Here is a 118,188-nt window from a genome sequence, read left to right as displayed (position 1 = left end):
AATAAACATACGAATAAATTATAGTGAATATAAATCTTTGATTGAGAAAAAAACAAATTAAAAATTCTCAGTTCAATGTTAATATATTTTATTATAGTAAATAAACATTAACTTGATTACTTATTAAGTCTAAAACAGTAAAACCTAATCGGTACGTATATTATGTTTATTGTTTTGTGTTGGTCACTTGGTCTCATTCCATTGTTCAGTGTTCAAATAAACCTACTAATTACCTATTTAAATATTTACATTTTATTGTAAAAGATATGATAGTATTTTAAAATACAAATAAAATTTACTTACAACCGTATATATTTAATTTTTAAATACCCTATTAAATATATTTTAAAAGAATTTCTTACAAGATTTCTTATTAAAATTTAAATTACAGAAGTCCTAAATAGAAAAAAAGCAGTATAGCAATAACTTGTCAAGTAAATATTGATAATTATTAATTAGTAATCAAGATAGCTAGGTAACATATCTCCATTAATATCATATTGCTCTCTACTGGTAAACATTAGTTTGGACGTAAGTTAACAATACACCTGTACCCCACCTACATATATAATTTACAATATGTGATACATTTAATACTTAAATTATCATAAATGTAAGACATAATAGTTAGGTATACTAAAAAATATTTCAATACCTATATATTAATATATTATTAATTAGTATTTATTGTTATTAATTTTATTTTAAGTAGGTACCTAAACTGTAAGTAGTAAATATATACTAGAATACTGCATACTGCATAGTATATCAAAATTAAAAACTATATAGAGACATATTTCTCTTTGTAGTTATGAATAGATATACCCATATAGGTAAATCTATTAAAATAGATGAACGTGAGTACTGAGTAGTACTTACTGGCTACTAGGTACTGCATAACTACCCATTTTATAGATTACAATTATTATACATCTACAAAAAATACATTGCAATTTATGTTAGAAAGTTGAATAATTGCTCAATGATAATTACAATAGATACCTACCAATTTATTATTTACCTGTCTGGCCAGTGGCTAAACCTACATATCAACATGCATTAATCTATCACAACTGATAATAGACATGTGTGCTTCATTGTAGACTGGATTAAGACAATGTCCATTCGGCGCGCCGAATGTATACATTTATATATTATCTAATCATTCTAATCTAACCTATGTATTATAATATTTAGAATTTACGAAAATAACGTTTTATAATTATTTATTATACATTCTTTATGTACAACCACAATCGTCTAAAATCAACTACGATACCGTGAATACGATTAAACGCCGGTGTCTGAGTTGGGTTATTCTACAACACAAATAGGTAAACAGTTTATTTTATAGAATCTTTGTAGATAGAAGATGTAAATTTCAAATATTTTTGCCACACAAAAATATAGTTTGGGTGCCACTGTTTTGAATTGCGTATTTATGTATTACGTGTATATCATTACCAGTGAAAATAAAAATGTATTATGTATATATTATAATTATAATAAAATGATTTTTGTATCAGACATAAAAATTATCAATACAACGGCATTACAAAAACAGCTTTTACGTAAGTGGTTGGCGAAAAACAACTACGTCATCAGTACCTAACATACAGCTATGGATACTGATCAAAATTAAAATACAATTTCTCCGGAATTGGTAAGTGATAACTATAGCATATATATAATATGTATATATTGCATTATACGTGTTAAATGTATTTTGAGAACAAAAACAAAATGTTTTGATATTCATCCTCCACTTGAGACAGCAATTTTTAAATCGTAGTTAAAGAATAATAACCGTAATTTTAATACTTTCTTGTGTTGTTTACACAACAAATGTGCGCAAATATAAATACTACCTAAATATATAAATATAAGCAGTCAAGCAGGTATATATTATTCTATTTACTAAACATTAAACGATTTAAAAATTATATAATAATTTGTTAGGCCTGTATGGGTGATTATAAAAGGCAATAATTATGTATTTATAAACAGCAAAATAAATATTTTTTACGCTTGTACGTTTATAATTAAATCTAATGTAAACAGCAACTCTGGCGCTATATTGAAAATCAAATGTAATTTTTCCATCTATTTGATACCAGCTAAATTTCTCTCCCGTCAATTCACGGATTTAAAAATATTCACACTATCTACACTACTTGTGTAGAATAGTATGTATAGTAATATGAAATGTTAGAGATAACTATATAGAAGATGTACGATATACCCAATAAATTATATATATTTAATTTAAAACAAAGTAACACAAAAAATTATAGTCGGATGAACTTAGATTGAAATGAGAATTTTCGAGGAAGATAGAGAATACTATAAACACATATGGCCAATATTCAAAATTTTAACCCTTTTGGTGTAAGCATGTAAGATAAAATCTGTATGTTCTGTTCAAATAGCAGCACATAGGTATGTATTATTATTATTATCATTTTTAAAATGACCTTTAAAACTGCTTAAAAAATGTAATTATTTGAATTTTGTAAAAATAACTCGTGTTGAAATTTAAAAAAATATATATCTTTAAGTTTTATTTATCATAAGTTCGCTAAAAGGGAAAATTGACCCAGAATGTATATTTTAGTATTTTCTATCTTCCTTAAAAATTCCCATGTCAATCAAGGTCATCTAACCTAAATAATTTGAGTTATTAGTTAAATTAACATACTATATTATACATTAGTACTTGAAATTACTTTTCCAATAACTTTAAGTGAAGAAAGTAACCCATAAACGGAAATAAAATATTGTGAAATAATATAATATATTTAAGTAGGCAATTAATGGCAAACATCAACTATAACCGTATATTGACTTATATAATTATATATACCAGTGATCTGTATAATATTTGGTAAATTAAAATAAGGTCGTAGACCTTTCTCGAAACTGGAGTTGGCAGACTACTACCTTACTCTGTACAAGTAAAAATAAATACGAATACACTAAAGATCACTAATATTTATTATTAGTTATAACATATAATAAAATTTAAAAATGATGATTAAAATTTATATCGATGTAAAACAATATGACGGTAACTTAAATATTATTTTATATACTAAATATCAAAATATGGCAAAACATTAAATATCTTTTTTATATTTTAAACTATATGGGTACATAATAATTAGTAGAATAAAACACAACCCACCCAGTCACCCATATAAAAAATTTTAGAGGTTCAAATTCAAATGCACCACCTTAAATACGTACATTTGTCGACGCCATCGATTCACTATTATAACCATATAATATGATATATGTAACTATATTTTTTTAGATAATATTTTATTGAATACATATTATGTCTGCCAAGGTTTCTATTTTCCAATAGGTATTAGCCGCTTAGAAAGCGGCCTAATATTGTTTGATTCAGCTTAAAAAAAATTTAGGTACATATTATTAAACTTGAAATTTACATTTCTCACCGATAACTTAATATTTCATTAAACTTTAGTCATTCATCAGAAATAAAATATTATCATTAATTTATAGTTGGTACCTAGGTACTAGGTAGTATATAATACTATAGATTAAATAATTAGAATCTATGATAATACGTACTAGTAATACACGGTGACACGTTTTCAAAATCGGGTGAGCTCTTATTATTCTCTAAATTAAATAGATAGGTAATATCTTTTATTATAAATAAAAAAAAAATACATGATAACCAATAGTTTCTACCATGTTTATTCCAAGTTATTTTTTTATCTCACTCATATGATATAGATACATGGCTTAGGATTTCAATCTTCAATCTTATCCACTGTTATCCGATAATGATAGATAATTTCACTTACATTTTTAAATTTTAATTATGCTTTTGAAATAAAAAGTTACTAAAGATTTAGGATAGTAATTAGTTTATTTTTTTAAATAAAGGAGTAAAAATTAAAAATTGTGAAAATATTATTTTAAAAAAACAGTAGATTTTATTATTTATTATTTATTGAAATCAACTCTATATATTTATAATTTACCGCAAAATAACAATGGATTTAGACATGGGTATAGTGAGGGTCGGACGTAGGCAAGTGCCCTCCTTGCGCTTCAAACTAAATTCTATTTCTTATACCAAACGTGTAAGTTTTACTATAAAATCGAAAAAGCAAAAAAAAAAGGTTGTCAACTGCCTACCTCCTGATTAAAATTCTAGCTACGCCCATGGATTTGGATATGGATTTTATAATTAATTAGATTTCAATGAAAAATTTCTAAAATATTATTGGTTATTTAAGTTTATTACAGTTGATAAATTTCTGATACAATCTCAAAAAAAATACATGTTAATACAAATTATTTTAAAAGTATTTTGTGTTTTTTTCGTTATCACTCAATTCATGTCTATGTGAAACAGATTTATTATGCCTGCGGTCATCACAATTTTTTTTAATTTTTATTAATCATCATTAATTATATGATACATGTATTTATTCTGTCGCATCCAGTGAAAACGCATTGTGAGGTCTAACGTGACTTATCTAGTGTCACCGCAAATTTTTCTACCATGTATATCTATGGTGATATCGTATCATATGACCCAACACTAATAATAAAATTGCTATATAAAATGTCTTCATCACATATTACGAAAGAATCTAATGCATTGTTTGAACCATTGGTATTTTATCAAATCTATTTAAATTTCCATAAATTAAACTCAACTTTATCTAATTAACTTTCAATCGAAATTTAAATGCTTATTAAAGAAAGAATAATATTGTGTTATATAATAATGAATGCACCTGTTAGACAATAGATGATAGTTATTAGTTAGTAGTTAGTACTCATTAGTAGTAGTAATTGTCGATTGAGTAATTGACGGCGATAATAGTCTATATTTTTAATCACAAAACTTTAAAACAATTTAATAACAAATTATATTATAAGATCATATTTTTTAGGTATAAAAGATAGGTTTAAAGTTAACATTGGGCATTATCAATGTAATTTTTGAGACAATGTACATTATTATAGTTATTTTTAGTAATTTTGGTGCATTTTATTAATTTTTCTGCTTTTTTTTTTACATATATTTGCAATGGTTGAAAGTTACATTTTACTATAACACATTATTCAATTACTGAATTAAAATAATTAAATATCTAAAAATATGTACATGATACTATAAAATGGTATAATATAACCATCAATTATTTATATAAAAATATTTATTTGTACGACTGTACGAGTATATTAGTGTTTTTGATAGAGAATGAAATTTCACTAAAAAGTAGTGTTTTTTTGTAAATGTAAAAATAAAAATATAGTAACAGTTAATTATAATTAAAAATTAATTAATGTAGGTATATAATTTATAATTGTATTTTATTTATTATTAATAAGATTTATATTATAAAATAATATTTATGGTCAAATGTAAATTCTTGATAAATTACAGTATTTTTTATAAGCTTTGAAAATTAGAATTTTGATAAAATTGGTCAAGATCTCAAAAATTACAAATTATTTTGTTGTTAGAAATTCATAAACATTTTTATGCTTAAGTCTAAAATTTATAAATTTAATATAAGATTATTTATAAGTTATGTTACATTTATTAAAAAAAAAAAAAATGTAAGAAATCTTCAATTTTCATGACTAATTACTAAGGTAAGATATTAATACTATGTTCCCAATAATTAGTAAAAAAAATGTTTGTAGTTTTATAATATATATAATGTTTATTTGTACATTCAATTTTTTTTTAATTTTTATTAATAATAACTTATGGAGAACCTTGTATTACATTTTCAATGTAACAAAACAAAAATATTTTTGTTGACAATTAGAAAAAAAAAACTGTATTAATTAAAAATTTCAATTGCGTATAAATAGCTAAAAATAGCCCCAAATATTTTTAAAATTATACCATGTATAGAACTTAATAATCAATAATGAATAAACATTTTTTGAAAATTTCAAACATCTACAGTTCTTAATTCGTTTTCTAGCTACACCAAAACAACAAAATTGATTTTATCGAAAACAGGTTTTATTTAAATTTTCCGTTCTTAATTCGAGTAATTTTTGGGTCATTCACTCAGATTAATTATGCAACAAAGAGTAGGTCATCTTCTATCATGACAGAGCAATACAATTTTTTTTACATACATTACATGTACCTACACGCAAGCAAGTCTGCACTATCATGTACCTATTATAAATAAGAACCATTCGCATGTAGTGTTTCTTACTCTCCAATTAAATTTACATTTCGTAGAAAGAAATCGAATAACTATTTTACCAAAACACATTTTTAGTATAAAAAAATAACATATAGAATATTTAGGTTACTTTGTTATAGTTATAATCCAAAAAAATCTAGATACTTACCTATTTTCGATATAGAATTAATAATATGATCACTTTATTATTTTTATTTTTACTTAACATTACCAAATATTTTTGTCTGATTACAACCGTGTTGAACTTTATAATATTAAAAGTTTTAGCAATGCCGATACAAAAATCAAATAATAATTATAGTATTTAGAATGCAGTTTATAAATAGAAGTTTGCTGTTAAAAAATAGGAAATTGGAATGATGTCAACTGAGGTCTGTGACAGTATATTTAAACGATTTGAGCTGACGCACACCGACAAAATATTAACAAATTATTTATTTAATTAAAAATAATTTAAATGCGATACCCAAATATCTTGTACACAATTTATAATTTGAATAATCTATATTAAATTTTAAAAGTACGAAATATTAACTAAAAAATAAAACAAACATTTCGTTTAAGTGTATATATGGTAAAATTATATGAACTAATTACGAAAGTTTATTACTACATAAGTAAAAGTGGGTATATATTTATATCAGTCACATTGTAATATAAATATAGATGTTTTATTGAACCTGTAGGCTATATAAACCCAAGTTATGTTATGCAAAATTATAAGTGTCGATAAAAGATAAAAATAAAAATACCTTACCAGCTGTTCTAGGATTAAGTATAGATTTTATGTTTTCTGACTGATCAATATGATCATTCATATAAATGATCAATGTATTAAATAAATCAATGCAACAATTTGTGATAATTTATTAATATAGTGTGCTCTTTTTTTTATAGGTATTTTGCTATAGATGAGCAGAATTAAAAGATAAAGTTTTTTAGTTAATAAATTGATAGATTTATGAAATAAAATTGATTCATTTAGATAAATATTACCTAATAAGAACCAATAGTAAATAGATTTCATTTAGAATTGCATAAAAAAGTAAAAATAGTTATAGGTTTAATTATTTTAAGTTATAACTTTGAAATGTTTTGATAACTTTATAATTAGTATTGATTATAATATAAAACATAATGCTTGGAGTAATCAAGCTCACAACCATACATAACTTTTTTACATATAATTTTATTTTGAGTAATTATTTTAAATTTCTTATCTTTCCAATTTAGTGTCCATTTGTAGGTCACATTTCTCTACAAAAAAATTCAGATATTTTAAATATTTTACTAAAATACACAATAATCTACATTACACTATTAAAAATCTCTCATACTGAATTTTGAGTATTTCTCAACAGTTATATTAAATGTATCTCAATAAAAACAGAATCATATCTATTCTTAATATTTGTATTAAGAAGAAACCACAACCACGTGTTTGTCTCCATCTTACAAACATACAATACATAATACATTAAACTGATCTATTATCAAACTTAGAGGTAAGAATATAATCTGTGTTTTTTAATAGGTTTTTATATTTTAAACAAGTTATGAGAATTTTTAAATCGTAATATTTTACAATTATACCTTACTAAAAAATTAAAATATTGTAAAAAATCAAGCGAAAGCACAAATAATTTTCAAACATTAAAGTTTGATAATTGGTTAATTATCTGTATTACTAGGAGTTATTACATAAAATTAGAACATTTTAACACAAATCTGCTATGTCGTCCATTTGTAATATGAAGACAAAACATATAGGAGGGGAGTCTTCTTAGGTATCTAAAAGTTAAATATCTTTAAATAAATAAATTATATTAAAAAACTAGAAAAATTTTCCACCATCAAACATTATGTACAATAGATATATCACATTTAAACTTTATAATAAAACAATAAAGAACTATTACAAAATAATGTGTACAATACTAAAAGATTAAACATAGAAGACATTTTATTCGTCTAAATAATCACATCAGTAATTTATTATAGAATTATAATGTAATTAAAATTAAATCACTTATACAAATTATTGGATAACAAATTTAATAATGTACATATAAATTAAATGAACATTTTAATAATATTCAAGACTAAAAAAAGATTATTTATTTGAAATAATCATACTGTATTTTAATAAAATACTATAAAGTTGATAGTAACCACATAAATTTGAAGAGTGTTTTAATCTGGTCAAAAATTGTTGAACTGATAAGAATACATAATTATGTTATCTAAAAAAGAAAACATAAAATATTATTTTATTATAATATTTATAATACATGGAATTGTAATTATATAATCTAGTTTTGCATTATAAAATAAAAATAAAACATTTTGATATTAGCGGTTCCCATTTATTTTAAATTAAGTAAAAAACAGTTGGTAAAACTTATGAAATGTACAGTATCAATTTTAATTATAAATTATCAATAATTATATAAGTCCAAACACCTTATAAGAAATTATTCTAATAAGTATTGAACAAATCATAAATTTTTAATTTGATTTTAAAAATATTTCCAAGTTTTTTTTGTTAAAAATCTAATTATCAAACATTTGTTAAATTTTTCTTGAAATGATTAGCATGTAATTGGCAATTTCTAGATGATTTTTGAAGAGTACAGTTTGAAAAATATTCAAAGTAATAATTATTAATCTTAATTTTAACTAAAAAAACAAAAAACAAAATGTAATTAAAAAATGTTTTATAAGTATTTTAATCTCAAATTGTAAAATATGTCTTTAAAAAGAACAATTTTAAGCTGTTTTCATAAATTATCATTTTAAATACAGTAAAAAATCTAAGTTAAAAGCCAGTTGCAGAAAGTTGTCTTTTAGAATTTTAAATTATATAATACAGTTATCCAAATCTAAATTCAAAATCAAAAAATAGATATTTAACGAGGCTTGGAAGTTCTTCCAGTCTCAGGAAATTTTTTTTTTGTTGATATAATACAATGTACAAATAAATTTATGGCTTTTTTGTTTTCTGAATTATTTTAAAAAGTAAAAGGAAGTTTTACTTTTGACCTATAAATTACCTTTTAGATCTGATTCTTTGACAAAAAATACCTTCAAAGTCAAAAATAGAAGCACTTATAATTTTAATAGGCATTAGAGATATCAAAACACGTAACATATACAAATGCATATTAGTGTGTAAAATACAGAACATTTATTTTTGCACGCACCTATAATAATATATTTATCTAAACGACCTTGCCTATTGCCATTCCCCTAATATTAGAGTAATTTAACACTCCAACCTTAAATAAAATTTATAAACACTTATAACTAAAATATTGTTTTAACATCATCAATTTATTAAATATTGTAAAAATCAAAAATTTAGAAAATATAACCCTTTGGGTTCAAAAATATAAGTTGTCAAAATCTATAAACAAAAACTTAAGAAAACTATTTGAACATTACAAGGAGCAACTGCCATGTTCTATATACAATATAGTATAACAAAAATTGAATAATAATAATAATAATAAAATAAATGTTATATTATAAACTTTTTATTTATATCTATATTATGTAATTAAGTATTTTGATGTATTGGCATAGTCAGGATTTTAGACTATGGGGAAGTGAAGGAGGATTTTTCTCTGTTAAAAAGCTTAATAATGTAACTAAAAATTTCACATAAGTTTTTTTATAACATATTACACCAAAATCATAAAAATCTGAAAATTATTTCATTGTTAAAAATTAATTCAATTTTTAATTTTAATATCCAAGACTTGAAAATGTAATATTGGCTTTTTATTCAATTTTTCTTAAAATAATTTTAAATTAATGAGCAGGCAAAATTTTTATAAAAGCATTTGAAGTTCAAATATTAATGAAATTAGATATTTAAATGAAAAATAATAATTTCCTTAAACAATAATTGTAGTTAATTAGTTGTAATTTAAAAAAATATTAATTCATATTAATATACATTCTGTTATTATATACATTTTTCAATTAGATTTATATGTTTCACTAAATTATTATAATCATATAAATTTAACACTATTAAAAATTAACTAAACATAAAAACGTTAATTATACAAAAACGTACTTACCACATTTTATTGATCATAATAATTTTGGTGAAATCTCAATAAGAATTGGTTTAACTGTAATACAATTTGAAAAATAAGAAAAAATATTTACATGAAACAAACTAGTTAAAAAAATATTTATCTTAATTTTTAACTCAAATATATGAGTAACTGATAGTATTTTAAAAGTTAAAATTTTATGCTTACTGAACATATAGAGTTCCAGTTTTGTAATTTGTTTGTTTAAGAGCATCCTTTAATTTTTCTTTCTGATGTAATAATACACCAGATGAACTTGAAGTATTACTACCATACATACTATTGAGTACATAATTAAACCCTTTAACTGCTTTAGTACTGTTAACTTTAAATCGTTGCATCCCAAATGCTTGAATAGCTTTAGACATTCCATACACATTTGATTCAATCCACACTGATCTCTCTGCAACTGTAGTACTTGGATTTTCTTCATTGACTTTATAAACAACTTTTTCTGTCACACCCTAAAAATTAAATATGATAAACAATATTAACATATTATATTATAATATGTACTTATATATTTAAATACATAGACAATATTTTGTAAAATCAAATGATGGAATGAACAAAACATGAATCAGTTTATTTATAATTAACTTAAACATTTATTAATATTTTAAGATTTTAACTAAAGTTTGTAAAAGAAAAATTATTAATATTAATGTTAGAACGTTTTTCAAGAAAAACTACATAAAATCTTGAATAAATAAATTTGTGAACAGAAAATATAATATTATATACAAACTGTTTTTGTTTAAGCTATTGGTAATTTAATATAATGTTCAAGGTCTTTAATAAATATTAAAAATCAAATACCTACCATAACACTTGCATATCCGACATTTCTTGTATAAGTAACCAATGTCTTTTTTGAAGGATCTAAAATTGATTCTTCAACAATTTTTACAACATTTGTATTGATAAAACGTTCACCCCATTTTGGTAACTTATTAGTTTTTGTGAATAATCTAATAGAATGTAATTTTTTTTCTTTCACTTCTCTGTGTAACACGTCTTCAGATAATACATGCTTACTAAAAACATATATTTATTATTTAATATATTACTTTTTATAACTAATTGAAACGTTACCTCTCTGGATTAGGATAACGATGCCAAAAACCATGAACCACTTGATCCCATCTGAATGGGAATAAACTTTTATTTTCAAAAAATTTTACCATTATTACGTGTGTGAAAAATAATAAAATTTATATTTTATGGCAAATCAATTTCAAACACTAAGCCAGCTCTATCACATAAATTCTACATGAATTTAACCACAAAACATTTCAGTGTCATTGCAATAATTCAATAAATGTAGTGTGTAATATGAACTAAATGACTGTGACTATGTTGTATGTAGGCCGTAGGGCAAGTACATCATACACTATCATATTTAGTATTATTTTATATTTACCTTACACGAGGAGATAACATAGTATGATAAACAGTATATTGATAAGAAAATTATAAATCAATTTTATAATTAAAAATACAATCACGAATAAAAATATATTATTATTATATACAATATATTTTATTTATAACACAAAAGTATATTATGTTTTGTATACTTATTTTTTTAATATAAAATTATCCTACCCTCTCCTTTAGATAAGTATTTCTGTTTACGTTTACGCCACTGATTTATTGTCTCATTGATTTTTTTATATGTCTTAATATGTGTTAATAGTTATAAATCGTAATTTAGACTAGTTGATACCTCTACCGAGTCTACAGGCTCTATATTTATGAGCAAAATGATTTTAAAGGTCTTTCACCCAAGTTATATTTAATAAAAGCTGCAAATTATAACTGTTTATACTGTTTATTATAATGTAAAATGTTTAAATGTTTACCTATTTAGGTTGGTAGTTTTTAAGTACCTAGATACCTACCAAAATATTAACGAATTTAAATCGTTACCTAGGTACAGTAATAACTAGTTAAAACTATTTACACCTATAGGCTATAACAATAAATTATAATTTATTATTATATTAATAAACTATTGATAGTATATTTATTACTTACTAGGTACCTATATACCTACATAAATAAATAAATTGAATATAACCCTTAAGATGGTCTAAAAAGTAAAACCTCTAAATACTGGGTTCTTAAATTTGGTCGATTTAATTGTATCTGTAATTTAAAAGTTTGCTATTCAAAGGATTTAATTTGTAATTTGTTCTCAAAAATACATTCACTACCCGAAAGTGACCGTTTAGACGTATAAGTGTCATGGTTATTAAGAATCTTTTGAGATGATTGGTTTCACTGAAATAGGAAAAATTGGTCTTGGAATTAGACTATAGTTATTTTTCAAAAACAAAGAAGTCATACGTATATATACTAGTGCTAATAAATATACTTTTTTATGTATATAATTTTATCAAATTTCATAATCTCTTTCGAATATAATGAAAAGGTATCTACGTATTTAAATGACTTAGTGTAAGAAGGTCGACCAATGTTACATTTGAATGAATTTGATATTATTTGACCAATTCCAATAATATTTAATTATATTACTTGTGTGAAAACAGCCAATGTCTGATGCAATATGACTAAATTATAATCGGTAGATAGATACATACATTGGTCATTTAATATATAAATTAAGTTTATAAATATATAATAGTTACTAAAATTGTGCACAACTGAATCATTGTAAAAAGTTTTGATAAAAAAAAGTTAAGATATTAAAAAATGTGTGCTTAATATTATTTTTATTTTTATCCAATGTTAAAAATCAAGGATAATAATATTATTTATTATTCATCAAGGAGATCAATGTGAAAATAAAATTAATGCATTTTCTAAGTTTGCAAATTAGCAAAAATACAAACGTTTTATTTCATTAAGAATGGAAAACAAAATTTTAAAACTAACGTTAAATTCACTATTTAAATTTCCTAACAATATTCTTTTTTAGCATCGATTTTCCTTGCGCCAAACCAACAAAATTTGCTGTGAAACATGCTTCTGTATATTAATAAAATAAGTATCAATAAAATTGAAATAGTATTCTGTCAGTAAGCATTAATGTGAAACTATTATATAAACAACTAGTGATAACAGCCAATAACATTAAAAATTATAAAATTATACTCTAAGAAAAGTAACAAAATTAATAAATCATATTTAATATATTTATACCTATAGACCATCTCTTTCCTCAGATGATCGGGTCATCTCAACGATTCAAAAAATTAAATAATTTTTCTAAAATTCTTAAATATTAAGAAAGAAAACTACCTTTATCCCTCCGCCAATACATATGACGACAATGGTTTACCAAATTTATACAATCTGACATTCAGATTACAATAATATATATAAGTACGTAAAGATTTTTCATGATATCAGTTGTATTACTATGTTAATTATTATTTTTAAATGGGTCACAAACAAAATATCATTACATTCAAAACACGTTTATAGTACCTACCTACCTAGATACTTTTTATAATATAGGTAATACTATCTAAGATACCTAAAATAAATCACAAACTAGAAACTTTTATAAGCAAAATTAAAATATACATATGTTATATTCATAGAACGTATACAAACGAATAAGATAAAAGGGGTCACCATATCTATAAAATATATGAAGCATTTACATACAATAAAAAGTGCTTACTATATGTGTAATGTGTAACTGGTAAAAACAATTGTGGTTTTCTGGTTTTACAATTCAAGACAATTACTTCAGTTGGAGTATTATTAAAATTGATGTACAATGTTTTACCTAATTCTATTGATATTTCTTCCTCACAGTGAACTGGTATTTAAGTAAATAAACTAAAAACATTTTAATAATAGTAAAATATATATTTTTATACAGAAAAGTTTTAAAAAATATGAAGTAACGGAAGAAATGAAGGAAGAACGAGTCGATGAAGATATTAAGTGGATGTTATTACCAAACGGACGAGGTGATCCACAATTGGCTATAATATCGGGATTAGAAAAAGATAGTGCAGCAGAACCATTAGTCGAAAATATAAAATTTTATTTATACACAAGGTACTTAATTAAATTGTGTATATATTTTTAATTTGTAACGGATCAATAATATATCGTTATCATTTCAGATTCTTAAGGAAATGATGACTATACTGATTTTACAATATCTAGTTTTTTTTTTTTATATGTTAGTTATCAAATTTGGAAGCAATAAAAATGCTTCAAGCTTCAACTTCAAAATATTTTCTAGCAGGAAAAAAATCTAATTGATATTTTTGAGAGTTAAAAGTAAAAATGTAATATTACTAAATTATTTTTTAGATATTTTGAAATTTTCAATTTTATTTACATTTTTTTATAACTAAAAACAAAAAATGTATTCTTGGTAAATAACTAGAAAATTTTATGAATGTTCCTCGTTCATTATTTATACTAAAATTAAAAAAAAAAACGAGCGTAATCTAAAATTTGTTTTGATAAGCGTTTAAAGTTAGGAGTTGACAATCATCAAGTATATATCTATGCAGATTTTATACTAATATTATGTATATATATTATACATATTAATAATAAAAAAGCAATTTTTAAAATTATGAATATAAAATATAAAAGGTATCTTATAAATTAAAATATTAAAGGCGATAAAGTAATTAAAAAAATATATGATATACTATTCATTAGGTAAAAATACAAATAAAAAATTTTCATTAACTTTAACCTAACTTTTTGCAAAAATGAAGCAAGTAATCAGTAATTAGTAATTATATATACTTCTAAGAATAACAAAATACTAGTGAAAAAATTCAACCTGTAATAATATGTTTCTCTATAATGATTTACTTTATTAAATATTGTTAGTAGGTAGGTACTATTAAAGTAATAATGAATATGGTTTTAGAAGATAAAATTAATAAAAACTATATTATTTCATCTTTATTATGAATTACAATTGTTAATTATTTCACTTAACACTCAATAACTAATACTTTATTGGATAATAAATATATTTATAATTAATATCTTAGAATAAAACGTAAAAACAATATTTTAATTATTATTGATTGAATTGTGATACCTAATTATTAATTATTATAAGCTAATTATTACTAATTATTGATTATTATAAGCGTTGATTTAGATATTTATCTATATTCTCCAAGACTATAACTACCTATTTAACTATTTATCTAGGGCCAGATTTAGAATTTTTTAGGTCTTAATAGGACCATTCAGTTGTGTGGGTGAAAATAATTTGATTTCATGTTCAATTATTACTAAATAACTAATATTACAAGTTCGTATTTAATTTTTTTTTTTAAGCATGTGAATTTTGGGGCCGTAACTTTACTGCAGCCTATAAAGCTATGCATAAATCCTACTCTAATTTTTTTATAACGTTTATACAAATGTTCAAATAAACCTAACCTAAGAACTAAAATAAAATACTTCAGAAACAATGTACATTAATTATACTGTATGTATTAATTTATAGGGACAATCCAACAAGAGCTGAAATGCAAACTATGGACAAAAAATGTTTACCGATATTTAAATACTTCCGTCCTCAAAGAAAATCGAAAATATTAGTTCATGGTTTTGGCGATAGCGCTGAGGATTCTCTTATGTTTCCATTACTCAGAGATGGTATGCATCCAAATAAGTATTATTTATCCATGTATAATTTGTAAAAAAGCGATTTTTCTAAAATGTAATATGTTTGGTTAATATTGGTGCAATAAAAATATAGTTAATTAAATACAATATTCACGATAATTTCTTTTAAATTTTAAGACATTACCTAATTTTTATCAGCACTTGTATCTTAATTTCTTTAATTGTACGATTTTTTTAAAAGCAATATAATATATTTTATAATTCAAATACATTTATCCTTAAATGTAATTATTTTAAAAACAAGTATTGTATTAAGAACATTTTTTATATTGTTTATTAAGTATTGAATGTCTATTAATAATAAATATAAATTCAATATATAGGTAAGCATAATTTCATGTACAGAGTGATTCATCAAGCATGCTCATACCCATTTTTCATTTAATAATTAATTTATTCAAATTCTGATTTTAAAAATTTTTAAATATACTTGTAGATCATATTTTACCAAAAGGGGTGCATGAAATAATAAATTTAAATAATTTAATTACCTACTATAATATTATACTGAATTTATAAAAAGGTATATCAAAATTATCCAAATTGACTTTTAACTTTTTGAATAGAAATTTTAAGAAACATCTAGGAACTTGTTTAAATGTTAAAATTAGTTTTAAATATAAAATAAATCCATTTGTTGTTAAGGCTGTTCAGCGTAACAAATTAATGCATAGTTTGTTGAACATTTTGAAATATATTCGAATTTTTCAACTAGGTACCTACCTACTTAATTTTACATATGATTTTTCAATTGTATATACTATTTATTAAAATATATAAATAGGTACCTACATACTATATAATTATTATTGTGTAAGCACTTATATATGTATCTTACTATATATACATTTATAGCATTTTTGAACTACAACGATTATAATATATTCACTGTTGATTGGTCGGAGCTGGCTGCTATTCCTTGGTATAATTCTGCTGCAAAAAATACTAAACACGTATCAAAACATTTGGCTTCTTTCATAGACCATTTAACGTCGTCTACTGATGCACGTGTAGATGATTTTCATTTGATCGGATTTTCATTAGGAGCACATGTAGTTGGTCTCACCAATAACGAATTGAAATCTGGAAAAGTTAAACATATTACTGGTAAAATGTTTAAGCCAATTCCTATGTTTGATTTTCAAATTAATTAAATTTATTTAAAGGGTTGGATCCTGCGGAAGTGTTGTTTTCTTCGTCAGGCCCCGAAGAACGCCTTGATTATAGTCAAGCAAAACTAGTCGAAGTTGTACATACGTCAGGGGGATTTCTTGGATTTAAAGAACGACTTGGGCACAGGGATTTTTATCCTAATGGTGGTGCCTGGCCTCAACCTGGTTGTAAAATTGATTACGCATGTAATAACTAATAATCATTAATCAATATTATGCATTGCATAAAATGAAAAGCTCAGGATACTATTATGATTACAAAAATATATTTATGGTTTTTTTTTTTATTTATATTTATTTACATAGCGGTTTGCAGTCATCGCAGAGCATACTATTATTATGCAGAAGCTATTACTAAAAGTGATGGATTTATTGCTGTTCCGTGTCCTTCTTACGAAGAATTTACATCAGGAGCTTGTTCAAATAATACAGATCTATCAGTGCCATTAGGGAAAGCACCTTTTGATAAATCGTAAGTAACTTACTCATAGTAAAACAGGGAAAATTCTATAAAATTTTTTGATTTACAGAAAAGAAGGTAATTATTATTTAATTACAAACTCAGATTCTCCTTACGGTAAAGTAAGTAGACATAAAAATAATCACTGATTATATTATATCTTGTTGACATGAATATAAAATCAGAGTTCAACACAAATTTAAATATTTTATTTATACAAATTAATGTACATCTTGTAATAATAAATAAAAGAAAATATTATCAAATGATTGTATTTAAAAAAAAAAAATAAATTCTAGACTCCCAAAGTAAGTTATCAGTTACATATAGGGCTGTATAATTTTTAGTAAATTAGTTATTATCACTAATATTCAGTTTATAATTAATTATCAACTAAAACTTTTTTTATTGCTAATTTAAAAAAAAAAGACCTAGTTTGTAAAAATTACAAAGCATTCAATAAAATAATAAATCAAGGTTAGTCTAAATAGGCCGGTAAGGATCACATTTTCGCTTTTAATATTTCCAGTTAATCAACTCAATTATAATTACCATTAAATTTATAGATAAAAATTAATTACGAATTAATTAAATAGGTACTCACCTTTCTATAAAATACAAAATCAAGATTATAATTAAAAAGTTTAATTAAAAAAAAAATTATATATTTATATTGAAGGAGAACTTTCAGAAAACCATATTAATTTTTTTCATAAAAAAAAAATGTGTAAATAATAGTAAATGTTACTTGGTTGTAAATATGTTAAACAGTAAGTCACTATAATGTATAATGTATGACACTATAATGTATTGACTTTGAATTTAATGAAAATAATGGTATTAATTGCAAACGAAAAATGATTCTGAGCGAAGACGGTCTGACATTAGCCACTCAGCCATCATAATATAAGTATGTTCTATGATGTTTTTAAAATGTTATTAAATAGTAATTTATTTTACTATTATGAACAATATGGAACTTAATTTAAATTTATTTTTGACGAAAACATTGCATATATCATATTATTAATATTAAATTGTAATAATAATATTTATTTTTATTGTATCGTATTATTAACTTTTGAGTGATTGAGTCAGTACACAGTATGTACTGTTAACGGTGTGAATATGCTCATGGTCAAAATAGTGATAAATGACAATAGACAATATAGCATACAAATATAAAATGAATCTAAATATTTTTAAAATGGCATTATGTATGTAAAATATAATAATATATATAACATGTACATTGAACATTTAAGTTTTAAGTTCCCACAAATAATATGAATAATATTTTTAAATTACAATAAACTAAAATGTTTATAAAAAAAAATTGAGCACATTTATGCATTTTTAATATTTTTTAATAATTGTAATGAAAACTCACAAAGAACCAACATTGTATTAAATTTTTAAATATTTTGACCAAGTAAATACTTTTTATTGAATATATAAAAATGTTGAATAACTATAAATAGCTAAAAAAGGTCAAAATATTTTGAAAATTATGCCATGTATTAAAAAAATTTGGTTAAAATTTCAAATAACTATGGTTATTTGTTTTTGAGTTACACCAAAAAAACAAAATTAATTTTATCAAAAGTCAAATTTGCGTAAAAATTCCAGTTTTTCTTAAATCTATTTTTGTTTTCTCCAATTATAAACTATTATAATTATATAGTTAAAGAAGTCAAAAACTATAATTAAAAATTTGATTAATAATAACATGAAAAATTCAAAAGTTTAACAATTTTCTTGAAAAAAATAAAGCCATTGTTTTTAGGTATATTGTGTAGGTAATACCTAAAATAAGGTAGGTAGGTTTATAAAATTCTAATAATCGGAATACAAGTAAACGAATAATTAAACAAACATGTCACTCTCTACATATACCAAAGAATAATTGATTAACTTAAGACATTTTCCAAACAAAAGTAAAAAATTTGAATAAACACTTAATAAGTCTAAAAATTAAATTTTTAAAACGTAATTTGATTTTTCAGGACATTATTTAGATTTTATATATTTAATTAATAAAAACCAAAATGGCAATTTTAGAGATAAACAAACAATATTGAATATTATATCAAATCTGTTGTGTTATGTCCACAAAAAGTAAAGTGAATGGGCACATGAAAAAGAGAATTATTTCTAAAAGTAATTTGGGATCTTAAAAGTCAATGTTGGAGAAAAAGTTAGGAAAAAATAAGTTCATAAGTTTTGTAAATAGTTGTATACAATGTTAACCAGACTTTGTGAAAAAATATTAAATATTTTTTTATTAAAATGAGATATAAAATAAATATTCATGTCACTTGATGGTTTTTACAATTATTAATGGAGTTGATAAAAAACTGTATTCTGTTAGCCAGTAGGTAACATTTCTTCCTGTTTTTCAAGAGTTCTAATCTTTGAAATCTAATGTAATATGAAAATAAAAACCAAAATATTTTTCTTTTAATAAAATGGTTTTTTATTTTACTCAAATGTTTTTGTGTCACTTTAAAGTTTAACAAACTAATACTTAATGTGGACAAAATGTATGTAATATTAATATAGGTAAATAACACATACATAAATATTGTGATACTACAATTTTTATATTATTGCACATTGCAGTGTTATAAAACAAAATTGTACAAGCAAAAGAATGTATTTACACCATTTCTTAAACATTATTTTTACCTTTTATTAATAACAATTATTTGGCTAAGTTGATGCAAATTAAACGGTAAATAAACTTGGAATGATTTACTTTAAATGTTATTCAAACTAATTGATTGTCCAATAAAAATAGTAATATTTATTTTGTAATTTATACAATAAAAATTAATAAAAATAGTGGAATAGAATAATAATAAAAAAAAAAATTAAAAAAAAAAAATACATAAATATAATTGGTTTTAGATGCATTAACTTGAGCCAATAATGTACAGACTAAAATACGTTTTCAATAACAACACATATATATTATGGAAAACTATGAACAAAAAAAAATTGTATCTTAAAAATGTATGGAAGAAATATTTAGCTAAATTAAAAAAGATTATCTACTTTCAATAAAATTAACTTTTAATAATTCAATATCTATGTTTGAATTATCCAAAAACAATTTTTATTATTATCAATTATTTTTTAGAGCTTGGCGAGTACATAAAGTTGACTAGAAATTGACTAGACAGAAACTAAAGAGTAAATATAATAGTAAAAATAAATAAATACAAATATATGCCATTATAATAATTACTCTGGTCGGTTAGTAGGTATGTACAGGAATGATTAGTAGTATACAGGGCAAATATTTTAGAGACTACTATTTTACTATTTATCATTATTTAATAAAAATATAGCCAATACCTTAATTGTAATCTATATTAAACAAATTATATACTATTAAAATACTTTTATGATTTTATTTATTTTAAAACCATAAAAAATATATATACCTGAAAAACCTCAGTTCAAAATTATTTCATTAAAAACAAAGAGGTATGAGAAATGGAAGAAAATTAATAAATATTATCTCATAAATAAATTATATAACTTTTAAGATTATCAAATTGATTTTTTTTTTTAACTTCTCATTAGCTACAAATTGCATACCCCATTTACTATATATTTTTACATAGGATATTAGGAATAATAATATAGATTCTATAAAAATAATAACATGGTAAAACAGTTAAAAATAAATAAATAATAATTAATAAAGTAACTTGGGTAAAATAATAAAAGTGATTTGAAACAAAATCTGACCTAACTAAAATACCACTAAAAATAAAAAAAGGATACTTAATCATAGTAAATAGGATTTCCAAATAGTTCAAATATAGGAATATTATTATTACAGTCTTTTGTGTTTATCATAGATTTTCACAACTTATTTTACCTAACATAAACACATTATAATATGTTTTATTAAACGTTTATTAACATTTGCTATGGACTCATCAGTTACGTATAATAATATAACATAATGTAAAATTGTAAATTTAGGAAATATAAATGTTAAGATCATGTTTTACATTTTTATTAATTCACTAATTATACTAAATAAAATTTATTATTTTATCATATGTTGTCTGATAATATAAAACAATAACCTTTAAAACCGGAATACTTAGAGGTCTTTTTATAAATCACAGTTATTATTAAAATTTTAATTATTCAAAACCATAAAAAAAAAAAATTTAAAAAAATGATAATAGATAAAAGATTAAAAAATGAATGATCTAGGCAATGACATTGAGAACAAAATTGTTTTTTAGTTGTTGGTAGTAAATAACTTATTAGTTTCCAATACAAATTACTACTATTATGAACATATTAATACATAAGAATTATTATAGTATTAGTCAAGGTGTTAATTCCTTCCTCAACAACATTTTAAATCGTAGTTAATATTTATACTATTAATTCATTGAGTACCTCAATATTTTAAAACTATATTAAATCTATGTAAAATTAGTAATATACATTTTACAACCTTAATTATAACAATAAGTACTCGCCAAACTCAAAATTTTAGCTGAAATATTAAAAATTTATCAGAAATAAAGCATTAGACTAGAATATGTATAACTAGTAATATTGAGCAATGTGATTAAAAAAAATTTAAAATAGGGGGAACTTGCCTAAAATTGTTCTTATTACACTAAAAAACATAAAAGCACCTTTAATTCATATTAAATATTAATGTTTAATTTTTTTGTACAATACGTTTACATTACTTTATAAATAGACTATAAATTTGACTCTTCAAAATACTTAATTATTGTATTATTACTTTAAAGGGATTCTTGGAACGAATTTATTCTAAAGTACAATTACAAATTAAGTTATGCTTCAAACATTATGTCTCTGAAAGGTGTTTTATTGCACTTAATTTTAATAACCACAGTACCTCGATATAATTTATATATATATGTATAAAGGCAATTCAAATTTAAGAAATACAAATATCTATTTGATGCATGTAATAAATGCATTTAAATTTTGAATTTACTGTGCCTCAGTGTTACATGAGTAAAAAAACAAAATTTAATAAAGACAACTAGCAACTATTAAAATTTAGGATTACTTTTAGACTTTTTTATGTGAATGAGAATTAATGATTTTAAAAATAAAAATACTTTTTAGTTAAATTGTATACAAAATACAGTTTGAAAAAAAAATGTAATTAATTATAACAAGTATCAATATCATGTTTGAATATTAATTCAATGTGTATTTAGCCCATACCAAACAAATATAAATTATCTATGATAGTAAATATTCAATGATATATCAAAAGGTATTTTTTAAGATAATACATTTTTATTGAATAATGTACAAATAACTAAAAATCATCCAGATTCATAAGAAATTATAAGACTTCTTAAGGGAAAAAATTTCTCCTTGCTCACACAATTTATGAGGAACATTAATTTTTTACCCATTTATACTATGACTAGATTTTTACTTTTTTTTAAATATTATCTTAATTAAATTTAAAACTTAAGCTTTCCTATTCATTATAAATGAATAGAATTATTGAGTCATTCAGTCTATAGGCATCTGAACATAATTTGATACAATATTTACTAAAAAGCCTAACACGTCATGGTGAAAGACATCATCTAATATTTTTACAATTTGAACCATATAAAATAACCAACTACTAAGAGTTTAAGATTCAATTTTGAATATTTTAAAACATAACTGCTCCAGAGATCTCTTTTCTGTTCTACAAGCAAAAATTGACTAAAATAGAACATTAACATACATAATATGTAGTTGAAATAATGTCTAGAATGTAAACATAACTATCAATGTTTACGTAAATTATCAACACTAGATGTGCGTGAAGTTGATGTACTGCCATCTCCAGTAGAGTAAACTCCATTTATTGTGGTTCGATAGCTAGATGCAACTGTTGCTGTTCGCCGCATTGATGTGTTATCATTACCTTCAGATGATGATGGAGTTTCCAGATTGGATGGATGTGATTTTCTTAACCTAGCAATAACTTTATCCAATTTTTGTATAAACAAATCAACATCAGACTTTTTAACACCTATTGAGGCACCAGCTGTAATGTATGGACAAGGGTAGTTGGATTTATGTGCGCCCCAACCTTAAAATATAAACAAATATTATAATTTACATCATGTAAATTTTAATTTATGAATATATTAAGATTAACTTACCATCAAATTTATAACCACAGACATCTTTGACTTCAACTGATGATATAACTCTGCAACCTGTAACATGGCGCATATACATCATGGAGCTTAGCTGACTTAATTTTTTTGTATCAGTTTCAGTCGCATTTGGAACACTTAATGATGTCAATGTCATAGCTAAAATGAGTAATTTGTTAGACATTTAAAATTCACTGTGAAAATGTAATATTACCAATAGAAATAGGATTATTTTGTATATCCAATAAACGTTCACCATATTTTGCTGCAATTTTTCCAAGTTCTTTCCGTAGATGTTGGTGTACTTCTTTACGTTGTGTTATCAATTCTTTATAACCATTAGTACCCAAAGACAGTAATGTTATAAAGATATCCATAACAGGACTACAAGATGCTCTTCCTAATTATTTTATAAAATTAAATTGTTATTAATTATTAATTAATTTAATGATAATGTTAATAATTATACCTGGATAATTTCTAGTAATTTTATCTAAAATTGTTTTGTCAAATCCAGCAATAATAGCACCTCCAACAGGAACTAAAAAGTTTTTATCTGTGCTTTGAACAAAAACATCAATCCTCCCTTTTCTAAAAAAAAGTATTTGATAAATTAGTTACAAAAAACAACAAATCAAATTTGTATAATATTATTCACCTAGAAGCATCTTGAATTGAGTGCATCAGTCTGGTAGATTGTAAACCATATGCATTATTGACTAAATGTGGTACATTATATTTTTGACAAAGACAAGCAACTTTTTCAAGTGAATCTGATACTCTTGGGGCAAAACAACTGGTTGTGCTAAGAACACACACTATATTATCTGATCCGAGTGTTGATAACTGTGCTTCAATTGCTGGTACATCTGTATGTAACTCATCACCACATTGTATAGGATCAATGATTATTGGTTGCAGACCTATATAGATTTAGAAAAATAAATAATGATACTTTAAATATTCCTTAAATTTTTATCTAGAAGATTTTCACTTGCCAGCTGTAATTATGCACTTAAAACATGATTTTTGATCTATTCTGGACCATAATACAAACTTGGCTCCAGGCTTATCTTGTTTTAAAGTTAACATGCATAACATCAAACTCATTCCAGTAGCCATTGGAACCATAAAACAACCAGTCGCACTTGCTACTCCTAAATAATAATAAAATGTATTATCTATAAATAAGTAGTAATCTTCATGTTTGTATGTAAAAACATTAAAAAATTTAAAAAATTTGCTTAAGTAGTAAACAAATTTCTTTACCCATAAAACGGATAGACTCTAATAGCATAGCGTTGACTAATTTTATCATTAAACTAGATCCTGTGGCATTAGGTTGAACTTCAGCAATATTTTCAGACCGGCCAATACCATGAGTCATGAGAAAATGTCGTTTTGCAACTAAATTGCAAGCTATGCGTCCTTCTCGTTCACCAACACCAGCATGTTCTTTAAAGTTATTACTGTCCATAAGTGCCAAATTTGATAGAAACATTTCGATTGTTGCATCGTCCCAACCATTATCTGGCCATTTTCTCTATAATAAATAATTGCACTATGATTTTTAATAAAAATATATCACTAATAAAATAAAATAAACTACTAAAATAATATTAAATTAATTATTACAATAGATGAATAGTAGGTCTATTTCTAACCTACTTCTTAGGTAAGAAAAATAAAGAAAAGAAACTAATATAAAATTAAACATGCTTAAAACAGAAATCTGATAATCAATATTAATCAAGTTTGTTTAAAATTTACAATTTATTTCTTCTTATAACAAAATATTTGAAATATTGCACAATAAATTAGTTAATACCTTATAAACATATGATAGAGGTTTAAAATTGAAAATGATAGAAGTGATGTGAATCCTATAAATATGAAATAAATACTTTAAGCAAATGTATGTGTTTTGTTGTAAAATATATTAATGAATAATTAATCTTGTCGATATTTTCTTAACTAAACATTTAATCAGTAAAAAAAAATAAATTAGTATATCTCAATAAAATTATTATCCTTAATAAGTAATATTTAAGGTCTTATAGTACTTTATAACTAAATAGTTCACTGTGAATGATTATTTAAAATATAAACTAATCAATTAATAAAATGATTTATTCTTATTTTTATGTAAACTTTGAGAAACTGAAGATAGAAATGAATATATTAATGACATAGCTTAGGTTAGGTATATTATCTATAATTGTATTTTATTACATACTTGTTCCATTAACGTTTTAGCCAAGTTCTCTCTTGTTCTCAAGGCACTAGCTGCTTGCTGGACATAAGAAGAAGGTATGAGATTTTCAGCTAATGTAAAATTCTGACTATTCATTTTTACTATAGGTATTATTCGTATGATTCACATAATAAATTACCTATAACATACATTAAGTTAAATATAATTACGTTTAATCACTATTTTAAGAATTTAATATTTTTTACCGTATAGAATACAAACACTAAAAATGAGTACTCGATAAAAAATGCTATTCCAAAAACAATTATTTATTGAATTCTCGTTTATAACTTAAACCATATTCAAAATAGGAACGTTCGGAGCATTTAAATGAATGTATAATGTAATACTTATTTAGCCTTCCGAGAACATATTATAGAATTTCTACAGAAACGTTTAATGTTATGCCTGTCTTGGCAGTACACTTGGTGTAGTTACTGAATGTTGATGTTGCCGATGTAGGTAGTTATGTAGTTGGTGTTCAAGAATTATTTATTATTATCAAACAAACACAAATCAATGATATCAAAAGATAAACACCTATTTGATATTTCCCACAATCGACAGTGCGTAGCCGAAGCGTTTTAACTTTTTGCTTGTTGTTCCACGAAACATTTGTTCCACCGGTCTCATGTTCCATAAAAGTATAAAATTATGGAGCGATTATTTTGTGGAAAACGTGGTCATTGGAAGAAACATATTTTGGAACAAGTGATAATTGGAAGACGATTTTGTGGAAACAAGAGCATATTTTTAATTTTAGTACAAAATAATTATGTCGTTCTGTCTTTCTGTGATATAACATTAGTGGAACAAATACGTTTTGGAACAAATATCTATATACACCATAGACCTCAGATCATAAACTATATGATCCAAGTCATAATTCGTTCACCGCGGCCACTCCTTTGGTACAATGATTTACCATTGACGACAAGTGACAACATATTATAAACACCCATTAGTTATTAACAAGGACTGAAAAAACAAAACAAAAAATAATATTATATTTGTGCGAAGTTAGTTGCTCTCATATTATAAAATCATTATAGATTTCATACACCCGAGTATGAGTAGAAGGTCTTTGGATATCATAGAACAACAACGTTATATTAATTTATTCTGTGATTATAGCCTCGGAATAAATGTCGTGATTACAGCTTACAGCATAACATTACACAAGATTATGTAGTCCGGCAAGTCTTCGTGGTTCACCAATCACTATTACTCTATAATGATACTATATTACTATTATAGATAATATTATAAATATTATATTAAAATTTAAATAGAGTGCTTTTTACCGAGTTAGTGTGTTATCTTAAATCTTTAGGTGTACGTAAAAGCCGCATGTTGATTGGTGATCGCTGAATCATTGAACGCCGACGTCTATAATCTCTATTCTATTTTCTATAGTTTTGAGGCCAAGATCGGCAAGATCTGAAACTTTATTCTTAGAAAATAAAAATTTAGTTCTACTTTAAAAATTTATTAATAATTTAGAAAACAATATTTCAACCAAAATGACTTCCATTATAAATTATCCATTCCGCATGTGTAGATCTATCTTGAGTACTTCTTTGGCAACAGAATGTAGGTAAGTTAAATTTTATCAAAATATAGTAACTACAGTCATTTGCCGGGTCAAAAGACCCAGTCTGCAATCTGATCAAGGAGGCCTTAAGTTATACTAAAAATTGTTAGCTCCGCTTTTTACTTGTTTATTTTTATATTTATTAAGAAAACACCATATCCACATGTGTTGTTTCTGTCTTACTAACATACATCATAACATATTTGCATTCAGTAAAAAATATTTTATGATGTTAACTTTAATATTAGAGTAAATTTACCTATTATAAAATTTAAAGGTAAGAATATTATCTAGAAAATGATGGCTACTTAATAAATCTAATATCAATAAAAGCTTGTCATTTTCATGTTTTAGTAATAGAATTAAACTGTAAAGGGAATTGTTGTAATTCATATCTTAGTGTATTTGAGTATTTCTGTCAATAGTTATTAGAAGTGACAGTTATACATTTGCAGGTACTTCATTTTTTATAGAACTAAAATTTTTTAGATTCAAGCAAATGCAATTGCTAAGTAATTTTGAATTACTTAAAAATCGTTTATCTAGGCTATTTGCACAAATAACATGTATATAATTAAAAGTTTCAATTTTAAAACTATCAATTAATGAAATATTTGGCCGTTCATCTATTGCAAACGAATCATAGACACAAATTGATAAATAGTGTATTAAAATATATTATTTTTAATATTGTAGTATATTCATAATAAAGCACCTGTCTACTTAATGTTATCGAGACCTAATATTAATTTATTTTATGAATATAAAACCAATAAGAAAACTTTAAAAATATTTAAATACAGTTACTAAAACAATGGCAATATATTAAATTTAAAATATGAACTTTAAGTCTAAAGGCCCAAACTAGCCTGAGTCCCAGTCTGTGATCGCGGATTCGCAGTCCAGGCCAATTCAACCCTGGCCATTTGTTTAGTCTGTGGTACCTACATAATATAGTTTTTAATTTAAATGAACTGCAATTTATAAGATTTAAGATTAGTAATCGTGTTACAGAATTATAGTGGCATAAACTGATTATTTAATATTTTTCTAATAACCTACATTATTAGAAGTCAGAAAATGGTCAGTTTAATGTTTAAAAAGTATTTAGGTTAACACCAATAATTATGTATAAGAAATTCATTTTTATTTATTGTAAACTAACATGTTTTAGGTACTTAATTAATGGATATTTTTTTCTATTAAATTAAAAAAAAAAGTTAGGAGATTAAATTGTGTTTGGGTTGAATTATATAGTATGAAAAAAATGTAAAATTATTGTATATCTATTATGTATTGTATTGCTCAGAATATATTTTATTTAAATTAAAATATGTATATATTAATAAATCTCAATTACTTATAATAATTTAAATTGTGAGTTTAATTAAATTTTGTTATTTACTATTCAGGATGAATGGTGTTATAGGATATAACATTCTTCATCGTAAAATGTCAGATGCTGCAGCTGATAATACTAAAGAACCATTAAAAGAAAGTAAAGAAAAAATTGATATCGAAGCCCTTGTAAAACAAAATGAAGATTTACTTGAGGAAAATAAAAATTTAACTGTATGTTTCAAGTATAATTTATAGAATTTTGAACACAGATAGAAAAAAAATATTTATGATACTTATTGATCCTTTATGATTCTTTCATTTTAATTAGGAAAAGGTTAGGAGGTATTTGGCTGAAACAGAAAACATACGTAAACGTACAATTAAAGAAACTGCTGATGCTAGAATTTATGCAATTCAAGGATTTTGTAAAGATTTACTAGATGTAAGTTTAACATTTTAATTTTAATATATTAAAAAACCTATTTTAGTTCATCTTTAGTAATTTAAATTTTTCTAGGTTGCCGACAGTTTAAGTAAAGCTACTGAATGTGTACCGAAAGAAGAAGTATGTGATAGTAATCCACATTTGAAACATTTATATGAAGGCTTAGTTACTACTGAATCACAATTACAAACAGTTAGTATTACAAATAATACATTATTTTAAACATGTACATTAATCAAATTATACATGTTTATTAAAATAAAAATTTGTAATTATAGATTTTCCAGAGACATGGATTAATGTCTATAAATCCTTTAAATGAAAAATTTGATCCCAATTCGCATAAAGCTTTATTTGAACAGGTAATTTAGTGTAATTAAAGATTAAAAAACAATCGTAAATAATTAAATATTATTTTGTTTTCTAGGTAGTTGAAGGCAAAGAAGGAGGTATTGTCGTTGTAGTTTCCCAAATTGGATATAAATTACATGATCGTATTGTAAGAGCAGCTGCTGTTGGAATCAGCAAGGATCCAAATTAATAAAAATTTGTAGTATTAAATTAATTATCTATTGTGAAAATCATTTAGAATCTAAATTAATACATAGACCACAGTTAAAGTAAATCAATAAATAATATGTAATATATTTTTTCCAAACAATTATGTTATATTGTATGCTACTTATAAACAACTTTAATCTATGACTAGACAGGTATATTTATCAAGGATTTAGTGAAATAGATAATTATAATTTTTGCTATACTATATTTTAATAAAATAATTATATATTATATTTAATGTGTATTAAGAGGTAACAACTAATGGATAAGCGCTTATTAAGGGTATGAAAAAACCTTATTAAAATAATGACCAAGTATATACAAGAAATTGATCAAATTGAAATCATCAAAAAAAAAAATTATAATTTTTTTATAATTACCTTTAGTTTAAATATACTATTAAGTATTTGTGGAGCACACATTAAACACTAAAAAGTATTTTTTGTATACAATGTGTAATTGTTTTTAGGTTATTCATAATTCATAATGTTCTACTCCCTACAGTGAGGCTAGCGATGCATAATTTTTTTTTTTTTTTTTTTTTCGTATGGCGTATATGTCCGGGAGTAGGCCCGAAGGCCTATAGTTCGGACGCCTGTTTGGCAGAATTTTTAGTGGGCACCCGTAGGTTTCTGCCATGCCCGGGTGGGGGGCGGCGGCTTCTCTCTCCAGACACCGTGACTGCCTGAAGAGTGACGCTGCGCGTGACCGAGATTCGAACCGGCAACGGTGCGCGGCGCGACCACCGCCTTAGTCCGCTCGGCCACTTCACCCCCAGCGATGCATAATAATGGCACACATAAGATTGAAATCCCTACCCAGTTATCGTTTTTTAACACTTAAGAATGTACACAAGTACATTTATATTGATACTTATACACATTATAATGGTATGTGATAACTGAAATAAAAATTGTAGGATTAATTAATTTTATACATAAAACATTTACACCAAACATTACAATATAAACATCAATATTTAATTAAAAAATACAATTTATTGTTAAAAAACACATTTAAAAAAAATACATCCATATTTAAGTATAAATACCATAATTATTAAAAAACACACAACAAAAGTAATGTTTTTGAAAAGCAACAATTTTGAAAATTTAAAATTAATTTTTAATAAAAGGGATTGAATTCAGCCATTTCACTCATTACACATACTACTCATTTCTATTTTGACAATTATTATATTGTTACCAATGAGTAATTGATTAGACAAGTATTCTTGAATAATTTAGATTTTATACTAAGTTAAAAGAGATTAACTTTCAATTTTACCCTCTTAGACCCAAAGTCTTACATTCCGTTTACCATTATTATTAATTATTAAAAAAAAATGTAAAAAGATATGATTACTTCAATGAACTGATAAATGCAAGATGGTTTTCCGTTTTTACTACATACAATAGTAATCATAACCATGAACATATTTATATGTGTATACAAGTTCCATAAATATGTATTCATTTTTAAAAGTTAATTGTCACTTACATTTTGTTATCAAAATGTACTAACATAAATTTAGTGAATAATGGCTATCAATCCCTTTTTAAATTTAAACCTAATTTAATTTGTTGAAGGTTAAGCATTAAGTACAAACTTTATTAAGAAGTTTTCAAAAAAAAAAAAAAAAAAACAATTTATAGAATAAAACATGTAATTAAATATTTATATTTAACATTGCTATTTGCTATCTATTCAAACGTAATTTATTTTATTAAGTTTGTGCATGCTATATATTTAAGTAAAATTAAATGTGTTAAAGGATATTTTAATATTTTAACTAGTAAGAAAATTATTTTGAATACAAAATTACAATAGATGATCCACTAAGTAAACATTACAAATATACTTAAATACTTATATAATAATAAAATAATATGCAAGTAAAAATGTTTCAATGATAAAATCGTTAAAAACATAAGAAATCGTGGGTTTTTAAGTACATTATTTTTACCATTTAAACAACCAAATTCTTTACTGATAATCACCAAGAATTTCCATTTAATTATATAAAACACATTTTGTTAAAAAAAAAAAAAGTTTGAAAAAAAAAGAAGTTATAATTTAAAATTCAGAAATAATAATTGATATAAAATGTAAAAAGAACATTCAATAATTTTATTTAAAAATGAAATAAACTATATTAAAAAAAAAAAAATTAGATATTCTTAGTGATTTAACAGTAATGTATACATCAATGCAAATAACAACATACTAAACATATAATTAAGTATAAAACCAAAATAATTACCTGATCAATAATTGTTGGAATAATGTTTTTTGACATAATATTTAAATATATAATAATAATAAAATAAGTAATAACAGCGAAACGAAGCAGTTTGTTAACTAAGCACCATAAGGACTTGATGATCACAAAAATTGTTTTTAATAATATACAAAACTAATAATAATTCTAAAGTAATAATAATAAATGCATATTTCAAATAAAAGAAATAATAAATCAATGGCGATAAATAATAATAAAACTATACACTCAAATTGGGTTAAAAAAAAAAGGATTGTTCATAACAGTTAAGTATAATATGTACGTCAATATTTTTTATACTAAAAAATTATATATATATAAAAAAAAAAATAATAATTATAAAATAAAATAAGGAAATATATCAAAGTTTCACACTAACACAAGCAGTTTAATGTATACTTTAATCATTATGACATTGAATGGTTTACCTAATCTAGACTATAAGATAACATATCTAAATTACTTTTAAAAAAACGCTTCATCCACATGCGATATGTCATTTAAGTTCGAAGAAAAATCCATTTCTAAGGAATCATTTCCAAATGCCATCATACTAAATAAGCAAACAATATACATTTTTTTTTTAAGCCAATAAAATAAATAAAACATTTATATAATACTATATAATTTAACAATACTGAAATAAGTAAATGTAAATATACTTAATACATATAGCATACATTAAATGCATTTTTTTTTTAAAAAAAACATTCAGCTATGTTTGAGATTCAAAAGCAATTAATAATGAAACTACGAATTAAAATATTTAATTAAACCTATATCTTAAATCAATTTAAAAATTAATAACACATACACATTAGCATTAATCTAGACTATCTATGATTTGTTATGAAAACATTTATAGTTCTAAGCACACCTTTAAAAGCCAATATTATGTTTTAAATATAACCTTATTAATTTCTTAGCTTTTGTATTAAATAAAATCAATCATACTTTAGCACTATATTTTAAAATACAGTTCTTAATGTATAAATGCAACCTAAATAATCTAATAAGACTAGGAATTAACTAAAGGAATCAAGTTTTTAAATTCTATTCTATCAGTAAATTGATGAAAATAGGGTAACAGATGTAATAACAGTTAAAAAAAAAATTAACATCCAAATTGACTTGGAACTTTATCCCAGGATCATAGTACAGGCATTCCTAAATCCCGTCATAGGATGGCGGTTGAAAAAAATGACCCTGGACGGTACTTTTCAGATGTACTGTTGAGTTAAAGCAAAATTAAAAATTATTTTGTTTTAATATAAATACATTTTACATTTAATTATTTTTATAATATTTGGAACCTTTGTAAAAATATAAATAGATGCTGATTTTTAACTCGAAATTCTCAGGCATAAATAAATTTGTTTTTTATATATTTATAAAGTATAAATTACTTTTAAGGGAATAAAAAAGTACACATAATATTTAGTCAACAAAAAAATTGAATAGTAAGTACAGTAGTTACCATTAATTTCCATTTGTTTATTATATGTTGGATTCATCAATGTAGTAGATAAAAACAATTTTACTATTAAAATACAATGCATTAAGAAAAACCTATATCACATTAAACATAGCTTCATATATTTTAGTATTGAACAATTACATTTTAATACTTTGTCACATTAATTATTACTAGGGCTAAGCTGTTATAAATGCATTATCATGGCTTTTTGCAGAATTCTCTTTACAATTTAGTTAATCATGTCTACAAATAACATAATATTAATAAAACTGCATAATATAATCGTTCATAAAATGATCTACTTTTTATTTTACTTAATTTAGGTATAAATACAAAAAAATGCACAAACTGTGTAAATTTAAATTCAAGTAATGTAAATGCTAAATGCTGTGTTATTGCACTAATAATTTAGATTCTACAAAGTCAATGAATTTGTTTTTGACAAATATACGTGAATTTATTCAAATTAAAAAAAAAAAAAATTATTTAGATTGCATAAAAATTTATATTGATTTATCAAGACATTAAAACTCAATGTAACATATAAAAATAAATTAATTAAATGGAAAAGAATAACAACTACTGTAATTAAATGATGAATAAACTGGCTAATTTATATTTAAAATTAAAAAGTGTTAATATTTTTTTATTTAATACCTAATAATTTCTTATTTTTTGAATTTTTTTTTTGTTTTTTAATTAATTTAAATTTTAGAATTTAACAGGGATTTCATATTGATAAGAAAAAATTATTATTATTATTTTTTTGATTAATAAAATTGTAATAGAATAATTAAATGTTAATAAATTACAATTTAAAGGCTCCATATAATATTTATATGTTATCAATAAAAAATATTGTCATGCATTAAATAAAATAAAAAATTTAAATATAATTACTTATTAAAATTAAAATGGTATAAAGCTGATAATTATATGTGCTGGTTACATAAAATATTAGCGTGATATTAGTAGTGTACATAGTACTTAAATAGTACTTAGTTTAAATTTATTATTATATTGTGAAAAAGGTATACATTGATGGTCATAGTCATTATTTATTATACATACTCAAAATTAAATTATTGTTCATCTAAACCATATTAACAATGTACAATTTATTCTATGTACACCACTTCAAAGAATAAAAATATAAATATTTCTATAGAAGTGAGTGAGCATTTAAGTTTGAATCTATATAAATATACAAAATCACAAACAATAATTATTATGATATTGTAATAATGTTTCTACTTGAATAAAATACAAGCTGATTGCATATCTTGAGTTAGTCAATCTAAGTTAATGAAACAAAAAGTATATGTTAATAAATGTTAGAAGACAGTTTTTCAATACTTAAAATATCACCTTTTTTACATTAATTATATAAACATTAAAATGAATTCTAAGCTATACACAGTTTCAAATTTAAATGAAGAAAAGAAAATTTAATAAAAAAAATTATTTTAATATATACACCTTGTTTTAAAAAGTAAGATATACATAGAAAACAAAAATAAGAGAAAAGTGTGGCAATTTTTTCAAATAAAAATAATTGCTTGTGAAAATTAAAATACTAATAATCTGTTGAGATAAATTTTATAACTTACTTTAAATTAAAAACATAACTGTATTTATAATTATGAAACTACTCACTCACTTCTAATTAATATAATCTCTTTTAAACTCAAAACAAAACTAAATTCAAGCTAAAAGTAATTGTGCATTAAATTATTGGAACTATATTTCTTACTTATTCACTGGTTCACTATGCACTGATGAAGTTTCTCTAATGCTACAATTTCCAGGGCTGTTTACATGAAACATGTGGTTCTGAGGAGTGTTTGGATAGCTATTCATTCCTTGTCCGTTAGTTCCAGGTCCACCCCAACCAGGAACATGAGTAACCAATAATGGCTTTAAATATCCATTACTTGTAACAGGTGTGCTAATATCTAAATTATAAAAAATATAATTAATATATATATATATATATAATATAATAATATAATATATATTACAATTAAAATAATTTTAAATTTAAAGAAAATACAATTCTTAAAACAGTGTTATCATTTATTTTAGATTAAAAATCTAGATATTCAATTTTAGAAGATACATTTTGCAACTATCAAATTAAGCCTTATACTTAATTTGAAACTTCCAATTATTTGTGTTCAGTTACCATGTCTAAAAAAATAAAGTATTAAATACTCATTAAAATTATATGTTTTATTTTTTAATAAAAATTATTTATTTTGAATTTTTACAGAAAAATAACATTATCTTTTTGTAACCATGTTATTCAATAAAATATTTAAAAATCATCTACCAGCTATTACTCACGATTTTCATAATCACATGAAAAAGGAACACAAATATTTATTTTAATAAAACAATAATGCAAATTACATTATATACATTTCACATTCAAAAGAAATAATAAATAATTTTGTTATAATTCAAAGAGTTAAACTAGTATAATACTTGTAATGATATTGTATCAAAGTTATTCTTGAATATATTTTTAAATAAAACAAAATAACTGATGGTAAATAAAAATTAATAAAAAGGTTAGAAGGCTATTGGTAAATGCGACACTTAAATGATAATTTATATTTATTTTAAATAAAATACAAAAATCTAAAAAAATGTTTAAAGTTTTTGTGAAATTGAATTATTAAAAATGTTTATATTTAAGATTCAGAACTTATTTTAAGAAACTATATTATTTGTTGTTTAATAAGAATTTGATGACTATTTAGATAATGTATTTTAAAAGTTGTAGTATCCTGGTTAAATATCAGGAGGATCGGAAGTCCTATTTTAAAATAATTTTGTGAATTGAAACATTTTAAATAATAATTTTAAAAAATGCAGTTTATGAAGGACATTTTTTTTTTTAAATAAAAACTGATAAATACTTGGTGGTTGTGTATAGTATTTTCCAAATGCTTGATTTTTATCGATATCAGGATATAACTTTGTGAGATATGGCAAGTCCAATAGTCTATCAGCCAAGTTTCGAATCGATAAATCTTTAGCTGAGAAAGGATGTAAACTATAAGCATCAGAATCGTTAGCTAAAAAAAAAATATTAAATAATTAAATATTTTAACTATTTTTTTAATGAAATGTAAAACTTACATCCAGCCCAGGCAACAGTTAGCCCACCTAGTTCTGAATCTGAAAATCTTAATAAGAATGTGCCCGTAGCATATCTTGTCAACATCTCTTCCGCGTCAGTCTTTCTTATGAATCCCATAATGGCACTACATATTTTGTATTATTTTAACTTAATAAAATGTAATTTATAAAATTATTTTCTAATAATTACCCGTCAGTCCAAGGACCTTTTAGATGTTCTCTAGTTATTTTCATCACTGCATAAAACCATTCCCAAAATGTAAAACTTCTTTGTGGCAATGGTTCCTTACAGAATTGTGACCATGACAAAACCATATGATTAAAATCCACATTATGCACTCTTAAAATATATTTTTAATTATTTTAATACTTTAATTTATTATTAAATTAATCTATTTAACTAACCTAAACGCCTTCTCCGCCAAAAATAATAAGCTCTCTTCTGAAAGACCCCGGCCAGTAGCTGCAGAAAATTTCATGTTCAGAGCTTCTGCTACATTCCTCCATGGTACTTTGTCAGGAACATTAAATGGAACACGGCCAGGTTCAGCAAAAGCATTATCCCAAGTTACAGTAGCCCAAGCATGCGGATCTTGATTTCCATGCACAATAACTACTACAGGTAATGACAAATTCCACACCTAAAATCATTTTTAAATATCTTACATTTACATAACACTTCTTGTTAAAATACCTACTATATTATTTTTCTAATATATTTTAACTAAAATCAATAGTATAATTAAATTGAAATATTTTTAAAGAGAAGTATATTACTACATTGTACTTATTGTTTTCTATATATGAACTTCATAAGATTTATAATATACATTTTATTCTTTAATTCAATATTTAAGGTACTAAAATATTTAATAAGACTTACCTCAAACTGAAGTTCATTACCAATGAAAAATTTTGAAGAAAACAAAATTGAAAATTTTTCATCCATAACAGATTCTGTGCCTTTTTTTTCTGTGCGTTTAATTTTCTTTAGTTGCATACTTCTATTATATTTTAAATAAAAATTATTATTTTACTAATCTATATAAAGACTAAGTTAAAAGTTAAAATTTACCGGAAATTGGTTGACAAATGTCTCTGAACAGGTTGATATTCCATTTTTCCAGTGCAATTTAATATTTCTCCACAAGATTCTCCATCTGGTTTATTCCTTCCAATTATTTGGTTTGCTTGAGATTCGCTGACTATAGATACTTTAACCTAGCGCACAGTAATGTCATAATTGGTATGCATTGATATAATTAATATTATTACTAATTGGTTTATATCCACAAATCATTCCATACTAATACAAATGATCACATTTTTACTTTGTCTATTTTAAGTATGATACAAAACATTTTTTAACTAAATATTTGAAAATAATATATTTTATGCTACATTTTGACAAATCGATTACAGTAAGAAAGGGAAAAAATATGATATGTCATACATTTTACGGCAATAATCTAGATGAAAGTCTAACAGTCTAGCCCCTTAAGAAAATATAAAGTACAATAGACACACAAATTTATATTTTATAATGTCAATTGTAATTTTAGTAAAAATAAAAACATACGAAGATCTAATATTTGAAAATTTAAAATACCTAATATATGCATATATTACATAATTATATAAATCTTTGTTATATTATATTAAATTTAAACTATGCCCAATCCCTTCACAGGTATTATTATTATTTTAAAATACTTATATACGTAATATAAATGTATAACTTAATCAATTCATTGTGAACAAGATTATTCATTATTTGTTAAATTATATCAAGCTTCAAACTCATAATGTAAAATAAAATACTTATTTTATACATAAAATAGAAAATATTTTCCTAATTCTAAATTTGTAAAAAATGAACAGTTGTAATAAATAAAAAGCTGCTAAAATAGATTTATAAAAATGTATTAAAATGACATTGTTACATACCACAGGTGATGTCATATGAATATTGAGTTTTCCTCCAATTAATAGACGCACTTCAGCTACAAATCTTGTATTAGTTTTTAATACTTGAGGAGGTTGAGTTATGATAACAAAAGTACTAAACAAAAAAATTTAAAAATAATAAAAATAAAATGATTTTAACTACAAAGAACACACCTTGCCACTAATGACGAAAGATATTGTGTTGTCATATCAAGAAGTGTATTAATTATTTCACACGACTGAGGTAATTCAAAATAACGACCCAAATTAACTCTGAAACGATCAGCTTCCTTAATTTGTGAACGAGTTATCCATATTAAATCACATAATTTTTCACACCTAATGAAGAATTAATATATTATTCTTGGTATTTACCTAATTCAACATTAATTTAATTTAAGTTCTTATAAATACCAAGTTTGTATGACATCTATATCTTTCATGTATTTATATCCGTTACCAGCTAACTGTTGTTCACGTTTCCATTGAATTAATGCCTTATCAATAATATGAGCTTGAACAGGACTGAGCAAATTTAATGATTCATTAAGTTTGTTTATGTAGACACAAAGAGCATTGTTAAGACTTAATGATTGAGTCTTTAATTGTCCTTCATACAATTCTTTTTCTTGTTTTAATTTACGTTCAATTTCAGGTCCTTGAGGAATACTCATTCTTTGATTTCTCATATGTTGTAAATGTTCTGGAATATAAAATTGTTTATTTATATACATCATAATATTATACAACATTAACAACTTACGAGTACACTTAGAACATTCAGAGTACAAAATATTAAAAGAATCAATATCTGATTGAATTGTCATACGAATCTCATTAGTATGTGTGACATGGTTGCTTATCAATTCCATCTGTTGCATAATTTCAATGTTTTCATTTTCTTGAGAAGTTTTTACATTGACTTCCATTAGAGACTAAATAAAATAAATAATTTATACTTACTTAAAGGTTTATATTTAATAATACTAATATAATAACTCAATTTTATAATTTAAATTTATTAAAACTCTATAGATTTGAAAAAATAAATTTATTTAAATTTTAATTATCAGTTACTATTTGATTAAAAAATAAATAAAAAAAAACCAGTATATTTAAAGATAAAAATTAATATTGAATTTTAAAATTATAAGATTATATCTTATAATAACTTTTTAAAATTTCAAATAAAATTGATTGTCATTCTAATTTAATTTTTAATCATGCTAATTTTTGTCAATGTGAAAGATTAGTTAACAATTTGATAAAAAATGATGTTAGTATATATTTTTTTCAATGGTAGCTTGGGGTCCATTGACAAATAAATGTGCTTACCACCAATGTTTTTTCTTTATTTTATAGAGATATATCTTATAAACTAACTTAATTATTTAGGAAATATTTATATACCATCAATAAAAATTATGGTAATGAAAGTGAAACGTAAATACATGTTAATGATCAAACATTTATAATTTTTTATTTCTAATCCTCTCTCTGAGTACCACCTGTATATTTTTAAAGGATTCAAAGAACTTTTTATTGTAAAATCTGAGTACGATTTTTCACTATTCAAGGGATATTTTAAACAATTTATATAAAATGTAAAATAACTCATACAAAATAACCTAAACTACCAAATGTATTCAGTTTGTTCTTAATATTTTAAACAAAAACCATTTATTCTTTAGAATATTTTAATATACACACATTATTTTGTTGAGCCATTATGGATTCTGATTCCAAACACTTTTTAATGATTCTTATCAACTCTTTTGGATTTTGAGAATACTTCTCCTAAAAAAATATAGTTTAAAAATCAATTATTATAAAATTTAATTTTGTATAATTTTAAATAATTTTTAGTTTTATTTATTGAATACTTTACTACAATCCATGTTATTATTTAAATACTCACTTTATATAATTTTGCAGTATCAATTAATTTCAATTTGCTGACAAATTGTTCATTAGTTACCATAGAATTAGCTTTAGACACTATTTCATCCACAAAAGACACAAATAAACCTTTAATATAACCTTCATGCTCTAAATTATCTGGATCGATTTCAGTCCTAATAAAAAAATTATCAAATAATCAAATTAATTTTATACATATATTTTAATATTTGAAGAAAAAAAACTTTACCTAGTTAAATTGTTAATATTTTTTTAGGAAAAATATTTCACATAATTTGTTTAGCATTTATGTTATAAAATAAGAATGACAATATCAAAAGGACAGATTCTATACAATAATATTATTTAGCTAGTAACTAGTATACTATACATTAAAAAACACAATTTAAATAGATTAGTATAAGTATATTAAATATTATCTGATTGATTTATCATACCATAATTTGATGGTTCCAGGAAATAGTAATTTTATACAAGCATTATGGATAATTGATGCGAGTCACACACATGCAGAAGTAAAAAAAATAAATATACTAAATATTTGTGTCATACTCGTAATTATAGTCAAATCCCAATCATGAGCTTAATTGTTAACACTAACTTGATATAAATTTAAAAGCATTTTGGAATGAGTTTTGAATTCAAAGACTAAAGTGAACTTAATTATATGCTGTTTAGAATTTTTCTGTTGAATTCAATTAACACATTAACAATCTTAGCTGGATAGTAATTGTTTATAATGGAACAGTGCTAAAATATAATTTCAAATGCCTTTTGTAATTAATAAAATATTAATTTCAGAAATCTAATAATTGCCATTAATATTGTTATTGGTATCTTAACTTGAACATCTAGAAATACATACATGAAAATTTAATTTACTGGTATATAAACAAAACCAACTATCAATTGCAATGTACTTTTTAGTAGTTTGTAAAACTTCACAATATTTTAGATTTCTATATTTTCAAATTAGGCAGATAATTACAAGTTTAAAGAGTTGATTGTGTAATAAAAATTTAAGCCGTATATTGTATAGATTCACAGAAATCATCTGGTATCTTTTTAATTATTTGTGATAAAAATGTAACATGATACATATTAATATACTTCAAGCACTAATATATTTTATGGTCAATTAATAGTTCTGTTTCATTAAAAATGTTATTAATTCTAGATTGAAACAAATACAGTGCTAGAATTTTTTTCTTACTAATAATATGTTTTATATAATTTTAAAAACATAAATCCTTCCAATTAAAATTTTTTTAGAATATAAAAATATATTTAAAAAAATATTAAAAATGTAATAATAAAATACATTTTTTTAAATTTCCAGAAGCATATATTGTATTTTAAGAATAATAAAATAATTAAAATAAAACTACAGCATAGATAAGTATCTGTTTATTATAAATATTATAATTGTTCAATCAATAATAATATAAATAAGGTTTCACTGGTTTATATTTAAATATTATATTATTATTTGTACATATATAATTTAATAAATTAAAAGTATTGGAGACATTATCTTAATTAATTTACTTATAATAATTAATTATAACTACTTAAAACATATATAAGTACTAAATCAAAGTCATTATGTTTTTTGACTAAATATATATATAATATTATAAAGTTATTTTGTTTCTTCTGTATTTATAATTAAGATTATTTTTATTTTAGACAAAGAAAGTTTATTATTTATAGTTATTTAACTTGTCTAATTTATGTTTGTCATACTTATAAATTACAAAAAATAAAAACTTTGTTCACCTAAATAATAGTTTCAACAAATAATCAATTTAGAACTAGTCTACAATAAATTATTAAATATTTTAAAAATTCTGTTATTTAATGAGTTTAAGATACTAAATTGCTTAATCAAAGTGATAATCAGTCTTAGTACAAAAGTAATATATATTATATGCTAAAGAGACATTTACTACAAAGTTCATATAGATTTTAAGCAGAATAAAATCTCAATCATTATAATTAAGGTAAAGAAATTTGGTTACTAAAGTGATGTAGTATGCAAATATAAATTTTAAATGATAAGGTATATGATTCAGGTTCAAAGATAAACTTAAATCTATATAAAAAAGATTGTGACCTAAAACAATTTAAATTATTACTTAGGTAATTGATATTTTAAAGACAAAAATTTAAAAAGGAAATTAGAACTTTAACTTTAAAATGTGTAATAAATAATTTAAAATTAAACATTTGTTAACAAACTTTAAATTAAAAGTTATTGATTAAACCATCTTTAGTACATTTAAAAATGTCAATGAATACTGTATAATAATATTAAATAAGATACCTAATTATTGTAATTCCTATTATAATTTAATTAATATATTGTATGTAAAATTTTAAGTCTTAAAAAATTATGCTTAAAGGTTAAATAGTTATTATATTTACACAATTTGCTTAAAAATAATTTACTTGTTATTTTATAGAAAATCCAACAAAAAAAATATAAGGTATAATAAAAGAAATATAATGTTTATTTAAACCCAAAGATTAAAATGTAAAAATAATGAATATATCATGTTTAATATTAATATTGTAAAATTCTATACTTCTTATTAAACTACGCTGATAAATGATTTTGATATAATTCGTAAAATAAATTTCTTACTTATTATAATAATATAAGAATAGAAATAAAATAATTTCATACCAAGCTTTAGTTTCAAACCATGGAGATAACAACTGCCGCACTTCAATAGGAAAATGATCGTTATATATCTGATGAAAGTCGTCACCATGTAAATTTTGTTGAAGTTTTTCCCAAGCCGTAATTGGAGACACTAAAATTAAATGTCAAATTCACATCACAAAACTCAATGAAAAAAATTTTTGGTAAAAAATGGATGATAAACATTTATACCTACTTTCTTATACTTGTGTAGGGCTTTAAGTGCGCACTTGTTTTTTGCAACTCAAAAGCCTTTTAGAAAAGTACACATAGTTCGAAAAATAAGCACTACAATAACAAACAAAATTATCCGAAACGTGCAAACAAAATTGAGATGTCAATGTTTTTGATCGTATTGTTAGAAGTAATATCTGATGGTTGGTACAGCTAGTTGTCAATAATTAATTTACTAAAATTACTAAAGCAAAATTAAATTGCTTACTGCTGCTTCCAGAAATGCAGAATCAATCAATTTCAGTATTACCAATTTAAGTTCTTAATGATTTTTTGTTTAATATTTCAATTTTTTGTTAAAAATATTCCTGCGCAACAGTTGTCAAAATTTTGTTGTTACTAACATCATACCAAATTGATATATTATTTTTTGTTAACAACATCAACATTTCGTTTCATAATATGATGAAAACATTTATAATAGTATACCTATAACCAAAATATAACCATAGGAAGAGTATGTGATAACCTTTTTTAATTTGGATTAACGTTAAACTTGATATAAAAGTATGTCTTATCTTTTATACCATTTTTTTTTAAATACTAAATAGTATGCAATATACATGACTGACCACTCCATATCTATCTTTTCTCCACCTTCCACTCAGTAGTCAGTTCATTCTCATGTGCTTATTGTTTAATAATAATTTAAATTTTATCGATTGTCTTGAAGTGTTAGTACTAAATTACTCACTAGAAATCAAAACTATAATTTTTTTATTTACTTAATAAATATTATCAGTTAACGCTAATTTTATTTTTAATTAATAGTATGTCAAGATTTTTGAATGGAATATTAAACAAAGTGCATAAAAGTGTTGTAAGTATTGCCCTTGGATTAACGGTGATATCCACCGGAGTATTTATGGTAAGATCTTACGAAATTCTATTCGTACCAGTTGATCAAAGAGTCAAAGCTAGACAAGAAGTCAGTGAATTGTTAAACAACGAGGAACTACTACAAAACGAAGAATAGGTAGGTATTTACTATTAAAATCACATTATTAAATAATTTTATAATTCAAGTAAAGGTCAAGTATAAATTATGAACAGATAATATTAATTTCTTATAATTAATATTAAATCATTACTCTTATTCCTTATTATAAATTTTTTATATGTTATATGAAAATATTATAATTTCTTTGACATTCAAAATTATTTAATACATCAATTAACAAATAATCATTTTTTATAGTTTTTATAAACTGTTCTTAAAATTATTTCATCAGACTTTTCAAGTAGTATTAAGTCTTAATTACAAAAATTGGTAATATTTTACAATTTTAATTTTATCTGGTAAAAAAAAAATATAATTAAAAAGTAAAAAAATATAAAGTACCAATATATCTAAGAATTATAGATAAACAATGCAAAACCTTAATTTATTTTTACAATTTAAAACATATGTACACTTAAAAATAAATTTTCAGATTTTATCTCGTATCTACATTTAATAGTTATAAAACTATTAAACTTATAACTATTCATCTTGGGATTTGTCTGATGCATTATCTTCATCTTGATAACTTTTTTCATCACTAGATTCTTGAACAAGTCTTATACGTTTGAATGGAGGTTGACAAGTTTGCATATCATTATTATTCTCTAAATGCATTCTATAACAAATATATTTTTGTAAATAAATTAAAATTTCAATTTTATCAATTATGATTACCCATGTTCTTTTGTCTACTTACATTACTGATATTGATGGTTGTGGTGGTGGTGGGGGGGACCAGACACTTGGCATTGTTTCCTCATCATGTAATTCTGGACCTTCTATTTCTAAAGATTAATTATTAATATAGATACCAATATTATTAAAGTTAACTTATGTTTTTTTTTAATTACCCCTTGTAACAGAAGCTCCATCTACTTCTTCAAGAGTTTCTGTTTCATCCATACAATTTATATTCCTAATAATAATTTTATTAATAATAATTAAATAGCACCTAAAATAAAAATATATAGTTTAATGTTAGGGTGTTACACTTACTCTAGTGAATCATCAGGTATACGAAATGGTACTGCATTTTGATGTCTCCATTCATTTCTTGGTGGCTGTTCACCAGTAAACAAATGAAATTCTTGAACGTCATCTATAGCATATAATATTTGTATTACTAAATTTAATTTAAAAGGATGCCCACATGTTTTACTTTAATTTTACTAACATACAAAAAACTAAATTTAATTTTCACAATAATCCTTCTCTTGTTGTTTTTAAATTAACAATTAAATTAAAGGTTTTCAAAAGATAAGATAAACACTTAAGGTCCCGTGTAGGCTTTTTTTGATATTTAAATTATTATAGTATGTTTTAAAATGTATAAAAAGTTAAAATACTTATAAATGGCTTTATAATTTAGTTATCAATAAGTCTCCAAGATACACTAGATAATCTTACCTTCACATTTTATTATAGGTCAATTTATTATTTTTATAAATAAAAAATAAAATAAATGTCAATCATAAAATACTCTGTTGTAATATCCTATTGATTATAAATACCTGTAACATAGTTATTCAATTTCATGCAACTCTCGTAAGGTGGTGGTAGATTCTCAACGTTATCTTGTATAGAATTAGACATGTCATTTGAATTGATATTCCTAACTCCTGCATAATAAATAATAATTAACTTTATTTTATAATTATTATGTTTTTATAAATATAAAAATAATTATGCTTACTTTTATAAAAATAGGTCCATATTAGGAAAATTAAAAATATATTTATTATTAAAAAAAATATTCCAATATCTTGCCAATATGAATTGGAACTAATTTTTTCTGAAAATAAAATGAATATTTTAACATTGTAACTACTATATTTAATAATTATTTAAAAACAAAAATACCTGGTGTTGGTAATAAAATATTAGAATTTATTGGAACACATAAATCATGAATTTCTCCTCCAAAAAATATTTCTTCAAAATAGCTGTAAAAAATTTGAAAAAATAATTAGTTTGTAACAAAAATTTTATTTTATTGGCTAAAAAATAAATATTTGAATATGCTATTTGCCCATTTAGTATTTACCCATCAAAACATGAACCACAATCCGATATATCTTTTGGACACTTAATATTTTTTTTAGTTGTTCTAAAATATATGCTACAATTCATGCACTGTGAGCATAAATTTAAACTAATATCACAATAATTATTTTTTTCACTACAGTCATTGTCTGTACGGCATTCAAAGTCAATATTTGTATTAAAGGCATCCTCTGGTATTGTTCGAGAGTCATTTTCTTGCATTATCTACAAACATAATTAATAAACACATTGATTTTTTTAACAGTTAATACATTATTATTCAAAAATACCTAATCTTACAAATTTAATAATACTTAAAATATTAATTTATCATGTTTAGAATTAGTTTTATTTGCTAAACAAACAATATTATTTTGGAATATTCTTCAAATCTGGTTAGTGGTTACTATAAATAAGTTTAATATAAGTTTTATTATTATAAATGGACAATAATGTAATCACTACTAATTATTCAAAAACAGTATTAAAAAGAATTATTTCTGATAGATGTATTCATATTATTAATAAATTTACTAATTGTTAAGTATTTTAAGTATAATATAATTACTGTCAAAAAATTTGAAATCTTTGTCCTTCAGAATTAAAATAATAAATTTAAGAATAATGCTTAATAATTGAGTTCTTAAATAGTTAAGTATTGGTTGAAAAATTGTTTCAATACTTAATTCCATTATTTTTCTTAGGTAATAACTAATAAGTGTAATTATTATATGCTTATGTATCAATTTCAAATTTTATCAAAGTATTACTATAATTAAATACGTTTCTGAATATTTCTGTTTCTCTGATATTATACAATTACTAAAAAATTGTTAAAATGTAAAAAAAAAAAAAGGCTTAAAAATTAAATTAAATTTTATTATTTTATTATAACTCAATAATTGATTTTAAAATAAGATAACTTATTATCAAAACATATTGATCTATTGAGATATTATTGGGGTGGAAATTACATACACTTGAAACGTGCATTATGCGTTTATGCGCTTATTATTTTAATACTACATGCTAAAACTAAATATAAATAAAAAAAATAAATAAATATTTAATTACGATTAAGGGTTAATGTCCTTTGGCGGTACTGTATTAAATTCACTTAATTAGAAATATGACAGTTACTTATTTTAATCGGAGATTTCCATTCTATATAATATGTTATTATTTGATAAAAACATACAAACATTTGCAAGCGTATTCAATTCCGGGTAATAGAGATAAATATAGAAACGCAATTAAGGTTCATAGAAAATTTTCAATGAGCTTAATTTAATAATTTTGTGTTTCCTTTATTCTTGTCTTGCTTTTTAATATTTTCAAAAATATACCTATCAATGTATAAGCGCAATAATAACTTTCTTATTACACTTGGTTCATGAAATTATTCATAATATGTAAAATTAATAAATTGATTGTTAAATAAAATGTTATCATATTCACATAACACTTCATAATAAATTAATAAAGTAGGAAATTTATATAAATTATGTAAATATATAATATTAATAACTAATATAACTTATACAGGCTAAAATATGTACCTTATTTCTAGTTTCTACCCTGTACCATATTCTCTTCTACACTCCATTTATGATTTACCTAACACACGCACACGACTATTCAATAGGATATAAATATATAACTAAAACAGACTTTAATAGTGTTATCAGAAATATGATTAAATAAACATTTTAATATATTAAAACGATAAAATATTTATGTTGCTACTTTAGTAAATAGTAAACAATATATATCTGTAAAAAATAAACACTTACCAGTATGAAAACTATTAATGAACTTATCAATCCAGTTGAAATGTGTGCCATGTTTAAATTGAATTCTATTAATATCCGTATGATCTTTAAAGCAAACAAACACGATAGGTTATTAAATTATAACTTCGATCGCTTTTAATTGTATTGTCATAAATAATAAATTGACATACAAAGAAATGTTTACGTTTTTTATTATGAAATTATTATTTACACTTAATTAGTCTATGCAATATTTTTCTAATTAAATGTGTTCTCAACGATGTAATTTAAATCGAATTTCCAATCCAATCTAATGTTATATTTTCTCGTGTTTAGAAATTAATTTTCCTTACCATATAGGTGCAGTATCTAGTTGACGAATGAATGTAAATTGGTATGTTCCAACCGTGTTGAATGTAATGTATAGATTACAGACACTTAGTGTCCAAATTTTAAATTTAAGACTTCGGGTAGTTTTTAAGAGCAGTGCCTACGTTTTATAACGTTACTCAGCCGCGGCTCAATAATGAATGTCGTGGTGTTGCCGGGTTACTTTGGATCACTGGACCAAGTTAAAAGAGGATGAGTCATGGGACCAAGGTCTTGTCGTGAACCTGTCGTTACATGTCTTGTATTGTAAACACACACACATGCACTGGGTAGACCTGAAACAAGAATAATGTTGCGCGTGCCTGTGTGTGTACGTATGATGTAATTTGCAAGTGACTAAGGTGAACGAACGTTCCTCGATCCACTGCGACTATTCCTGTGATTTGTTATACAATATTATTATTTTTTTTCGTGGGAAATAGACTAATATTGTATAATAATATATATAACTATTAAAATATTATAATAATTAATAATAGGTACATTTATATTTCCACTTGATAGTTTATTTACATTATCGTATTATTCTATTTCGAATGAACGTTTCACGTGTGCCCCGTGTACCAATTAAATGTGACAAAAAAATTATACATATTCCTAAGTTTACTTTATAATAACATGCATTTAATTGTTATATTTTTATGTTTTAAAATAATTAACAAACTTGTTAATGACTAAAAATACATTGAATTTCTAGATACATTTAAAAATAGAGAATGTAGGTATTGAAAAGATTTAATAGTTCCTAAATCTAGGATATATGGTTTTGAAAGTGTTGATTTTTGTCTACATCTATCAAACACGCATTGAAGATGGAAATATTTATAACAAATCAATTAATTTATACATTTTTGTTATGACAGAAAATTAGTCGTAAAAAATATTAATTATTAACGATGGGGTACGGACTAAGATATTATCAATTACATTATTCCATAAAATTTATAACATAAAAATATAATATTTATTATAAATTATAAGTTATAATACAACAATAATTATACCTACCCCAATCATAGATTAAATATTAAATATATTTAATTGCCCTTATACACTATACTTTATATTATTCTCTGCCGCTCTTACGCATAAACGGAATACGATAGTATAAGTACTATAAGTTACATCTATTTGCATAATATATTTCTCATTGTATTTATAGTTATGTAGTTCATATAATATTTAAAATTTATCAATCTATTATATTTTATTGCTTAGTTACAGGGTTTAAAAATTTGAAATTTATTGCTGCTAGTGCTAGGAAACTAAAAATCTAGTAGGGTTATAATTTTTAGCGCTTTTATAATGATACGTTTTGAAATTAGTTTGACTGAATAAATGCATTAAGAGGTATTTAAGCAAGGACAGTGTGTCGACCTCTAAGTTTATTTTATAATTTATTCATATTATAATTAATGATTTTAAATTTTCAAAATATTTAGACTAGGTAGCTATTTATACCATAATTCTATATTCCTATTCAGATTTTTGAAAGATACATTCGTTATTGACTTATAACTAGAAATCGGATTTCTATTTTCTTAAAATCCTTAAAATATAATATTTTTATGTCGTTTAAAATAGGCAATAATATTCTTTCCATGTTAAAAAATTTTTTTTGACATATTTGTATGTAATAGTTCAGCGAATGAAAAAACAATAATATGTAAACAATAATAATTTATCACCCTCAAATATCAACACATACAGCGACGGACGATTGAAATGATTGAATAGTCGTAACTCGTAATAGCTCATGAAATAATCCCCATCGATAAGGAATATCTGGTGATTAATTTTTATTAGAACCCTAAAAAATATCAAAATAACTCATACAGTTAATATTTTATAATATATTGATCTATATTATCAAAATGCTGATATACATGAAATATGTTCATTAAGTCGTTATTACAAAAATAAAAATGTTCTCAAATATTCTCTAATGTGTTGAATATCCTTCAACCTCTAAATTGTTTTCATATGAATTTTATGTTTCATGAGTCGTAATGATATCTTACCTGTGATTTATTCTGTGATCTTACTCCTATTTAACTGTATTCACTATATAGAAATAAATATGTAAAATCATAAAAATCCGATCTCTACTCATAATTTAAAAGTTAATAAAATAAATACATGATATATAAAATTGCAATGTTTATAGTATTCGTTGGAGACGTTGGAGTACAATAATGGAAAAGTACCAATTACAGTTTTTAAAGAGTTCAGACTCCGGAGTCACTATTGTACATATTTTGTACCTGCTGTTGTAGATGTCTTATACACGTATAAAATTGCATATTGATTTCTTACTAGTTTATTTATCAATAGCTTTTAATAAAAGTTAATTTCTCATATTCTTTTTTTTAAATTAGTTTGATTAATTTAAAAAATGAATGATTGAAGTACTTCTAAGTTATAACTCTTTTTAAAATTTAAATTTAAAAAATACATTGTGTTTGATCTTCATATTAATTTATAATGCCAGGTAGTTTCTATTTTTTTTTTTTTTTTTTTCATGGAGGATCAGGATGATTTAAAAAAAAATTTTTAAGTTAGCGAGTTTATTCTCAATTTAAACGGATAAATGATAAAAAAAAAAAAAAAAAAAATTGGCATTAAAGTAAAATATTTTTAGCTATCTATTTTTTATTTCCGCTTTCCTGATTTTAATTTCTATTATAAGTAAATTTGCTCCAACATAAATTATATATAAACTGTAGTATAGTTCTGGTATGTAGATTTGATGTTTTGCTTCATATATGATAAACAAAAATACATATGTAGGTATGTCCTCTTAACATATTATAGTAATATTGTATAATGACGCTTACACTTGATTACTCAAAACCTTTAGCATTTACAGCAGAACAAAATTCTGGTTAATATGTTTTTACACTTTTAAATTAGCCTGTTAAAGATAATTTTAACATGATTAATATTGATTTCTAAAATAAGGAAAGAAAATACCAAAATACTTAATACTCTAGTAAAATTATATTTAAAACTTCATTTGAATTTCTGGTCTCCTTAAAAAATTAATCAAAGATTAATATAAAATATTATTTATTAATAATTAAATAAATATACTTTTACCTCCTTTCAACATAAAAATATAACATAGAAACTTTTTGCTCAGTTTTAACATTAATTTATTATCAAATCTAAAAGTAATTAAATTGTGTTTTTTCAATGTTCAAATTGTATAGCCAATCATAAGAATTCCTAAATTGAAATATTTTTCGCTTTTAATTTTCTTTAAAATTTAACTTACAAATAAAAGCCTTCAACATTACATAAAAATGGTTGTTATCTTTAAATTAGAGAATTGGTCAGTTTGCTTTATTATTAAAATTAATAAAGCTGAAAATAGACTTCTAAAGTTAAATTTTCCATATTAAGCATTTGAAAGAAAACTTGAAAGTATAGATATAATGTCTAAGAATTCTCTAACAACTTCATTACAACAATCAACTTTAGGCCACACTAACAGTATTTTATTATTATAATTTTTCAATTGAAAATATTAATACAACAATTTTTTTTAACTTATGACTGTTAATGCTGTTTTCTATTGAAACATTTGTACTTTGTACACTTCAGTCTAATCATTAGTAACAATAAAAAGGAATATAATAAGTCTCAAGAAATATTTCTCAAAAATAAACTACTGGTGGAATAAAATCCATATATAAAATTTAAATTTAAAAAATATTGACTTAAATACATAAATATAAATGATCACATTATATAACATGTAAAGTTAGAAATTAATTATTATAATTATGTATCAAATAGCAGTGACATACAAAATTAACTTTGAACACTCTGAATGTGTCAACAAAATAAAGGAAAAACAATGAAAATTCAAACAAGATAAAATGCTTTATGGTACATATTTTACAAGAAATAAAATAAAATTTGAGTATTTTTTAAAGCTATGATATAAAGTTTAATTAATTTTTTCTCTTAATGGTTAAAACTTTATTTCTATGCCTTTTTTCTATTGACTTATTTTCTACCCATGATTTACAATAACCATAGTATCAAAGATCAACATAAATTTTCATAATTTATACTATCGAAAAAACAAAACAAACGTGTATCTTAAAATTATTATACACTACTAGCAAACAATGAAGAATACTATGATGATGTAGCATGTAAAATATAAATTATCAATAAAATTAAAAAATTTAAAAAAATATTAAACTAATAATTAAAATAATTAGAACAAAGTATAAAGTAAAAATTAGGGTTTAAAGATCTATTATATCGCATTATAATCTTAGATTTTTTTTATTTTCATCAAGCCAAGTTTGAATGATGGTACTTCACAAATAGTACAGCTACCAATTCTTTACACAATTCTTCTAAAATTACCGCATTGTTAAAAATTATTGCTTCAAAATTTCTGTAAAATTAAAAAGATAAATATTATAAATTCCTATTTAACTATACTTAACAATTTTACTTTTCTTTTAATAGTTTGATTGAAGAACTATTTAAAACACGTTTTCTTGCTTGAATCAGTTCTTCATTATAATTTGGGAGTGTTAATATCTTTTTATGCAGTTCTTTAAGTACATGGCACAATATTATGTATAATGATGGTACATTACGTTTTAATGGTAATGTTGAATTTAACAAGTATTCATGTAGATATGGGTGAGGTAAAGAACTTAAAAATGTTAAAATCACTTTTAATTGCATAGTGGTTGAAGAGTTCTAAAAAATATTTAAAAAAAAATACATAATTACTTTATTAAAAAAAAATAACAAATAATTGTTATGTATTATTAACAACCTGATTAGGAATGTTGCTGATTTTTTTAAAAATCATTCTTAAAAATGGCCCTTCATCGAAATCATTTAATTCAACTGAATTTAATGCTTCAGTAGGCCAATCAAATTTTATACATTTATTAAATAAATCTTCATACATATTCTTTACGTCTGGTATGTGATCTTTAAACGTATGTGATTGGTCTGATTGTAGGTTTTGAGGAACCAATGCTAGAAATCTAAACATAGTTAAAAAAAAAAAACAAATTTATAATTATTTGAATAATTTTAACATTAAATTATAAGCTTACCGGTTAATTATTCTATCAATACTTGAAGGTGCAAGAGTTCGACTAGTGTTAATATTATTTTCATTTGACAGTATTTTTTTTTCTCTTTCATCTTCTTCATCACTCCATGTTCCTGATGTACATCTTTCATAATAGTTTCTATTGTTGATAAATTGTAAAATTATAAAATCCAAAACTTTTTTGTCTGAATTGAGTAATATATCCTTTAATAATATGTAAAATAATAATAATTACAATAATGATAAATTTTATATTAATAATTAATATAGATAAAAGTTACTATAAAAAGATTGAGAATGTTAAAAACAAAAATATCATCTGTAGCGGAAGACAATTTTATTAAAATGTCTATTGGTGTTTGTTTATTGCAATAAGGGCTATCAAGTTCTGACCGTAACCAATAATTTATTGCTGCAAACAAAATATATTCTTAAGTTCGTAATTTATTATGAGTACTAAACTATCAATGAATTTTATTAACCATTAATTAAATGTCAACAAAATTAAACTAACAATACCTACTATAATTTAAAGGTGTATAATCTGCTTCTTTGTAGATTTTTTTTAACAAAAAAACATAAGAAGATGATATTTGCTCTGAATTTTCAAATAATTTATTAAAAAATAATAATCTTAATGATTCACACAATGAATAAGATATTTTCAATTGACTATCTCTTATAACCTAAAAATGAAGTAATACTTAATATCTTTAACAATATTTCCACGAATAAGAAACATACCTCAACAATAAAATTTAACCAACAAAAAAATTTAGTGACATCATTTGAATAAGTGGCATTGTAATCATCCCTATAAAAAATATCGTAATTATTGAATATTTAAAATTCAAGTGGGTTGAATTTGTTTGACTATACACGTAAAGTATACAAGTATACTCATTTTAATAGATATTATTTAAAAATTTAAGATAAATATATATTTCCACTTACCTCCAATTTAATTCAATTGTTTCTAGTCCATTATAATCCAATGTAGTTGGTAATGCACAAAGCAAATTTCTAAGATGTTCACTTAATGTTGAACATAGTTTAGTTTTATTGATTATGAAGTCTATCACATTTTCATCATTTAATTTAGTAAGCAACAATATACAATTACAACATTTGTAAAATACATCTGTATTCTAAGAAAAATTATCTATATTAATAATAATCAACATTATTTAAACTACAAACAGTCTTTAAATTATACAAACCTTGGTATTGATATAGGTCAATACACAATCTAATACATTTAATCTGTTAAATGTACTTGATTCCGTTGATGTTTTTGCTTCTTCTAAATGATACATATTGGATTCCTAACAAATAGTATTTTTAAATTTATTTCAAATAGAAAATATTTTTATGTAAATTATATATTACATATGAAAAAAACATAATTGAAACATTTTGTTGTTTGTTTAACAGTGTACACAGCATGTATAAAAAGTGAATCTGATCTTGTTGCTGTTTATTATACAGAGCACTGTCACATAAATTAATTAGTCTCTAAAATTAAAAATTAAAAGATAATTAGTAGATTAATAATATTTTATTAATTTATAAAACCTTGTAGAATACATTACTTGAATACTGACAAAAAAAGATGGATGTGCTAATACTGGATTTTTTAATTGACTAATGAGATTTGTCATGTATTTTAATACTAATATCCTAATACCAATTAATTTTTCTTTTTCTGCCATAACTGTTAGTATATTAAATAGGTTGTTTTTCAACACATATTCCATGCACAAGTTGGTAGCAGTTTTTTCATTCTTGTCTTCACATAATAATATCTGAAATAATATAATAGATATTTGTAAATTATTTTGGCGTTTTTAGAACTTTTAATTTTCTCTAACTGACTACCTATACAACATAGATGACCAATTTGTGTTTTGCGTCTTAGTTACAAAATCAAAATTTACTTAATATTATTATGAATTTTAATTTTTTTAGGTATTAGCTTATAAAAAATTGTCAAATTATATAAAATTTGTCTATAAACATTTTGGCTCTTAGTATCATTGTATTTATTTATGTAGCCAGCAAACCTATTCATGTTGGCCACCCCTGCTATATAGGCTATATATTAGTTTAATTACATTTATAGATTCAAATGTACTACTTTTCTCTTAATGTATTCTTTATTTCATTTAAATTATATCAATCTTTATAATAATATATTAATTATTTTAACTGTATTCTTAGATAATAATACCTATAATCAGTTAAAAACATTTTATAGTTTTCACAAAAAATACCTGTTGTACAATTTCAAGATGGCCGGGTACATTGGTTTCTTCTATCCGAGTTTGAGAAAATTGTCCATCTGTAGTCCACTCTAAGTAATTAACCATAAATTTTTCCCAATGATAAATGAAATTTTCAAATGCTGGAGTGGGTGGGGCAATCTAAAATATATTTTAAATACTAAATATTCAAATTAAATTATAAGTGAAGTAGTTTACATTAAAAAATTGTGTTTGCAAATAATAATTTATTTTAAATAAAAAAAACTAATGTATTTTACAACTTACTGTATCCACGACTGAATCTAAAATTGTATTTAATACTGGCATCATGTTTATAAATTTTATTTATTATAATGAAGTATTAACAATATAATAGCTTACTTATTATTAATTGATATTTTTACTAAGGAATAGATTGGAGAGTATTGAACTACCATTTAGAAATAGAATAGACTATAAAGATTTCAGATCCAACTCTGTAATCTTATCAATTTGAATACGTTTAGATGATAACATATTTTTGTAAACATTTTGTTGTTTTTAGGTTATATATTTTATATTTACAGTAAGTATTACAGTATATAACACCATAAACTTTAATATTATAATAGATAATATTATAATAGACAATCTTATTTAATGCCGTAAACAATGAACAATATTAAAATTTAAAATCATAATCAATTAAATTGAATTATAATTGAACATAATTTATCTTTTTATTTAATTTAATGTATATTTTCTAGATTTAAAATGCGGTTTTACAAATATTGTGATCTTGTTAATGCTAATACCAACTATGCAAATCGGATGAAGATGCTTAGCAATCGTATTTTTGGTGATGTTGTAAGGCCAACTAGTGAAAAATCGATGAGGGTATCTAACTTATTTCTTTAGCGATTTCTCATTATTTGATTGTATAATTATTTTTATATTTTAAAAATGTTCAGGTAGTGAAGATGTTTAGCGAAGAACCATTATACAAAAAAGAAAATGTTATAAATTACTATCCTCGGCATATAGAGACTGGATTATTAATGAAGAAACTTCGAGAATATGGTTTATATAGAGATGAACATCAAGATTTTATTGAAGAAATGAGAAGACTTAAAGCACTTAGAGGAAAAGTATTTGTAAAAGGAGAGAAAAAGAGGAAAGCTAAGAGTATTATATAATTGTTTAGTCATTCAAAGTTTCATTTTTGTACTAAAAATAACCAATGTGTTTTTAGAATTTTCTATTTGATTGTTTTAAAAAATTTTCTTAGTACATTCTTTGTAGTTACGTGTTAATACATATATGATTAACTAATTATTTTGTTATATCTATTTATTTTTATTTTTTTGATATAAGCTACAAGTAGCATTTAAAAAAATCTATAAAACCTGTGATTTTACTTAACAGCTACACTCCACATTAACTATCAACAATTTTGAAAAAAATATCATATTTTTTATTGTTATTCAGGCCCGGACAGGAAGGATACCGGCCTACTATTCTCAGTTAGCTCATAGGTATGCCCATAGGCTCATGGATACAATGTAAAATAAGACTTTTCTTTTTGCTCATTAATGATTTAAAAAAACTCAAGTAAGTTATTATAAAATTGAGGCTTGCGGCCTACTGTGCTATAGAACAATAGTACAGTGGCCCAGTCCAGGTCAGGCCTATTGTTATTCTTATCATCTTATACGTTTTACTCTTAAACGTCAGCATATATTTTTAATTCCTTTGAACATTTTTTTAAATTTTAATATTTAAAAATTGAATTTATTGATGTTAAATATTTTAAGTTTACACAAATAGAGATACAATATCACTGTGTTCAACTAAACCTTGAATATTTAGATAAGTTAGATTATCTAACTTATTTTAAAATTCATACTTATTAGAAAATATAAATTTGACATAATTTAAACAATTACTATTAAGAAAATTGTTGCTATGTATGTTACATAAGTGTATATGTAGTGTAGATATATATGTATGTTCTGCTTGCGGATAATGAAAATATTTTACTTAAGGCATGATGTTTTCTTAAGCTTATTTATATGTTATGATATATTTTTAAATTGTTAAAAATACAACATTTAAAAAATCTCATTCTAAACTCCAAACTTTTCAAACAAACAAAACATTTTTATCAATATATAAAGGAAAAATATTTGAATTATCTGAATTTCTACAGTTTGTAACAATAATTGTTTAATCATAAATCATAACATCATATAAGTGTTAAGTTCAACATTTAATGAATTTTTAACTACAAAATAATCTACCTTCATGTTTTAGTAATTTTCACAAATTTAATAAAAATTTGAGCTTAAAGTTTAAAAAAAAAAGTGATTATGATATTTTTAATTGGGGTAAGAAAAATTATAACTAAGAAACCACTCCCAAGTATTAAATTTCAGACTTATTTAATTGCAAACATAAGCATTTTATTGAAAAAACACTTGAACCAAAATTGTAAAACTAATAATATATTTGAACAATTATTTAGTAATGTATTCTTATTTTTTTTTAATATTATAATTATTAAAAATCCACTAGTATACAACTATGGTAGCTCAACAGAGTACAGAAAACAGTTACAAAATAAATAATACTAAAATTAACATTATGTTTTCCATGATAAAGATATACTTAAATATATAAGTGATAACAAGTTTATAATATTAGATTATTCAAATTTAGTATGTAAAAATAGGGTAACGATTAGAGGAAATATTAAACGTTTTAAGAGAATTAAATGAAGTAAGTCATTCAGCCTGTAGTGTAGGGGAATCGAATAAGATAGAGAGGTCACTGATGCATTCTTATAAATGAAATGTGCAAAAGGGAGAGTCATTTAAACCAAATTTAAATGAGTAACTAGTAATAAAATATATTCGTCTTATATAATTCATTTCATAAGTGTTAAAAAAAAAGAAATCATAAATATCGACCCAGTCTAAAAAACACGGATATGGTAGGTACTTAAAAAAATAGGAAAATAGGTAACCGATTTTTTCACTCTAGCGTGTTATTAAATTTGAATTCAATTATTAATCATTGGATGTGACAAAATAAATGAAAAGCGATCTGTCGATTGTCGGCTTATATTACTAATTTATTGTATAATAAATTTATTCTAACATTTAATCATTATATTAATTATTAGTATTACTTAATTTAATACAGGTATAGTATATTTACAACACATTCATATTATATTAATATATTATTGTTTTTAACTCTTTAATAAATACTTATCGTAGAATAACGAATTTGTTCGCAGTATAAAAAATCAATAGTATAATATTAAACTTAATCTTTTGAAAATGTCATAATGACATTATTTATATAAAAATTAATAATATACGTGTAAGTTTCAGATCTTGTTTGAATTAACTAAAATAGCTATTTTTTGTTTAAATATTTAGTTTCTTTAAAATTTATATTTAAATACTTTAAATGTCTATAAACATTATGTAAAAACATTTTTTTGATTCTAGCATGAACTAATCTTAAGAAACTTGGTATTAAATTTACATTCTCTAAAAAAATTAAACATTTGACAAATTTCATTAAAACTTTAACTTCAAAAGTTTATCAAAAAAATCCAGTCTACGTATCAATATATTATTTTTAAATAGATATAACTTTAGAAGAATCTTGTATAAAGCTTTTAAATTTTTTTACGGAGTGAAACTTTTTTTATGATATATATATATATATAGAAAAAAAATAATTATGTCTATAAATATCTCAAAGGCTCGAAAAGATGAAAACTTCAACTATTTACAATTATTATTTGAGAAAATGATTTTATCGGAAACTGCTTTTACATACATTCCCGTTTTTCAGTTATAAAGACCTTCCCGCCTCTAAACTACGTACTTACCAACTAAAATCACTTTCCTATCAAGAAAAGTATTCAAGTTGAAAATCGAAGCATTTTTTTATGTAAAAAAAAGCAAAAACCATTAAGTAAAATCAATAGGTACATTCATTGCTTCCCTCAGAATCTAAAATGAATACATACTATTTTATCCACTAACAAGATATAACCATTAATGCTACCTGTAAAAAAATTCTATTTACATGTATTATATACCTAATTGCTTTATAAAAGAAGAAAAAAGAGGGAGTTAATTTAACTTGCACCACGCCAATGTGTAAATAAGCATTTTCATTAGAGCATCGGTCATAGATACATCTTTTTGGTCATTTTTTAAACTGTTTAAAAATGGATTTTGATAAAGTGTTGATAGACTTTGGTGAATATGGCTTATACCAGAAACAACTAATCTGGTTAGTCGTTTTACCATGTGTTTTGCCATGTGGATTTCATGCTTATAATCAACTATTTATGGCTTCAACTCCCGAATATTGGTGTATAGATGAAAAGTAAGTATAAAAATTAATACTTAATACCTTAGTCACTAAGGCTTAGTGATTGATAAATTATTTCATAAAATTGTATGATTTACTTTCAGTCACATTAATTCTACGTCTAAAATTAATCAATGTGTGGATTCGATGAATAACACTTGCAAACTCTGGGATTATGATCACAGTCGATATTTATCTACAATTGTGACTGAAGTAAATTTAAACTAAAATTATTATTAGACGTTAGTTTTCAAAAATATTTAAACTGGACGTCATTAAACAATAAATTTATTATCAATAGGTATAATATATATCCATAATTATGGATTTTGGCTATTGTAATTTTGTTTATTTTCAGATTTATGAAATACTTAATTGTATTTATTAGTACGTAACGTAACAACCTATAAAGACAATAGTACGTTTTAAATGGTTTTTTTTTTTTTAATTTTATTCAAATAATATCTAAGAAATGTGAACTTTAAATTTATGAATTTTATTTTTCCTGATAACAAAATATATTTTACCTTAGTTAAAACATAGGTACATTGACATACATATTTTAAAATTCCACTTTATTAATCATTGATGCGCATTAAATTATTTTTGAATAGTACATCCTAATTAAAAGACCCCTCTGCTTATATATAAACAAAACATTTTCAAACCTTTTGAGATTCGATCATCACTTTTTAAATGCAATAATTGAAAGATAGATATACCACAATACTACAATAGTATTAATCATTATGGTATTTAAAATGTTTACTGACATAAGATTAATTAAAAAGCGAAAAGTTTAAAACGTTGAGGGACAATTTAGGTACTTCCTTCCACGTGCAATATTGCGGTTGTCATTAATTATTAATTAGTTGTTATAATAATACATTTTATATATGCATGTAATAATGTAAAATGTATGTTTGATTCTGATTTATTGCCGTCGCACTGTGTTTTAAATTGAGTCTTTATTAACTCTTATTATTGTTTTTTATTTTAAATCTTTAATTTTTACATAACACCAAAATAATAAATAATATGATTTATCAATAGGGCATATAACATAATTTCATATCTACTTTTATTTTTACGTCTACAAATAACATAACATGGTTGCGCATATTTTACCTTTACGCACTTGAGAAAATTACACTACCTATTATTCAAGTCATTTTTATTCTTGGATATAAATTTAGTAAATTAACAGTTCTGTCCTCGGAATTCAGTATTAAGTTTTGGGCTCACGTACTAAATATTTTTACAGATCCTATACAAAATATCTAGTAATAAAACTTAAATTGGTAAATTATTAAAATTCAAGTATAATAAACATTTTTAGAATAATAATGTCTCTTTTATAACAATATTATTTAAATAATTCAGATCCAGATCACGACGAATTCAATGTATATTAAATAAGTGTTAATCAAATCTAGCTTAGGGATTAGATATTTATGTTTAATTTTTTCAATCGAAAACACAATCTATTTCAAGCAACATAGGTGTTCTACAGTCTACACAATAATGCATTTATACACAATAATTTGTAAGTAGTCAATAGTCAATGATTAAATCACTGATTAAAATATTAAAATAACAATATATATATAAAGTTTTATCATAAAATATTATTTAATATAAAATAAGTACAGTGGAACATAAGTTATCCGCATTAATCGGGACAGTGGTCTTACGAAGAATCAATTAATGATTAAAAATATATAATGATTTGAATGTTTTTTTATATATGTAAAATAAATATACCTATATGATTGATGATTTAACGTATGTACCACTAATCAACGCTCCACTGTATATCAAAATTTCAAAATTTTTTTTTTAACATGCCTATGTAATCCATGCCTAAAAAGGGATATAATATCTTATAAATTATTTAAACTAATATTTAATAGAAAAAAGTACATAAAATATTCATATCATAATATTATTTTAGTTATATCTTACATAGTATGTATATTTCCTACTTTTTATTAAATATCTATTAAATTTATTAATCTGTTTATAATACTCTAATATTTTGTATATACCTAAATTAAATTAAAGTATAATTATTATATTTAATTTTTATTATAAAATCTTTGCTTTGTGGTAGAGATATAATAAATAATAAATATAGATACTGTACCAAAGGTAAATTTATTAAACTTTAATAATTTCAACCAACAATATAAAATATTTTTTATGTGTAGTCGTATTATGATTTTTCAAATATAAAAAAAGGTAATATATAAAAAGGTGAACAATGTGCAATCGGGTTGTTTTTTTAAAAGTGTAAAGGTAAAAATTGTGCAATCATATTTTATCAATAACGAATCATCTCAGATATGGGAGAAAATATTTCATGGACCTATAATAGCCAATAAGAGGAACTATTACCTACTACCTTCTAAATCGACTTACCTTCACACAAACCTACCTTCATCATGATCATAAAATGTAAATATAGAGTGCTATATAGTTCAATTATTGTATAATCAAAAAAGTAATATTACATATTGTATCGTATAATTGTCACTATTTAAAAAATCTAAAGCTGCTAAAATAAAGCTTTTATGTGATATAATAATCCTATTTCAAGTTGCAGCAATACTTGTATCAGTTCGTTCGTATAACATATATACATAAACTACATTGGCACTTATATCTATGTAACAATAAAAAGTAAGGGATACAAATATTTTATATAAGCCTCTTTTCAATGGTATACCTTATAATTTATAAAGCTTATTAGTAATGCTCATTAGTAAACCATTGTTTTTTTTGCAATCGCTGTAAGATCAGAAAATATTTTTTTTTAATTTTAAGATTAATTTAACATTGACCAGAAAATTACTCAACAAAAAGATAATTTCAATTACCTACCACAAAATTTATATTTTTCATTGCATTAAACAATGCATAACATTTCTTAGGTGGTCGTGGATTGGTACCTAAATAATTTCAAAAAATGTATTTATTTTTTCAAAACAATTATACGTATAGTTATTTAATTTTAAATATTAATTTCGTGCTCATTAAAGATTTCTACTATTATGTAATAATTTATATTTTGTTAATTAAGAAAAACGCTTATAGGTATACAATTTACATTTTTAGGAACACTTTAGATTCATCAATGATACAAATAATTCATAATTGCGTACTAAGGTTGCTAAATTTATAATTAAGCAATTTTCAAAATAACATGATCATAATAAATATTTTATGTTAGATATTGAAAAATTCTAACGATGTTTAAATGGTAAAAATTTTAAGAATTGTAACTAAATAAACAATATCATGATAAATATAGGGTACTAAAATTCAAATAATTAAAAGAACAATGATAAATGGTTATATAATGTGTATAATATATCAATAATAGGTTAGCTACACTTGTCATCAACATTTAAATTGGAATATATTATAATTTATATCCAATCAAAGATATATAGACTATAAATTTCAATTAATGTTTGAATTGGTCAAAAATTTAATGGACCATTTTTTTTTTTTTTAAGAATTATCTTGAAATTGAATAAGTGCGTTTGTATTACTATTCCATTATTGATTTCCATATATTTTGATATCAATAATTTTATGTGTTATTACCGTAATTAAAAATCATGGATTTAATAAAATATTAAAATAAATATATTATAATTTATAAGCAAAGATCGGCTTTTGCATAAAATGCATGTTACTATTTTTAACTTCATATACATGTAGTCAATTGTCAATTAGTATCCACAAATTATTAATTGATTGATTAAATATCAAAATTTTATATTGCATATTCTTGCGTATTTTAGTAAAAAAAACAGATTATAGGTACGTTTATATAATATCAAATATTTATTATTTATATATAATATTTTTTCAAAGAATATTTGGACGCTAAAAATAAGTTACTTAACTTCTATATAGGTTGTTTGTACGAGTTTTATAACGGAGACGTGACTTTATCTATTTTATATAATCTTATTATACATTGGTAACTGTTTTTCCAATTAACATAATACATTATATCGTACTTTTTTCCTATTTATATCACCAATGTATCTATTAATTTTAATAAAATATTTTTTATAATGTACTACTTAATGATTAAAAATTAAATTACAATTTAACAAATATTTTCGTATTGCATATGTGCTATATTATACATCTTATATTTTTTATTTATGAAAATTTAAATAAAATTAATAAATAATTATCACTACAAAATTTAAATCAAATAAAAGTTCATTTAAAATACTTGATTAGGTACAGCGTTACAAATCATAAGTATTAAATAGTAACTAATACCGTAATCGGCATAATCTACTATTTTTTCAGAAAAATTGTAATATATTTTTAATTAGTTTCCATCCGAATATTTTTACATTTTTAGATGTTGTAAAAATAATTCAAACTGATTGTGCAGTGTTAGTTAAAACTTTGCTAATTTTTATATTTTGTATATCAATTTAGAAATACCGCCAAAACAAAATTTTATTTGTTGAAAATTAGGAAAAAAAATAAAATGACAAGATTAGATTTTGTAAAAATCTTACCATAATATACTTAATAAATCTAATTTTTGACTGAAATTTTAATTAATATTATTATAATTATTATTTATTACCTATATTATATTATTGACTTTTGATTATATGAATTATTTATTATTTATTATACATTCAACAGACGATAAATTATAAAATGATTTTTTTTTATTAACTTAATTAATTAATAATTAAAAGTTTAAGAACCCTCGATTAAAACACGTGAATTTCACCCCTGATCTTCTAAGATGTACCTAATTCGTTTATATAATAATTGAGAAATTGGTTATGTATATTAATGTGTTATATTAACAGGCATTTAAATTTTAAAGTACAAAAACAAAGATGTTTCTACTCCAATTTTACGATATACCTATTTGATTAAATAATTATTTTTTAGTGGGATTTGGTATGTTCAAAACAGTTTTATTCAACTTTTGCTTTAACTATATTTGGTCTTAGTGGTTTATTTGGTATGTTGCTATTTGGATTTATTCAAGACGGGTTAGTAAATATATTTTATTTGTGTACTTAGGTATTCTGTGATATTAAATTCTTTAATCTCTCTTCACATTTAAATTATGTATTTTTATTTTTTCGTAGACTTGGGAGAAGACCAGCATTTTTCATTTATCTATTTATCGAATGTATATTTGGTATAGCTACTGCATTTGCGAAGGATTTTTGGATGTGGATAATCTTCAGAATCGGAGTAGGATTTACTGTACCAGCAATTTTAGCGACTCCTAATGTGCTCCGTAAGACAAAATACAAAATTTCAATGTCGAAATATTTTACATATATTTAATTAAATATAGCTATAGAATTTGTTGGCCCAGCTCATCGAACTAAATGTATTCTACTTACTAACATAGCTCATTCTGTCGGTATGGTTATTCTATCATTAGTCTTGTATGCTTTTCGTGATTGGCGTCAACTTGCTTTGGCTACATCTTTACCATTTACTGTTTATTTCCTTTACTGGTGGTAAGTAAAAGTATATAATTAATTAATTTTATCTTAAAGTATGAATGTTTATTAAATTTACAATTGCGTGCAATGTAATGTATTATATATATTTTAAATTTTTTTTTAAATTCAACATTAAGCCTATGTATATTAATTTAATTTAAATAAATAATAGGAGTTTCCCTGAATCTCCAAGATGGCTTTTGGCATGTGGAAAATTTGAAAAAGCCAAAGTAATTTTATTAAAAATGGCAAAAGTAAATGGAAAAGATATTTCTTTAGATTATATGGACCAATTAAAGGTATATTCAATATTTTTGAAAATAAACATAACATATGTAATGTGTATGTTTTTATAATTTTATTACAATAAGGTTAAATACGAAGAAGAATTTAAAAATCAAAAAAGTAAAGCTATCAAAAAATATAACATGTTTCACTTATTCAAGACACCGAATTTACGTTTCAAAACAATAGCGATAACTTTTATATGGTATTTTTATTTTTATTATTAGGTTCATAAAATTATAGTTTAAATGTAATTACTTCTATAAATTTTCTTCCATTAAGGTTTGTTAACACTACTGTTTATGTTGGACTTTCATATTATGCGCCAGCTCTAAGTTCTGACGAACATTTAAATTTTTTTTTGGCTGGAGCTGTTGAATTACCAACATACATAGTATTATGGCCTGCGATGGAAAAATTTGGCAGAAAAAGTTTACTGCATATCAGTATGTTGATTGGAGGCTGTGCTTGTTTAAGTGCTACTTTTCCCATTCTAGGTTTGTAAATAAATCTACTATAGTTACTAATTTTAAAACTATTTTTATTTAAATGTAATTTTCGTAGATGATCAATGGACCTTGATAATGTTTTGCATCGGAAAAATGGGAATTTCGTCGTCTTACGTTATTCTTTCTTTATTTGCTCCAGAACTATATCCAACTGTAGTTAGAGGTTTAGGCATAAGCGTTAGTTCAGTAGCTGGTATGGTTGGACCAGTTGGTCTTCCTATCATTAATTATGTGGTAATAATTTATTTAAAAAAATATTATGTGATAAATGAATTATTAAATTTTTGTAAATGTCGTTTTAATTAGGGAATGGGCTCTCAATTATCACTCACTGTGATGGGTGTCTTGCAAGTAATTGGTGCTTTTGTTACACTTCTTTTGCCAGAAACGAAAAATTGTCATTTGCCACAAACATTAGATGATGGAGAAGAGTACAAATAATAAGAAAAATCACATTTACATTTATTTATGGAAATAATGATATGCAAATTTTCAATAATTTACGCAGCATGCCTAATTTGCAATTTTATAAATATATACTTTATTTTATATTATATAAAAGAGGGCCTTTTTATACTTATATAATAAAATATAAATATAATAGGTAAGCTGCGGTCATAGGCTATTAACTTTTCGTAGTTAGTAATTAGTATATAGGTAGTTACTATACCTATTAATAATAATTTGTATGCCACTTAAGTAGATTTATTATGAAATAAAAGAATCCTATATATAAGTAAAATACCAAAATTTTGTTTTGAAAAATGAACGTATAACAACTTCATATTCATTTTTTTTTTTTTTTAATATACCTGTAGGTATAAGGTATACATCACTCCACAGTAATTTATATACCTACTCACTGCAAGCGTACTATTTACATAACTACGTAGCTAAATAGTTTGTATATCAGTAGTTTATTTTAGGAGCGTAAATTGGTGGGATTAGGGTGTGCGATTACACCTCTTATTTATAAAATAGTATACTAATTGACCAGCACTCTGCTGGGATAATGTTCAAAATTAAATCTTCTTAAATTATATTTTAATTTTTATATTGACATTTATCAATATTGATATACTGTCAATTATTAATTTTCACTAATTATTTATTATATTTTATTTTTACTATTTATATTGATGCAATGATTCCGGCCTATACGATGTATGAAAATAATTAAAAGCAGGATAATGTACATATACGTATATCTATTTTTATATGGCCTAGTAAAATTTCAAAATGACCTGTTTGAAACCTCGCACACCCGAAAAAAATATAAAATGACGCATTACTATTTTTTTTTTTTTTTTTTTTATTAAATAGAGGCTTCAACATCTGAGGTTATTAGCCTTGTGTACATGTTTTGAGTGGGTTACATTAATAATTAAATATCAAAGGTTACAATAAATAATAAGAATAATGAAATACGAAGGTATTGGTTAGAGATTGTTTACAATATTAATTTTTGTAAGGAAATTTAAAATTTTTATGGTGTTGTCTTCTTGGAGAGCTTCTAAATTGTTGGGTATTGATAAGGTACTTCGGATGTTTTGTAAATTTGGGCAGTCTAGGATGATGTGTTGGATGTTTAGGTCTTCTTGGTATTTATTACATATGGGTGGTGGATCTTTGCTGATTAAGAAGGAATGAGTCAAAAATGTATGTCCGATTCTCACTCGGGTTAGAGTCACTTCTTGTCGTCTGTTTAAATTGTGAAGATAATACCACTTTTTAGTGCATCTTTTGATTTTTTTTAGTTTGTTGGAAGACGGAACGGAATCCCAGTAGTTTTGCCATGTCTTATTTATTTTATTCCTAATAGATTTATTTATGTCTTTAGCCGGTAAGTCAGTCAGTCAGTGATTGTTGGATGCAGGATGGTTCTAGTCGCTATGTCTGCTGACTTATCGGCCATTTCGTTTTCGGAAATTCCAATATGAGATGGTACCCACATAAATTCTATATTTTTTTTTGTAGAATATAGTTCGCTTTGGATGTTTTGGGTTATTTCATTTGTCGAGAAGGGGTTTTGGAGTGCTTGGAGAGCGCTGAATGAGTCGCTTACTATTAAAATATTATTATTTGAACTGATAAGATTAATAGATCTAATTGCTTCTAATAAGGCGTAGTTTTCTGCAGTGAAAATACTGCTCTCCCGAGGAAGTTTGTGAAGGATTTTAGTTTCGTCTTTAATGATCGCAAAACCAGTTCCATCCTGAGATTTAGATGCGTCTAACTATTAAAATTATTGACAATCCGTTACACCATTTTTTCAGTACCATAACAGTGGAATTGTGTACCCGTATATATACGGGTACTCTACCCAAAGTTCTGCCAATTTTATTTTATATTTACAACATAGAAAATAAATACACATCTATTGGATAGTTTTAAGTAGTTCCAGACCTAAAGCATATCAAAATATGTAAATAATTTAATTTTTTTATAAATAGATAGATAGACACGGACGGCGGAAATAATAACTAGGTAGTTTGTGTGGATATTAATTATGTCATTATAAATATATTAAGATTAGGAGAAATGTTTTCAGTTTGGTATTACAATAATTATTAATAATAATATTCAAAATTATTAGAATTTAAATTGAGATCATTTGGTTTTCTTAATATGACCATGAAAAAACATTTAGTAAGATTAGAAGTTACATTAAAAAGTTGATTTACAAGAGAAGCTGTGCTAAAACTGGTTCGGTAACGACGTCGGCATGTGACACTAGGCACCTAAACTCTGTTAAATAATGTTTAAACGTATAATCATTATTTACTGGGGATGTATAATTATGTATTATTATTGAATATTAAATTAGAATAATATGGCCGCATAAGCATTATACAGTAGGGAGTAAGGACTATAGAAAGTATTCAAGTATGGGATAAGATTGTATGAAACTTTACCTAGCTGAGTACACTAGCTCTTTTTTTTATTTATTCTGTTATTCATAAACGTATTATAATCATTTAGAGAATAGGTTTCTAAGCTTCTGATTCTGAAAAACTTAACAATAAATAAATAAATACGAATACTATATTCATATTTTACAAAATACCTATACTAATTATAATTTATAGGTAAGTAAGAAGCATTGATCACATAGTAGTATAGTACGCTGTAAACACTAAAGTGATTTTATGTTTTGAATGAAAGGATGAACATTGATTTATATGATGATGTGTCCACTGTCCTTGTATGTCCTAACTTTTAAAAGGAGTAAAAATGCTTAGATTTTAAACTATGTAATACTTTTAGGATCACATAAATAAAAATTATTATTATATTTTTATTTGTGATTAAAAAACTTTGCAAATGTCTCGTAATACAAATATTCTCATAAGTTATTCTCACAGCGAATTAAAAATATCAAAAATAGTCTTAACTTTTTTTATAAGCATTCAAATTTCAAGATTTTACAAAATTCATCAAAATCGCGTAAATTAGCAAATTATTTCATAGTTAAAAATGTATAGGTTAAGTATACTTTATTTTTACAACTAACTACTAAGGATTGAAAAATAATCATTATGTTTCTCAACATTCAAAATACCATTTTTTTTTTTTCAGTTTTTAACCGACGATGCCGCGAGAACTGCTTTCGCATTGCTTACCATTCAAAATACATAAAAATAATACAATACATTTTATTTTATAGACATTTTAACTTAAAATTTTGACAAAATTAGTCATTTAAATGAAAAATAATTATGTATTTTGTTATAATTTAAGTATTTAAGAGTATTATTCATAGTTCTTAGGGATTTGAAACTTTTTACTACTTTATTTATGATATTATTTTCTATACACAAATATATTACAAGAATATTTAAATTAATGTTAAGCCATTTGTTTCGTAATCCTATTGACATTGACACTATTCTACTATACGGTACTACATTCCTAGTATTTCGTTAACTAATAAATTAATAAGAGTTATTACTTATTAGTAATAATTTATAATATAAAAATAATATTTTAACTAATATTATAAATATCCAATAGGTGTATATATACGTAAAATATATAACAAAATCTACTATATTAAATATTAATAATAGAAAAATAAATTACCTATACTAAAAGCAATGTAGATAACAGATATTCGGTATAATTTACCTAACATGCTTACCCTCTTTTTCCTTTAATAATGCAATTATTCAAAATTTAATTTTTTTAATTTTTAAATTAATTTTGAGACTATATTATTATTTTTAAATTCTTGATTTTTTTTTCTTCTTCGTAGAAAATTCAAAATTCTGTTTTTCATATGATAATTCCCTCCTCTACTTTTTACTGTAAATTATTTACTAAACAAATTTTCTATAAGTTTACACATCATATCAGAATCAAAATTAAAATTTGTACAAGTAATTTTTGAGTTATTAAACTTTGAGTATCAAGATCTAAGAATAATAAGTCCACAATATAAATTCGGGAGATATGGAAGACACGAACATGATTTGAACATTTTAGAAATTAGTATCAAACTATCAACATTTATTATTTAGTAAAAATGATTTTAAATGGTCTGAGTATAATAGATACTATCCATGAGTAAAACAAAAAAAAAAAAAAAATCAATAATTTTAATATTTATGTATATATTATATATTTAAAATTTCTAAACATTAAAGTTCAAATTGATTAATTATTTAAAGAAAAAAATAAGAATGAGCATGCTTGGTAAATTATCATGAAAAATAAAAATCCACTGACAGACCATCTCTTCTCAGAATTGTTTTTTATCATGTACAATGATTTATTATTGAATTTAAACATAACACATCCATTATTTTATTGCAGCGACTTCAATGACATGGAACACTCAATACTTTCTATACAGTAGAACAAGTTTTAAAATAAATCTAGGAGAAATATATAATACAATCTTTATGGGCATAGGTTAATATTGCTTATCTTTATAATATTGTTTTTAATAATTATAGTGTATTGAACTATATAGATAATATTATATTATCTAATAAATATGTAACTATCTAAATGTAATGATACATATTTATTTATTGAACTTCAATTTAATTTTACTTTCTATTTTTAATAATGATAAACTGATAACTTTACAAGTAGTAGGTGTAGTTACATTAGATTAGGATATATTTTTTTACAATTCAACAACATCCATTATTCTCATTTTATCTAGGTATTAAGTAATTATCTATATATTTATATAATAAGCACAGAATAAATTTATTCTGTGTAGTAAGTACTTATTTGATAAAAATAATGACATTTGCATAGTTTATTTAACGCTTGTTAGTACATTTTTATTTTTGTATAAACACTACTTACATTGAATAATCAACTGTAATGGCAAGTAAGTATTTCAATCTATATATGACTATTATATAGGTAATAATAATATTTGATACAATAACAAAACTTAATTTTATATGTCCAATGCTTAGATTGTAAAAAACAATGTGGACCTGGATACAAAAGTCCTTTAGATGCATTTATTAATGGAAAACGAGAAACTATTTTGTACACTATATGTATTCAACCAAATACATTAACAAAAAACAAATCTGATTATATGGCTACTATTGATGTAAACCCAAATAGTCCTACATATTCTCAAGTAACAATACATTTTGTGTTCCTCTTAATGTTAAATAGATATTATTTATAAGTACCTACATTTTGTTATTAACAGGTGATCTTTAGAACAAGTTTTGAAAATGTTGGTGATGAACTACATCACTTTGGGTGGAACACTTGTAGTAGCTGTTATGACGATAGTACAAAAAGCAGAAATAAAGTAATTTTGCCTTCTTTAGGATCTGATCGAATTTATATTTTGGATGTAACAAACGAAAAAGCTCCTAAGTTACATAAAGTAAAAAGCGTACTTAAATTTTAACAATTAATGCCACATTAAAATATAGTTGAGTGAATAATTTAATTATGTTTGATTTATAGACTATTGAACCCAGTGAAGTCCATGCTTTAAATGTATCAACTTTACATACAACTCATTGTTTACCTAATGGTAATGTTATGATTTCAACAATGGGTGATGCCGAAGATAATGGGAAAGGTGATTTTTTATTGATAGATGCTGAAGAAGGAATAGTTAAAGGTAAATTAAGTATCAATAAATTGAATCCAATAGATTTTAGCTAAATCAAAAATGTATCAAACATTTATGTATGTATAGACTTTAAGTTATTTATTTACATTAACTGTAGAAACGTGGACAAAAGGCAACACGGCAAAATTTGGATATGACTTTTGGTATCAGCCATACTGGAATATTTTAGTATCATCTGAATGGGGGACACCTAAAGATTTCAAAACCGGTTTTCATCCTGATCATATTAATGATATTGGTATTTACAATGTTTAAACCTGGTTATTTATTTATTTAACACATATTTTATAATTTTAAATATGTTTATAAAATAGAAAAATATGGACGGTCAATCAATTTTTATTCTTGGTCTGAAAGAAAATTATTGCAAACTATTGATTTGGGTACAGATGGCATAGCTCCTTTAGAAATACGATTCTTACACAATCCTAAAGCTTCAGAAGGATTTGTTGGCTGTGCAGTAAATAGCAATGTTTTTAGGTATTAATAAATGGACTATCTCCCATTATGCAGTTTACCACTGTTTTGTAAACTATCTAGAAATGATAAGTTTCTATAATATGCAGTCTACAAATGTGTTATACTCATCAGTTCATATAGCTGGGATACACACATATCTATAATTATTAAATTATTTATTACTTTAAACTAATTTATGCACTCAATCTTTAAATTATACACTGGTAAATGTAAATTATAAAACCGATATAGTTAGGTACTCATCATGAGTTTAATTGATTTAGTGTTATATGCGTTATATTATAGCAATTACTTTAACTAGTATAGTTATGGTAATCAGACATACTTTTTTTTTATGCATTATCTTAGTATCCTTAACAAGAGTGTTAAGTACGTGAAATTGTATTAACTTTTGAAATTTTATGGGTTAATTATAAATAATAATTATTCATTTACATTTTATGGGTCAATTTAATGTATATTAATACAAGATACTATGTAATATAATTGAAGTTAAATATGTAGAAAACATATTATTATATTAATAAATTTTTGTATTTAAAGTTTTATTTTAACAATTATCACTCATACATCAGAATATTTCTTATATTTTCAATGTATTAAGTTTCAAAGTATTTTCATCACAAAGAAACACATATAATAGATAATGCAATTTTAATTTAAAATAATTAGTTTTTATAGTTAATTATAAATATTGAAATAATAATCAGATAAAAAATAAAATAAAGCAATTTTTATAGAAGGAGAAGATCTATGGACAAAATAAGTAAAATAGTTTATACATTGTCCAATTCTCTAAAGGGAGGGTTTTTTTTTTTTAATAATAAAGGAGCATAGTTTTAAAATATACTTTTCTAATTTTATATCTAGTCACCATAAGTATAGTAGATTATAATCAACCTTTTAAAATACTTGTTTACTGTTGAATAAATTTTTAATTGAAGAATCCACAGTTAAGTTACAGTTAATAAAATTAATTAATTTAATCTAATTTTTTTTTTTCTTTATTTCGATAATTTCGTTTTTATTTTCATAATTGTTTATTATGTGTATCATCACTGAGTTCAATAAAATTTGCATTTTATACTATACTTGATATTTTTATTATTATTGCGGTAAACTAGTTATATTGGGAGATAAAAGTTAATAAGTGTTTATATTATATTAATGAGATAACTTAAATTAGTTATTCTCTAAAAAGTTTTGATAATTATACATAAACAATACAGTTATATAAATTAAATATATTTACAGATTTTTCCGTACAGATGATGGTACTTGGGATTCTGAAAAAGTGATATCCGTACCTAAGAAAACTGTAAAAGATTCTAACGGATTAAAAGAAATTTCAGGTAGTTTTTTTTTTGTTATCAAATATTCAAATAAAGTTAAAAAATATTAGTTTATGATTTTAGGAATGATCACAGATATTTTAATATCCATGGATGATAAATATCTATATTTTTCAAATTGGTTGCATGGAGATGTCAGGCAATATGATATAACAAACACAAGCAAACCAAAATTAGTTGGTCAAATATTTTTAGGTGGACTATTGTTGAATGATGAATCATTAACTGTTGTTAAAGACTCCGAGCTTAAAGTATATCTTTAAATTATTCCAAAAATCTAAGAAGTAACTGAGTTTATTGATTTAAAGGAACAACCAGAACCTGTATATATCAAAGAAAGACGTTTGTTTGGTTCACCTCAAATGCTTCAGTTAAGCTTAGATGGGAAAAGGCTATATGTAACTACTTCTTTATTTACACCATGGGATAAACAGTTTTATCCAGAATCTGTAAAGTTAGTTTACTTTAAATTTTTTGGTTAAAATATGATATGTTTAAGTTTTTTATGAAATTAATGTCCTAATAATTTTGAAGAAGTAGGATAAGTCATCATAATTTAGTATTAATTGTAGCATTTAAAATTATCACTTGATATTTCATTTGCTACTTACAATTATGTAATTTATTACCTAAATACATATATGAGTATCATATATAACTATACAAGTAGACTATCTATTTTTATACATTTATAAATATTTATAACTATTATTTTCAATACTGTTTAGATTAATTTATTATTCTGATTTTATGTTATAGAAATATAATTTATCTAGATAAACTTAGCCCTACTTATTTATAAATCATTGGGGGAAATGTAAAATAATCTCATGCTTAATAAGTTAAATATACTTAACATTTAAACTATTAAAATTAAAAATTGCAGACATGGATCTACATTAGTTAAGCTTGATGTGGATACTATTAATGGAGGTTTAACTTTGGACCACAACTTTTTGGTAGATTTTGGAAAAGAACCAGATGGTCCTATCATGGCACACGAAACAAGGTAAATATTGTGTTATTGAACCAAAATAATAATTAATTAAATTAATGTTATAATAATTTAATCATAATATATGAAATCATAATACAATAAATAATAATTATTAAATAAACTAATTAAAAAAAAAATCAAAAAGTAAAAGCTACAGTATTGTATTACCTTAATTTGACTATTAAACCAGTCTATTTGCAAAATATTTCTCTAATGCAATTCTGTAAAACTGTATTTCAATGATAATATTATTTATTATTATAGATATCCAGGAGGTGATTGTACTTCAGACATTTGGTTAGCTGAAGATTAGAAAATTAACATATTATTAAGTAAAATAGGTACTTAATATTTTAGAATTTTTTTTATTTAGATAAATCATAATAGGTTATATATCTACTATGGTTAGAATAACACAAAATATATAATATTGCAGTAAATTATTTATGAATTTTTAAAAATAAACCCTAAACAGCTTTTTAATAGTAATTGTTATATAATAAAATCACAAGTTGCAATAAGTAGCAAGTTAGATATAATACAAATTACTATTATTATTTTTTATACATAAGAAAATGAGGTGTCAAAATTTATTTTAAATTAAGCTCATGTTATATTTTATATTTTTATGCTATTAATTAGTACAATTTATACCTATATTATATGAATAAATTATAGTTTTTTTTTTTTTTGTTTGTTTATACTGTTTATAGAGTAATTTATTATTATTATTAATCTTTAATCACAACATAATTTATCTACAGCATTTTCCATAATTTATTTTTAAAAATTCTATTAGATAGTAAATAGTAATTAGTAATTAGTTTATGATAATTATCTTATGAAATGGAGCAAAAGAAAAATGTTACGAATAAAAATTACAAAACTTACTAAATCTTATAGTTATTCTTCTTAAAAATTGGTGAACTTCATTTATTCTGTATTATACTGATATAATTAAAGATGATTTATATTAATCTTTATGCATAAAAATTAAGCATACAACAGGTTTGCGTGCAATGCACTCCAAAGACCAAAACTACACGATCTAATTTTAAATTTTGATTGTGATTAGGTCCAACTTAAAATATAGAATATTGAATAGTTATATCTCGATTAAAAATATATGAGAAAGAGAAGAAAAGATTAACCGGTTTGACTTTGGAATAGTGCGTCTGAATGTCTGATATTGTGATTTGTATTATATTTATAATTTTAAATCTAAAAATAACTCTATGGTATTAATTAATAATAATTTTGATATTGTACCCAATATTTAATACTGCAACTGCAACAATTATTGTACCTCGTATTCTTGTGTGATAATGTGATAATGTGATAAAAATAATAATAAAATATTTTTAAATTAATATTAAATTTTAAAGTATTTGATGTTTGATGTGATCAAAGACTATGTATAGACATGAATATAGTATATACCAACATGAAATTATGAAATAAGATAATATAGTTCATATATATTAAATATTAATAATGTGTAGTGTGTACCCGTTTTAAGTTTTAACGGCTATGGAACTACTAAAGCACTAAGTATTAAATGAGTAATGACGCTGTATATTTATACTTAATAGTTGTATAATGTGTTAAACCACTTTAATCGATATAAGACACATTATTTTTACCGTGCTTTTTAAATACAAATAATTAATATTATAAAATAACATGCACATTATGAGAATATTAATTTAAGCATTAAACTTTGGTTAACTTGAATAAATTTTCAATCAAAAACTTAATATTGGCTAGAGCCTAAAAGTAAAGTACCACGATCTTATGTTTTTATACAACGAGCATTTTGCAGTGGTGTAATTTCAAAATTTAGGCCTAGGAATCTTTTTAACAGCCTCTCCTTATCTGTGCATTATATAAAATAAAGAATACATTAATTTTATTAAAATTATTTTATACATTTAAAAATAATACTATTGTCAATTGTCATATTTTCTTATCAATTCATAATTGTAAGATTTTGAATTTTTTAAAATAAACATTACATTACTTTGGTCAAAGTAGTTAATCAATAATTTATTAGTTTATTACTTATACAATTATTAACAGCTATGTTTTGGATTGTTATTTATTTTTGTCACTAAGTGCTAGTGTGGTGCTAATCTGTCGTTCCACAGCTGTTTTGGCGACTCAGTTTGACGGTCTTGAAAAATACATTATATTTATATAATATATTTATCATAGGCCGATGCTTATTCCGTGATATTATCATAAATCGTGCAGTTATGAAATTATGATATGATAGCGATGAGTTTGAACTCTTTGAAGTGTTGGATGACTTAAATGACAATATAGCATAACATTATAACAATAAATTCACTTCACAGTTCACAAATTATAGACTTAAAGTGAAATTTTTAGTTTACTGTTACTACTCTTCTAACTGTAGCAGTGTAGTCCGATTTCGGTTATTATTTTGTGTAGCGACTAAATATGTGCAACAATCGACGGTTAATACTGTGGTATTAGTGTATTACGATCAGTTTTTAAGTTTTAACGTGATGTAAAAAAAGTCTTAGTTTATAGTCGTTACTGACTGTGTTGTGTTTCGTTGTTAGTACTGGTATAGTTAACGACTAGTGTTCACATTATAACTATGGCCATAGACAAAAATACTATGCGCTCAAAATTTAATGAGCAAATACAATTAATTTTAATGAATAAACGTGAAGATAATAATGCTTTTTTATCGACCAGTGATTATAGCAAAGTTATTCAACAGGTTAAAAAATCAAAAAAATCTTTAAACACTGTTGGTGAAAAAAAAACAACAAAAGACTATCGTGTAATACGTAAGTATGATATTTTAGTTATGGACGGAAAAGAACATCTGATTAGACCTATTGATGAAAAAAATGTAGTATTGTACTATGCAACAGTCGATGAACTATTTGACATTCTTTATGATACACATTGTGCAATAGGTCATGGTGGACGAAATCGTATGGTATCTGAACTTAAAAATAATTATTGCAATATAACTAATGAAACAATTATGGTATTTTTAAAATTATGTGCTGAATGTAATAAAAAAACTGCATGTTCAAAAATAGGATTAGCACCTAAACCAATTTTACAGTCGACTTTCAATTCTCGAGGACAAGTAGATCTAATTGACATGCAGACTCAACGTCATAATGATTATAGATTCATAATGAGCTATCAGGAACATTTGACTAAATATATTATCTTGAAACCACTAAAATCAAAATGTGCTGAAGAAATAGCTTATAATTTAATTGATGTCTATACTATATTTGGAGCACCTTCAATATTACAGTCGTGTAGTGGAAAAAAATTTGTAACTTCAATAATTAACAAACTTCATGTCATATGGGATGAAGTAAAAATTGATTACGGATGGCCAAAACACAGTGAAAGTCAAGAATCTGTAGAACGAAATAATAGAGATGTGCAAGAAATGTTATCTGTTTGGATGAGAAAAAAAAATAGTTTGGATTGGCCATCAGCACTGAAATTTATTCAGTTTAAAAAAAATCGGACTTTTCATCCAGGTAAATACTTTGTTATATATTTTATTTTTATTGTTAATATTATTTAAATTTATATTTTTACTTTTTAGGCATTGGCACATCTCCCTATGAAGCGATGTTTGGATGTACTGCCAGAATAAGTTTAATGACATCTAATCTTCCAAATGCTGAAATAACGGAAATAAAAACTGAAAAAGATTCATAGAATATTATTCATGTTTTAATAATGAAAATGACAACAACAAAAAACATTTACCAAATGAAATTATGGCTTATTATCAGGAAGATAAGAAATAGCTATTTGTAAAAGAAAAACCCTTGAACTACGATGAAGTGACTAAATTAGCAAATGAAAAAAGGGAACTTCAAGTAAAGCAGGCTACTAATAGTTGTATAATGGATTATTCAGGAATACCATAGCAACTGTTGCAAGTTGGTTATTAAAAATAAACATTTTGCCTGCAGCAAGGGGCACTATAGATACATTATATAATAAATAAATAATGTATAATTTTATACAAATTGTATTCAAATAAAAAGGTATCTAAAATATTTTATTGTAACTAACATTATTTTATATTAACCAACAAATTATGATAATTAAAATTAAATGTTGGTAATAAATAATAATATAAATGTAATTTAAAAATAAATATCTAATTACCTCATCATTAAGTAATTTGAGTAAATATTTAGTTTATAAAGATGAATAATTAATAATTACCTATACAATTTTCTAATTCACATAATGTATATTATGTACATAATAATATGTATTATAGACTATAGTTAATAATTATTTGTATGACACTTTTACCCTAGTCCTAGTGGCCTAATCTATTGTGACATATTTATTGGTGGGTATGGTATTATCTCTCACCTGTAGGCTGTAGACTAGACTTTTCATAATTAAATATCTCGAGCATTATTATAAACATTGCGTAAATTATTTTAGTATATTTAAAAAAAATTAGAAATATTACATATTAACGAGGTTTTTTTTTCATATTATCTGTGTGACTATTGGCTGTATCTGTAAATTTATTTAGTTAATAATAATGGGTATAAGTCAGGGCTGGGCAAGATACCTCAAAAAAAGTATCTAAATACAAGATACATTTATAACTAGTATCTAAATACAAGATACAAGATACTATAATATTTTTAAAGATACTAGATACAAGATACATGTATCTGAGATACGTATAAGATACAAGATACTTAATATATTTATTTATTTTTATTAATTTCTTAATTTACCTTGGATACAATTTTATCATACATAATTTATATTATATTATAGCTTATAAATGTATAATGATACATGTATTTGATGTGGAATTTATTGCTCCTGAAATAATTCTGTTTTCTTTTTTTTTCTCTTTACATGTTACACACATAGCTTTTACATTAGAATTCACATTTATTATTTCATCAGAATTTAAAATCGTATAAAATTTGCCATCAAAACATTTTGGAAAATTAACAATTACATTATTTTGGTTATCCATGTTTTTAATAATTGATATTTAGATATTAAATTAATATTTACAAATATTAAAACAATGCACAAAATATAATTTTTCGTCACTTTATCAGAGCTAACTACACAAATACCGCATAGATGCATAATACTCACGAGACAGACAGCTGACAGATAATGAACCGACAGTCGTCAGTCGGCGACCGGTGATCAACGAAGTCTTATCGCTGATATAATATTATCGCCACACACCAAAGTTACTTTAATCTAATCTTAAAACATATTATTACTTATTGGGCAATTGGGAAAACTGTTATATAAATGAAATATGAAACATATTTCTTGAATGAGTTGAATGTATCTAGTATCTTAATCATAAAAAGATACTAGATACAAGTAAATAAAGTATTTAAATACCCGATACAAGATACATCCAAATTATGTATCTCGATACAAGATACAATTGTATCTAAGATACGTATCTTAAATACTAGTATCTAAGATACTGCCCTGCCCTGGTATAAGCCCAATATGTACAGTTGCAGTAAAAATAATGATAATTTAGTTAAAATTTAACTTGAAGGAAATTATGGAGAGGCCTATGGGTTTGGAATTAAAAAAATTGTTAATCAGAATATAAAGCTGGTAAACAAATAATTTATTGAGTAGACCTGAACCAAATCTGGACCGTTTTATATACATAGGCGTGCGCACGGGGGCTGCAGAGGCAGCATATGCTATCCCTGGACTTTCTTTGGGACTACTGCGACTGGTAAATTTCGTGTAATGGGCCTCGGTAAAATTATATTTTCACAAATGATCATTGTAGATAAGAAAATGATAAAAAAAAATTTTTTTTTATTTTGTAAAGTATAGATAAATATTTTATAATTTACTAGTATAAAACTAATAGACCTGTCTACTATAAAAAATAGCCATGATTTTAAATTGTAAATATTATTTATTATCATTTATGGTCAAGAAATCTAAAAAAACTGGATTTTTAACGTCATCGTCTAGTGCACATACACCAATACGCCATGACACTTGTGAAAAAGTACACCTTTAGTGGTTTAGTACCTTACTGTACATTTTTTTAAATAACCTATACAATTTTAATTTTGATACCCAATAGTCAATACTCAATAGTAAAAAAAAAAATAAAATTATGGGCCGGTTTTAATAGTGAATTTGAAAAATGGGCCGAATTAATCTCATGCTGTCCCTGAAACCGGAGGTTGTACACGACTATGGACTATGGTTGTATACAACACGGACGAAGACAATAACAGCTTAGATCAATATACTAGAGTAATTGGATTGGTATCAACATCGTTAAGTGGATAGGGAGTAGTAAAAAACGATTAAATGTTTTGACACTGCCACTCACCTTATTTATAAATGGTATAAATAATATAAATAAAGTATTATGTACTTACTACTTATGTATATCAATGATAAATTTATAATCATAGTGTATAATAAACAAAAATAAAAAAAAATGATTAAAACTTTTATGTTTAAGAAAGAATAAAGAGTAACGCTTTCTTAACTATAATAATTATTACATAATACATGCTATAGGTATTTATAATACTTCGTGGAAGCAATGCGCAAGCGGTCCTCACGGCGTCGTCGATTTTAAACTGTGAAAAAAAAAAAAAAGGGTACCTATTTATAATACATGTATAGAATATAAATTGCGCTTTACCGGTACATACTTATTCTTTAAAGCGACTCATAACATTTTTAACAGTAACTTTACTTTATAACATGCTATCGATACCAATTACAATAAACTTAGGTATTACTTAACTGAAATACGCTAAAATTCACGATTGAAGATATAGTAATATAATATATAGTATATAGGCACACTATGGTTACTCATCATGCATCGATCACGCTACCACAATCACTATAAAACGACTTTTCCGACAATCATCATTATGAAACTAATAATCAGGGGCGTATTTAAGAAGTACTATGCTCCCTAATACACCTATTTTATTATTGAGAGTATTAGCCTCTTGGGCAACTGGCAGCTCGCGAACCTTTTTTATCTGATAACTCTTTTTTTGCTTTCTATATTCTGGCCTGCTTGATATTTTTCTTTTAATAGTATATTTGGTAAAATTTTAGACAGAGTATGCTCCCCCCCTAAAAAAAATTCTGGATACGCCACTGCTAACAATTAACTGTATTTAACATTGTAATGGTACAGAAAAGACAAATACAAGACACTAGACAGTACTAGTTTTACAAGCTTAAAGTTTAAAAATATTGGATAACTTACAATTTTAGATAATACTAGGATACTCTGATGATTTTTGGATTACGTTACTTATATCTGAACATTCGTTTTTCTGTTAACTATTTTAATTTGATAAAAATGTTGTAACATACCTTTGAGTCCTTATACGTCATAAGGACTTTAAAAATTTGTTTCTAAATTTGTATTTTTATAACTAATTCTCAAATATGCCGTTTCATGCAAAATAAATAAACGATAAAAAATTAAATAAAACAAAAAAGAAATTTTCAAAACTAGAGATCATATAGGTTAATTATTACCTATTTATGTTAATTATTTTTGTTCTGACATATTTTATATTTGTATTTAATTAAAAATAATCCAATCATGAATCAATAAATCACATTTATAAAAACTTTCGTTTTTTATATTTGTGAATACCTACATGACTACATATTATTGTCTATTGTTCATTAGACGTGCATACTTTTTTTTATTAAATTTTAATGATTTTATGATTTAAAATCTATCATCTATATTCTATATCATATTTTATTTACAACTTTATTTACTATCATGATTTACTGATAAAGACGTTATAGTTGTACTAATAGTACATTTTTTCTCGAGGGGAAGGGGTAAAGCTTAAGTCAAAATATCAGTATTCTGTATTGGTAAATCAAAACCAACATTAACATTTGTGTTACGTTTATTTTGTTAATTTGTCATTTTACTATCAATTATTTTTTTTAATTTACTTCAAAAAAAATTTGTAAAAATCACAATCAACTTCTTTAATTTAAAGGCTGTGATTATTAAATTATACTAAATTTCATAGTTTCTCTGCATTTTCTATAATTTAATGTGAAACTTTGAATTTAGGTACTACATTCGGCATGTCACATATTATATTTTAGTAATGATTTAAGTCTAAAATATTATTTTGGTAAATAATTTTAATTATTATAAAAATATTTTCTAATAGAAATAAATTGTTGCTGAAAAATCAATATCATTAAGCTAGCATAAGATTTGGTAACAAACAGAAAAAATAATTTTTTTTACAAAAATTGTATATAAACAGCCGATACTATTTTAAATTTTATCCGCATGGAGCACTGCTACAATAAAAATATAAGAAATTAATTTCATTTTCGATCTTTTTTTTTAAAACAGCTAAGCTTAAGCAACCTTACGTCCAAAGCACGGTCCATGGTCTTAGATTATTATGTATATATATCTTAGTTCGTGGCACGATTTAAGATAATATATAATTTAATAATTTATTATCTTTAATCGTGGCCAATGGTGCTGCTGCAATATCATCTATACTCTATAGACTATAATATACAGCCGTATTCATGATTACAAAACTAACTTATCAATACCAACATTATAGCAATGTATTTATTTGTCGTATCGCATTTTAGTCATTAATCACATGCTACCTAGTTGTAGTGTCTACTGTGTTACAACTGTTGTTTGTTTTGATTATGGTCTGATAAAATCGTGGGCGGATAATGATATGTTGTGTGTCTTTAATTTAAGTTTTATTATTTTTACTGTTTAGAATTTTAGAATTTAAAGTCTTATAGATAGTCTAGTTTAATAGTCTTTTTAGCTCGAGAGGATTATCAAATTTATTATTTAATATTATGATCACTTTCTGTTCCTGAATTAATCATATTATATTTATTAATTCGTTTAAAACCACGTAAGTCGTAGTTTGATAAATAACTTGATTTTGAGGGAGTATCTCTTTAAAATAAAAATACGATTAATTTCATTTCATTTATCATACCTTAAAGAAAATTTACTTTAAACTAAGTCCAAATTAATTTTAATTTTTATGAATATATATAATAAATAATATAGTTGTTATTTTATTGGGCATATTTTTTCTAATTTTAAAATAATAATGTATTAAAATATTTTTTAAATTTCATATTTCATATAAAATTTATTATGATTTATTAATTGCAGCATGACTGCTGATAGAAGAACTACAGACTATCGTTTACAACTTTTACAAGAAATGCGATGTCAGAATTATGATATGATACGTTTTGCATCTTATAGAACGGCATGTAAACTTAGATATGTGCAAAAAAAAGTTTATTGTGAGTATTATTTAAATTTATTAACAATGAACATAATTATTATTGGACTAATCAACTTGACATAAAAATATTTTTATTTTATAAACATTCATGTTTGTTTTATTTAGTTCTATTTATATATTTATGGATCTCTAACAATTTAGGTTATATTGATGGTTAAGATTAAATATAACAATTTTGTAACTTATCAATTTATAATAAATGTAGATTGATAATTTAAACAACAAATATAATACTTAATAATATTTTACAAAAACTTTTTATCATTATAAATCACTAAAGAATAGAGATTAGTATTTTACTGTTGCAGATGGCAAACAGGTTGACTACGATCAACTAATCAATCACAATATGGCTTTTAATCAATAGAACTCTGCATGTCTCTTCTTAATTTTTTTTTTAGAAAAGAATAAAAACAAATTTATACGGGAAATTTCTTTATAAAGTTTTTGTTTTTACCTAACCCATGAATATAAAAATGTATTATTATTATACAATTTAATCTATTTCCTTTCAGCACTAGCATTTATTTAATTGTACAACAAAACTATTGGAATATATTTAATTAAATTAAATAATTAATTGGTAGTTAAAATCATCAATCAAAAAAAAAAATGTTCAGACCTATTGTGAATGCTTTTATGTTACCGAGCATAATTTTTCTGATTATTTGAAAATTTCAATTAACAGCCTTTTAATAATTCTAAATTAAATTATTTATGACCATAAGCTATCCAATGTCATTCAACAATTGTTAGAGCAGGGGATACTTTACATTGCTACTTATGTGATAAATATTAAAAATAATAAATAAAAAAGTTTATTGTCCATTGCTATTTTTAAAAATAGCAAGAAGTATTAACTAATATAAATATTTAAATTATAATTAAATTGTAATATATATAATGAATTAATAGAAAAGTTATTTATTTAAATAGCTATTTATTATAGGTACATTGAGACTTCTCACATTTTGTTTGAAATGATTATGAATTATGATTATAAATAATGATGGTTATTAAATTTTTCATTATACTGTCAAAATGTTTGATGAAATATTATAAGTATAGTTTAAAGCATTGAATATATGTATTAAGTTTTAAATTTTATCATTATTATTTTTTCATCTTTATTCATTATTTTATGTCAAACATTTATCATTTATTAAAATTAATATTCATGCAAATATTTTTTAGTACACATGATTGATATATGGAATGTAATCGAAGCATTTCGTGAAAATGGATTAAATACACTAGAGTCTCACGTCGAAGTAAATGTTTCCAAATTTGAGACGCTTTTAACTAGTCTGTATCTTAATTTGAATAAACGATTACCAACTCAACAACGTGTACATGATGATTTATTAACTACAATTCTTCTGAATTGGATTATGTCAGTTTATTCTGCGTAAGTTAATCTTTTTATTTAAAAAAGTTAAATAGTTAAGAGAATATTGGTCCAGTATGTGTTGACTCTGTATTACTAATGCATAACTCAGTAAATTTTATGTCAAGAAAAATCCATAAAATAAAAAAAGTAATTTTAAAATGCTCATATATTGTTTTAAAATTTTTTTAAAAAATTCTAATATAAGATCCCCAAAATAATATTCATTCCTTTAAATTTTATAACAGGCCAATTTAGTTATATTAATAACATTAGATAATAGTTTTCTTATGTACAATTTGATACTTTGTGTATTAATGCAAAATACTTTATTTTTTTTTTAAATTATTACAATTTATGACTATATTGCTTAATTTGAATACTATAATATATAATATTATGTATTTGTATTATATTGTACATAAATAAAAATATTTTCTAGCCAAGGAAAAGTTTCTAAATAAAAAAATCTTTAAATGGTATGCCTAGGAAGATTAGAACTAATAATTGGTTTTGAACTTCATGTGTACACCAAATAAGTTCTTAATTACACTCTTTCAAATAGATGGTTCAATATAAAAATATTTGTTTTTTTAAACTATCTTTTAGCATTTATTTATTATTGTTTCAAGTAATTATTTCACTTAAATGTTAACATTATTTTTTTAAATCACAGTTTTAAATCTATTCATAACATGAATTTTATTTTATTTTTATTCAATATTTGATTTTGATTTATCAGAATACCATGTAAAGGAAATAAGTACTGAAACTATAATTTTAAATATCCTTTGTTTATCTTAAATACACAAAAATTGATTAAATTATTGAAGTCAATATTTAATATTGTTGATTATAAATAAATATTATTTTAAATGTTTTTTTTTTTTTTTTACAGTAATGATACTATGGGAAGAATAAGAGTATTATCTATAAAAGTAGCTTTGGTTACAATGTGTTCAGGGAAACTCATGGATAAACTTAGATGTAAATTAGTTAATACAAAATATTTTATTTATAGATATAATTTTGGTTTTTAATTACATTTTATTATTTATAGATATATTTTCGCAAATATGTGACCAAAATGGACATATGGTAGCTTGGAAATTTCGAGAATATTTACAAGAAGTATTAGTACTTCCTTCAGCTGTATATGAATCACCTTCTTTTCATTATAGTGATCAGATATCAGCTGAAATATTTTCTGGGGTAAAATACATTTTAGCGATAATAATAATAGATATTTTTATCTAAGAGATTTATTTTTTTTTAATATACCTCGATATTTTTACAATTTATAGAATGGTAAAGTAACTGTAAATGATTTTATGGATTCAATGATGTCAGATCCTGGACCGGCTTGTCTTGTATGGTTACCATTATTGCATCGATTAGCTAGTGTTGAAAATGGTTGGTATATATCAAATTAATATAAGAGTTTATTAAAAAAAAATTGCTTACAATTATTTTTTAGTTACTCATCCTATTTCTTGTGATGCTTGTCGACGTGATAATTTTACTGGATTTCGATATCGTTGTCAAAAATGTCATAATTTTCAAATGTGTCAAGAATGCTTTTGGAGAGGACGAGTTGCATCTAGTCATACAATTGAACATGATGTTAAAGAGTATACTAGTTATGTATGTTTATTATTCTATTTACATTTTATATTCTGAGTAAAATCATGTTTTTATAAAAGTGTACTTTTTTTAATAAAGGTTTTAAAAAAATAATTTTGATTATTAAATATAATAACTGTTTCAATCAATTTAAAATCGATTATACTTTAAAAAAAAATTTTTTTTCTATACTCTCACTTTCTCAGGAGTTTTATAACATATGTTAGGAAGTATATATACTTATTTTTAGATTATCATGATTTTATTGGGATAAATTGAGCTTTACTAAGAAAGTAAAAACTGTATTTTGAATGTAATAATTTATGATTGCTATCAAATTCAAAATACTCTTTCAATACTAATAGTTTCTAGATTATTTACTAATGAAATTTTATTTTACACTATAGAAATCTCCAAGTAAACAAATTGGACATTCTCTTCGAAAATCATTTCGTTGTGTACCAGAAAAAGAAAAGGCTAATATACCTCGCTTTCCTGAGGAACCAGAAAAGACTATTAATTTATCTCATATAATGTAAGATTTATGATATTTAAACTAATCTGTTGATTAATTTTTTACATTTTATCACAGACCTCCATCACCTTTACCATGCCATAATGGTTTTTCTGAATTATCTATTAGTAGTCAATTTAATACATTGGATAGTAAAACAAGTTCAAGAAGGCAAGTTAATTATTTAGTTTATTTAACTATTCTCTATTTTAAATTTAAGAACTGTACTCGAAGTTAGCCAATTTTTTTGAGGCAGTTAGTAACACATTGATTGGGTTTGTTACCCCACCGCGTCAACCATCTCTACGTCTGCTATGTAGTACTGCTACACCTCTATAGATAAGTGTGGGCTATTGAGTATGGTTCTTAACTTAAATTAATAATATATTTTTATGTAATTTTCAAAAAACATTTTAGCCCTGATAAGCGCACAATGAGTTTAGATTATACTTCAATGGATGATGAACATAAATTAATTGCACGTTATGCTGCACGACTAGCTGCTGAAGCTAAAGTAGTAAGTTGAATAAAATTATGTTCTATGAATTATAATAATAACAGATATTTTAACGATTTATGTAATATAATAACTAAAACTTAAATTTGTATACACATTTGTTTTGTTATTAATCATATTTATGTAATAACTATAAGTTTAGCTTTAAAATTATCAGTGCATTTTTAGTAATTTTTTTGATTATTAAGGATTCTTAAAAAAATTAAGTTTTGAAGAAAACGTAAATAACATTTAATTTTTTATAATGCATAATAAATAAATGATTATAAATTATTATTGAATGTATTTCACATAATTTGATTAAAAATAACAAATAATAATATAAGTTTAACAATATTTTTTTTAAAACCTTTTTAAAATTAAAATTATATAATAAATGTTTAAAGTAGTTTTAATAAATTTTGCTAATGACTATTTGAAAGTAATTTAATTTATGATTTCTTCATTATCCAACTGTCTAGATAAATTGTTCGATACAAATTGTAGCTAGTTCAGTGAACTGTTGTTGGATCCTTTTACAGTAAATAATTTAAAACAAGCATAGTTGTTATCTATTATTAAAAAATCTTCAGTAAGAGAACATGATAAAGTGCATAATATTTTAAAATTTTTAGTCTAAATTTAAATTTGAGCAACTAAACTTTTATTATATTATTATATTTATTAGGGCAGAGCTCCATCAGAAGGTTCTTTAAGTTTGGATACTTCTAGAGCTCAAAGAGAACTTATTATTCAACTTGAATCTAAAAATAGAGAAATTATGAAAGAAATTTCAAGACTTAGGTATTATATGACTCATTACTGTGTTAAGTTTATATTTTAATTATGCTTTAAATCTTATGTTTTAAATTATTTTATATAGAAAACAACAAGAAATGGAAGGTTTTTGTTCTGGATTATCTGAAGATAATCCAGCACTTATGAGTGAGCTTCGGGCATTGAGAAATAGAAAACATGAATTAGAATCACATTTAACATCTTTACAGGATTCTAGAAGACAATTAATGGACCAATTGGAAGGATTAATGAAACTTCTGAAAGTAAATAATTTGAGTGATGTATCTATATGTCATTATACATACATACTACTTTTTGTATGTTAATAAATTTAAAAATAATATTACTATTTTATATTTTGGAAAATAATTTTTTTGATACTTACTATCAAGTAAAAATTTGTTACTCAGATATTACTAATGACTTTAAGCTATTATAATTCAATCATATTTTATAGTTATTTTAATTATATCATATTATTAATGTTTTAATTTTTATAGTTAAAGTATTAATTAGTACATTTTTAATGTTCTTTTTTCAACAAAAATTCAATATTTTTTTTAGAATCATCAAGGGTCTCCACGTTCAACTCCAAATTCATCACCACGCTCAACTAAATCTCCTCCTTCCTCTAAATCAGCTCCTCCTACACCCGGTGGAACGCTGACTTCAGCTTCATCACTGTCTATCATGTCTATATCTGACTCATTAATGGCTGGAGATGTAAGATCAGCATTTACTGGCAACTCTTTAGCATGTAAGAAAATTAAACAATCTTTCTTAAAAAAAAGTACCTAGTAAATTAATTAATTTTTAATTTTTGTAAAGGTACGCCTGTTAGTACATCTAGTTCAAATTCTGGTACAAGTGGTTCTGTGACAAATGTCAATCGAAGTTTAAGAAACGATTTATTAGTGGCTGCAGATTCAGTAACAAATGCTATGTCATCATTAGTGAAGGAGTTAAACTCGGGTAAATACATTTTTAAATTAAAAACTATACTTTACTCTTACTCATTTAGTGAAATTTAAATTGCAATAACTTAAAATGAATTTGTAGATAGCCCAGTGAATGAAAATATATCCAACTCTGCAATTCTCAAACCATTAGGCTATAATAAAAAAGAAGATGAAAATATAAAAATTAATAAAGATTTTAGGAGTGATAGTTTATCTAGAAGTCAATATAATAAGGTAAGATATTTCAAATTAATTTAAAATATATCCAATAAATAACTTAAATAATTACATTACGTATATATTACTGTTTATAGGCGAAGATGCAAAATAATCAAACAGATAGTTGTACATCTCCTGCTAATGTAATTATATGAATTATTACTATAAGCAGGGCTCAGTTTCTTATGAAAATGTATATTTATTCTTTAATGCTTACTTAAAAAAATTCTGATTATATATTTAAACATGTTGCTATTTTATAATATTTATTCTATTGTTAAGACACTTACTCATATAGCTTATTATTGATCATATAAGTACTCATATTTTATGTACTTTACTGATCTTTACATATATTCTGTGCACTGAATAATTCTTTTATTGAACAACACTCAATGTTTCAAAATCTATCAGCAATAAAACATTTATAAATTTATTTATTAGCAAAATAAAATATTTTGGAGTGATTTTAATAATTAAAAGCTTAATTTAGATATTTAGTTTATGGGTTTCAAGTATCTAATGTTTAGGTGAACTGAGTGGAGTGGTAAAGTGATATCTTGAAAGATGATGGTTTACTACTCTGCTCATCAAAATTTAAATACTTATAAGTTATAATTCATAAACTACTTGTCCAAATTTTGAATTTTGAACATTGAAATACTCCAAAAAAATAAACATTTTATCATAAGATTTAATTTTAAAATCTAATCACATAATTTAACTAAATTTTTTTTAAATTTATTTAGATGAGACGTACTACTAATTCTGGTTCAAAAACTAATTCTCCAGAAACTGATTCAATGACAAGATGGCGATAACTTTTAAATTATTCGTAATTTTATTCTTAGTATAACTTACAGTTTTTGATTTATTTTTTCATAAACATTTAAACTGAGTATTATATATGTGTATAATATAATATTAATGTAGTTTTATAATAAGTCATTACTGTTTTTTTTTTTTGTTATGTATTTGCTTTTTAATATCTATTGTTGATTAGATTTATACTATTCTATAGTTGGACTAGCTATATTTGCGACTTATTTATTAATCATTATTATTGATTGTTACCTATTGGATAGTATTATAAAATATGATTGAAAAGTATTAGTTTGGACAGTACATAATATTAGTCTTCCAATCTTTAAAATAACTGTAGAGAAAAAAAAGTATTATAATATGTTACTTAAATAAGATTTAAAAAAATTAATTATTATTAAAACTTTACTAATAAAGTGAATCAAACTTAAACAATGATATCTCAATATTTTTGATATATTGAATATATACATTTTTCCTTCGAACACTATATTACTAAATTGGTTTTTAATATCTCATTTTGTTTATAAATATAATATTCATTTAAGAGGTTATTTTGTATGTTTTTGTTTTTTAAATAAAATATTTACTTCAACTGACGCATAATGTAAAACCTTATTGAAAAATGTAAATTTGTTTTCAAAATTATTTTCGGATTATACTTTATAGAGAACAATTAAATTATGAATGATTGGTTTTCTACTAAAAACAATGTAGAATATTAGTAAATTTTGTCAATTTTTATAAAAATTTAATCTTATTAAGCAAGCATACATGCATGTGTTAGATATGTATTATTTTAAATTACCTAAATTAGTTTTAAAGAAGTATTTAATTATGGTATCTGTATTATTATTAATAAATTATAACATATATATTAAACCTATCTTTAATTATTTAAAAATTAAAAATAGATTTTTTATGATATGTAAATTTTTTTATAATTACTATTTGACTTAAAATAAATATTATTAAATTATAACAATACAAAAGTGTTATTATTTTGTTTATATTATTTTACAATATTTTGTAAATTTAAAAAACTGAAAAACTTTCTTTGCGGTATACTCGTAGAAGGTTTCAATTATATCCCATCACCGAATAGTACAGTAAATTATAATAGATGTGTTAAATCTTAATTCAATAATATTGTTTTGTATCTACCAAAAATAATTCTGTTGTGGATTGCTCTACTATTCTCTATTCTTTAAGACAATTGTAATATAATTTATTTATATTATTTATCTTTTACAATTATTGTGTAGTAATAGAATTATTTATTTTTATATAACTAATGTCATATACCATACCCTGCAAATTAAAATTAGAAATAGAAGAAATTCTTAAAAAAAAATGTTATGAATAGGAAAACTGATTCTTTTTCCGGAAACCTAAAAAATTACTCTTAGTCAAATTTAAGAAATTGTTTTGAACAGGCTTTTTTATGTTAATAATTATTTTATTATTGTTACTACTTTTAAATATGAATTGATAAAGACTCAACAGGATGGTGTAAAAAGATTTGTGATATAAATTATAAATAGTTTAAAATTGGTATACATTTTTAGCGAATCGGTGTTGTGTACACTGTACACTACAATGAACATACAGATACAATGTGTGTTGTAGGTACTAGGTAAATATCGATAACCTATTGTAATAGGTACACATTTTGCCTAAGCTATACGCCGTGCATCACTAAATTCTTGCGTGGCCTGGTGGCCTCCAAGTAGATAGTAGTATGTATATTTGTAAAATAATATATTATTTTAAATATTTATATTTTATATATACAATGTTTTTATCGATGTATATAGCGTACATAGTAGGTATTAAAAATTTTACAATTATAAAATGATAAACTTCGACATAAATTTGGTTGATATTAAGATTCAAGACTCGGTGTTAAATTAATTAGAACAATATGAACTAAAGAGTCGTAATAGAATAAATATACAAACTGTGTTTTTGAAAAAAAATACTCTTTTCTGGATGTTTACAGAAGTTGATTAATAATAAAACAATTCCGCATCTGTTGCAACTACAATCTGTATACTCCAGTATAAGCCATAATAGGAATTATTCATGTATTTTAAATTTTTTATGTTTTCAAATATTTAATATGTATAATTCTTAAATATTTAAATATTTAAATTGTGTAAATAATAAATATTAAATTAAGCTATCCATTATCAATTATCACTTATTACTATATCAATACTATGTAAAAATACCTATCAAAAGTTTAAAAATAAAACAATTTATCAAAGTATAATATATACCTTGTAAATTAGTAATAAAAACACGATAATTGATATTATGAAAGTATTAAGACTTACAAACAAAAAAATTCAACCTAAATGATGGATATTTCAATAATTTTTAATTATTAACATTCACAATAAATTTCTTTTATTCTCATTTTTGTTGAATGTGCAGGCGCGACGTGAATTTGCATGGTCCTTATCGGCGGTACCTTTTTAGTCGTACGATTGCGCGAGCTATATTATTTTTATTTCTAAGTATTGTTGCCAAATATATAAGTTCATGCCGTTCATGGTAAATTCGTACGATAATATAGTAGATTATTTACTACTTATTATTACTGATACCAGACAAACTTACCATCATTAACAATATTAACATCATTAAGAAGCAATAAGTTATATTTTAAATCATATATAGGTACTTTTATAATGAACCAGAATTATTGTCTTTATTTTAAATTCCCATACATGTACAAATATATTATATAACTATGATATAAGCAGTATAAGCGTTCATGATGTGACTATACTAATGAGTATTTATTTTTAATTGTTTTATTTTTTTTTTAAACATAATTCTTTATTCAGCAATCTATTATAAAAAAAATAAATGAACAATGAGCTTAATTGATAATATATATTAATAATCAATAAAAGTCTTAAAAAAAAATAATCATTGTCAACTATAATATTTTGCTATTTATTTTTAAAACTACAAACGGGACTGATAGTTTTTATAGCACATATAACGCACAATTTAATAGTGTTCATCCACCGATATTTGTTGCTAAAACTACCCTTATGTAAACTCAGGCAAAAACATTTACCAAATTATCAACTATTTCCAAAGGAATAATCAAACCAAAATAGAAGGAAGGATTACAGAAAATTAAATTTATCTGTAAGCAACACAAAGATTATGTAAAAAATAAAACACCAGAAAATATACTTAGGTATTTGACCATAATTAGAAATAGATATTGGAGCTTTAAAATGAATGTATTTGTATCTGTATTTAAATATTAAAAAAATTATGAAAAAACTTTAATTTTGTTTAATAAAAAATTTGGCAACGTCGCAACAAATTTCATGCGCATCATACGACTTTATTATTTTAAATCATGTCCTTTGTTATTCTGAGCACTGTGCGCAATCGTATACCTAAAAAGGTAAAACGCGCGCAATTATACTCCGCCAAAAGGTATGATAGGTAAGATATTTATTTTTGAGAAAAAAAAATTAACAATTTAATACAAGATTTCTCATAATTTGTTTATATTGCAATTTAAAAATATCAAAATTATAATTGTATAATTTTTTTTATTACACGTGTTGTACAATATATGTTGACAAAACTGGATATTTAACGAAAATTAACGATTATAACTATCTATTTTGTTGTAAGTTTATTCCATTAATATTAATCAAAAACACCGTTTCGTCTATTATTATTTACCATCAATATTAAAAATTTTATGTAGATTAATTAGTTGTTTATGCCACAAACCTATTAACGCCGGTTGGTTATATCGACTTAAAAGTTAATACAGCTAGTAAAAGTACATGAATTAATATTAAGGTATAACTACTCACAAATAAATGCAATTCGTTTTTGGAATGAAATATGAATTACTTGTTACTTATTAGTTAGGTATTGTTTAAAATAATGAAATTATAACATAGTACAATATATGGTTTGTAAATTTTGTCATATTAAAATATTTATCATCTATGGCAATTTTTAATCATCGCTATTCGTTGAAAACTATTAACAGTTATAATAATTTCAATGTAGAACAAAAATAGACGTACAATTCATTAATCCATACTTTACTATAAGCATATTCCGTTCCATTCATCTTATTTTCATAAAATATCTCAATATCTTCAATTCTAGACGGCGGATGAAGAAATCTGTATCTTCGGTAGCGATATATTTGTACATTAAATATGACGAAACTAAGTTTCACCAAGAGTTCTTTGTTTACGTAAGTTTGATTTCCTTTTCTTTTGAAGCTATATAATTTACTTTTTAGACTTAAAATAAACGTACATTCATTGCGGTGGACAATCTGCTACCCGGCGGATTACGTAGATGTATATTTTATTTCCGAATACGCAATGAATAAAATACATGAACTCGAATATACGTAATTGAAATTTTATCAAGTCCATTTTACAGAATAATATTTTTTTATTGTTTCACATTTTTAATCAGAAATTTTCCTCATTATAAATATGCAAAAGGCGTGTGATGTAAAAACGATTTACTCATATTATTTGACTATGTAATAAAGTATTATAGGCATTTATAAATCATTTGATATCAACTTTCAAATTTCATGTTTTAATTTAATTTTAAATTTAATATCTTTAAAATTATTTACATACAATTTTGAGTTTAAGTACAATAATTTTTATTAATGCATATATAATATTCTCCTGCTTTGGGTTTGACTTTATTGTGTAACTTTTGAACGACTTAACCGTTTTCAATAAAAGTTATATCAATAGATTTCTCGAGACTCTGAGAGTGAGGAGTGTTCATAGTTTCTTATTCCAACCCAAATAGGTTTACTATTGAATAGCTCACGGAAATTAAATATATATTTTCATTATTATTTAAATGGTTGCCGTTGTAAGTTACTATTACTATACTATAATAATTAAAAGAAATATAATACATAAATTATTTTGAAAAAATAAAAATAAAAATTTTAAAACCAGATATTTATGAAAATAATTTCAATGATTGTTTTTATAATTTGCAATCACGACTTAATTTTTTGAATTTTGGATATATTTGTATGTAAACATTTAAAGATTAATACCTATCTTAACCATATTATAATATTTACATCGGCTTTAAGCTTTTATTGAATTTTTCTCCGATTTTGCGTGTTAACGTCAAAAGTATGTGAAGATACTTAATATTAAAAATTGGAAATCATAAAATTATTCATTTTAATTTTTAATTGCAGTAGTTATTTTTTTTATATATTATTAAAATTTAAGCTGAACAGAAAACATTAAAGAGATAAATTAATTTTAAATTTGATAGACTCTAGTAATACTGCTATTAGTATACATATATTATATATTTTTTAATAATGCTTGAATATTATTTTTATTGCATTAATTTATAGTACTTGACAATGTTCGTATTTTAATATAATTATTATAATTTTACATATAATATTTAATTGAAACCGAAAGTTTCCAGGTCTTCACTTTCATAATCAATTCAAAGTATGTCGTTAAGGATTACAAAAACAGTCAATCATATTTATATGCTTTTTTTTAATTGATTGATTTTTTAATTATTGTTATTTTAAGAATATTAGCTAGGTTGATTTAGGATGTACCTAAGCAGAAACTACTAACCACTCATAATATTGTATAAACATAAGATTGTTATACATCAAATCATAAATGTTTTTAATAAATATTGAATAATATGTTTTATTATTAAATATTATTTATCATTCTCATGGATTAAGTTAAATGATTTGTAATCATTTAAATTTTAATGAAATATTTTAGATTTTGCTATTTTTTTAGGTTTGTAGAGTAAATTTTTTGGTTTAATATATTGGGCGAGTCACAGCTATAATAGAAAAATAGATCATATAATATCACAAAGAATTTTATAAAAAAAAAAATCTTTTATCGTATTGTAATATTTATAATACACGGCAAACGACAATTGTCGCTATATTCATCGGAGACAATTAATAATTCTAATTATCTTAACGAACAGTCATTATACAGCACCGTTCAAGTTATTTTCATAAAATATCTCAATCATTACGAAGAGTGATGAAGAAAGTTAGCTGTTTCTTCGACGACGGTGCATTTCTGGATTGTAGATACGGCATAACTAGGTTTCACGAAAGAGTTGATGCTTACGTAAGTTTTTTTCTTGTTATTTTGTAGAATTAAATTACTTTTTATAGTTAAAATTAAATATATTTATTAATTATATGAACAATTTACACGTAGATGCATAGATATTTTATTCCCTGGAGTTCAATAAAAAAATAGCACACAGTGCTTGCTTATTTTTCTCATAATATTAGGTTAGACAAAATATGTGTGAGGTAAAAACATGAATTCGTATCATTCATGATTATATTAAACTATAATAGAGAATAATGGGCATCTATTATTTATTAATATGCACTGTGTCCTAATTTAACGGTTATTGACTGTATTTAACTCGTTTATGCCTAGGCTTGGATAATACCATTTTCCGATCATAAATAATATTAAATAAATAATAATGTGCAATATTATCCGTGATGTTATAATATTATATTTTCTACATTGTACTTTTGATAATTTGTCTATTATTAATATCAACATATTGAACCGTTTTTAAAAAATAAGTTATATTTAGGTGACTAGGGTAACTGGGTTTAGATGTTCCAGTAATCGACACTACCAAACCTACCAATAGTTCACCACTAACTTCGAATTTTTAGGCTTAGTTAGAGGTTTACTTTTAGTATGTAAAAATTGAATATATTTCAATCGCATATAATATACAAGTTGACTAATCGATCATTGACATTAATATTAAAATATTATTAAAATATCGTTATACCTGGCCGCTGCCATATTGTGCATATATATTTATTAATTATTATAATGAATGGATTTTGACTAAATCGTACTAAAGATAAAACAATTTTCAAATTGTAGTGTATGTATTGTATAATCATTTTTGGGAATTTGCTTATTAACTATTATTTATTTTATTAATAGAGTAGGCTTTCACGACATTACTTAATGAGGAAGAAGCTTATGTAACGAAGGGTAGTGGATTGCATTAGAAATTATTAATGAACTGTTATTACCACAATATAAATACACCTCCCATAAGCAGGTTTCAAACATATAACTATTCATAACAAACTTTGATACGCATAACGACGACGATACGAATAACAAAAACTAATAGTTTCAATAGCAATATTAATCAGATAAATAATAAAAATAATAATCCCCGACATTTCAACGAGCAAAATAATTATTTTACAGCTAGGTTTAACGCTTTAGCTGACTCATCTTGTACTCAGCTTCTTCCTCCAATAAATAATAAGTGGGCAACGATTAATTATTGTTTTAAATGGATTATTCTGGCAATGCATGTAACCGGGTCGAATAAACATTGCGTGGGTAAAATTGTAAAAATCATTACCGACATGAATGTAAATATAATTTTTCCTGGCCAACATTCCCATTACCGTAATTTGAGGTTAAAAATTTCGAAAAAAATAACCCATTTATCTCTGTATATATCTACGGAATTAAGAAAACTTCACAACCTTCTTCAAACCATTCTAATTACCATATACTTCCATTAAAAATCGAAAAAGCCGAGCATTACGATATAATTTTAATTATTTTTAATTACTGATGGTGAAAAAAGACACTTTGTTTATATTTCAAAATTGTCATGTCTTATCCACTCACAAACTACTTTACACGCTCATTCGGTATATTATTGTAAACGGTGCTTCACATCATTTGATGACCAAAATTTAAAATATAAGTTGAGCGGACAATTATGAATTTAGTGGCATTTATTTAACAAAATTCAATTAAACCTATCCAAAAATTTTGTTAGACGTTTTTTGGAAAGTTATAAATATAAATAATATTGTGATAGATCATTAATTGTCTAAGTCATAAAATGAAATATATCTGAACTATATAATATAAATATAATATATACTAACATATATCTAACTAATTTGCCTCTATGGCTTATATGTACACTCTATGGAAAATATAATTGATTCTATAGCTAATTTATTCACTCTATGGGAAATAGTGGATAAATTAGCCATAGATGCAAATATATTTGCCATAGATTGTATATAACTGCCATAGAGGCAAATATATTAGCATCGATAATTAAATACAGTATATAAATTAGATATTATGTATAAATAATATTACCGAAGTATCTATATAATATAATCACAAGCGCGTAGATTAATTTCTCAATTGCATTTTGGTGTTAATTGATAATAATAACATCAAATTTATTTTACAGAGAAGTTTTATGATTAAATTGTAGTTATAAATTATTAATTTTTATTATATAGATAGTAGGTACTTATTAAAATTTCGCGGGCAAAGCCGTGACGGATAACCCCGTTTGTTTATATATGGATGTTACCATTTATTTTATTGGTCTTAAATATCATATAAATTGTTCGTGCAACTAATTTAGATATTATTTTGGGTGCTTGTAATAATATTTAAAAAAAAAATATTACCGTTAGTCGCTGTACAAAACCATATAATATGATAATACGCAGACTATAGTTCATCGTCATACGAAATGTTCAATTTTTTATTGAAAATATGTGCCCATATAATTTTGAAAGAATTAAAAAATTATAGTATATAATAAAGTATATTAAGTACCTCCTTCAACATAAGTTAATAATGTAAATATCTACTATAATGACAGTTGTACTATATTAATGTATTTTACCAGGTAGATACAAAATAATTTGAAAATGTTTGTAATTCTGTCGATTTTTTTAATAAAATACTTATAAAAATATATTGTGACCGATGACTGTATTTTTAATATTTTAAAATTTTTGAAAAAAAATTCAAGAGGAGTTCTATATTGTATTCTCAAATTTTTAGACTCATGAGAAAAATAACTTTAAAAAATATCAAAAATCAAGTATCTATTGAGTAGTTTAAAATTAGTTCAAGTATTTTTTAAATACAGTCTTATATTGAAATGAATTTTTATGTCAATAAACTTATTATCTAATGTAGTGAAGCATAAAAAAAAATACATAGACAATACCCCATTACAAATTACTACAATTTATAAGTATATGTATATCTGCACTTGTTTATATAGATATGACATATTTTGGACTATTACAAAAAAATATATAATATGGTTTTTAAAATATATTAATTCTACGCATTTACAAAATATTTCCAAATGAAATGTTTATGTTAAAAGGCTTAAATTAACAATTTAAAATCAATATTTAGTCCTTGAACTAAGTTTTCGAATCTATCTATACGAGTTATATGGGTATAGTATTAATAATGTATGCCTGTATACATATATATATACTCAATGTGTCAAATATTTTTAAAACACGGACCTTGTATGTGTTACCTTGTAAGTACGGTTGTCATGACACATGTATGTAAAACATGTATAGTAGGTATAGCGCTCGTAATAAAAGGGGTCATTCAAAATTGTCTCGTTATTATATAGATTGTTCAAAATAGAACCGTGCTTAACGATATTATAAATGATTTCGGATGACTTGGCTTTGGGAAAAAGTAAGAAAGTCTTTTCTCAATAGGACGTTGACCTTTGCCGTAGTGCCTTGCGTTAGTAGATCTCCAATAAGAGATCATTTGCATTCAAAAAACGTAAGTAAATATATTTTATTACTTTATAGAGTTGTATAATACATTTTATCACATTGCTATTGAATAAGCTGCACCAAATATTCCTAATTACAATTAATTGATATTTGATTCAGATGTGGATCTAGGGATTTTTTTATGATAGGTGTTGATTGTTTATAATTCTCTATTATGTATTTTATACTTTTATATTAACGTATAAATGTATAATAATATAACTTGGGGATAAGTATAAATCTTTAAGTATAGAACATTGCACCACTTAAAAAAATCAAGTTAAACAAATTATTTTTAACTGGGAGCAGCCCAAATAATATTATAAAACTTATCATCCAATATAGATTTTAATTCTTAAATAAATTGGCTTAAAAATGATTAATTTTAACCATTTTTAAGCTTACTATTTTTGTTTATTCTATTATTTGTTCAAGCTTGATGACCACCAAGTTAAATAACATTAAATTCTTCATTAAATACTTTTAATTTTTGAGTTGAATTATAAAATAAGATGCTAGATTTTCATTCAAATTTTTATGTGTGTCTTAACGTATTACATTTTTGACATTTATCATTGTACTTGATAAATAAAGGTAAATAAGCGAAACGGTGGTACTTCAACTATCAAGTAGAGTAAAATTAGACCCCCTTAAACCTACCACTATTGATTTGATAGGTTATAATTTATATAAATAATTGGAGTTCACAAAATAATTATTAGTAGGTAGTTGTTCTAAAAATTAAAATATAATTTTTAGATAGAACCTTGTGAAGAAACAGATCATTGGGGGGATCGCCTTAGCCCATGCCCTTTTTGCGGTCACGAAGATAGCCCGATATTAACTAGAAGTCAACGATCATGCAGTGAACCTACAATATCCGGATATTCTAGACTACCTCCAATCGTAAGTTCTTATAAATATTTTAATGCAAATCTAATAAGTCTGATAATCGTGTATAAAATTTAATTCAAATTTTTATTTAAAAATCTTAAAAAAACCAAAGTAATAACTTTTTCCAAAATGTTGTATATAGTCACACATGTATAAAATGACGATAAATTAATTAAAAAAGTATTTTAAAAACTTAAATACTTTTTAAAATAGTTTATGAGTTTGATTTTAAAACATTGACACTGTATATTTTTTAATAAGCTCTTAAGCTCTTAATTTTTGTAACATAGTTTAATTGATTAATTGTAAATTTAATCTATGCTTATTGTATTATATCAGAATTATAAACTACTACTAATTATATTTTCAGGGTAATTCGAACCACTTTCTAACATATAATAGAACAAACATACCCTCTATTAATAATGAAAATCAAACTGATCAGGGATGTAGAAAAGTTCAAAAAAATCTTCAAATAGAATCTAAACCTCAATATCCAACTAGACACGAAACAAGAGAAGAATTTTTGTGAGTTTTTTTAATGCCTTCCAATTTGTTGGTAGATTAACTCTAGTTTAAAATATAAATGAAAAGCTTCTTACTTACTATTTTAGACAAGAAATACGAAAAGCTCATAAAAATGAAAATTTTATGACTGTTCAACGTTTTTATATGAGGTTGTTTGATTCATTTAGTGAGATTTGTGCACTTTTCAAGGTAGTATTGTTATTTATATTATTATTAATAAAATAAAATTATTTTTTCTAACTGTACATATTAAATAAAATTTTTAGATTAATCCAAATCAATCTGGAGCTAAATTAGATGATCCTGATATTCATTTAGAATTTGTCTATGCTATAAATGATGCCCTCAAAGATTTGGTATAATAGCTTATTAAAACATTTAAATATAAATATATTTCTAGTAATTGTAAATTGTTTAATTATTACAGTCTAGTGGAATACACAAAACCGTTTTAAAGTCAATAATAAATGCACTACTTGAGAATAATAAAAAGTGAGAATTTACATACCTAAAATATATTAATTGCATTAATATATTTTAGGTACAATATAGTATCACATATAAAATCATTATTCATTACTTCATTAGTATTTTTAGATAATAAAAACGCTTTTCATGGATTAAATGACCATAATTTTTATGAATATAATTTCTATTTTAGTAAAATATAAGTTGTGTAATAAATTTAAAAAATAATAATTCTTAGAATTAAATCAATATACATGCATTTCTATCAAAAGCGGAGCTTGATAAATTGGAGGAGCCCGGCTCAATATTTTATTATTAAGTTATTAAGTATTAACAAGAATAAAATATACTTAATATTAAAAAAAATAGAATTAACTTGAAAGAACGGAAGCTAATTTTATATTTGGGGTCACTTAACCCTATCTTATCTCTAACTTCACTAATAATACTTTTCTAGTTTCTCCAATAATTCTTATTTATTTATAATATATTATTTATGATGATATACATTTTTTAATTTTTATTTACTCAAACATTAAATAAATATATACCTATATTTTGTTCAGTCTTTATGAGAAAGATGAAGTCAGAGCTTTGTTTGTGTTACTACAATGTCCAGTTTTTGGAACTCAATCAAGTGCTCCAATATTTGCACATTTATTAAATTATATTGCTCAACTAAGCAAAGATGATCATCAACTATTAGTACATTGGTTCAGGATGTAAGTATCAAATTCTCAATACACACATAAAATTGAAATTAAATCTTAATCTTGATACTAAAAAATATAATTAAAATGAGGTCAATTTATTAATTTTTTAAAAGTTATTTATACATTAGCTATATAATGTTATATTAGTGGCAATGATTGAGTTTTTGTATCTTTTTGTTTCTTATTGGGTTGTGTCATTTGGTCACTAACGTAAATGCTTTCTGTAATTATTTTTATTAATTGTTTTCTCATTTCAGGATTCTTCTCAATTTGCTTAGCTATAGCATCTACATCCATTTTAATTTGTTTTTGGTCTTCATTGCTCCTCCCCCTTTGTTGTCGAAATCCTGAGAATTTTTGTTGAAACTGGTTATCATAATATTGTTGGTTACCATCTAATTGTTGTGTATATGGCACGAACTTATCGTACATAATCTGTTCTGCAGCTTTAAGTTGTGAACTTTCTTCAGAACTTCTGTATGGTCCATTTTTACCAGTATTGAAAGTAGCAATCTGTTGTCTATAAGGTTTTCCATTACTTATTGAACCTAATTCGTTATATGACGGCAATGATGAATAGCTAAATGAAGAAGTTGGATCAGAGTAACCAATTGGACCAGAAGTGGCGTATCTGTTTGAATCTTGAACAGAAGATATTAAAGGGTAACGGTATGGAGTTGAACCACGTAATAAAGAGTAACTCGAAGAATCCGATGTAGATATACCTGTATCATAAGGTGCAACACTAGGCCTGGACGCAGCTGATTTATATTGTCCACTTGCTTGTGCAACGTTGATTCCTGGCCCGTATGTAATAGGATACGATGATCCTGTAAAACCGTATGGAGAACCAGTCTCTTGTTCACAAATACTGTGACCGTTACTGACATGTTGTTCATATTTATCAGCTAAGTGAATAGTTGCTGTATGAGACACTGGTTGACGAACAAAATGTTTAGTGGGCTTATGGTAAATAGGTTGGTTGATAACATGTTTTTGATATCCATGGTAAGATGGACCGAGACCAATATGTTCAGTGAAAAGTGGTTTATGTATGACTTGTTGGACTTCCGAGATAACAGGCTTGTTCACAATTTCTTGTACTTCTGTAATTATTGGTTTGTGAATAACTTCTTGTAATTCTGTAACAACGGGCTTATGAATTATTTGTTGGGCAATGCCACCTTGACAAGGAATAGGATTAAAATAAGATGTTGGCATAACTGAGGGTAGTGAAGAACCACATGATTCTGATGGCCCATATGATTCGGACAATCCATAATATGATCCTGATAATCCATTTGACCCTGAATGTCCATATGATTCAGGTCTTAACCCATATGACGTTAACGGGTATGAAGAAGAAACTAATCCCGGTGATCCTAACGGACTATACGATTCTGAGCTTGATCCGTATGACTTATAAGCTACTGAAGGATACTCGGAAGCAACTGATCTGTATTGTTCATTTTCCGTGTTTATTGGATAACTTAAATCAGTGTTATGAATGCTAGTTAATTGAGATGGGTACGTAGATGGATTAACCTGATTGATAGTAGAATCATATGCAAGTCTGAAAAATAATAAATAATTAGGTAACTAAAAAAAAAAAAATAGAATGTTTAAACACATAATATTATATATATTATTACATAATATTGACCATGAAAAAGTGTATTATAGATAATGTATATGTCGTAGGCATATGGTAAAATCAGGCATTTTATTAAATGCCTAGGCATGTAGTCAAAGAATTTAATGTTTATGCAATTTCACTATCTGCCTAGTCATTCAACTAAATGCCTATTTCATGCCAGGAAAATAATAAAAAAACATTTTGTATTATTTTAAAAATTTAAATATATTTTATATCAGTTATTTATTGCTATTTTATATAAAAAAAAGGTATGTATTATTTATTGATATGTAAAAAACGTAGAAAATAAAATAATAACTATGTGAAATAATATGTTTAATTTCGTGTCCACTTTTACTATTGTTTTAAAAATGAAATCATAAAAAATAAATAAAAAAGTTATATTATAACAACTACAAGTTTTTGTTACCTATTACTTGTTGTCACACTACATACGATTTACGTAAACGTAATACACGTATTAAACTAAATTATTGTACAATTCAATCGCATGTTCTGTATCTTTTTCCGTAACGTCATATTATGTATGTCGTTATAATCAATAAGATTATAATTTATCTCACGGTACTCAATATAGATAAGGTTCTCATAGAACCTAGTACCTACGTTAATTTTCCAAGGTAAAAACCAATGGAACTTTTATTTTTATTTAATAAGAATATATAGTACTCACTACTCGTACTATACTGACTATAGGCTATACAATATATTCGTACTATCATTTACGTCTATCACATCTAATTAGTTATTACTTGTATAAATTTATGATTTCACTTTTAAAACAATACGAAATAATAATGAACACGAAATTAAACATATTATTTCATATACCTTCGTGTTTTTCATATCAATAAATAATACATACCTTTTTTTATTTATAAAATAGCAATAAATAACTGAAAGAAAATATATTTAAATTTTTAAAACAATACAAAATGTTATTTTTATTATTTGCCTGGCATGAAATCGGCATTTAGTTAAATGACTAGGCATTTAACTAAATGTCTAGGCAGATAGTGAAATTGCATAAACATTAAATTCTTTGACTACATGCCTAGGCATTTAATAAAATTCCTGATTTTACCATATGCCTACAACATATATAACTATATAAGTAGATATTAATAAATAATAATTTGTGTTTAAAATTGCATTTAAAAAAAATTGTTTTTTACTACTGAATATATTTTTTAGTAAACTTTTTTTAAACTTAACATAATTTAATTTCTCAATCCATTCGTTCATCATCCATTGTCACTTCACCCAAACTCAAACCACATATAGTAGAAAACTCTAATTTATTACAACAGTTTGTTATTAAAGGGCAAAAATACTGACTGAACCCGGTTTTAGATTATTTAATTAACATAATTAGAAAATTCATAAAAATAATTTCATGTTTTTATAATGTGAATAAAAGATTAATATATAACTTATTATAGTCGCATTTCCAAGGTCCTGTTGTTTGAATTAAAATTCTTTAGTTTTAAAATTAAATTAAAATAAATCATATTTTTTTGAATTCATAAATAAAATAAAGCATTTTTATAAAACATAATTTTTTAAATAAGTATATATATTTTTTAAATATGAAAATGTTGTTCACGATTAATCTTTATTGACAACCGTGATTTTACTGTTCAGTATTTTATTTATTAAAACAACATTTTAGTATCAACAATACAACAATAGTTTATACATAGGTATTTAAATCAAATTGTTTACTGACTCGCATTTAATCAAAATAAAAAATAAAAATATTATTATTGCAATATTATATTAACTAGATACATAATACCTATAAATTAAGATACAAATATCTTATTTTAGTTAAATACATTATAATTCATTAATTCATTATACATAATACTATGTGTATGTGTGTATATATATTATAAATACTAATATTTCAAACTTCTATATCAAAATATATTATAACTAGTAATCTATTTTAAAACTAAATAATATATGTACTTATTCATTATTAATATTATTATTAATAATTAAAATTTAAACGAAGAAATATAATATACAGTCTGTCCCAAAAGTCCCGTATCACCCTTAGTATCTGAGTGGTAAATCACTATATTTAAATAAGTTTTTATATTAATTAGTAAGAAAATTCTCTTTTTAAAAATTCAAAAATTTCAAAAAAAATTATATGTACCTACTTAATTTCATAAATTTTTAAAAATTTTTTGATAATATTTTTAAAGTACCTAATTTAATAAAAATATTAAAATTGAGTGAAAATTGACCAAGTTAAAGCAAATTAAGTTTTTAGTTTTGTAAGAATAATAGTGATAACAAGCAAAGCACGAATTGCACTTTTTAATCAATCTCGATTAGATACGGATTTCTTATAGAAATCTGTAAATATTTTATTATTAATAGAACTCTCAGCAGAAATTAAATCATTAATAATTACAATTAAAAATAATGGATTTAATCTTTATTGTTAATTAAAAAAATATTTTGATAGATACAAAAACACGAAAATAATATAGGTAGTACCTATAAGACTTTTTCATAAATTCTTGAAGTGATCCCCCCCCCTTCAAATTATTTATACGGATATTTTGGACCCAGGCTTTTCTAATGTTTTTTTACGTTTTTGGCGTGGTCAACATTCATTGTTCTCTTTGGTCTACCTGTCTTAATTAACTCTTTGACATTACTTTAGAGTCAAAATTAAGTTAGGAATCAATGAAATAACTATAAATATAATAATTACTATAAGTAAAATTATAAAGCTATAGTTACTTAATAAATTTCAGCATATTGATTGTACTTCAAAATTTATAATTTAAAAAGTTTAATGGATATATAATATAATATTACAACATATTCTTACCGGGCGCCGGCTAAAAAATATAAGTTGTAAGTTTATAACTATAACTAATTTAAATAATAATTACTTTGGTTGATTATCATCTGTGATTTTTAATTCATCGGATTTTGATTCATTATTCTCGTTTGATTCGGAAAAAACCTGAACTATCGGAGATATTTTATCATGACTTTCTACTCTGTAGTTCGATACAGTCTCGTTTTTGGTGCTAAGCGATGTAGGCAGTTGTTCTGATTTTTTGTCTTCATCCATTGGTTTGGCAATTGCCACGGCACAAACTAAAGAAAAACACAATAAAAAATTCATGATGACACTTTCAGTTAATTTATTGTTTAATGGTATGTCGAATGTTAGACTGGATCAGAAATGAATGATAATATTAATAGTCCACGTTGGGATATAAGTAGGCATTCGGTCAAATGCGTTGTCAGCAATATTATGCAATACAATAGTGAAGAAATTACATTGGAGTATACAATATTGGTGTTTAGGTATTTAATAATATAAAATGGATAAATGAAATAAAATTATAGTGGTCCTTAAAATAATAAATACAATATGTTGCTTCAATTATCAATGATTCTATTTACTTGCTGTACATATTTTTAAATAACCTTAATAATTATGTTTATATAGATACCAATATAAATACAGTATATCATTTACGACTGCTATTTTTACATTTTAACTAAAACAAGAAAACTATATTGAATTTGTTTTTATTAATATTACACAGTGCATATTTAATTTAAAATATTTTTATTTAAAAATTTACCTTGGAATCTTCAAATATAATATACCTAGCTAAAATTTAAAAAAATACATAATAATTAAATAAAATTTATGAAAATTTTAGTGTCCAAATAAGATTATCGTACATTTATTTTATTAAGTAATATTTATTTTGATTTAACCTAAATAATAAATATAGTATTTTCAAGCTAATTTTTTTTTTTTGGTATCATGCATTCAACTAATCTAAGCAAATATATTGAAATTTTATATTCAAGATTGGAACTGGATAAATTAAGGTCATTAATAAGATATATTATGCAATTTATAACTTTACGGCAATTTTCTCCAAATGATAAATCTTTACCGCCTTTAGGAAAGACACTTTGGTGGATACCATCAGCAATGAAAAATTTAGCATTAATAAGTAAGTTTAAAACGCATTTATTAAAACAATTACTGACATATAAAATATTTATAATAATAGTAATGTTAAATTAATTAAACGAAAATATTTAAAATTACTTTAAATGTATTTTAGATGCAGCCAATAAATTAGGAACCGAACTATTACATTTTACTGAATTGTATAACTCTGCTTTGGATCACATAAATCTTATGCGTGATTATTACAATTGGCAAAGTTTTAGACCATATGAATGTTTTTCTTATTGCCAATATCCATTTATTCTGAGCATTGTTGCAAAGAGGATCATACTTACTAAAGATTCAGAACAGCAAATGATTCTAAATGCTAGAAAGTCATTAGTATCTAAAGTTGCAAGAAGACAGACACCTAATATTGATATATTCTTTTTAAACATAAACGTCAGAAGATCGCATTTGGTACAGGATTCATTAAATGAGGTAAAAAAATAATATTTTTAAAATTTTAAAATCCACATTATCTTTCAAAAATCTTGATAAAATATTTTCAATCTCTATTGTTTTTTTTAAATATTTCAATTTGTCATTTTGGGAAAACATACTTTTGGCTTCCATCATAGCTTAACCTTATAAACTCTATAAAATATAAGTTTTTATTGGTACTTATATTTAATTATATTAACATAATATATATGTATTATATGTAATCATTATTTATAACAATTATAACGTATATTCACTTATATTTTACGTATTCACTTTATTGAAATCAAAATCATTTTTAATGTTCTATCAACTATTGTTTGTTTTTCAAATGTTTTTGTAAACAGTTAAAAGAATGCAAATTTGTAATCATTTAAGATTTTAGCTTCTATAATAAATAAAGAATTTGTTTAATTAAAAATTATAAGCTAAATATATAATGATGACCTATACTATACTTACTTCTACCGCTGCAATTATTATTTATATTACGTTTTTATTTTGTTTCGGTTGTTTAAATTTGTATTTCCGACGTATATCCGTATTTTTATGTTGATCTATCAGTTCGGAAAAAAAACCAAAATATGTTTCTTCCTTGTAAAAAAATTGATCATATAATGTCATGTTTTGGGTTGAAACGAATAGTTCATCATAATCTTATATTTTTTTTAATCATAATTAACTATTAGATCGTTTTTATAGTCTAAATGCAAAATATACCACATTATAAAAAGTGAAGGGGTAGATATATATAATTGACATTTATTAACATTTAAACAAATATAACATTTAATTTTATTTGATATTAATTATAATACATCAGTATTAACGTGTTAAGATTAGTATTGAATACTTTTAAAAATATAAAAACATTTGACCTATACACATAAAATAAAATAATATGAATAAGGTAAAAAACTGCTAATAGCAAGATTAATTTTTTTATTTTGCTTAAATGAATTAAATAACTGATATAAGTGATTGCATTTTATTATTTATTGTTTACGTGAATATAATAATCATGTTTTTAAAATAGCTATAATCAAGGACAATATCATATAATCGCCTATTTATTTTTTGGTTGAATAATTATTATATTTTATTTTTAATTTTAAACTTAAAAATAGAAGTTTGAAATGGATAAAAATTGAAAGCAATTTTATGGCAATTCCGTTTTTATTATTATTTTGTTCAACTTTTCATTGAAATTAATTATGGCATTAAAGTATTTTTCAAAATCATACGATATATTGACATTGACCTATTATATATATATATATATATTCTTTTTAATTTAAAAAACAACCTATTATATTTACTACCTTATTTTAGTTAGTCTTACAGTAGGTACATAAAAATCTGGTTACTGTTTTCAAAGTTATTTTTATTATTAAGGCAGCTATAGAAATATGTAAATAGATTGTTTTTCGGATTTTAAAGTATTTAGTGATAATTATAGAAATTAAAAACTGGGACAGCCAACAGAAAATTTCTCCTGTAGTCTTACAGGATAATATATAAAAAAGAAAAAGCTATGTATACAACAATTAATTATTATTAACTTATTATAAGTAAGTACTTAAATTGGTAAACATGTTGCAGATTGCTTTCAAACAAAAAGATTTAAAGAAAAAGTTAAAAGTTACATTCGCTGGAGAACCAGGATTAGACATGGGTGGTCTAACAAAAGAATGGTTTTTACTACTTATCCGCGAAATATTTCATGCGGAATACGGGATGTTTGTGTATTACTCACATTCCCGACGTTACTGGTTCAGCACCGGGCAAATGGACCTCACAAACCTCCGCGAGTACAACCTGATCGGTGTACTGATGGGACTAGCAGTGTATAATTCCATTATACTGGACTTGAGTTTTCCAGGAATTTGTTACAGAAAACTTTTATCGCCACCAGTTGTACCCACTACCAACGATGATAACGTGGGTGTTGTCGAAAACCCCACGTTAGACGACCTGAACGAGATCATGCCAGTTTAGTATCTAAATATATGTAACCATTGTAACCACTATATCCATGCACTTCTCTCTCATCATCAACCATATTATCATTTATTCTTATTTAAAATTCTATAAGAAATCTCTTAAATTCTTAATTCTTAATTCTACCATCAACAATAAGTGAGGTCAGTGAGGAGAAGCTCAAATGCTCAATGTAATAGTTTTAATTAACAAAAAAAATTCCTTGACATTTTAAATGTCTTCAGCTATTGAACTGAGCAAAATAATTATCAAGAAACTTGAAAATCCGCTATGCTATACATATATTAGACTATAAGAGTCTGGGTGCATTACATAAATTAAATTTAAAAAAACATTTATAAATCAATATTGATATAAGTATACCATAAATATAATAGTAATATAAATAGGTTAATTTTATTTTAACATTTCAAAAATTTAACTATGCATAAAAAATAATAATATAAGTAATAGGAAAATGTTTAGTGTACCTAAAATTAATAAGCAATATTTTTTGAATTATAACAAAACAACTTAAATTAATTAGTAAAAAAAATGAACGCTATTTTTTCTTTAAATATCAAATTTGACGAAATTTGAATTTCAAATGTCTATAAAAAATGTATGCTTATATGCATTTTATGATTTCAAATTTTTGTAAGATAAACTTATGAAGAACTTTGCATTACATCTTTAAACTTTTTGACTAAAAACAAAATGCTCTTCCTCAAAAAAAAAGTCCAAAGTCCTAAATCCTGGTCTTCTCTATTATCTACATTTAAAAATGTTTAACCATAGATACAAACAAAAGTGCACATTAATATGTTTACAATAATATTTTTGTTTAACTATAAATTAATCTTTGGCATACCTATACTTATCTAGTTAAAGAGTTTATAGATTAGTATAAAATAATGATTAGTGACTATGATATAATACTACTATAGCTAGCGCACTGTGACCTATTTGGTTTTTTTAAATAATTACTTAGTGCTATTTTAAAACTACATTATTTAATTTATCATATATTATAATTGTCGAGGTTTAATTTTAGGATGTAGCCAGTGGCTTAAGGCATCTTCTTGAATACGAGGGAAACGTTCAAGAAGACATGGGACTTACATTTCAGGTAAACAATATTATTTTGTCAATAAGTATTATACTTACTTATAGCTATCAATTATTAAACTCATTCTTCTAAATATTCCAAATTGTATGATTCAAGTAAAACAATTGCATTAGTTTTAAATAATTCAAAGTAAGTAATTTTATAATATTTTTTTATTTCTATAAAATATCTTATATTATTACCAATATAACCTATAATACTTACTACTTATCTGGTAGGTACCTAGGTATCTTGTTTCGACAATTAAATAAAGTACGAGTAATCTAAATTTGCTGTACTTTATTTATATTATAATATTGACGCAATAAAGAAAATATTAGGAGATATAAACTCACTCAACTTACTGGTTCAAAAATGATATGTTAAAGAAAAGTCATTATTTTATAACAATAAAATATAGAAAGCAATTAAATAAATTTGGAATAAATAAATTTTCATAAATAAATTTTATGTATAAAAAAAAAGAATAATTTAGTAAGATATGATATTTATTTTAATTGTTTAATTGATTTAACATTTATAATGAGTGAACTATTATTGATTAATAAATATTTACTAAAAGTCAAAGAAAATTATGTTCAAATTGAATTTTAAAATTATATTGTAGTCCTTACTCCTTATAATTAGATATATCTGGTATAGATATTATGTATAAATTTATAAGTAATTAAACCTTAAAATACATGTATTAACATCATAGGTATCTAGATATGTAAAGTATAAATTTGTATATTATACCATTAGGCATTAACTATAAAAAATTATTAAACGTAAGATGCCTATATAATTAATAAAAGTTTATAATTATAAAATAGGTATCATTAGGGGAACATAAGACACCAAAAACCCACAAACTAAAACCTAATGGAGAAAATATACCAGTTACAAATGAAAGTCGTGAAGAATATGTAAACTTATACCTGAACTGGATATTGAATTTATCCATTTACGAACAGTTCCGAGCATTTTACTTTGGATTTCACAGCGTATGCGCTTCAAATGCTTTAATTGCAAGTGCTCCAGCCATACAATATTATTATAAAATTTTATTATTTACTTGGTGTAAAATGTATAGTCAGCCATCTTGAAAAATAATTATATTATTATTGTGCAGATGCTGAGACCAGAAGAAGTCGAATTGTTAGTCTGCGGTACAGATGCGTTAGATTTGAACGAACTACGAAAAGCCACCGAATATGATGGATATCGACCGGATGATAACATTGTTTGGTAAGTAACTACTAACTAGTACCTTTTCTGCTATAGGTACTATAAATATATTATGTATGATTGATTTTTAGTCTCAGATATTAAAATTTTATGTTTATAACAATTTATACATTTTATTGCTTTTCATTTATGTTTAGCGTCTTTTGGAATGTTATCGAATCGTTGTCAAACGAGCAAAAACGTAAATTCTTACTGTTCGTCACTGGAAGCGATCGTGTGCCAGTTGGCGGTATGGGAGACATGAATTTCAAAATAACTAGGGGTCCCAATAGATCTGATTACTTGCCCGAAGCACATACGTGTTTTAATCAATTAGTGTTGCCGCAATATTCGGATCACGATCAACTTAAAAAGAAACTAGTGACGGCCATACTAAATGCTGAAGGATTTGGAATGGAATAATAACTTATAGTATAGTTACCATTACTTACTGTCAATTAGTTACAAGTATTTATCTATGTATAAGTATAGTAAATATAAATGTATAATGTATGGATGATGGATGATTCGCCAAGCAAGTCCACTTACATTTTTCTTCAATGTTGTAGTTATTTAAAATTTGATTTTCAGAATTTTTAAAGAAGTATACTTATTTTCAAGTTCTTAAAATTTGCTTTTCTACTTAAGAAGTGTTTCGTAAAGATATAAAGATATAAAGATATAAATAGTATATTTCAAGTAAGAACCCCCTTTTTACTAAAAGTTTTTTAGGGGATAATTTTTCTAAAAACGTTTTATAGAAAACAACAATTTTTTGAGTTATTTAACTTTTAGTACTAAAGATAATATAAATTCATAAAAATGGAATTGAAATTTGATGGTTTGAAAACTTTAATTATTAATATCAATCTTTCAACATTTAAAATTTGTCAGAGTGGTAAAAATATAATAAATATAAGATTCAATATCTATATTATATAATATTTATTTTATACATTTAAAAAAAAATAAATATTTTTAAGGGCTATAATTATAAGTAGGTATATAAATAGTGAGAAAATATGTAGTATAAATTTTTGATAACTGAGTAACTGATCATTCAAATTTTGCATTAGGTAGATTAAAATTTATTTGCGAAATAATTTACTGTAAATTAAAGGGGCTTTCATTTTAAAATCATTAGTTTACATTTCCGATGGAAATAGAACACCTCTTAATAGCATGGAAAATATCAAGAATTTAAATAAATTAATAATTAAAGGAAAAAATAGAGGTATGATCATGCTTGGTTAATCATCCTATTATTATACCTTACAACAATTAAGTTTCAATTAATTGTTTTCGATTTCTACTACGATATAGTTGATATTGATAAAGTTAATAGTATATCTAGGTATTATGTTTATGTTTTACTTTCCACTAAGCTTTTTTTCACTGTACACAAATTATGTATCTAGGTACCTCTACACCACCGAGTGGCAGCTTACAATTATAGGTATATACTATTATTGTATTATTATGCAAATATATTTATGAGCTTGTTAATTAGGTGTTTCATTAGTTCAGTTTACAAATATCGTAAATCTCTAAACTTAAAATTTTACCACAGTCTTAAAATAAAACATTGGGACATTATTCTTTGAATTGTAAACAATGCACGTTTGTCTTTATGTGTTTTATTTATTAAACATTCAACTGTTTATAAAGACGTATTTCTGTTGCCACTTATCCAATAACTAACAAGTTAGATATTAATATGTCATCTATCTTTTATTCTTTTATAAAGTTAGTAAATTAGATATGTACTATGTATAGTCGTATAGACATTAAATGATAATAATATATAATAAATTGCCACCAAGTATATATATAATACTATAGTGATTTTCAAAACAAAAAAAGGTGACTAAATAGGTAGATAGGTACTAATCTGCTGTATATTATATGTCAAATGAATCACTATATATATTAATCAATTATATTAATGAATGAGTTGAATTTGAATCCAATGATAGTTATATAAAAAAAACAATTTTAAGGAAGACGGTCTGTTAGCCTATATCATTAAATGTAATTCATAATATTAAATTGATTAATAAAATGACATTGCTATTAAAGTAATTTATTTTACTATTAGTTTACGGTATAACGATTTAATTTAATTTTGACGAAAACATCGTATTTATAAATAAATAATTATGTATTATGAATTTATGATAAAGCATATTTTTATCATATCATATTATTATTGTTACTAAATTTTAAATCAATAATATTTTACCATAAATTTTAAAAATGCCATTGCTTATGGTCAAAATTATAACATACATCAAAGTTTTAAGTCCCTACGAATAATGTATGATGAAATAATTAACATTGTTTAAATAATATGTAGACATATATTAAAATTTAAAATTTAATTTTTATAAAAAATACATGTATACATGTATTTAGATTTTTTTAATGTTAACATGAAGAACTTATAAGCATACTTGTACTTATTATTATAAAACAATTTATGTAATTTTGACAAGTATTATCAAAATTTAAGAACTAAATGCTTACAAGACAAATGTATACATGCCTATGTATTTAAAATACAGTAGACACCGCTTATAAGACTTACGGATATAAGGTTCAGTCGCTTATTAGACTCAAAATCGTCTGGAACGGTCCGGACGTATCCAAATACATTAAAAAAAATCGGTTTTAAGACTCAACACTTCGGTTATAAGACTCAAATTTCGTAAAATAAATAGTAGAAAATAAACTTTTTTGGTTATAATTTAGAAATAAATTGGTTTTGAAAAATGAAATAATATTCGTGTTGGTTATTTCTAGTTTCTGTTGGTACCTTATAACGTATAATAATTTTTATCGCAGATAAAAGTTCACATTTATCGTAACGATAATTATAACGATTATAATTTTAGTTTTTTTTATCGGAATTATTAAATTTATTCAATAATAAAGTATGTAATATGTAATATGTGTTAATGTATTAAAATCAAAGCAAAATATGTAGTAAAATAAAATTTATAAATACGTAATTAATTTTTTTTTTCCACTTCGCCTATAAGATTCATTCGGTTATAAGACTCACTTTGTGCTGGTCCCAAAGTGAGTCTTATAAGCGGCGTCTACTGTATTTGTATAGATCTACAAGAAAAAAAAGTGATATTTTGAAAATTTTATCGTACATACAAAATTATCACATTTAATGAAAATTTCAATTACCTACTTATGGTTATTTGTTTTTAAACTAAAACAATATATCAAAATATTTTGAGAAGAAATATTTATTTTACGAATTCAATGTCATAAATATCTGAACTTCAAACATTCATTTAAATGCTTAAAATAAATATTATGATTAAA

The 118,188-nt window shown here is 23.7% G+C and overlaps 14 protein-coding genes across 23 annotated transcripts; 8 read left to right on the top strand and 6 right to left on the bottom strand.

Annotated features, from left to right (window-relative positions):
- Positions 1 to 1,239: 1,239 nt before the first annotated feature.
- Positions 1,240 to 17,832, top strand: LOC112604343 (lipase member H-like). 2 transcript variants are annotated; one of them, XM_025353324.1, is made up of 8 exons: positions 1,240 to 1,334; positions 1,527 to 1,663; positions 14,190 to 14,371; positions 15,804 to 15,955; positions 16,841 to 17,092; positions 17,152 to 17,343; positions 17,464 to 17,629; positions 17,688 to 17,832. In XM_025353324.1, exons 3-8 carry the CDS (start codon positions 14,223 to 14,225, stop codon positions 17,764 to 17,766), a joined length of 990 nt encoding a protein of 329 aa, XP_025209109.1. In that variant the 5' UTR covers positions 1,240 to 1,334; positions 1,527 to 1,663; positions 14,190 to 14,222; the 3' UTR covers positions 17,767 to 17,832. The 2 variants fall into 2 exon arrangements, with proteins under 2 accessions (XP_025209109.1, XP_025209108.1); XM_025353323.1 differs by lacking the exons at positions 1,240 to 1,334; positions 1,527 to 1,663 and adding an exon at positions 14,016 to 14,129.
- On the bottom strand, positions 8,361 to 11,716 carry LOC112604344 (PRELI domain-containing protein 1, mitochondrial). Its single transcript, XM_025353325.1, has 5 exons — positions 11,426 to 11,716; positions 11,154 to 11,367; positions 10,499 to 10,794; positions 10,313 to 10,366; positions 8,361 to 8,467 (listed from the first exon to the last, which is right to left on the bottom strand). The coding sequence occupies exons 1-4, from the start codon at positions 11,515 to 11,517 to the stop codon at positions 10,363 to 10,365; spliced, it is 606 nt and encodes a 201-aa protein (XP_025209110.1). The 5' UTR covers positions 11,518 to 11,716; the 3' UTR covers positions 8,361 to 8,467; positions 10,313 to 10,362.
- Positions 17,833 to 22,958: 5,126 nt separating the features above from the next.
- On the bottom strand, positions 22,959 to 26,539 carry LOC112604186 (O-phosphoseryl-tRNA(Sec) selenium transferase). Of its 2 annotated transcripts, XM_025353106.1 has the most exons (9): positions 26,266 to 26,539; positions 26,042 to 26,198; positions 25,075 to 25,348; positions 24,804 to 24,962; positions 24,464 to 24,728; positions 24,275 to 24,396; positions 24,020 to 24,205; positions 23,809 to 23,964; positions 23,428 to 23,735 (listed from the first exon to the last, which is right to left on the bottom strand). In XM_025353106.1, exons 2-9 carry the CDS (start codon positions 26,153 to 26,155, stop codon positions 23,428 to 23,430), a joined length of 1,584 nt encoding a protein of 527 aa, XP_025208891.1. In that variant the 5' UTR covers positions 26,156 to 26,198; positions 26,266 to 26,539. The 2 variants fall into 2 exon arrangements, with proteins under 2 accessions (XP_025208893.1, XP_025208891.1); XM_025353108.1 differs by lacking the exon at positions 26,266 to 26,539 and having other exon boundaries at positions 22,959 to 23,735; positions 26,042 to 26,155.
- Positions 26,540 to 27,155: 616 nt separating this feature from the next.
- LOC112604208 (grpE protein homolog 1, mitochondrial) lies at positions 27,156 to 30,049 on the top strand. The gene is made up of 6 exons (XM_025353139.1): positions 27,156 to 27,656; positions 29,066 to 29,225; positions 29,323 to 29,436; positions 29,512 to 29,631; positions 29,718 to 29,801; positions 29,867 to 30,049. Exons 1-6 carry the CDS (start codon positions 27,583 to 27,585, stop codon positions 29,978 to 29,980), a joined length of 666 nt encoding a protein of 221 aa, XP_025208924.1. The 5' UTR covers positions 27,156 to 27,582; the 3' UTR covers positions 29,981 to 30,049.
- Positions 30,050 to 32,571: 2,522 nt separating this feature from the next.
- LOC112604332 (signal transducer and activator of transcription 5B-like) lies at positions 32,572 to 43,996 on the bottom strand. 2 transcript variants are annotated; one of them, XM_025353308.1, is made up of 16 exons: positions 43,676 to 43,995; positions 43,462 to 43,591; positions 40,771 to 40,927; positions 40,563 to 40,649; positions 39,616 to 39,787; positions 39,267 to 39,555; positions 39,027 to 39,191; positions 38,853 to 38,967; positions 37,981 to 38,126; positions 37,789 to 37,909; positions 37,311 to 37,546; positions 37,096 to 37,245; positions 36,906 to 37,030; positions 36,683 to 36,841; positions 35,512 to 35,713; positions 32,572 to 32,834 (listed from the first exon to the last, which is right to left on the bottom strand). In XM_025353308.1, coding segments are annotated over exons 1-16 (2,343 nt in total). In that variant the 5' UTR covers positions 43,677 to 43,995; the 3' UTR covers positions 32,572 to 32,746. The 2 variants fall into 2 exon arrangements, with proteins under 2 accessions (XP_025209093.1, XP_025209095.1); XM_025353310.1 differs by lacking the exon at positions 32,572 to 32,834 and adding an exon at positions 33,257 to 33,510 and having other exon boundaries at positions 43,676 to 43,996.
- Positions 43,997 to 44,599: 603 nt separating this feature from the next.
- On the top strand, positions 44,600 to 57,597 carry LOC112604192 (28S ribosomal protein S33, mitochondrial). Of its 2 annotated transcripts, XM_025353117.1 has the most exons (3): positions 44,600 to 44,689; positions 57,030 to 57,159; positions 57,234 to 57,458. In XM_025353117.1, exons 2-3 carry the CDS (start codon positions 57,037 to 57,039, stop codon positions 57,456 to 57,458), a joined length of 348 nt encoding a protein of 115 aa, XP_025208902.1. In that variant the 5' UTR covers positions 44,600 to 44,689; positions 57,030 to 57,036. The 2 variants fall into 2 exon arrangements, with proteins under 2 accessions (XP_025208902.1, XP_025208903.1); XM_025353118.1 differs by lacking the exon at positions 44,600 to 44,689 and having other exon boundaries at positions 57,037 to 57,159; positions 57,234 to 57,597.
- On the bottom strand, positions 45,004 to 49,309 carry LOC112604190. Of its 4 annotated transcripts, none has more exons than XM_025353113.1 (10): positions 48,885 to 49,309; positions 48,553 to 48,636; positions 46,761 to 46,984; positions 46,577 to 46,659; positions 46,410 to 46,508; positions 46,228 to 46,335; positions 45,713 to 45,815; positions 45,568 to 45,632; positions 45,414 to 45,501; positions 45,005 to 45,332 (listed from the first exon to the last, which is right to left on the bottom strand). In XM_025353113.1, the coding sequence occupies exons 1-10, from the start codon at positions 48,885 to 48,887 to the stop codon at positions 45,197 to 45,199; spliced, it is 993 nt and encodes a 330-aa protein (XP_025208898.1). In that variant the 5' UTR covers positions 48,888 to 49,309; the 3' UTR covers positions 45,005 to 45,196. The 4 variants fall into 4 exon arrangements, with proteins under 4 accessions (XP_025208901.1, XP_025208898.1, XP_025208899.1 ...); XM_025353114.1 differs by lacking the exon at positions 48,885 to 49,309 and adding an exon at positions 48,319 to 48,429 and having other exon boundaries at positions 48,553 to 48,637; XM_025353115.1 differs by lacking the exon at positions 48,885 to 49,309 and adding an exon at positions 48,319 to 48,376 and having other exon boundaries at positions 48,553 to 48,637.
- LOC112604189 (protein FAM160B1-like) lies at positions 53,210 to 56,628 on the bottom strand. Its single transcript, XM_025353112.1, has 13 exons — positions 56,569 to 56,628; positions 56,293 to 56,442; positions 55,612 to 55,824; positions 55,409 to 55,534; positions 55,240 to 55,344; positions 54,974 to 55,167; positions 54,764 to 54,833; positions 54,543 to 54,705; positions 54,301 to 54,431; positions 54,021 to 54,223; positions 53,732 to 53,948; positions 53,399 to 53,652; positions 53,210 to 53,338 (listed from the first exon to the last, which is right to left on the bottom strand). The coding sequence occupies exons 1-13, from the start codon at positions 56,611 to 56,613 to the stop codon at positions 53,233 to 53,235; spliced, it is 1,977 nt and encodes a 658-aa protein (XP_025208897.1). The 5' UTR covers positions 56,614 to 56,628; the 3' UTR covers positions 53,210 to 53,232.
- A 2,473-nt stretch (positions 57,598 to 60,070) lies between the features above and the next one.
- Positions 60,071 to 67,478, top strand: LOC112604235 (carcinine transporter-like). 2 transcript variants are annotated; one of them, XM_025353179.1, is made up of 10 exons: positions 60,071 to 60,675; positions 60,765 to 60,873; positions 65,608 to 65,711; positions 65,811 to 65,965; positions 66,032 to 66,194; positions 66,352 to 66,478; positions 66,551 to 66,669; positions 66,747 to 66,961; positions 67,029 to 67,207; positions 67,280 to 67,478. In XM_025353179.1, the coding sequence occupies exons 1-10, from the start codon at positions 60,515 to 60,517 to the stop codon at positions 67,412 to 67,414; spliced, it is 1,467 nt and encodes a 488-aa protein (XP_025208964.1). In that variant the 5' UTR covers positions 60,071 to 60,514; the 3' UTR covers positions 67,415 to 67,478. The 2 variants fall into 2 exon arrangements, with proteins under 2 accessions (XP_025208964.1, XP_025208963.1); XM_025353178.1 differs by having other exon boundaries at positions 60,072 to 60,675; positions 66,026 to 66,194.
- A 4,835-nt stretch (positions 67,479 to 72,313) lies between these two features.
- LOC112604203 (methanethiol oxidase) lies at positions 72,314 to 76,496 on the top strand. The gene is made up of 11 exons (XM_025353131.1): positions 72,314 to 72,320; positions 72,412 to 72,584; positions 72,660 to 72,842; positions 72,926 to 73,085; positions 73,195 to 73,335; positions 73,412 to 73,577; positions 74,832 to 74,929; positions 74,993 to 75,180; positions 75,238 to 75,383; positions 75,816 to 75,938; positions 76,191 to 76,496. The coding sequence occupies exons 1-11, from the start codon at positions 72,314 to 72,316 to the stop codon at positions 76,237 to 76,239; spliced, it is 1,434 nt and encodes a 477-aa protein (XP_025208916.1). The 3' UTR covers positions 76,240 to 76,496.
- A 1,679-nt stretch (positions 76,497 to 78,175) lies between these two features.
- Positions 78,176 to 79,979, top strand: LOC112604217 (KRAB-A domain-containing protein 2-like). The gene is made up of 2 exons (XM_025353152.1): positions 78,176 to 79,471; positions 79,540 to 79,979. Exons 1-2 carry the CDS (start codon positions 78,553 to 78,555, stop codon positions 79,653 to 79,655), a joined length of 1,035 nt encoding a protein of 344 aa, XP_025208937.1. The 5' UTR covers positions 78,176 to 78,552; the 3' UTR covers positions 79,656 to 79,979.
- A 4,624-nt stretch (positions 79,980 to 84,603) lies between these two features.
- LOC112604159 (dystrobrevin beta-like) lies at positions 84,604 to 92,173 on the top strand. 2 transcript variants are annotated; one of them, XM_025353060.1, is made up of 17 exons: positions 84,604 to 84,901; positions 85,171 to 85,307; positions 86,504 to 86,717; positions 87,595 to 87,683; positions 87,757 to 87,908; positions 88,001 to 88,109; positions 88,174 to 88,340; positions 88,727 to 88,854; positions 88,912 to 89,004; positions 89,251 to 89,350; positions 90,018 to 90,133; positions 90,213 to 90,390; positions 90,692 to 90,884; positions 90,956 to 91,099; positions 91,187 to 91,320; positions 91,401 to 91,448; positions 92,055 to 92,126. In XM_025353060.1, exons 2-17 carry the CDS (start codon positions 85,172 to 85,174, stop codon positions 92,124 to 92,126), a joined length of 2,073 nt encoding a protein of 690 aa, XP_025208845.1. In that variant the 5' UTR covers positions 84,604 to 84,901; position 85,171. The 2 variants fall into 2 exon arrangements, with proteins under 2 accessions (XP_025208845.1, XP_025208844.1); XM_025353059.1 differs by lacking the exon at positions 84,604 to 84,901 and having other exon boundaries at positions 85,172 to 85,307; positions 92,055 to 92,173.
- Positions 92,174 to 101,674: 9,501 nt separating this feature from the next.
- On the top strand, positions 101,675 to 115,573 carry LOC112604382 (probable E3 ubiquitin-protein ligase HECTD2). The gene is made up of 14 exons (XM_025353402.1): positions 101,675 to 101,825; positions 102,578 to 102,724; positions 103,083 to 103,240; positions 103,327 to 103,429; positions 103,507 to 103,596; positions 103,668 to 103,732; positions 104,275 to 104,430; positions 109,940 to 110,088; positions 110,203 to 110,528; positions 112,134 to 112,523; positions 113,566 to 113,640; positions 114,456 to 114,650; positions 114,755 to 114,870; positions 115,008 to 115,573. The coding sequence occupies exons 1-14, from the start codon at positions 101,712 to 101,714 to the stop codon at positions 115,270 to 115,272; spliced, it is 2,349 nt and encodes a 782-aa protein (XP_025209187.1). The 5' UTR covers positions 101,675 to 101,711; the 3' UTR covers positions 115,273 to 115,573.
- LOC112604383 lies at positions 104,524 to 109,260 on the bottom strand. The gene is made up of 2 exons (XM_025353403.1): positions 108,997 to 109,260; positions 104,524 to 105,994 (listed from the first exon to the last, which is right to left on the bottom strand). The coding sequence occupies exons 1-2, from the start codon at positions 109,233 to 109,235 to the stop codon at positions 104,560 to 104,562; spliced, it is 1,674 nt and encodes a 557-aa protein (XP_025209188.1). The 5' UTR covers positions 109,236 to 109,260; the 3' UTR covers positions 104,524 to 104,559.
- Positions 115,574 to 118,188: the final 2,615 nt, after the last annotated feature.

The sequence above is a fragment of the Melanaphis sacchari genome, unplaced genomic scaffold (assembly GCF_002803265.2).
Source record: "Melanaphis sacchari strain LSU unplaced genomic scaffold, SCAv2.0 Contig11_pilon_pilon, whole genome shotgun sequence".
NCBI classification, from domain to species: domain Eukaryota; kingdom Metazoa; phylum Arthropoda; class Insecta; order Hemiptera; family Aphididae; genus Melanaphis; species Melanaphis sacchari.
This window is presented reverse-complemented; position numbering and strand designations above follow the sequence as displayed.

Coding starts and splice junctions, on each gene's coding strand:
- LOC112604189 (XM_025353112.1), bottom strand. CDS start 56,613: ATGATGCCAGTATTAAATACAATTTTAGATTCAGTCGTGGATACA. Junction 55,825..56,292: donor ATCTTGAAATTGTACAACAG/GTATTTTTTGTG, acceptor ATATTATTTCAG/ATATTATTATGTGAAGACAA. Junction 55,168..55,239: donor TGACCTATATCAATACCAAG/GTTTGTATAATT, acceptor AATTTTTCTTAG/AATACAGATGTATTTTACAA.
- LOC112604343 (XM_025353323.1), top strand. CDS start 14,085: ATGTTTTACCTAATTCTATTGATATTTCTTCCTCACAGTGAACTG. Junction 14,372..15,803: donor AAATTTTATTTATACACAAG/GTACTTAATTAA, acceptor ATTAATTTATAG/GGACAATCCAACAAGAGCTG. Junction 17,344..17,463: donor TTGTAAAATTGATTACGCAT/GTAATAACTAAT, acceptor TTATTTACATAG/CGGTTTGCAGTCATCGCAGA.
- LOC112604159 (XM_025353059.1), top strand. CDS start 85,172: ATGACTGCTGATAGAAGAACTACAGACTATCGTTTACAACTTTTACAA. Junction 85,308..86,503: donor TGTGCAAAAAAAAGTTTATT/GTGAGTATTATT, acceptor AATATTTTTTAG/TACACATGATTGATATATGG. Junction 89,351..90,017: donor TAGCTGCTGAAGCTAAAGTA/GTAAGTTGAATA, acceptor TATATTTATTAG/GGCAGAGCTCCATCAGAAGG.
- LOC112604186 (XM_025353106.1), bottom strand. CDS start 26,155: ATGAATAGTCAGAATTTTACATTAGCTGAAAATCTCATACCTTCTTCT. Junction 24,963..25,074: donor AGAGTCTATCCGTTTTATGG/GTAAAGAAATTT, acceptor ATTATTATTTAG/GAGTAGCAAGTGCGACTGGT. Junction 24,206..24,274: donor AATTACTAGAAATTATCCAG/GTATAATTATTA, acceptor TAAAATAATTAG/GAAGAGCATCTTGTAGTCCT.
- LOC112604332 (XM_025353308.1), bottom strand. Junction 39,556..39,615: donor TGAATGTTCTAAGTGTACTC/GTAAGTTGTTAA, acceptor TTTATATTCCAG/AACATTTACAACATATGAGA. Junction 37,547..37,788: donor GTAATGAACTTCAGTTTGAG/GTAAGTCTTATT, acceptor AAATGATTTTAG/GTGTGGAATTTGTCATTACC.
- LOC112604208 (XM_025353139.1), top strand. CDS start 27,583: ATGACTTCCATTATAAATTATCCATTCCGCATGTGTAGATCTATCTTG. Junction 29,226..29,322: donor AGGAAAATAAAAATTTAACT/GTATGTTTCAAG, acceptor CATTTTAATTAG/GAAAAGGTTAGGAGGTATTT. Junction 29,632..29,717: donor CTGAATCACAATTACAAACA/GTTAGTATTACA, acceptor TTGTAATTATAG/ATTTTCCAGAGACATGGATT.
- LOC112604382 (XM_025353402.1), top strand. CDS start 101,712: ATGACTTGGCTTTGGGAAAAAGTAAGAAAGTCTTTTCTCAATAGGACG. Junction 110,529..112,133: donor TACAGGATTCATTAAATGAG/GTAAAAAAATAA, acceptor AACATGTTGCAG/ATTGCTTTCAAACAAAAAGA. Junction 112,524..113,565: donor ACCTGAACGAGATCATGCCA/GTTTAGTATCTA, acceptor GTTTAATTTTAG/GATGTAGCCAGTGGCTTAAG.
- LOC112604203 (XM_025353131.1), top strand. Junction 72,843..72,925: donor AAGCTCCTAAGTTACATAAA/GTAAAAAGCGTA, acceptor TTTGATTTATAG/ACTATTGAACCCAGTGAAGT. Junction 73,336..73,411: donor TGATCATATTAATGATATTG/GTATTTACAATG, acceptor TTTATAAAATAG/AAAAATATGGACGGTCAATC.
- LOC112604344 (XM_025353325.1), bottom strand. CDS start 11,517: ATGGTAAAATTTTTTGAAAATAAAAGTTTATTCCCATTCAGATGGGAT. Junction 11,368..11,425: donor CGTTATCCTAATCCAGAGAG/GTAACGTTTCAA, acceptor ATATGTTTTTAG/TAAGCATGTATTATCTGAAG. Junction 10,795..11,153: donor TCGGATATGCAAGTGTTATG/GTAGGTATTTGA, acceptor TTTAATTTTTAG/GGTGTGACAGAAAAAGTTGT.
- LOC112604217 (XM_025353152.1), top strand. CDS start 78,553: ATGGCCATAGACAAAAATACTATGCGCTCAAAATTTAATGAGCAAATA. Junction 79,472..79,539: donor AAATCGGACTTTTCATCCAG/GTAAATACTTTG, acceptor TTTACTTTTTAG/GCATTGGCACATCTCCCTAT.
- LOC112604383 (XM_025353403.1), bottom strand. CDS start 109,235: ATGAATTTTTTATTGTGTTTTTCTTTAGTTTGTGCCGTGGCAATTGCC. Junction 105,995..108,996: donor ACAGATGATAATCAACCAAA/GTAATTATTATT, acceptor ATTATTTTTCAG/ACTTGCATATGATTCTACTA.
- LOC112604235 (XM_025353178.1), top strand. CDS start 60,515: ATGGATTTTGATAAAGTGTTGATAGACTTTGGTGAATATGGCTTATAC. Junction 65,712..65,810: donor TTTGGATTTATTCAAGACGG/GTTAGTAAATAT, acceptor ATTTTTTCGTAG/ACTTGGGAGAAGACCAGCAT. Junction 66,670..66,746: donor ATAGCGATAACTTTTATATG/GTATTTTTATTT, acceptor TCTTCCATTAAG/GTTTGTTAACACTACTGTTT.
- LOC112604192 (XM_025353118.1), top strand. CDS start 57,037: ATGCGGTTTTACAAATATTGTGATCTTGTTAATGCTAATACCAACTAT. Junction 57,160..57,233: donor CTAGTGAAAAATCGATGAGG/GTATCTAACTTA, acceptor AAAAATGTTCAG/GTAGTGAAGATGTTTAGCGA.
- LOC112604190 (XM_025353113.1), bottom strand. Junction 46,509..46,576: donor TATTTTATTACCAACACCAG/GTATTTTTGTTT, acceptor TTTTATTTTCAG/AAAAAATTAGTTCCAATTCA. Junction 45,502..45,567: donor TGGAGCTTCTGTTACAAGGG/GTAATTAAAAAA, acceptor ATTAATCTTTAG/AAATAGAAGGTCCAGAATTA.